The sequence below is a fragment of the Polypterus senegalus genome, chromosome 5 (assembly GCF_016835505.1).
Source record: "Polypterus senegalus isolate Bchr_013 chromosome 5, ASM1683550v1, whole genome shotgun sequence".
NCBI classification, from domain to species: domain Eukaryota; kingdom Metazoa; phylum Chordata; class Cladistia; order Polypteriformes; family Polypteridae; genus Polypterus; species Polypterus senegalus.
Genome location: NC_053158.1, coordinates 31908412 through 32052590, shown reverse-complemented (window position 1 = coordinate 32052590; position 144179 = coordinate 31908412). Strand labels below are relative to the sequence as shown.

The window sequence follows — 144179 nt, the reverse complement described above, 5'->3', positions numbered from 1 at the left end:
TGACAGCAGGAGCAGGTTTGTCAAGTGTACCATCAACAGAAACAGAGAAGTAGGAAGTTTGGGCTTACCAGTAAAATTTCAGTTTTATTGGCATTAAGTTTGAGAAAGTTATTTTCCATACATAGCATAAGATCAGTGATGCAGTCAGTGAGTGTGCTGGGAGGCGAGTCTGTAGGAGAGTGTGTACTAAGATATAACTGTGTATCATCTGCATCATGGCAGGACTTCACCAAAAACCAAATACCAAGCCACCACTCTCAAGACAATTGCACAATTCACCAAACTGCAAAAAGACCACTTGTCTTGCCAAGTCAATCTTTAAAAAATTTATGATACACAGTTTTATAAATATATATATAGTGGAACGAGCCCCGGACACAGGCAGGTAGACATGTTTAAGCACCACCACACGTTTATTTACAGTTCTATTTACAATAATAAGTGCACGCACAAACCCCCAAGACTCTCCCAAAGTCCAGGCCTCACACTCAAATGTCTCACTCTTCAGGCCACCTCCCCTCCTCTCCTTCACTCTTCCACCAGCTTTCCCCAGTGTGGCGGAAGTTCCGGCTGCCTACCCAGAAGCACTCCCTGATCCTCTTCCCCCCAGCACTTACGGATGTGGCGGTAGGTAGGCATGGGGGCGCCCACTGGCGGTGACCACAGGCCCCTACAGGGCTGAGCCTCAATGCTTTCTACTCATGGTCCCCAAAGCACCCAGGGTGGTCACCCCCTCGTGGTATGGAGGAGGCGCAAGCTTCTCTTTTTTTCACATCTTCGCGCCCACCTAGGGGGGCCCGCCCCACAGGTTGAGAACCACTGAACTATGCTTAAACAGTTGGTAGTGATCGTGCAGAAAATGAAAACAACAACACAATATTCCAAAGTATCTACAACCGTTAACACCGTCCGGTCTTCCACCGCACAAATTACTGTAGAAAGAAGGATGTATCCAAGAAAGGTAATGTAGTACATCTTCCAAAGATAACATTAGACAACATAGAAGATCTTGATATACCATTCATATCAAAACTACAACAGTTTCCCGTTAGAATAGACAATTAACAAATGTCAGAGTCAAACATTCGAAAAAGTCGTTTTACTTAATATAAAGAAAGAAACGAAATTAAATCACAGGCAAGTTATAAGTTGCGTTGATGCATATGTAACAATTCCCATGAAAATAATAATGTGTTTGAATAGTACATCCTCATCCCCATATGCGAGCGGCAGAACCACAAAGAGGCTAGTGCATAGCACAGGTCCAGGGGTTGGCAAGCAAAGCAGCCAGGGGGCAAAGCACCCTAGTATGTATATATATATATATATATATATATATATATATATATATATATATATATATATATATTGTGGAGGATGGCCAGCCGTTTATCCCCCAGGTGGAGCCCTCCTTGCAGCATGGAGGTCCCCAGAAGACCAGCAGAGCATCATAAACAATGTGGTTTTAATGCACAGCCCTGCTGGATGCCATGGGGGCCACAAGAGGGAGCTGCAGGGAGGACCGAGGACTTCTTCGTGCCCTATGACCAGGAAGTTCGTCATAGGAAGAGCGATGGGCTTCCGGGTTGAAGAGAAGAGCTTTTACCTGACCCGGAAGTGATTGAGAATCACATGGACAGGGATTGGGAACACTTCCGGGTCAGGAGATATAAAAGGACTGTGGGAGCTCCCAGACGGGGAGCTGAGCTGGTTGGAAGGGTGGCAATGCATCTGGGACCTGGAGGATTGGTTATTTGTGATTGGTATTGTGATTTATATGAGAACAGTGGAGGAGAGGGTGTTTTCTGCACTGTGGCAATTTAATAAAGTCAATCTGAGGACTTTTACCTGGTGTCTGGAGTCGTGGACAGGGGTTCAAGTGAGCGAGAGCGCCCCCTATCTACCACAATATATATATATATATATATATATATTGTGGAGGATGGCCAGCCGTTTATCCCCCAGGTGGAGCCCTCCTTGCAGCATGGAGGTCCCCAGAAGACCAGCAGAGCATCATAAACAATGTGGTTTTAATGCACAGCCCTGCTGGATGCCATGGGGGCCACAAGAGGGAGCTGCAGGGAGGACCGAGGACTTCTTCGTGCCCTATGACCAGGAAGTTCGTCATAGGAAGAGCGATGGGCTTCCGGGTTGAAGAGAAGAGCTTTTACCTGACCCGGAAGTGATTGAGAATCACATGGACAGGGGATTGGGAACACTTCCGGGTCAGGAGATATAAAAGGACTGTGGGAGCTCCCAGACGGGGAGCTGAGCTGGTTGGAAGGGTGGCAATGCATCTGGGACCTGGAGGATTGGTTATTTGTGATTGGTATTGTGATTTATATGAGAACAGTGGAGGAGAGGGTGTTTTCTGCACTGTGGCAATTTAATAAAGTCAATCTGAGGACTTTTACCTGGTGTCTGGAGTCGTGGACAGGGGTTCAAGTGAGCGAGAGCGCCCCCTATCTACCACAATATATATATATATATATATATATATATATATATATATATATATATAATTACTGCATGCAATTATATATATATATATATACACTCACCTAAAGGATTATTAGGAACACCATACTAATACGGTGTTTGACCCCCTTTCGCCTTCAGAACTGCCTTCATTCTACGTGGCATTGATTGAACAAGGTGCTGAAAGCATTCTTTAGAAATGTTGGCCCATATTGATAGGATAGCATCTTGCAGTTGATGGAGATTTGTGGGATGCACATCCAGGGCACGAAGCTCCGTTCCACCACATCCCAAAGATGCTCTATTGGGTTGAGATCTGGTGACTGTGGGGGCCATTTTAGTACAGTGAACTCATTGTCATGTTCAAGAAACCAATTTGAAATGATTCGAGCTTTGTGACATGGTGCATTAACCTGGTGGAAGTAGCCATCAGAGGATGGGTACATGGTGGTCATGAAGGGATGGACATGGTCAGAAACAATGCTCAGGTAGACCGTGGCATTTAAACGATGCCCAATTGGCAGTAAGGGGCCTAAAGTGTGCCAAGAAAACATCCTCCACACCATTACACCACCACCACCAGCCTGCACAGTGGTAACAAGGCATGATGGATCCATGTTCTCATTCTGTTTACGCCAAATTCTGACTCTACCATTTGAATGTCTTAACAGAAATCGAGGCTCATCAGACCAGGCAACATTTTTCCAGTCTTCAACTGTCCAATTTTGGTGAACTCGTGCAAATTGTAGCCTCTTTTTCCTATTTATAGTGGAGATGAGTGGTACCCGGTGGAGTCTTCTGCTCAAGGTTGTGCGTGTTGTGGCTTCACAAATGCTTTGCTGCATACCTCGGTTGTAACGAGTGGTTATTTCAGTCAAAGTTGCTCTTCTATCAGCTTGAATCAGTCGGCCCATTCTCCTCTGACCTCTAGCATCAACAAGGCATTTTTGCCCACAGGACTGCCGCATACTGGATGTTTTTCCCTTTTCACACCATTCTTTGTAAACCCTAGAAATGGTTGTGCGTGAAAATCCCAGTAACTGAGCAGATTGTGAAATACTCAGACCGGCCCGTCTGGCACCAACAACCATGCCACGCACAAAATTGCTTAAATCACCTTTCTTTCCCATTCTGACATTCAGTTTGGAGTTCAGGAGATTGTTTTGACCAGGACCACACCCCTAAATGCATTGAAGCAACTGCCATGTGATTGGTTGATTAGATAATTGCATTAATGAGAAATTGAACAGGTGTTCCTAATAATCATTTAGGTGAGTGTATATATATATATATATATATATATAGTGACAGAACAGATAGGGACCGCTGTCGTCCCCTTGAACCCTCAGACCAGACACCAGACACCAGATAAAAGTCCAATAATTATTTATTTTATAATAATAATGTGCACAAAGCACCCTACTTTTCACAATACTCATAAGTATCCAATAACCAATAACAATAATCAATCCTCCACTCTCCCAGACACGTTGCCACCCTTCCTCCTGACTCAACTTATCCTGGGATCTGGGATCTCTCACAGTCCTTTATAGTCCATGACCCGGAAGTGCTTCTGAACCCTCAGTCCATATGACTTCCTAGCACTTCCGGGTCAGATCAAAACTCCTCTTCTTCATCCCGGAACTATGTCATATCCCCTGTTGTTGTGACTAAGATGTGCTTCCGGATTATAGGGTAAATAACAGTCCCTGGGCCTCCCTGCAGTGTCCTCTGGTGGACCCCAGGGTATCCAGCAGTGCTGTGAGGGAAAATTCCAATGTCCATGACTCCCTGCTGGCATTCGGGGCACTTCCATGCTGCAGGGAGGGCTCCATCTAGCGGCCTGGGGGTATTGGCCAGGATGACTGGCCGCCATAGTCCACAATATATATATATATATATATATATATATATACTGTATATATATATATATATATACTGTATATATATATATATATATACTAGCAAAATACCCGTAGCTTCACAGCGGAGAAGTAGTGTGTTAAAGAAGTCATGAAAAAGAAAAGGAAACATTTTAAAAACAACGTAATATCCCTGACCATCTCATCTTCGTTGTCAACCGTTGTAAAGATAACAGGTTTTATTCATCGAAGTGATCATTACCCAAATCAGTACTCGTGAATCTAAGATGTTTAACAGGCATTCCCGGTATTAAGTTGTGGATTTGCCTGCAAATAGTTAGCAGCAGCGTTTCTATGAACATAATTTAAACTTAAGCTTTACACCTTGCTTTCCTATTGATATGTCTACAAAGGCTTGTTCAGTTTTAGAGGGTTGTTCCTTTCTTACTGCATCAATAAACAGCTCATCTTCCTCTTTATCTGAGACATCACACACTGCATGCATGGGTTTACCTTTCCCAGTCCTGCAAACTATAGCGAATTGGTTCAATTTACCACATTTTTTACACTGTCTTCCTTTAGCTGGGCATTGACTTTTTCCACCGTGTGCTTTGTTTCCGCAGTAGCTGCACTTATGAATATGCTTGTATGCGTCACTCACTTCATATTCTATTGCTGCCTTCTCAATTGTGTAATGTGTTTTTTGTTCAGTGCTCTTTGGAGCTCTTGCTTGTTCTCTGCGTACTGCGTTCACAGTCAGTTCACGTGAGCCGCTCGGAGTACATGCATCGAAGGTTCTCAGCTGTGCTTGTGCTATCTCGTGCGATCTTGCGATGTCCACGGCTTTATTTAATGTTAGTTAAGACCCGGCACTTAAAAGTTTCTCTTGCACTTTCGCTGAGTTTGTGCCAAACACTAGTCTATCCCTGACCATCTCAACTTCATTCGCATAACCACAGTCCTTCACCCGCAAATATTTAGCGGCAGCGTGTCTATTGGATTGGTGCTGACGGAAGGCCTTATATGGGCAGGGACTCAATTACGTGGGAGGCGTGATGATGTGGAACGCAACTCCACCTCACACGGCGACCGAGCTGCAGGCTATGGCAGTATATACAGTATATATACGTAAGTAGGTTCCAGTTATGACCATTACGCATAGAATTTCAAAATGAAACCTGCTTAACTTTTGTAAGTAAGCCGTAAGGAATGAGCCTGCCAAATTTCAGCCTTCTACCTACACGGGAAGTTCGAGAATTAGTGATGAGTCAGTGAGTCAGTCAGTCAGTAAGTCAGTCAGTGAGGGCTTTGCCTTTTATTAGTATAGATATATATATATACACATATATATATGTAAGTTGCATCAGCCTGGAGGTGAGTCACCATCATGCAAATGGCCATCTTTAGTGACAGCCACAGTGGGTCAGGGGTTATAAACACAACAAGCCTGCCACAGACTGATTTATCAAAGCTCCAAGTTCTGTGAAGACCTGAAATGGACTCTTCTTCAGATTTATTGGAGATTCTCAAGCCTGAGAAAAGCAATCTGAAATGCCATGTTCAGTATCACTACAGAAAGAGACTGCTACCTCTGTAGTTCCATCAGCACTTCTCCATCTGCTAAATTCCATTGGCCCAGACGCATGGCTGCAAGCCGAACTTTGGTCTCATGGAGCTGAGAAAATGTGGCAGATTGAGTTGACACTTGTCCTGTGCAGTCAAAGGATGAGGCAGACCAAAGAGGTGTTACTGAGTAGTCGTTGAGGTGAAGTCTCAAAGCCGAGATCTACACCTGGAACACTGTTTGCAGCATCAGTTCAGTGAAGGAAGACAGCTAAGAGATACATCTAAAACTCCACATAAGGAGGTTCTCCTACCCACATATAATGGACAGATCACCACATAGAAATGCTGCGTTAAACCCCTCTGCTGCACCAAATGACAGTGCAGCACTCATCAAACCCTGGTGTGCCTCCTCACAACACACCACTCCAGATCCCTTCTGACGTTTCGTTGCCTCTGGCCACATGACCGCAGTGGAAACAAAGATCAACCCACCATTTTGAAGAGTATGTGTATTGTTGGAAAGAATTGGAAGCAGTCACTGGGGATCAGGAAGGCTATGCAGTGGAACTGATAAGTTACATGAGTGTGGGGAAGAGTCACCAACAGTGTGGGCTAGTATTCCCTAGTATACAAATGTGCAGTTTCAGAGCCTACTGCAGGGAAGCCTATAAAATGATAGGCCTGCAACAGTCACAAAATTATTCTAACTGGTACAGCAACAGCGAGATGTCCTACTAAGGACAGCAAGCTACCTAAAAGAATTATGTAAAGGCCAATAATCAATTGACACTTGCTGCTGGTCTTCACCACAATCATGCATATAAATATATATATATATATAGTATTTATATTTTTTTATGTAAAAGAGAATTAAATCAGTGCAGGATACTTAAAAGTTTAATCTCAGCTGAAATTGCACATAGAAAGTGGAGAACACAATGCTGGCTTTGTTGATAGCTGTAGAAAAGTAGTCATGTGGAAAATGGTGTGCTCGAGCAACCTCCCCTTGGAAAGGTGCCCTGGCAAGACCCAACGAGGAAGGAGCCAAGGTGTGCCTTAACCCCTGTAGTTCAGCGGCTTATTGCTACCTACATCTTTATGCTGAAAGGTAATGGAAATGTGGTCTAGTGAATTGTAACAAGTTGTCTTGTGTTCCAGAGGAAAGAAATTTGTAAAAATGAAGAAATCCTGTACAGTCAAAATGGGGACAAATAAGGAATGACTAATTCATAAATGGTGTAACACAGGAAACCTAAAGGAAATAGACATGTAAGAAGCCTAAAAGATTGTCAAGCAAACTAGATTAGTGTTTACAGAGCTTGGTACCACAACATCCTTCCCAGTATTGTGACCTTGTGTAACCTGCCCAGGCTCACTTTCAAACAACAAACAGTTCTGCAATTTGTGTTTTGGGATTGCATTTGTGATATCCTGTTAAATTATCTTTTTTCTTTAGTGATGATTGAGAATATTTTTTTTATTTAAGTGCCACAAATAAATCTGGTAGCCTTCTTTTATATTGCAGGAAAGCTTCCTATAGTCTACTTTCTGTTTGGCACAATAAATTGTGCAGTATATTGTCTATTGTGCAGAGGTGCCAAGATAGTACATGGCAGAGCAAAGCCACAAATTAAGCCTCCAGGGTGACAGTTTTATTAATCCCAGGCAAGAAACCAGTGTACTGGGAATAATGGGACTGATGGGAAGAATAAATAGGAGCCAGTGGAAACTTTGTCTAGTGTAAGCCACTAGGGGGCGTACCACCACCATTACCTGGACACACACAGGCAGGACATAGGTTCAAGAGAACACCCGGTTTATTTACAGCAAACACACTGCACTAGTCACCAACACAACTGCCCCTTCTTGCCATCAGTCCATCTCCATCTACTTCTTCTAAGGCTTTATCCTCTCCTCCCGACTCTGGCCAACTTATGGAGTGAAGCGGCTCCTTTTTATAGGGCACCTGGACAGACTCCAGGTGCCTTATGAACTTCTTCAGGCCACACTTCCAGGTGTGGCGGAAACGTGACCAAATAAGGCCCTGCAAACGTCCATGCGACCCCTGGCGGAGGCCAAGGGTTTCAACACAGCCCCACTGGAAACCAAGGGGTATACCCTCTATCGACCTGGGGGAGAAACTATCCTGATAATGCTCTCTCCCCTGTTTCTTCTACACCTTGGATTCTGGCCACACGCCACATTCTTACTTACTCAGTCTTACTCTTACCTTATCTTTAAGAAAAATTAATTAATAATATAATTAAGAAAAACAGTACCTTGAACTTTTACACGTACAGTATTTTATTAAAATCACAGAAAAGATGTGCAAACCCCCCAAGGTAAGATAAGGTAAGAGTAAGAAAACCAAAGGAAGTCATGAAAACTCATTGGTAATGCCAGAACCCTAAACCAAAGCCATGGTGAAAAATAAACATTGCAAAGTCCTCACACTAGCTTCTCTTAATGCTCCTAACTAACTCTTGGTTTGCTTTAAGAAAAGTTTGAATGCTTGGATGTAAAAAAATTTTATATAAGAGTGAAAAATGATATAATTTGTCAAATGACTGGCAACATGTTAACAGTATGGTTGAAGCTATGCAAAGAGCAACACAAAATGTTTTTGATCATACCAAGACAAGGTACGAGATGGCACCAGCAAAAAAATAATAAGATAGGCAAATTTAAAACATCCACAAATTAAAAGATCAGTGTCAAAAATGCCAAAAATCTCTGATTCATTACAGAAATAAAAAGATACACAATGGTAAACAGTTAAACATGCAAGTGTGAGAAAGCAGCAGTCAACAGTAGGGGCAAGATCGTGTCAGGTGAAATGGAAGTGCAATGAAGGGGCTATGAAATCTCAGCCGATTATTGCCAACGTAGAGTTTATATATTCCCCCCATGTCTAAGTTAGTTTGCTGCTTGACATCTGTCAAGTGGACCAACATAATCGAGGGCCGGTGTGTGCTGTGTCCAAGGTCATATCCTGCCATGTGTGAAATGTTCTAGTTCTAATGACCCTGAAATGGATTAAGCAGTTTTAAAAATGAATGAAAAGATACAGGAGGATGTTTTGTCATGGAACCATTCTACAATCCATCACAATCCAGACGTTCACACTGTGCAACCTACAAGAAGCCATGAACCCACAACAAAGGATCTCAAAAGCAGCTGCCCTGAGCCCTGAGTTTCTGTACTCTACCTCTGTGTAGTGCAAGTGGAGCACTTCCAGGGGATGTCAGCTGAGCTCTCTCTTTCCGTTTCTTTCTCTCTCCTTACTTCAGCCCTCACCTTTTGCACAGCACCACAACTACACTCAACCTTTTCACAGTGCAAATCCTGCCAACTACGCCAAATGTTTTATCATAGAATCACACCAAGATCCACTCTAATTCAGACATTTGCACTGTGGGTAACTGCTGGTGGCCAGCTCCTGGATTCTAGCTGCGAACCTGCAGCATCTGGAATACAACGACCCTCAGAAGCAGCTCTTTTTGCACCATGAGTAGTAGAACAGCAGTTACAACAGTGCAAATATTCAGAATGTGGTACTCTCGATCCACTGCACAACAAAATGGAGGCTATACAAGCTTGCCCAGTAGTAATGCAAAGCAGGGCTAGAATTTTAAGAGCTCCCTGGACCTCAGATTAGAACAGTGGACATAGGGTAGAGTGGTTAATTTATTTCTCTACTGACCTTCCTGCATTTTTAAATCTACCTCAATACAGCTGAGCCTCCTTCACTAAATAAGATTTTTTTAACGCACTATTTGACCTCAGTGTGAGGGTTCATCACAGGGCAGCCTATTACATATATCACAGTTTGCAAAATATTCCCTCATCAGTGAACTTTGTGATATGTACGTTCTACCTGAATGTAAAAATCTTTAACTAATTGTCATCTATTCAGTTTTAATTTGTTAAGTCACATAAGCATTTCCTGTAGGTCACAAAATCTGCACTTCAGGATCCCGGTGTCAGTGAAACAGAAAATCAGAAATGCTTGTCTGACATTTTTTCTTCTTAATTAAGAAAAACAGCACCTTGAACTTTTACATATATTTTATTAAAATCACAGAAAAGATGTGAGAACCTGGGTAATTTTCTCTAATGCTTTATTTCTAAAAAAAAATACACATTCTGCAAGACAGTTTGTGGTTCGCACGCTGTTGCCTTGCAGTTCCAAAGTCCTGGATTGAAAATTGGGCAAGGTTGCTGTCTAAATGAAGTTAATATGTTCTTCTTCTGTTCTTGTAAGTTTTTCACAATGTTGTCAGGTTATCTTCACACATCCCAAAGAAATGCATGTTACATCTATTGGTGATGATCCTTAATAGGCTCATTGTGGATGTAGTTGTGCGTGAGTGTGCCTTGTGATGACTGATGCCATGTTCAGGGTTAGTTTCTGCTTTTCACCTAATAGCGCTGTCCCACATGTGACCTTAAATTGGATTAAGGTCAGCAAAAGCAAACTAGGAAAGATCCAGAACAGTTTATTGTCATTTATATGCTCTACCAATAATTTGCAGTCAAAAAAGCAAGAAGATAAATTTAAAATGTTGTTCAGCCATTTACTGTATGGTTATGGTTATGATATTGGAATACATACTGTAGCTAAAGGATGGCACTTCAGTCCCAAATCCATTAATCTGTCTGTGTTCCAGTTGTCAAAACAGACATACAGTCATATGAAAAAGTTTGGGAACCCCTCTTAAGTCTTTGGATTTTTGCTCATCATTGGCTGAGCTTTCAAAGTAGCAACTTCATTTTAATATATGACATGCCTTATGGAAACAGTAGTATTTCAACAGTGACATTAAGTTTATTGGATTAACAGAAAATATGCAATATGCATCATAACAAAATTAGACAGATGCATAAATTTGGGCACCCCAACAGAGATATGACATCAATACTTATTTGAGCCTCCTTTTGCAAATATAACAGCCTCTAGACGCCTCCTATAGCCTTTGATGAGTGTCTGGATTCTGGATGGAGGTTTTTGTGACCATACAAAATCTCTCCAGGTCAGTTAAATTTGATGGCTGCCGAGCATGGACAGCCTGCTTCAAATCATCCCATAGATTTTCAATGACATTAAAGTCAGGGGACTGTGACTGAACATCCAGAACATTGTACTTCTCCCTCTGCACGAATGCCTTTATAGATTTCAAACTGTGTTTTGGGTCATTGTCTTGTTGGAATATCCAACCCCTGTGTAACTTCAACTTTATGACTGGTACTTGAACATTATCCTGAAGACTTTGTTGATATTGGGTTGAATGCATCCGACCCTTGACTCAATTTTTGTCTCATCAGTCCAAAGCACTTTGTTCCAAAATGAATCTGGCTTGTCTAAATGAGCATTTGCATACAATAAGCAACTCAGTGGCGTGAGTGCAGACAGGGCTTCTTTCTCATCACCCTGCCATACAGATGCTCTTTGTGCAAATTGCGCTGAATTGGAGAACGGTGTACAGATACACCATCTGCAGCAAGGTGTTCTTGCAGGTCTTTGGAGGATCTGTGGGTTGTTTGTAACCATTCTCACAACCCTGTGCATATGCCGCTCCTGTATTTTTCTTGGCCTGCCAGACCTGCTGGGTTTAACAGCAACTGTGCCTGTGGCCTTCCATTTCCTGATTACATTCCTTACAGTTGAAACTGACAGTTTAAACCTCTGAGACAGTTTTTTGTAGCCTTCCCCTAAACCATGATACTGAACAATCTTTGTTTTCAGATTTTTTGAGAGTTGCTTTAAGGATCCCATGCTGTCACTCTTCAGAGGAGTCAAAGGGAAGCACAACTTGCAATTGACCACCTTAAATACCTTTTCTCATGATTTGACACTCCTGTCTATGAAGTTCAAGGCTTAACAAGCTAATCCAACCAATTTGGTGTTACAAGTAATCAGTACTGAGCAGTGACATGCAATCAAATCAGTAAAATTACAAGGGGACCCACATTTTTGCACAGCCAGTTTTTCACATTTGATTTAATTTCATACAACTAAATATTGCTTCACTAAAAATCTTTGTTTGGAACAAACCCCAGTACTCAGATGTTCCTAGTGTGGTCCCCGGCCGGGACTGGAGCCCGGCTGGGACGCCCAGGAGGACGAGAGGAGGGCTTGTGCCTCCTCCAGACCGCGAGGGGGTGTCCGTCCTGGTTCTGTTGGGGACCACGGGTGGAGGGCTTGGAAGCCCAGCCCTGTAGGGGCCCGTGGCCACTGCCAGGCGGCGCCCCGATGCCGGTTTATCCCGTGCGGTCGCTGGCCGGGGCTGGAGCCCGGCTGGGACGCCTTGGAGGACATGAGGAGGGCTTGTGCCTCCTCCAGACCGCGAGGGGGCGTCCGTCCTGGTTCTGTTGGGGGCCACAGGTGGAGGGCTTGGAAGCTCAGCCCTGTAGGGGCCCGTGGTCACCGCCAGGCGGCACTCCGATGCCGGTTTATTCCGTACGGTCCTCGGCTGGGGCTGGAGCCCGGCCGGGACGCCCTGGAGGATCAGAGGAGGGCAAGTGCCTCCTCCAGACAGAGTGGGGGCGTCCGTCCTGGTTAGGCAGGGGGCCTCGGGTACAGGGCATTGAAGCCCAGCCCTGTAGGGACCCGTGGCCACCGCCAGGAAGTGCCGAGGGGAAGACTTTACGTGGCACCCGCAGAGCTGCCAGGAAGACAGCCGACACTTCCGCCACGCTGGGGCGTGGCTAAAGAGGGAATGCCGAGAACACCTGGGGCTCATCCGGGAGCCTTATTTAAGGGGCCGCCTCCCTGCAGTCATTGGTGGAAGTCGGGAGGCAGAAGGACTGAGCTTGCGGAAGGACTGGAGGCGGCCAGGAAGGCACAAGAGACTGTGGGCCTGGACATTGGGGAAATCGGTGCAAGAAGGCACTGGGGGTGCACGTGAGAACTGTAAATAATAGTGTATATAAATAAATGGTGTGTGGTGAAAATATGATGTCCGTCTGTCTGTGCCGGGGCCAGTGTTCACACTAGGAAATGAAAGACACACCACTGTTATTTTTTTTGTTGAAAGTAGAGTAAATTATGCAGGCTGAGAGGGGTTCCCAAACTTTTTCATATGACTGTAATTGCTTGCAACACAGGCACCATAGGATGAGGTCACTATGAAAAGACATTGCAAAAAATTTGTGATTTGTAGGCCTGAACCTCTTCCCAGCGCTTGTTGCTAACCTTACTAGAGTTTATTAACGCTTTACAGTATTCTCTTCCTGAAAAATGCCATCCACGCACTCAATGTCCCACTTATCAGTAAAGGTGTGCAGCAGGCACAGTAAGCTGTCCACTGTAGGTCAGCACTGAGCACATCCACACCACATAAATTTTGATTTTTCTTTACTTCATGTTTTTGGATACTTTGAAGAATGCAAAGTTTAAATGGAAACCCAAAATAGGGAAAAACTGATCAATGTCAAATTCAAGTAAGACTTCAATTTAAACAGAAAAACTTGTTAATGAATTTTCACTTCCACAAACCACTTGAGAGTAGTATATAAAAGATCTTCAAGTCTGAAATTCTCCACTTCACTTTTATTTTGAGAGGAATGTCCAAGGATTTGTGTTGTTGCCTGGGGTACTGGAGACCCGCAAGTAACTGGGGGACATGATTTACAACCACTTCCTCCCTGTTGGTGGGTCAGCTTGGAAGGTAGCTGGTGACAAGGACTTGACTAGGGAGAAGGAAGAGGGCAGGGAAGCCAAAGTGGTAGAGAGTGTGGGTTTTAAGGAATGTGTGCAGGTAGTGGTAATTGTACGTGTAGACAGCAAGAAACTACAACTGTTTAGGTAAATACTGAATGTATTAGGTATATCTTTTCTATTAAATATTCTACATTCTTTGTTATCAGAATGGTGGAGAGTGGTGACATGTTGTATTTTGGTTGGGCATGCCAGTACGGTTTTCACTGTATTCTGTACATGTCAACATTTTGTTATTATACCCCAGTTTGTTCACTGCTTTGGTCCACTCTGGCGTAATGGCACCCTGTCTAGGGTTGGCTCCTTCCTTGTCCCAAATTCTCTCAGGACAGCCTCGCTTCCCAATAAACCAGAATAGGACTAGCCAATTAATTATACCAGCTAGTTGTTTACAATTTGACTGTTATTAATTTATTTAAAATTTTATATGAGTGAAAAATGATATAATTTGTCAAATGACTGGCAACATGTTAACAGTATGGTTGAAGCTATGCAAAGAGCAACACAAAATGATTTTGATCATACCAAGACAAGGTACGAGATGTCATCAGCAAAAAAATAATAAGATAGGCAAATTTAAAACATCCACAAATTAAAAGATCAGTGTCAAAAATGCCAACAAACTGTGATTCATTACAGAAATAGAAAGATACACAATGGTAAACAGTTAAACATGCAAGTGTGAGAAAGCAGCAGTCAACAGTAGGGGCAAGATCGTGTCAGGTGAAATGGAAGTGCAATGAAGAGGCTCTATAAAATCTCAGCCGATTATTGCCAACGTAGAGTTTATATATTCCCCCCATGTCTAAGTTAGTTTGCTGCTTGACATCTGTCAAGTGGACCAACATAATCGAGGGCCAGTGTGTGCTGTGTCCAAGGCCATATCCTGCCACGTGTGAAATGTTCTAGTTCTAATGACCCTGAAATGGATTAAGCAGTTTTAAAAATGAATGAAAAGATACAGGAGGATGTTTTGTCATGGAACCATACTACAATCCATCACAATCCAGACATTCACACTGTGCAACCTACAAGAAGCCATGAACCCACAACAAAGGATCTCAAAAGCAGCTGCCCTGAGCCATCAGAGTTTCTGTACTCTAACTCTGTGTAGTGCAAGTGGAGCACTTCCAGGTGATGCCAGCTGAGCTCTCTCTTTCTGTTTCTTTCTCTCTCCTTACTTCAGCCCTCACCTTTTGCACAGCACCACAACTACACTCAACCTTTTCACAGTGCAAATCCTGCCAACTACGCCAAAAGGTTTATCATAGAATCACACCAAGATCCATTCTAATTCAGACATTTGCACTGTGGGTAACTGCTGGTGGCCAGCTCCTGGATTCTAGCCGCGAACCTGCAGCATCTGGAATACAACGACCCTCAGAAGCAGCTCTTTTTGCACCATGAGTAGTAGAACAGCAGATGGATTGGCAGATTGTGCGTTGAATTATTACAGAGGGACTTGGATAGCACACAGTTGTGAGTAGATTTGTAGCAAATTAAATTTAATATAAGTAAGTGAAAGGTATTATATGTAGGAAGTAGACATGTTAGAGCTGAATGCATGATGTTAGGTCTGATAGTGGACATGTCAAGACAGTATACAGAAGCCATTAAGAAGGCTAGGAGAATGTTAAGTTATATAGCATGATGTGTAGAGAACAAATCCAACAAGATTATGATCAAGTTTTATAACCCACTGCTGAAGCATCAAAAAGAAGTCCAATCATTTGTATGTTTTTTGTTTAAGCTTATTGTGTTTGTTTATTAGCTTAATTGATGATCAGACAACATTGTTATATTGAAATGATCAGACTCAGCACACTTAAAAAAAGGTTTGGGCCAGCCACCTGTATAATTTCTCTGGCAGCAATGGGTTTTGTAAATCAAAACAGATGTGTCCTAGATGGACTCCAAAACAAGACTTAGGGTTCTTGGAAAAAAGGCAGCTTTAAATGCCAAAAGATGAAGTGACATAGTGGAGCCAGTGTATCCGGAACTGGAAGTGATGCTCTTCTGGGCGCAGGAAACCGGAAGTGATACTCTTCTCGGCGCCAGAACCGGAAATTACGTCTTCAGGGTTGAATCAGACCAGTTTTCCCCTTTTTGGTCGGCAGAGACAACAGAAGAAGGTTTAGCAAATCCTGCCACCACCTGGCCTGGCAAGGAATTACATTCACTTGGTCCAATTGGCTCCCTCCTTTGTGCACATGTGACTATATATATATATATAGTTTCAGCAGCATAAATGAAAAAATACATAATTAATAGGCACTAAACCACGACAAACCTTAGATGGAATGGCAATTGTTGCTCACACACCAAAGTACAGAGATATCAATGCATATATATTCTTTTTTGATGTTGTCATAAATTGATATAGCCAGAAAAAATGTGAAACATCTTAAGCCATGGATGGCCAAGTAGGAAATTGTACCTATTTTGATGAAAATTGGATTTAGAAATGGCAATTGCATGCTTCTTCCAATTGTACATTTTCTATTACCAGGTGGTAGAGAGGAGTTAAGAAGGAAACAATTGTAGTTGGACCCATTGAATTCATACATCTTGTCATCTCATAATTAACATTTTAACATTTTTTACAGATGTTTTGAATCTGTTTGCTATTGTCAGATCTCACTCTCTTTACACCGCATTGTATTAGGAATTTCATGATGATGATTCTTCCAAACATAAGATTAAACATTTTCTTGGGCTGATGTGTGGGAGAAAAGTTAGAATTAGGAGCCACATAGCCATTAGGAAATAGTGTTTTGATATGCTTTCCATATTAAAATATAGTATTCATCTTAAAGAAATAGCATAAAGGGTTAATAAACCTGTTCAGGCATATCAAGAAAGCAGATAAAAGGTCAAGTGAACAACAAAGGCAAAGTTGTAATACACAAAGTGTACTGAAAGGTGCCCAAGAGATGACTAAGAAATCAGCAAATGTGTTCTAAACAACCAGAATGGACAGTTGTTACATACACCGAAATTTCAACCAAGGGTATAAGAAGAATAGGAATAAATTTGCATTTTATATAGATCATTTGGGTGTAAACCAACAAACCAATCAGAGTAAATGTATGCATTAATTGACACTGAATAAATTCAATAGTTAATAAAACGAACCTGTATCCTTTGTTTCCATGACCATTCTGATCATGCTGTAGAGGAGTGCTCCATGTTCAAACATTAGCTGAAGAATAGTAAATGACGCAATGATCGTCTTTTCTCCTGTCTGATTACTGACCAAAACGTTGTCTTGTTAAAGGATACATTTCTTTCTTTAATTAAGACGTTGATTTCTACCACAGAATATTTAAGTCCCACAAGTTTGTAAGACAAGGCATTCTTCTCTTGATGGCGTCTCTGTATTTTCATAAAGACTCCTTAAAAATCATTGTGTTGAAGCCCTGCTTGTTTAAACCAGTCATGTCCTAGTCAAGCCCCGTGATGGAACGGCACCTTCTATGGCATTGTTTCATGCCTTGTACCCAGTGCACGGGCATACGTATGTTCTGAAACCCTTCTGACCATGAACTGAATTGAGCAGGTTTGAGAATGAGATGACGTGACATGTTGTAATCAGTAACTTATTGTATTTATTCCAAAGTTCTATTGTATGAATTGTGTCACTATTTCTGATTAATTTATTAGCTCTGTGTTCTTTTATAATTGAAGCTGAATTTTTAGTTTAGATGTTATTATAAATGCTATCTTACTTATCCATACATTTTCATCTAATTAAATTCTAGGTCTTAGAAGTAGGAGACTATCATGTCACCATTGAACAGAAGGCAGGAACCCACCTTGGACACAGTGAAGGTCAAATTGCCAGCACAATCACATTCCTGCTTATTCCAGTTTTATTAGTTGGAGTGTATGCCAGTAGGTTTGGGTTCGCCACACTCATATACACACCCACAATTGACCAGTAGAGACTAATCTGGTCTTTATTTCTCTGGTTTGTCTGCACATGGAACTCACCACTGAGTCACTCTATTCAGTTTTAGACAACATCAAAGTTGGATGTTAAAGCATCACATGCTTTTAAAAGAGAAGTCACAAGACTAATCAGGTAAGATGGAAGCATGTATTTAAAAAGTAGAATACTGACTGAGATTTCTATTTGATAAGGAGATAATTGTTACTTGGACGTTGTGAAAGAAGACAGTAGTTTAAATTAAAGATGGCACAATCAAATAAACCACAGCTCTGCAAGGTTAAGAATTCATCAGGGTATGTGGTATAAATCAGTGTAATGGTGGCCCATTAGCATCTTATCTGATGGCACCTGGCACATCTCGCCCTCCTCCCGTTGCTCCCACGGAGGTTAATTGCAGTTACAGCACCAGCCACCGCATGGCAACCTCAGCTAACTGAAAACAAAACTGCACTTTAAAATGTAGCTAGCAAGCAAAACTGGATGTCAGGCAAAACCAATTTCATAGCCTTTGATTTTGTTGCAAGATTGTATTTATTTTTTATTAAAAAAGTTTAACTTTTCCATCAGGTTGGAGTTTCTGATTCAAAAAAGCAAAACAGCGTTCAGTGGTTTGATATGCCAGGTGCAGCTGACCTAATTAAAAGTAAGGACAGTGGGAAGAGAGTACCATCCCGATCGCTGACCACTGAATGCTGATGCACTGACACTGGCTTCATAACTCTAAAAGGTGAAGGAAGAGGCCTGTTGTGATGTATGTAAGGCATGACAAGACATTAGGTAGTCGAAGACACCAGGTTGTTTCTCAAACCTTCCCATTGTTGGCTTGAAAATTCCTCCCATGTTTGCACAGGTTTGCCTTGAGGACCTCATCTTTCATCCATTGTCCAAAGGCATACTTTAAATAATATAGGCAAGCAGTTTGATAAACCATTAAAAGGTTGAACTTTAAACTATAAGGTTGCAGGTACATTTCCTCCCTCTGATTCAACCTTTAAATCTGAACAAGTCACATACCATTCTCCAAAAGTATATTTGTCACATAAAAAACAGTAAAGGATTCCAGTCTCGAAAGCACTTTTGAGTTTCCCTGTCTTTCAAATATACGATAACAATACTGGCTGGCTGGTGACCCTGCAGGTTTGTTTCAATATGTGTATTGTTTTGTATTTCGCAGATGCCTTGTCCAAAGCAACTATCAAAAGTCAGGACGCAATATTATTGCCACTGTCAAACACATACACTAAGGGGACATGTTCAGGGTCCTTGTTAGGTAAGCGGGGTTGGGTGTTGGGTGCTGTTGCAAATACTCAGTTTGCACCCAATGACCCAGGAAACAACGATCCTTCTGTGCGATACTACTATACATCAATGATAGCAACCAGAAGTAGGCGTTCACTTTGGGACACGCAACTGAGGAAGACAGAGCTCCCACTTAGAAGCATTTTTATCTTTTTTACTTTAAACACAACAGAAGATGTAGTTCTGCACCATTGCATGCTGTTTTCTTTAATGTAGGCTCTTACCATCATTAAAAAGGGCTACAAGCCAAGTAACCCAGTTCTCTGTCTCCCTCTCCTTTGTTCTAACACAGTGTATGCATATACTCAGTGGTTATTTTATTAGGTACATCTGCTAATTAATATAGATAGCCTGCTTTACCAAACAGCCAACATTACATCTGTAACTCAATATGTTTACGTACATATACGTACAGTATACCCATATATATATATATATATATATACGTTGTGGTAAAAAAAAATTAGACAGCAGACAGAAAAAGGTTTGGGGATGGCCACCCTGTATACTGAATAATCAGCAAAATAAAAAACAAAACACATCTTTACAGATGCGGAGTTCATAGCTAACCTGACCAACAGGTTGAGTCTGGGCTATAAATATGGTGGAAAAGAGGAAGAAGTGGTGTCAGGGCAGCCGGAACATGAGTTGATGTGGCAGGATGATGGATTCTGGGAAATTATGTCATCAGGTGTTACTGTAAGTGACGTCAACAGTGGGTGGACCAGTGGTGAAATCATTGAGAATCAGGATCTTCTGCTGAAATGTAGAGGAACAAGAGGAGAGAGGTTCAGGTGACAGCGCTAACCCCCACTCTTGCTGACGAATAACACTATTTGAGCCTGTAAACTGTCCCCCATGCGCACGTGTGTGACAACGTATATACACTACAGTCAACCACAACTTTAATACCACTGACGGGTGAAGTGAATAACATCGATTATCTCATTACAATGTACCTGTCAAGGAGTAGGATATATTAGGCAGCAAGGTAACAGTCAGTACTTGAAGATGATGTGTTGGAAGTACAAAATATGGGCAAGGACATCAGCGACTTTAAAAAAAGCCAAATTGTGATGGCTTAACATCTGGGTCACAGCATCTCCAAAACAGCAGGTCTTTTATGGGTTCCTAGTATGCAGTGGTTAGTACCTGGTAAAAATGGTCCAAGGAATGAAAATTGGTGAACCAGTGGCAGGACTATGGGTGCCCAAAGCTCATTGATGCAGGTGGAGAATAAAGGTTAGCTCATGTGGTCCCATCCCACAGAAGAGGTAATGTAGCACATATTGCTCAAAAACGTAATGCTGGCCATGAGAGAAAGGTGTCAGAAGACACAGTGCATCGTGTGTATGGGAATGCAAAGTCACTGACTGGTCAGAATGCCCATGCTAACCCCTGTCTATTGTTGAAAACATCTACAAAGGGCATGTGAGGGTCAGAACTAGACCATGGAGCAATGGAAAAAGATGGTCTAGTCTGATAAATCATATTTTCTTTGATATCATGTTGACAGCCACATACATGTGTGTCGTTTACCTGGGGAACAGATGGCAGCAGGATGCACTAGGAAGAAGGCAAACTAGCCGAGGCAGCATGATGCTCTGGGCAATATTCTTCTTGGGAAACCTTGGGTCCTGCCATTCATGTGGAAGTTACTTTGACATGTACCACCTACCTAAAGATTATAGCAGACCACATTCACCCCATTCATGGCAACAGTATCTCCTGATGGCAGTGGCCTTTTTCAGCAGTATAATGTGCTCTGACACCCTGCTAAAATTGTTCAGGAATATCTTGAGGAACATGACAAAGTGTTTGAGGTGTTGATTTGGCCTCCAAAGTCCCCAGATCTCAATCAGATCAAACATCTGTGGGATGTGCTGAGAAAATCATGTCTGAATTATGGAGGCCGCACCTTGCAATTTACAGGACTCTACGGATCTGCTGGTAACGTCTTGGTGCCAAATACAAAAGGACACCTGTGGAGTCCATGTCTCGATGGGTCAGAGCAGTTTATGGGGCTCAAAGGAGACCTGCACAGTATTAGGCAGGTGGTTTTCATGTTGTGTGCGTGTGTGTGTGTGTGTGTGCATATCTCCATTATAAAAGAAAATCTTGAGATAAGAATTTTGCCAAGAAATTTTTTCAAGTCCCGCCCTCCTCTCAACCATTTTCAACCACGGTCCTCTCACCTCTCATTCATGTGAATGCTTTTGTCAGACACAGTTTCTGTGCTCTCAGCTTTTATACATTTTTAAGTTTTCTTCACTTTTAAGTTCCCAATAACAGAAGACTTATTATGTCCAAATCTTATTGAAGAATTTCATCCTGAAGAGCTATCAACAGATGAAATGAGTACACAGCCAATCCTAGCACCATGAAATGAGGAAGTTAAACGAATTAACACGAAAGTTGTCCATCAGTTACACGGCAAATTGGTTAAATGCGTATCAATAGACTATGCTGAAACAGCTGGTGGTGATGGTGTGTAAATCTACAACCATTAACACCGTCCGGTTTTCCACCGGCCAAACTACTGTTGAAAGAAGGATGTATCATAATGTTATTGTGTAATTTATGTCTGAGTGATGGGCTATGCAATAGGACAAGATTAGTTGTATTCAAAATTGGTCGAACAATTCTGACATATAAAATTTTAACAGGCGACAAGAAAGGTAATGTAGTACATCTTCTGCAGATAACATTAGACACCAAAGGAAATCTTGATATGTCATTCGTATTAAAACGTTTACATTATTTCACTAGAATAGCTTTTGCTTTGACAATTAACAAGTCACAGGGAAAAACATTCAAAAAAGTCAGGTTATTTATTAGAGAGAAAGAAACAATATTCTTTCAAGGGCAGTTATACCTTGCGTTGTCGCGATGTAAGTCCAAACACGGAATCAAAATTCAATGCGATATTGACAAAAAGTTAATTCAAAAAATAGTATCTGCGTGTTTATTTCAAAGCCAAACAAGATGAAATCATATAACACAATGAATACCTCATATGCAACATGAAACATAATTATCTTTCAATTTATTACATTTTACTATTTTTTACTATGGTTAATTACTCGCTATAATGTAAAATACTTAGTTCTATTATGCATATATAACAATTCTAATGAAAATAACAATCTGCTTAAATTGTACATCTGCTTCTTCATACGCAAGCAGCAGATCCAAGAAGTGGCTAGCGTGTAGCGCCTGTCTGGGGGTTGTCGAGCCAAGCAAGCAGGGGGCAGTGCACCCTAGTATTTCACATATTCAACATATTTAGTTGTTGCTCTTTGGCTGGTTTTTGACTGTTGGAGTCAAATGTGCTGGTTCCAGTAACTTACAAACAGCTATACTCCTGGAATTTAATTATCCTGTACAACATTCTCAGAGGTTATAGGGAATGCTGCAATAATCATGCACTGAGCAGTAGTTCTGTGGAAGAAAGCATCTTATTAACGAGAGAGGTCAGAGTAGAATGGCCAAACTTGTTTAAGCTAGCAGAAAGGCCACAAGCTCTTTATAATAGTGTTGTGCAGAAGGCTACCTCTGAAGGTACAGTCAGGCCCTGAAGTGGATGAACCCAATAAGTGGTAGACCACACTTGGTTATAAGTCCTATTGATCTCAGTGCAGCAACCTTACCCTGTTAACTGACCGCTCCTTCTGATATCTCTAAAGCAAATTTACATTTCTCTGTCACTTAAAACTTCAAAACAGTGCTTAAAATGTCTTGTTTGTAGCGTGATGGTGAGAATTGAGTACAGACCACATATGTAGTCCTTTTGGAGACAGTGAAGTATCCAAAGATTTTTGTGAGTGAAGAAAAAACTGGGAGGTGATTAACAATGGCAGAGATAGATTCAGAAAAGGAACAAGTCAAGACCATGAGATCCAAATAACCAGGCAACCAAGAATCAAAGAGACAGGACATTATTCATAAGTTGAAGGCAAAAAACCAGAAGCAAAATCTTGTCACTATGATCTACTTAAAAATGAAAATAACTGCACAAGTAGAGAGTTTTGATGTAGATTATCCAGCCAAAGATAATGCATAGTGTGATTGCCACCTTGTTTATAGTGACACTTCCATCATGTCACCTGCATGGCAATTGTAGTCACATGACACCTCCAGACTCTGTCGCAACGGCAAGGAAGATCAAGATGGGGATAAAAATTAACTTTGTTACACTAAATAAAAACAAAAATAAATCTTGAAAACAGAATCCTTAAGTGTTCCACAAAATACACAAAAACACACTGAGAAAAGTGTTTAATATTAATGGTCATACTAGAGCAGAATATGGTCTGTGCATAGCGTTTTTTGATTTATGCCCAACAGTTTAAAAACTGTTGCATTTCAGTTTGCCTTTTTAACTGCTTTTGTGCACTACCTGAATGTTGAAAAAGTTCAGTAAAATGTACAAAATATATATTTTTTCAGACTTCCTATAATTTAGTGGTGCCCTTCTTTGTTCTTGTCTTGAATAAATAACATATCCTATTTAAAAAACACAAGAAAACAAGACCTACTCCGAAAAGTAGCCCTAGCATGCTTTTCAGGCTGCTCTGTAATATAAGCCCTACCCCAAAAATAAGCCCTAGTCAAGATCGTCAGCTGAAAAGTAAGGCACCTAAGGCCAGGTTTATACTTCACGTGAAGCAACACGTGTGACCGAAACATCCATTAAATTCCAAGGACACTCTCTGAAAAGGATGTTTAATGATTACATCCATCAATTTGGAGATGTGCTCATTCCAGCAGCATTGGCGCAAGACAGAAACAAAATCTCTGGACGGGGCATCAGCTCATCACAAGGTGAACACAAGCACACACATACACTAACGTCATTGTAGCTTCGCCAAATCCCCAAACCTTCATGTCTTTGGATAGAAAACTGAGCACACTGTGGAAACCCACCAGGAAAATATGCAAACTCCAGGCAGGGATCACAAGGGACGTGACTCCCTGTGAGAGAGCAGCGCTACTGCTCTGCCAACGTGCCACACCATATGTGTAACTATTAGCAGTATTCATTAATTTAAACAAAGTTAATGATTTATCTGTAAAATGTAACATACATATTTTTAATTTCATCGTGAAAGTGATACCAAGTATAAATCTAAGAACTGTAAATGTGCAGAGAGCTGGAATATCATAAATTGAATGTGTTCGAGGTGGTGATGCTGCTTGCCGCTGCTGTCAGGTCAGGAGGAAGCCTCAGAAGCGCATAGCGATTTAACAACCGGGTTGGTTTTAAGATGACGTTTTACGACAGTCTGCTTTAATGATAAAGTAAACTACAAGGTTAAAGAGGACATTTCGAGGTTAAAGCTGAAATTTCCACTTTAATCACAACATAGACATTTTCATTATGTCCTTATTTTTTTTTCTCAGTGGCTAAAATACGCTGCTGTACATTTTGATGGTATTGTAAAGGTGCAAAAAAAAAAGACGGCACAGAAGATGGTATGTGAGACTTTTAAAATGTATCGTGTCATTACTTTGGGGAATATGCGATGCTTGAATATCAAAGCACCATGAATGCATTTGTATATCGCCATTTTGCTTCACCACATCAAAGCTGGAGGATCCTAAAAGTGGCTGGAGTAGCAAGAAATTCAGGCTGAAATTCAGGGTTTGAATGTAGAGATTTATGACAATATTCCAGAAGAAGATGACATGACTGTATTTGGATAAATGTATATTGTTGTACATGAATAAATATAAGATATCCCCTGAAAACTACCTCATTTTTGGGGCAAAAATTAATATAAGGCCCAGTCTTATTTTCGGGGAAACTTACCTCAGAGTCTCAATGTATTGAAATTCCCTCTAACTCAGCACACACAAAAAACTGAATCCAAAGGAATCAGCCAACAAGCTCAAGATGTTTGGCTCCTTCTTTTTGCCACACTTTGGTTCTTACACATTTATCACATCTTCCTCCATGGCCAGCCTTGGAGTCCAACTAGAGTGGTGCCTGCCACTTCACTCCTACCATCAAAATGTTACTTTACAAAACATTGTTGGAGTCCAAACCTACAGTATGTCTCTAAAAAAATGGTGAAGTTCTCCTCTATTGCTCTTCTACAGTTCCCTTGTTTATAATTTTACTTTGATAAGTACAGTTCCAACACGCTCAGATTGCTCAAAGTGCCAACATGAACCCAAAGCCTTTAGTTCTCCTCCACTGTCTTTCACTTGTAAATTAAATTATCTTAAAATCTACTCTTACCCTTTAAACACTGTTTATTTCAACAGTCTAGAAAGTCAAACTATGTTACTTACAATATATTAGAGACCTCTGACGCTAGCCTTCTTAGTATTCTGAAACCCTCATCACATGTTTATACAGCTCTGTGGCTCCTGCTCTCTTGATTTCATTACCTAGTAGCACATGCGAGGCTCCATCTGTCTTGATGTTCAAACTGAACCTGAACATTACTCTGGTCTCCTTGGCTCTTCCATTGCAGTAAGCAGTTCAATGGCTCCTGCTGTTCAACAAGAGTATACCGTGACTGGCAGACTGTGCACTACTCTACACTGACCTGTTAGCTTAGAAAGCTCTGTCCATAACTGATTGATTATTTCACATTTTACTGTTAGCTTTACTTTGTAGTTTTATGTTGTAATTTCTCTTAAATTGTTTAGCTCCTTTAGATAGCTGCTGTTTAGCATGAATATACATCCAAACTCCTCAAGGTATTCATCGCTGTTGCATTTTTAATTTGTTATTATTTTCTATTATTTTTGTCATATTGTTCAGTCAATATGTTAAAATGTCCAGTCAATATGTTAAAACTGTATTAATAATAGTAATGGTGTTGTTAGTATGGTATTATATATAGAGCACATCGATGTCCAACCAACATGTTGCCACACTCCAGCCCGTCTTAATGGTGATAAACAGAATAAAGAATAATATAACATTGTCAGCAGCACTTAATCCAATCAAAGATCACAGGAGGCCAAAGCCTGTCCAACCAGCATCAGGGACAAGGCGGGTGCCTGCCCTAGAACAGGGTGCCAGGCACCACCACATCTACCCAGGCACACTCTAATGGGGCTCAGTTTAGAAACCACTAAATAACTGAACACATGTGTCTTTTTGGATTTACGGTTACAAAACATGCAAACACCACCAAGAAAATAACTAGGCATGGAGTGCAAACCCTGGGCACAGAGTCCATCAGGTAGTAGCTTTAAGCACTGAGCTGCCATGAAACTTGAGACTAAACATTTATGTTTCATTGACAGCTCGCCCTGACTTCACTTCATGGTTTGCATTTCTTCATCCATCCAATAATTCCCTGTAACTGTTTATGCTTGTTTAAACCGCAAAAAGTTGGCATAGAGGTTAGCATTGCTGCTTCACTGCTCCATAATCCTTGGTTCATAATTCTTATCAATTATTATTCATTACATCATTTTAAAAGAAATACCCACTGCACACTTAAAATTACAGGAAACCTTTTACAAAATGTTTATACAATTTAGTAAATTGGTTACATTTATTCAATTTTAATTATACTTATTATATAATTAGAAAATTGGTTACATTTATTTATTATATTATATTATATTATAGTATATAGTATAGTATAACAAATCCATCCCTCCATTTCACTAACCTACTTATTCAGGGCTGGGCTGCAAGGCAAATATTAAATTAAATTATGATATTATTTACATATTTTTTTCTATATTAATTGTTTTTGTTCATATTACATACATAGGGTTTTGTCTAACTGGTTTTATTTTTAACATTGATTGCAAAATGGTATTATTGGAAGAAACACAAGTCTCTATCTTACTTATGTTGTATTGAAGGATCATCCCGCTTCTACAGTATCTCAGTTTCTCTTAACTTCTCTCCATGTTTCTCCATATCAGCCATCTTTCCTCTCTTCCTCTAAACAACTCTTGTGCAGATTATCTTGGAAATCAAGTCTCCCAAACTCACTTCCAAATAGATTTTAGGATATTCCACAATGCAAAGAGATGCTGATCTACAGTGATGTGAAAAACTATTTATCTATATATAAATATAGATAAGACACTATACAACAGGTAGATAGATAGATAGATAGATAGATAGATAGATAGATAGATAGATAGATAGATAGATAGATAGATACAGTGGTGTGAAAAACTATTTGCCCCTTCCTGATTTCTTATTCTTTTGCATGTTTGTCACACAAAATGTTTCTGATCATCAAACACAGTTAACCATTAGTCAAATATAACACAAGTAAACACAAAATGCAGTTTTTAAATGATGATTTTTATTATTTAGGGAGAAAAAAATCCAAACCTACATGGCCCTGTGTGGAAAAGTAATTGCCCCCTGAACCTAATAACTGGTTGGGCCACCCTTAGCAGCAATAACTGCAATCAAGCATTTGCGATAACTTGCAATGAGTCTTTTACAGCGCTCTGGAGGAATTCTGGCCCACTCATCTTTGCAGAATTGTTGTAATTCAGCTTTATTTGAGGGTTTTCTAGCATGAACCGCCTTTTTAAGGTCATGCCATAGCATCTCAATTGGATTCAGGTCAGGACTTTGACTAGGCCACTCCAAAGTCTTCATTTTGTTTTTCTACAGCCATTCAGAGGTGGATTTGCTGGTGTGTTTTGGGTCATTGTCCTGTTGCAGCACCCAAGATCACTTCAGCTTGAGTTGACGAACAGATGGCCGGACATTCTCCTTCAGGATTTTTGGTAGACAGTAGAATTCATGGTTCCATCTATCACAGCAAGCCTTCCAGGTCCTGAAGCAGCAAAACAACCCCAGACCATCACACTACCACCACCATATTTTACTGTTGGTATGATGTTCTTTTCTGAAATGCTGTGTTCCTTTTATGCCAGATGTAACGGGACATTTGCCTTCCAAAAAGTTCAACTTTTGTCTCATCAGTCCACAAGGTATTTTCCCAAAAGTCTTGGCAATCATTGAGATGTTTCTTAGCAAAATTGAGAGGAGCCCTAATGTTCTTTTTGCTTAACAGTGGTTTGCGTCTTGGAAATCTGCCATGCAGGCTGTTTTGCCCAGTCTCTTTCTTATGGTGGAGTCGTGAACACTGACCTTAATTGAGGCAAGTGAGGCCTGCAGTTCTTTAGACATTGTCCTGGTGTCTTTTGTGACCTCTCGGATGAGTCGTCTCTGCGCTCTTGGGGTAATTTTGGTCGGCCGGCCACTCCTGGGAAGGTTCACCACTGTTCCATGTTTTTGCCATTTGTGGATAATGGCTCTCACTGTGGTTCGCTGGAGTCCCAAAGCTTTAGAAATGGCTTTATAACCTTTACCAGACTGATAGATCTTAATTACTTCAGTTCTCATTTGTTCCTGAATTTCTTTGGATCTTGGCATGATGTCTAGCTTTTGAGGTGCTTTTGGTCTACTTCTCTGTGTCAGGCAGCTCCTATTTAAGTGATTTCTTGATTGAAACAGGTGTGGCAGTAATCAGGCCTGGGGGTGGCTATGGAAATTGAACTCAGGTGTGATACACCACAGTTAGGTTATTTTTAACAAGGGGCAATTACTTTTTCACACAGGGCCATGTAGGTTTGAATTTTTTTCTCCCTAAATAATAAAAATCATCATTTAAAAACTGCATTTTGTGTTTACTTGTGTTATATTTGACTAATGGTTAACTGTGTTTGATGATCAGAAACATTTTGTGTGACAAACATGCAAAAGAATAAGAAATCAGGAAGGGGCAAATAGTTTTTCACACCACTGTATCTATCTATCTATCTATCTATCTATCTATCTATCTATCTATCTATCTATCTATCTGTCTATCTATCTATCTATCTACCTGTTGTATAGTGTCTTATCTATATTTAATGCTTTACCTATTATTTAGTTTTTGTTCGTTCTATATCTATCTATCTATCTATCTATCTATCTATCTATCTATCTATCTATCGTATAGTGTTATCTATTACTTAATAGTTCATCTATCTATCTATCTATTACTTAATAGTTTATCTATCTATCTATCTATCTATCTATCTATCTATCTATCTATCTATCATCATTAGGCCACTTGTAAAGCTATACCCATTCATACAGTAGACCCTGTTAGAAACTCATTTGTGTCCGTAAATAGAACTCTGCCATAGATGTGTGTCGAATATGCTGTAAATTCTTGTGTTTTTGTGCATATGATGAATCTATATCGAGAGCATACTAGGCGCACACACCCACATATCAATATAAGTACAGTAGCAGAGCAAGCCCTAACAGTGTCGCTTTGATTCAAGGATGATAGCTTATGATAATTGCAAAAACACCTCCGCTTGATCAGTCGCCGCTGAAGATTGATTTGCAGGGGCTAAAGAGAGAAATTTGCAGTGGGACGCGCTGGAATGAATAGTGTATTAATATCGTGTATTTAAAGGCTACAATGGACTTTACGTGGATTCGAAGCTGAAATTCACGCGCTCCAAAGTCGTATAAAAGTTGCCAAATAGCTTCCCGCATCGGATCACGCAAGGCTTCACGTGAGAAGGAGAAGGGCGCTTTTATTTCACCTTCTTCTCTCTCTCTCTCTCTCTCTCGTTCTCTTCTTTATATTGTCCTTATTCTATCTTGCCTAGTCAGTCTCGTAAGCAACCGATGCAGGTGCGACACGAAAGTTAGCGGATTGCGCCGAGCACTTCCATTCCCAGGACATCAGCAAGCTGAAAAAGAGATGAAGGGGGATGTTTTGGCGATGGAGATTAAAGCAGGGGGTTTTTGTCATCTGTGCGAGACAAGCTATTCATCCATCCAGATCACAGCCAAAAAAAGGCTGGTCCCAGAAATTAGCAGTTTCAGCTCAGCAGCAAAGTCGCCAGGCTGTGAAGGCAGAGAGAAATTGACTAATTAGCAATGCGCACTAAAACTTGACGGTTCTCTCCATAAGAGCGAGGGAGAGACTCGCTTTTTCTCTCTCTCTCTCTCTTTTCTTTCTTCCAAAGATGTTTGAAATCGCAGTCATTTACGCTCGACAGTTTTTACAATAGCCTTGAGCCATAATTTTGCGAGTCTCTCCAGCATCCATCCCCCTGCATGGTCTCTCTCCACCGGCCATGCACGACCGTTTCTCTCCCCAACCGTGGATTTCCTATTACTCTCGTTACGACTCACTGAGCCCCAGGCCCAAGGATAATGATGTGTTGTTTCTTGGTAGCATAATTTGTCACACGTACATTTTTTTTTCTTCTTCTTCTTCTTCTCTTGCAGAAAGCTCTGCTCTCTCTCACACACACTCGCACACTTCCTGCTAATTCAGGAGGGCAAATGATCAACGACGGAAAAATTATACGTTTATATAATAAAATGTTAAAAGAGGGTGACTGCATGAGTTGGATTGAAGGATAATTTCTGAGAACCGGACTTAGTCCAAAAGACAGAAACAGATACAAATACCCACATCTGTATTTTTGTTTTGCTTTGTTTTCAAGAAAAAGGGAAAAGAGCAAAAGAAAGGAAAAGTCTGAACTGTGCGGACGTCAGGACTACTTTTTTTTATTCCAAAGCGGGTGTACAGGTAAGTTTGGCCTGCCTTTCTTTTTCTAACTCATTTTGCTCCGTTGTATCGGGAATCTTCTTTAACAGAATAAACTGAAAAAAAGCGGCAGATAAAGCAGATGGTACTTCTGCTGTCAGATTTAAATTAAAAAGACAGTGTCGTATGCCCGGATCAATGCCTGGGCTAAACGTGCGGATGGGAAAGCGCTTTCTCTGCGTCTACGAAGTTCATTTCGGAATGAACCGGGATTATTTAAGTGTCTGCTTACAATTGATCTTGACTATCACGTTAGACTAACCCAGGGGATCGGGGGCTGCTTACCATCAGCAAGTGTGCACAGAAGCAGATGACAATAAGTCGGAGGGCTACCGGGGAGCAACTACTCGCTGCCGCAATTTCAGTTGTTTTTGCTTTACTTGGAATGGGTGCTAAGGAGTGTCAAAGACGGGTGGCACGAAAGGCTGCGAAAAGTGTATCAAGTATATCAATGCCACCTGAACGGTGGGCGCACGGAGACACACTGTATACACTTAAAGCGTGCGTGCGGGGATGAAACACGCAACAACAGGACCTGCAGATATCGGCGTGTATACCTTAATAAGCACACGTATACATGTATGCTCCATTCACATATATACACACACATACACAAATTTAAACACACATATATTATACAAAATGAAGATAACTATTTAATATAGTATATATTCTTTTAGCACCATACAAAATATTTTACCCCATATACTTCATATACATTTAAGCACAAATAGTTGCAGTCATACACTTCAGATAGATAGATAGATAGATAGATAGATAGATAGATAGATAGATAGATAGATAGATAGATAATGACATACATTATATCAAGAAGATAGGTTGATAGGAAAGATATACGATTAATAGAAAAAGGTATAAAGAGAACTAAAATACTGTATAAGACAGACGGACATTAATAGTAAAAGACCCTTTTGAAGACAGTTAGATACATATACTCATATCATATACAGTATGAACACATTTACTTAATTATTTTATAAAGACAGCTGAAAATGCTGTGTAAGACTGTTATAAATTGTAAAAGTCACTATATAAAACAAACAGATATGTACACTCATACTCGGTATACACACACAAATTCGTATATGTACACATTTGCTTGTTTTTATTTATACAGATAGATACATTTTCTGTATAGGACTAATATAAATAGTTTAAGACTCTAAATATGTCAAATAGATAAATGCAGTTATACTCGGTGCACACTTATATGTTTATGTATGAATTTGCTGAATATTTTTTTTATAAAGATAGCTAAAGAGAGATTGACATATATAGTAAAAGTCACTATATAGGAAAAACAGATATGTATACTCACTTTCTGTATGCACACACATATTCATATATGCGTATATTTGCTTAATGTTTGTGAAGATAGCTTAGGATACTGTATAGGACTGAGATAGGTAGTAAAAGGCACTATATAAGACAAGCAGCTATGTGCACTCATACTCTATAGGCACACACACACGTTTTCATTTCTCCCTTTAAAGGGTTTCGTGTGCACTTCTCCTTTATATATTTAATGATTATTAACATTTTTTTCAACATCATACAATTAAATTACAGGAAAACGGTTCACCATCCCAAAAGACAGTGCTTTCATAATATTATGTGCAGTACAAATTGAAATGCACCCCAGTCTACAGAAGTGGTTAAAGAATGGCGCATTATTACCAGACTGAAAGTGGACTCCCAGTACCTTGTAAACGTTCCTGTGCACTCCGTTTCTTTCTGAGTCTGTTCAGCGTGTTGAAGAGTGCCTAAATAAATGCCTTGTTGTTTCCTTCCTTTGTCAGGTGGAGTTTCGAGCCATGTCCAGGTCTGCCGACAGGACGTCCACATTTGACCCCACTCACAGTGACACCCTGCTGCATGGTCTCAACCTGCTCTGGAGAAAGCAGCTTTTCTGTGATGTGACTCTCACTGCTCAGGGGCAGCAGTTTCACTGCCACAAAGCAGTGCTGGCATCTTGCTCACAGTACTTCAGGTCTCTTTTCTCTAATCATCCAGTCAGTAAGGATGGCATTGGAAACAAGGAACAGGGCAATGGCAGCACCCCATCATCCTCTCCAGATGAGAAGCTTATAACCAGCCCACAGTCCATCAACAACTTGGTTTTGCAGGGTTGTTCTTCCATTGGTCTCCGGTTGGTCTTGGAGTACCTGTACACTGCCAATGTGACTCTGTCCTTGGATACCGTGGAAGAAGTTCTGTCCGTCAGCAAGATCCTGAACATACTCCAGATCACTAAGCTTTGCGTCCAGTTTCTCAATGATCAGATCTCGGTGCAGAACTACAAGCAAATCTGTAAGATTGCTGCTTTGCACGGGCTGGACGAGACCAAAAAACTTGCTAACAAATATCTGGTGGAAGATGTACTGCTGCTGAACTTCGAGGAGATGTGCGCCATGTTGGATTCGCTGCCTCCTCCAGTGGAGTCTGAGCTGGCACTCTTTCAAATGTCGGTCCTGTGGCTGGAGCACGACCGAGAGACCCGCATGCAGTACGCCCCGGACTTGATGAAGAGACTCCGTTTTGCCCTGATTCCAGCCCCAGAACTTGTGGAGAGAGTTCAGTCAGTGGAATTTATGAGAACGGATCCCGTGTGCCAGAAGCTGCTTCTGGATGCCATGAACTACCACCTGATGCCCTTTAGGCAGCATTGCAGGCAGAGTTTGGCCAGCAGGTAGGGCTGAGTTTTGTTTGTGTTTATTACTTTACTACTCACATTCATTTTTTACTTAAAAAGCAAAACAATAAACTGGTAGAACCATATGCTATACAGTATGTGTGTAATGAATTCAAAGACTGAAAAACGGAAATACCAGTGAAATTAGATGTATTAGGACTCTAATTTCTTTATAGGGTTCATTGTGATTAATAAAACTGCAGAAACCAAACTGGGCAAACGTGTATACAGTAAGCCTGGAGACTGATGTGGTGTTAAATGCTATGTCTCTGGCCAGTCTGTCTGTGTGACATGGTGGCTGGCATGTGTCAGAGCAAAACCCTTGGGCTCCTGTGCCTCAGGCTCCCAGAAGAACCAGGCCAGTGTGAAAGTCAGCCTGCCCATGCCCGAGGTGTCTGCTACCCTGCAGACCCAAAACAAAAAGCCTAAGCATTGTTTGTGGATCAGCCACTTCCAGGCACCAAGTGTTAGATCTTGGAGTCTGACCTGAAAGTCGGGCACACAATACAGTATTTGGGTTTAATCAAAAATGTTTGGTTGTCTTTTTTTGATGAGTAAGGCATTGGGCCACTACGTGAAGAATTGTCTGTTTAGTGCTTAAGAGATTTAACAGAACTGTTAACTGAAAAAGTCTAAAATGAAAAGAAAATTGTGTTTCCAATGTGAAATGTCAGCCTTTATACTCACATGAAGCTGATTGTCCCATTTATCTGAAGCATAAGGGCATACCTTGTGAAGTGCTGCAAAATGCAGAGGCACAGACAAGTAATTCCATGTTTGCAATACATGAGCAGATATCTTGGGAAATGTTGTGTTTCCCCTTTCGAACATAAGCCAGAACATGGAGAACTGGAGCAGGTCAGATCGTGTTATTACTGAGCAGACATCTGGCAGACTATCTGAATGAGTCAAAGAGAAGCGGCTTGTTGAATTGTGTGTATCAGCGAGTGGCTCTTCAAGTAGCACGTAACACTGAGCAGGCAGAAACTCCAGCCTAACTGTAGCAAAGCCTGTGGAGATGCTCGTTTCTGAGTCTGGAACATGTTTTTTTTTACCTTGTAAGCACATCAGGAAGTTATGTATTGAGGAGATAAAGCTATATCATTTGGTGATGTGCACTCCAGGTATCTGCTACATACTGTAGCTGTTAAAGGAAAGTCTAGGCCGTACAAATGGACAGGACAGTAGACTTTTTAGTCACATTTCTTGACCGGGAAGGAAAGCCTTCAGTTATGAGAAGACATGAAATTGGAGGACCAGTCTGACATGCTGCAGACTCACTTTGTGTTATGAGATCATCTATATTTGATAGCAAAAATGAGCTTTATTGTATTTTGGGTGTGGTGTATTCATCTACTGGTAATTTAAAAGGATGCCAATATTATTCATACAAATATTTATGTAACCTGATTAATCACACTAAAGATTTTGGGATGATGGAGACTTTCCTGGAAGTAGTGGTTTAAAACAGGAACTGTCTGTTATCTGGCACATTTTATGTGTATGCATGGACAGTATATGTGTATAAATATACTCTACACATACATTTATATATGTATAAGTAAAGTAAATCAATCATGGTTGTCTGTTAATGTAGCAATGACACCGTCCATTCATTTGTCCATCTCTGTTACTCCCCCTCCCGTGTGTATGCTGGTGGGAGAGCAGGCAAATTCGAGAAAGGGAATTGCCCCCCTTGTGCTTTGAGTTGGTTTTGATGGTGACGTGTTACCATTCTCTTCTTCTCTTGTTGATGGGTCCATTGTTGTTCAAAGTGATGGGTTCCTTCAATATAGATATATATAGATGCTGTATATATGTATGTATTTGTACATATATATCTATATATTGTAAAATGTGTAAAAATATTTGAGGTTCCAAGGGATACCCCCTTAATGTCCAGTTTGACAAATTAAAATTAAATTGAAAAGGAAAGTTATTATAGCTCTTCAGGTTGACAGAATAAGGTGCTTAACACTCAAAGTTGTGTCTCCAATGAAAGCCAGGTCTGAAGTTAATGGTTATTTCATGTTATGGAAGAGGTTTTATTGTTGGAGAAGCAAAAAGGGTGGGGTCTGAAATGGAAGAGATGTATTTAGACTTCCTAGGCTTTCTTCTCCATGGTAAAGGAAACAAGAAAGGTTTAGCTGCAGTCACACAAAGCGTCACGATTCAGGAGCTCTGTTCAACAAGCCAATCAGATTGCACGTTTATCTTGTATGGTTTGCACAGTGGAAAAATCTGAGAAGCTTACAGGGCTACATGACAGTGTTGCTATCCGTGAGAAAGGAATACAAGTGCTGGAACACATCTCAGATAGGAGGCCACAGGCAGGGATACTAGATGGAGATACGGTACAGGAAAAAGCATCCATTGAATTATTCATGGGATGTAAATATAGCGGTAGGGAAGTAGGGAATGTACAAAAAAGTGCAAAGATACCCCAGCCATGCAACTACCGGCAACATGAGGCTGCTATCGAGACACCTTGCTGGTTTATCTGGCTCTTTTGTTTAAAAATAGGCCAGTAGTCCTGAAGGGATACCTTGGGCCACCAGAGGGAGCTCTGGGCAGACTGTACCAGGGGTTTTGTAGGACTATTCCTGGCCCAGAGGTACCAAAATGTTGACAGAAGCTAAGTTAAATTTCAGTACCCAGAGATCAGTGCTGTTTTTTTACCAAACCCAAAAACAGAAATCATTGATGAGCATCTGTCTTTGTCTCTTGTCTCTCGTTCATGCAGATTAACTGTGTAGAACATCCACAAAACTAGTGATTATCCGACAGAGTACGCAGCACAACGTCTGGTCCAGGCTTTGGTCTTGTGACGTCTGGATCACTGCAATTTACTACTAGCAGGAGGACCTGCATGTGTCATCAAGACACTGCAGATGATCCCAAATGTAGCAGCCCATATTGTATTCAACCAGCCAAGACAGATGTATGTTACTCCTATCTTCAGTTCACGACATTGGCTCCCTATAGCAGCAGAAATTAAGTTCAGATCCTTGATGCTTTCCTACAGAGTAGTCAATGGGTCAGCATCTGAGTATATGGAGAGTCAGATCTGCTAGTAAACAGCATCTGGTGCTAAATCCTATGCATGGTATCAAATCTCAATCCAGATTTAATTCTCACGTAGTTCCATCCAAACTGCTGACTCCCTCAACGTATTTAAGAAGCAATTGAAAACCCTGCTGTTCTGAGAGTATCTGTCAGATTGTTAAATGAATGTTTTTTGCTCTGTGGATGTACATTATATTGTTAATCAATCATTTTTTTTGTTATGCTAACTCTTTAGCTCTTCACTTCTTTAAAGCAATTCCTCAACTGAAGTTAGTTCCTAAACTGTGAGATACATCTGAAAAGTTAAACACGCTGACAAGTAGATCTGTTTTATTACCGCAATTTTGGAAAACCAGTAAGTGCACAACACTTACCTTTATGCCATCAATATACAGACGTCACGCACCGCACACTCCCTGCTGTCCTTAATAGTAACACCTTGACAATGAAACACAAAAGGTGTGCACAATGGCTTCATGCACATGAAAACAATGATGGTGCTGCAGTAAAGTAGTGATTTACTCTTAATGTTATGAAGATGCTCTGAAACCAAAAATAAATGTTAAATTTGGATTCTCCAATATTAAAACAATAAACATAACCTAAACTAACCATAAAGAACTACAAAAACATTATAAAAAAATAAAACTTAGCTAAATATTCATTTGCTATATATGTATTGGGCCGCAGGAGATAGGAAATTGCCAGAAGTAATCTCTCTGCAGGATATAAAGGCCATTCCATGCCAGTGGAAACTGGGGCATAGACTCCACTGTCAGAAAGGTGGTATGGTATCACTGGGAGGAGTGATTCCTCAGTAGAGACAGCAGCATCTCACAATGTCACGTAGTGGTGGACTTTGTGCCATTGTTTTTTTCCAACTCCATGACATACTATATCATTATTAAAAACTAGAACAGTTAAGTTGTTTAGTTTAATTTATTAGTGTTTTATGATTTAAAATACTGTATGTTTGCGTCACTTTTATTTTATTGATAAGTCTGAAATTGTTTTCTTTAAAATAAGTAATAAAATGTTATGCATTTTGAATAATTTCCCATTGACAGCATATTTTTCGGTGCCAGTTTCAACTTGTACACAAAATTGGTCTACTAACTCCCATAGCAATGACACGTGTTTAGAACCCAAGACCCATCTTTGTATGTACTGTATATCACAAAGGGATGTTTGACTGGCAAATAGGAGTAAAAGCCGCCAAAGAACTCGGGAAAGAGAGAATGAAATTGATAGTGAGAGGACACCGTGGCTTACGGTTGTGCAAATACAAAAGCAATTTTTTTGCTTTTTACATTTTTTGTACTTCCAGAGGAGCCACTCCAATAGGGAACACATTTTAATATTATCTATATGAAAAACATAATATCTTCAAATCTGATTAATCTAATTCAGTGTCAGATAGGGCAAGGCATTATGTATGTATAATGTGTGGACTGGCACCTTGTCTAAGCTCCAAAATATGGCTACCTGTGACCCTAAACTAGATAATCAGGTTAAGGAATGGATGAATGGGTGTTCTGTATGTTTGAAACTTCTAAAAAAAATTGAAAAAACTGAGTGAAAACTAAATTCAACAATGTTAATGACACTTCTCTGAGAGCTACAATATGGTGATATTTGCAGTAGAGGTCCTAGGGAAAGGGACGACTTAAGGGTATTTCATGCAGTTCCAAGGACGCTTATGATGGCCAGAGCACTAGCAGATTTGGTTAACTACTCCAGGGTAGACCAAAAGTAATTTAGTTGCTCAGTGTGTAGTTGACAAATGAATAATAAAGTAATGTGCCCTGTGGAAAGCTGCAAGGCTGCAAAATTTCATTGGAAAGAGAAAATCCTTGTAGATGGAGTCATTCTGTTCTAATGCAAGGTAAGCATCCTTGGGGTGCCACAGTCAGGTGCCATAAGCGCTTGTGCAGATTTGAGGCTGGAAAGTGTTTTGCCACACATTAGCAGTGACAGACTGCAATAAATGAACTGGTGCTCCGTCCAGAGTTAATACCTGCCCCTGCTGTACCTTTGAACTGGTTAGATGAGCAGAGTTTGAAAAAACACGTTAATACAATGGAGAGAGTTACACTTCTAGATCACGCCTTTCTGTGGTGTAAATGTTTATATACAGCTTAAATGGCATAAAATAGGCAGTGAATGAGGATTGAAACAGGACTAATGCTATAGTATTTTAAATGGCGATGAATACAAACATTGTGTGTGACTTTACATACAGTCAGAAGATATATATACAGTATATAAGGTCTATGTGTGTGTCCGATATCGTCTGAGCAATCTGACTAGTCAGTTTGGCATAGGTGTGGTTGGTCAGTTTGAATTTGGTGACTTGATCGAAAGAAGAAGTGCAAGTTTGAGATACACAAAGAGGAGAAAAGGTGTAGGAGGGAGACTGAGAGTTGCCTTCAATGATGGGAAGAAGCTGACAGGAGGCAAGCAGAAAGGTCGAAAAGAGAAGCATGTTTTGCAGGAGTGCACTTGACAGAGGGAGTGCCAATCAAGAAAGGTTCAGACACACAAGGAAACAGAGGAAATGTGCAGAGGGTGTACGACAGGAACCTACTCTGGACACTCTCCAGGTTCATAACAAAACTTAGTCAACCAAGTCTTGAAGTAATTACACATCATGTCTATAGATTATGTGGGGAAATAAAGTAGTGTCATGATATAACCATCTGTTATGCCACAGTTACATCAGTATTTAGCACTACTGTCTCATGGCATTGCGTCCTGTTGTGAACACTGTTTTCTGGCCTCCCTGTGTTCATGAGGGTTTTCCTTGAGTTAACTGTTTGCCACCCAAATCCCAAAGCTTTGCACATTAGGGTCACTGGTGACTATAACTTAGCTCAACAGGGGATAGTGTGCCAGTGTCCTTTAATGGAATGGCAAGGATGGCTCCAGCTTAATGCCCAGTGCTGCAAGGATATCTTATATTATATTAATGGCTGGTCAAACTAATACTTTGTAGTAGGAGGACCAATCCATGCAGCTCTAGTCATGGTCCATCAATAAATGCCTCCTTCCTGTGACTGTGGGGCCTTTTGTATTGATGATCCTTAAAGGGCCAAAGTTCCTCAGAGTAAGTGGAAACTGGGCCATTGATCTTCTGGCTGACCAGCTTATGAATGGCAGACAATACATACATTCTTGACTTAAAACACATTGATTGTCCAAAATAAGCTGTTAATCTGACTAGCTAGCTAGTTTTTTTTTCAATATAATGGTAACCTGCTCTACTGCTTGGATGTTCTCCTTTTTACTGTTTACAGTAATCCCTTGCGCTTCGACTTTCGCGGCTTCACTCCATCCCGGATTTTAAATGTAAGCATATCTAAATATATATCATGGATTTTTGCTGGTTCGTGGATTTCTGCGGACAATGGGTCTTTTAATTTAAAGTACATGCTTCCTCAGTTTGTTTGCCCAGTTGATTTCATACAAGGGACGCTATTGGCGGATGGCTTAGAAGCTACCCAATCAGAGCACGTATTACATATTAACTAAAACTCCTCAATGATATACGATGTGCTTCCCCCCCGAGCGGATTGTTTGCTTTTCTCGGCCTTTCTCTGACATTCTCGGGTGTGAGCCGAGGGGCTGTTTGCACAGAGGCTGTTTGTTTAGAAGATACGGAGGCTACTCTAAAAAATGCTGAAAGAGTACCTTCACATTGCTCCTTTCTTTGCGGCTGCTTTATCGCGGTGCTCATACTTAAAAGCCCAACAGCACGTATTGATTTTTTGATTGTTTGTTTTTCTGTCACGCTCTCTCTTATCTCTCTGACATTCTCTGCTCCTGACGGCGCTCGTTTGAAGAGAAGATACGTTTGCATTCTTTTAATTGTGAGAAAGAACTGTCATCTCTGTCTTGTCATGGAGCACAGTTTAATCTTTTGACTAAAGGGTGTTATTTCATGTCTAGAGGGCTCTAATAATGTTAACAGGGTGGGAGAGTTTATAAGGGCTTAAAATATATAAAAATAACCATACAAACATATGGTTTCTACTTTGCGGATTTTCACCTATCGCGGGGGGGTCTGGAATGCAACCCCCGCGATCGAGGAGGGATTACTGTATATAATTTTTACCAATAACAGTAAATGAGGCCTTGTGTCAGTAAAAGTTTGTATGCTAGTTGGTGATTTTCTAGCCATACATCCATTAGCATTTCCTACTTGAATGGCAGTTGTTTGTTTATGCTGTTTAGGCGTTTCCTGAACTTGCTGAGTGCCAGGTAGGATCCATCCATAGACGGGGCACAAGTCCATCTTAGGGTCAGCTCATTCACAAACACTCAATGTAGAGTCAGCAATCAGCTTAGCAGCAGGATCAGGGAGGAAAACCAGAGCTGCCAGAGGAAAACCTCATGGACTGCAGACATGAGGAGATCATGAAGATTTCAGAGAGAATGCAACGTAGACTGGGATTTGAACCTGGTCAGCTGCAGCTATAAGGCATCCAGCAAGTCACTATGGCTTCTCCTATTGAGAATGTAAAACTTTTATGGTCACTGTATTCCACGACCATGTGATTTAATGTATAAAGAACATATTGTATAATATGAAATGCCAGTTTCTAACTCAAATACTAAATGACTATGTTAGGCCAAACTTACATTTTTGGTACACTTTATTAAATCTCAAGGGGAAACTGTCTTTTTGCGTGAGCTTTGGAGGTCCGAGTTCAGGGGCAGCCATCGTACAATGCTTTTTTGGAAAATTTTTGAGGTTAAGGGCCTAACTCAAGGGCCCAGCAGAGCATGATCCTTTTAACTTTCAAATTAATGAAGGTTTGCTTGTTTCAGGCATAGTCCTATACAGTTGTAGCAGTTAAAGAGCCTCAGACTTTTTACAATTTCATATAACTACAGAAAGCGAATACGGCAGATCTGCTTAGATTAAAATACTGTTCAGCTGCCACAGTCAAATCTGACAATGGAAGAGGAGGCTCTCATGGGTGACATTAGTGTTTGGACGCACTGTTATTCCTCAGCTACTCGTCTTTAAGAATATGTCTGTCCTACTATTTCATTTTATTTTCTGTGTCTCTTTCTTTTTGAAGATGTTAGCTGTTTGATGACAATGTAAATATGTAAGTGGTATATTGGACTAATTCATAGCTGTTACTGTTTTAATTTTTTTTAATGTTCTATTCAAGATCTTTTGTGGTGTACGTGACATTACAAGTTCTATGATTTTTATCATTTGCTCTCAAATATCACAACTGGAATAAAACTTACAAGAAAGAAATCTTCTCTAAATGGCAAGGTTCATATGTTACTGTATGTGGCAGACAGTTTATGTTTCTAACAAAATTAGCTAAATGAGGGCAATAAACCTGATGCGATTGTCACTGTCACACATGCCCATTGCTATATTGGGACATGATCGCCTCACATCTTTTGAAGCCCATCCTTCAGATCATTTTGCAGTATTGGCGAGTCCCTGCATATTAATGGTTGTGCAGTGGAGCAGAGTTGTAGCCTATGAGCACAGTGGGGTACAGAATTTCGCTCGAGGGTTATTTCAGAAATTACTCACACTGCAATTTGCGGGTGGCTTAGCAGCCTTTTTACAAGAAAGGACCAATGTCACCGCAGGACCAACAAATTGCACTGGAGCAACCCTGCCAAGTAGTGGCTTGATTAAAAGAAAACCTCAAAGAACACAAGCATTTGTTATTTAATCTTCTTAAGGAGTCATTTCTCAGTATTAACAGCTTATGAACAATTGTAATGGGAAAGAATTGCACGTGGCAGGGCAAAATTTTCAAATATAGAAAAATGTGTTGAATGTAATGGTCTCTGCCCAGCGACCACCGCAAACCCCCCTGACCTTGAATCAGGTTACATATATATAATATATGCTTGAACCCGCTTAATCCAGTTCTGGGCTGTGTGGGGCAGAGTCTATCCTGGCGACATGAGGTGCACCATGGGAAACAACCCTAGACAGGACGCCAGGTCATTTCAGAGCCCAGCAGGCTTGTCAATTGGATTAAATGGCTTCTAAAATGACATTAGAGTTGCATTATGCTTAATATGTATATGTTTTACAAATCAGTAGACTGTCCTCTTTTAATTTACTAAAATTCTGGCATTTATATTCAAGTATTGAAAGATCAAAATTCATACTCACTAGATAGTATTGAATTTGATTAACTTTCTTAAATTCTTATATTTTATTTAAAACTCTTTAAAGTTCAAAACTTTGTGACAGATAGAGGGCGCTATCGTCCTCTTGAACCCTCAGACTATACGCCAGACACCAGGTAAAAGTCCAGTAATTCGTTTAATTACAATAATAAAGCGTACAAAGCACCCTCCTCTTCACAATACTCATAAATACACTACAATAACCAATAAACAACAATCCACCACTCCCAGACACGTTGCCACCCTTCCACCCAGCTCAGCTTGTCGTCTGAGGATTTCCCACAACCCTTTATTGTCCTTGACCCGGAAGTGTTTCACTCTCTCTGTCAACGTGACTAGGAACACTTCCGGGTCAGATAAAAAAATCCTTCTTCTTCAACCCGGAAGCACGTCATTCCTCTTGTCCATGTGACTCGGATGCACTTCCGGGGTGTCGGGCAAATAGTCGCTGTTCCTCCCTGCAACCTCCTCTAGCGACCCCCATGGTATCCAGCAGGGCTGTGAATAAACACTCCAATGTCCATGATGTCGTGCTGGCATTCAGGGCACCTGCATGCTGCCGGGAGGGCTCCACCTGGCGGCGTGGGGGTATTGGCCGGGATAAACGACCAGCCATATATCACAACTTACACTCAGTTCCTAGATAATCAGTCTGGCCACACATTCCTTTTTTATGCATTGTGTCCCATTTAATAAGTTGAATATTACCAAATGTCCAGTTTTTAACTGGCTGATAATTTAATAATGGTATGTTGTGCAAAAAACATAGTGCAGTCGGTAGACAAAAACTGTTCAATTTAATATATTGTAAACAGAGAACAAATACAGAAAGTGCTTTGGGACACCTTGTGGCCAACCCCATATAATTAAACAGGATGAAACATGAAAAAAGTGTGGTAATAATGCTAAAGTTCTGTCATAAGCTCAGGCAGACTGCAGAAGATGGCGATTAATGAGGCATTCTGGGTGGAATAGGTGGGTCCAAACAGATGGACCCCAGAAGTGAAATCGTAGATGGGATGGTGTCAGTTGTTCTTTTTGCAGAAGGAGGAGAAGAAAGATTGTTATCGTGCTGTGCCCCCTCATGTCTTGGTGGAGAATTACAAGCCCTTAAGCTGTTTCCCAAGCGTCCGTGTGTGATGGTATGTTTTATATATACTGTATATGTGTAACAATGCTCACAAAACTGCAAGGATGAACCCCTCACAGCTGTTTGTTGTAAAATAAATTTAACAAAGCACACAAAACAACAAAGTTGCTAATAAATTGTGTCCCATTTTGGGACTATGAAAATCTGGTCTGCCTATGGATAGATAGAACTAAAATTATTATGTTTTATTGGTGTTTCTACATTTACATTCAGTAGACAGTCCTTGGTTGATTTCCTAGAATTATTTTTCATTTTAATCTTATGAACAGTCAAAACGTATAGTCACTCAACAGTCGTAACTTAATTTGTAGAAATACTTGAATGTTATTATAAACTGTAAAAACATTCAAAACTTATAGTCACCATATTGTCCTATGCTGAGTTCCTGCAGTTGTTATGTTTTTAATTTTAAAGTGTAGAAATTTTAAAATGCATAGTCACTTGCTGTAGGGCTGGTATAAGACTCTACGGTGGTCCTCAGCATCAGCACCACTGGTGCTGCCAAGTCCTATTTGGAACCCCCACATGAAACACAAAGCCACGAGGTGACAAATCAAATAGTCATACAACAAACTATACACCAAATGCAATTTAATATGCCAGGATTAAAGGCAAACAAACGTCCTGAAACTTGAAACAATTGGCATTACGCATTACGTTCCAGATGGAGGCCTGTAGAAGTGGTCTGCAATTAGTATCTGTGTGACCCGTCGTAATTGTTAATGATTGTGAAGCACTGTCTTGCTCGAGCATTCACAACATTTAGAAAATAGTAAAACCATAGCACAAGTTTTCAAATTGTTGTCTTTCACTTTTAATTTTTTTTTTCTTTAAGTAGCTTTACCCAGTTTTTTTTTCATCAAAATTACACATAAAAAAACAAAATAAGACCCAGCCATATCCCTTGTAATTATACTAAAGAAGGGTAATAAAATCAGCACAAAATGCACACCAAGAAATAGGGCCGTTAAATTGAAAAAGAACTTTAATTATATTGCTATGTAATTCTTACAGCCCAAAACATACAAAATCAACAGAATAAGGCAAAGCACAATGTCTCTTAGCTATCTGTACAAAAGCAGAATGATGTATTACAAGAAACTGAAAGATATGCCGAGTCTAAAATGACTTTTTCTAAAACGAATAGCTGCTTAATTAACTTGCTCTGCAAGTGGCTTCCATAATGCTGGATCAGAATAACAGCTCCTTGGTTTTTGCTGCCAATTGTTAGCTGGAGACTGTGCTCCTTCATCATCATCAGATTCACTAATGTCAGCCTTTTACTTCTGGATAGTTGTGTCACTCCCACTTGAGATTACCTTAACGTTAGCCCCCCAACTTGTGTTACAGCTACTGTACCTAGTGTTAGCTGACACCGCCATGTCAGCTTCTTCTCTGGTGACACTAAATCCTGATGAATGTGAGAGATTTCATCTTTTCTAAGAAAAACTTGAGCAATGTCTGGCACTTTTTGGAATGTGTCCATATTTCAACACTCTTTTTCTTTCTAATGTAATACAGAAAGCTCCTCCTGTTGTCGCTGTGTATGTTTGTCTGTATGTCGGTGTGTCCGTCTGTATAAGCTTGGCTCATAATGGCCTAATTTTGTTGAAATTTGGTACACTTATTCTCAAGGACATTTGTTAGGAAAGTTAATTTTGTTTTGTGGTGTCAGGAATAAAGCGTGCTGTATACATTTTTGAAATTTCAAAAACTCCCATTGAAAAGCTTTGGTGAATTTGTAGGTCTTAAAACAGAAACAATCTGTGCGACTTCAAATATCGGATTGCGTTATTCTGGCAAATTTACCTTAAGAGATGTCACTTCAAGTTGTATTTTTTCCTGTTTTATTCACCTGACAGCTGCCCCCTTGCAGAGAACTGGAACACCTACAGCGTCGAGCTCAAGCCTGAGGCTTTTACCTGACATATTTAAAAATACTGGTTCTTTAATGGCACGTTATGGTTTTCTGATTGGGTTGGGAGAGATTCTTGGAGAACTATTGCTTGACAAAGAACTGTTCCATTTTGGGAAGGGCTCTCTGCCTATGAAGTTGGTTCTTTAGCTTTGAAAAACTTCCTAATATGTGAAAAGAAAACCCTGAAATTTTGAATGTATGGCAGGCTACCTAATAGGACACTAACAGATCAAGAAAACCTGAACTTAGCCAGTGTGGTTGTACGTAGGAAGTGTCCTTTTAAAATCACGGGCCATCGGCATTTCAGAAACCTGTTACCAACAATTCATGATTAATTACTGTATGGAGTCTGTTATATATCTAAATAAATAAAGGTGGTTTTGGAACCTTCACGTGGATGGGTCTTTTGGGAAGCAAAAAGATGGTTTCACTATGGTATCACTCTGAAGAACGGCTCTGGAATGATGCTGTCTATAGGAGCAGCAGCAGTGGCTTGTGGGAAACCTCTGAAATATCAGCTCACTTCTCCTGCTGCTTGACATTGTAGCAGGTAAATTACATGACATTTACGACAAGCTTATCTGATTAACTTTGTTATTCGTCTCACCTCCTTCTACCCATAGTTGAGTTTGACTTTATTTTGGAATATTACATTAACGCACGTGAAAGGCAAATAAGATGATGGTCCCTGCCAATGCATTTGCACGAGCATACTACAATAGCAACTTCAAAAATGGGGCCAGATGATGTCATTAACTCACATCTTGAACACTGGGGACTATATGAAGGAATGATAAAAAAATGTTTAATTAGCTAATAAGGAAAAAGTAAAACTAATTTCAAAGGGTGTTAATTATTGCCAGAACACCACATTTTTGTTAAGAAAAGGCAAGACAAAAATCAACAGTTACTTCTTACCAAGGATCCTCCAGTAGCACAAACAACTGTAATGGCTGATGTTTAGTGTGTTGTGTAGTTAAACAAAAGAGGACTTAATTAGCTGTCAAGATCCTTATTTACTGTAACATTCATCATCTCTTCTCTAGTGTTGGCATTCAGCGGACATCCCAGTATAAGCAACAAATGGTGATGAAACACTTGAAAAAATCTAAAACAAAATGTGTAACATATGGTGTACATTGGTGAAAAGAAGATGATAAAAAATAACAATTACAGATTCTGCTGGTACTAAATGTAATATAAAGTAATAATCTCAAACATGCTGGATTCACCTGCCCATAACCCTTAAATGAGATATGAGGAACATATGATGATGTCTGATGGAGGATTGTGGTCAACCTTTTAAGCTTTCAGTGTCTTGTGCCCTCTGCGTGGGATTTTCTAGTGGACTCTATCGTTTCCTTTGACAGGCTAAATATGATTCATCAGGCGTAGCAAAAAGATAAACGGAAGAGACTGAATTTGCTCCATTAGTAATCCTTTATGAAGAAACAGCAAGACGTAACTTACAGAGTAGAGTGACCCTTTCAGCAAGGATCAAATAAATTGGATCCAACTGTCATTTAGGTATCCCAAGAGCTGGCTTTACCCAAGGAATTCATTTTGCCAAAATATTTATGATTCTTAACTCCGCCATAATAACTCTGTAAATCAATACAAGATTTTATTGGGCCCATAAAAACCTTTAACAAAAATGGAAAGATTTATAGTTCACTAACTCTGCAGTCTCACTGACTAAATATAAGAAATAAGCTTAAAGGTGACTAGGCATTAAGCACTGGGATCCTTTAAAGTCACTTAAATTTAGAAGATTTAGAGTTACTGTGATCCGAGGCAGCAAACTACAGCTTTCTGAAAGAGCACGTTGCATAGGTACAGGAAAACAAGTTAAGCTCGTCTCATTTAAATCAGAAATAGCCTCAAAGTCGATGGGCAGGCTCCTGAGCGTGAACAATTCAGTACCTAGTCCACTATCAGCAATGCATATTTCAGCTTTTAAAGGCCATTTTGTTCTCATAGATGAATTAATTGAAATGTACAAGGCTGATTACAGTGTATAAATTAACATCATGCTTATACTCAACTACACTATGTGACCAAACGTATCTGGACACCCCTCCAAACTGAGATCGGGTGATGCAGCCCCACACATTGCTAACTGGTACATAAAAGCAAGCACATAGCCATGCAATCTTCAATGAAGTAGAATGGGTTGTTTGCAATGATCAGCCACAACATTAAAACCACTGACAGGTGAAGAGAATAACGCTGATTATCTTATGACAATGGCACCTGGCAAGTGGTGGGATATATTAGGCAGCAAGTAAACAGTTCTTGAAGATGATGTGTTAGAAGCAGGAAAAATGGGCAAGCATAAAGATCAGAGAAACTCTGACAAGAGCCAAATTGTTATGACTAGACAACTGGGACAGAGTGTCCCCAAAACCGCAGGTCTTGTGGAGTGTTACTGGTATGCAGTACTTAAGGAAGGACAACCGGTGAACAGGTGGCAGGGTTACTGATGAATGTGGGCTACTATCCCACAGAAGAGCTACCATAGCACAAATTGCTTGACAACTTCATGCTTGCCAAAGACGTAAGGCACATACGGTTCATTGCAGGCTGGTGTGTATGCAGCTGTATAACCACTGGCCGGTCAGAGGGCCCATCCTGAGTGGAATGAAAGCCTGGTGCGTGCACTTATTGGGGCTCCAGGTGGGAGACTGTTTTGAAAAAGAGTTCTCTCGGTTTAGTTCAGTCACTTGTTGTTGCAAAACATGGAGCATTCAGCTGCTTTTTTGACACTTTTGTGAAGAGCTCAGCTTAGTCGCAAAAACGGACACTTTGAGAGAAGCCACATATGCTTTCGTGGACACTTGGAAAAGGAGCTGGCTCCCTGGGAAGAAATCTTACTGTTCATTTTTCGATTAAGGATATATAATTTGTAACTAAGGAACTGGACCATCAGGGAACTGTCATCGGGGAATGAATGAAGACTGCATAAATTCACCCAGGTTGTATAAATCTTTGCATTACTTATATTTTCTACCATTGGTTAATATGCAAATAAATATCATTTTAGACAGGTGAGTGTAAAGACATGAGGACAAGAGTTGGGGTGGAGTGCACTGCGCTGTGCAAGCAGCAGTCTTCACAAAGGCTCCATGCTCTCTCTGTGTTTCTTTTTGTTTCTGAACTTGTTTTACTAGTCACTAGTCTTGTTTAAGAAGGATAAGAAAGATTTTAATTTTACCTATGATCTTGCACTCACAACTCTCAACACAAACCCAGGTGCCTTTCTGATTTTTGAACGGGCTGTGAACTTGGAAGGGGCCATGAAGAGGTCCAGGGGGATGCCTTATAAATGCGGGGTGTATTAAATATGCTTGTAATCAGCGACAGTTTCACTTTACTGTAAGAGCTGTTTATGCAAAGACGGAGATGGCAACTTGCTGGCGAGAGAATAAAATGAAGGTGAACGCTGCGCTCTGACCCCCCAAAGGTCATGCGATAAAATGATTTACCCTTGGGGATTAACAAAGTATATTGAATATAAAAATGATTCAGAACTGGAGTTCCATCCATTGTAATGGCCAACGTTTAATCGTTTTCATATAAGATGAATGAATTGGCTGCTCTTATAGCAGGTCATAGTGCATACAGGTTCAGTGGCATTTTGTGTTGTATGGAGTGCTGGTGTAAACCTAATAAGCCTGACACCTGTTTTAATGAGGGGCAAATTTCAACTTATTCAAGTGGACAGAGACCCAGTGTGGTATAGAATAAAGACAGGAGGGAGACTGATCATCTGTGTTAATGAGGAATGGTGTACATAGGAGCATATCACAGTTAAAACTACAGTTGTAATTCAGACATTTAACTTCTGTCTATTGGAATTTGTCCATGTGAGATAAGTTACACCATCCTTACTAATGGTGTGACCAAAAGGGGGCGGCAGTGAGCCCCAAACCCAGAACACAGTAAAATACACATGATTGAAGAATAAAATAAGGGTTTTTTTATTCCCTCACAAGGCACTTCATCACAAAACTCTCAGAAATAAGCCATAAGTATAGAGTAAATAATCACAAATCACACAATCCTTCCTCCTTCTGTATTCCGCTGAGTGTTGCCTGCTGCCTCCTGACTCTGACTTGCCCATGTGTGGCAGCGGGCTCCTTTTTAAGCCGGACCTGGAGATGCTTCCAGTGCCGTGCTGTGACTTCCTGGAAGCACTTCCGGGCCATGAATAAAGTAGGAAGGTCCTCCCCTGACATTGTCCTCTATCAACACATAGGAACCTCCATAATGCTGCATTTCTGGACTCCATCTCCCAAGCACCCATGCGGTTACCCTGACTGTGTTGCCGTAAGGGGACCACTGCCACCGGAGTATGGGGGATGGAACAGTTCCTGAACTCTCGTCTTCCGCTAGTCCATTTATTAAATCATACTGGCAGGGCACAAAAGTATTTTCCTGTCCCGCCAGCCACTTTGTCTGCGTCAACGTACTGGCATCCGGGTAATAAAACATCTTCAGGCTGGGATGTGCGTTCTCCTTATTCAATGGTAATATTCCTCCCATTGCAAATAAGGGACACAGTAATGGAAATTATTCACTCTGTCACCAGTACTTTTAATGGTGACTCACTCTGACCCTGAAGTTATAATATGAGGTGATTTCAAACATGTGACTTTGGAAGGAACAATGAAAAATGTCCATCTGTTTCTGTTATGCTCCACTTGAGAAAATAACAAACTGGATGTAATCTATTCAAATGTTAAAGATGCCTTTAAGTGTGAACTATTGGCACCTTTGGGCAAATCTACAAGCCTGTTATTACAGTAGATGGCAACCTGGAAGGCAGAACCTATAGGCTGATACTGTGGGAGTCAGCCACTGCATCACAGACCATATTACCTTCTGTGTCATGTTTGGAGCATAATGTGTACAGTATCTATCTATCTATCTATCTATCTATCTATCTATCTATCTATCTATTATCTATCTATCTATCTATCTATCTATCTATCTATCTATCTATCTATCTATCTATCTATCTATCTATCTATTATATAGTGCCTTTCACATATCTATCTATCTATCTATCTATCTATCTATGTATCTATCTATCTATCTATCTATCTATCTAATTCAGCTAACTGTGCTATACTGTACTCAAATTCACATGCAGGTAAAAATGTGTGTTTGCTGGGCCAAAGAAAAGTGAACCTCTTCCCAAACTTGTAGAAAATAAAAAAAAAAAATCAGAGACATCAATTAACCAAAAAGCTGCACTTCTTGCAAGTAAACCTGTCTGATCTACGCACAAGGTAGATTTATTTTTGTTTTCAAACATGTTAGTACTCACTTCAAAAGTAAATTAATGCTGACATTTTGGTATTGCATCTGCATTTCCCATCTGGTAATTGTGATGATGCAGAACTGTGTAGAGACCTTCCGTGTAAGCTAAGCTAGAGTTGAAAAAAATGGAAAAGTAAAAAGAGTCGGATACTTGGCCATCTGATTTTCTCAGGGATGGACATTAGCCTTTGTCACAGGTTTATGTAGCCTAATTGATGCCTTCTTTAGAACGTTGCCACAGCTAAATACTGCATGATACAGTGGTATTATTTAGAAGGGGATAATTCAAAAGAAACCAATTACACCTTGTATTATTTGTAATTGAAAAATAAACATCTAATGAGTTTTTCCAAACTAATCTACAAACTACAACACCTTAAATGCAGGACGTCTTCTTTACACTAGAGCAATCATGGCTTTCAGACCTTTTATTCTGTATATATATTCATCCATTTTATAAAATCATTTATTTTGTTCTAACAGAGAGTTGTGGGTAGCAGTCTTATCTTGCCCACTATATGCACACTGAAGGAGTGAATTCTGGAAGGGACACAGGTCCTTTAGAGGTCACATGCAGGCACACACATGGCCATTTTAGAATTACAGGTTTACTGTACCTCAGCTGCACGTTCTTGAGGTGTAGGAGAAAGCCAGGAATCAAACCCAGATGACAAAAATTTTTAAATTAGACAGTGAATTCTTCTTTCAGATTTACCACCTTCATATGAGAAATTGTGTCTTTTTTACAATAATATCTCTGCTATAAAGCCGAAGAATACTAACCCTTACCAATAATCAAATTTGGCACTTTGAGAAAGTGACTGTTACCACTGTGTCACCCCTGCAAATGGCAAGGCGAATCAAAATAAGATTCATTAAAGGACAAAGATCTGCCCCCTCCAGCTGGGTGAGGGTAGGGGGAGAAGGCAAAGGAAGCATAGCAGGGGAGACCTCTAAGGAGAACTGATGGAGATCTGTAGAGCCTCTATAGAGGCATTTACTGTGTTCCCCCAGCAGGACACCTTGACCAGACATGAATCAAACCCACAATTCTAGATCCAAAAGGCAGCAGCATGACTCACTATGCCACCATCAGGGTTATTACTTTTATCTTATAATTGTTTTTCACTGGCAGCCTGTTTCCTGCCGTGTTCCCAGTGCTGCAGGGATAGGCTTTGGCGCCCAGTGACCCTAAATTGGATGAAGTGATTTTTTAGATTGTAATGTTATGTTCACTTATGTTATTATTGTGTAGATAGTCATGTTGATGCTGTGATTAGCACTGGAGTCCTGGTTTCAAATCCATACCAGGCCACTGTCTAAGTAACATCTGCAAATCTTTACCGTATCTGCATATTTCTTCACATACTTTGGATTTCCTCCTGCATTCTAAAGATATCCTCGGGTGGTCGAGAAATGTCTGAGGAGGACAGGACTACCTGGAGAAGCTGGCATAAAAGCAACTCCCCAATCGCACTTCAGATCTGCACTTCCTGGCTGCTAGAGTCCATCTGCATGGATGTGTGGTCACCAGCGAGCCTCACAGGGCCGGTTTGATAGTGGGCATACGGGTTCCCTCTGAGGCAGAGACAGATGGGCAAAGGGATGCAGCAACTGAGAGGTGCCAGCAAAGTGCTCACTGAATGTCATGTGTGCAAATGCTGATCAGAGGTCTCTGGTAATCCCGTCCCTTTGGACTTGTATGAGATATAATGTGCTTGTGGTTAGTAGAAAAGTGGTGTGCCTTGGGAATTTTTTGGTTACAGAAAGTGTGCCACCTCAGAAAAAAAGGTTGTGAAACACTTGGTAATAAATAAGCTACAGTAATATGTGTGTGCGTGACCCATGATGGCCCTATCTACGTTTGTTGTCTGACAGACCCCAGCTGCCAGCGCCCCAGAATTGGATTAAGCAGGTTCAAAGAATGGACTGATGAGTTCATGATTTAATTACAAGTATTATATGAAGTGAAAGGAAAGTGGTTGATCATTATAAAAAGAAGAAGAAGAATGCTTCCAGACATCAACTTTGCAATCTTTGCCAATGAGCATCCAGACTATTGATTGAGAATTACGAGGTAGTTGTCTTGTTTTGATAAAATGCAACACAAGTCAATGCAAACAGCTTGGCCATGACTCCTTGTAACTATAATGAAGCTCTCTTCTTTGAATAGCATTCCTGGGAAACCTCAAGGAAAGCTAGTTAGCCCATCAGACCCCTATTTATCTTAAGTAATATGGATAAGGTGTTATAGTTAAGGGTCGGAATACTTGTGCCAATGTGATATTTCAGTTTTTTATTTTGAACCAATTAGTATAAAAGTCTCACATCTTGTTTTCATTTTGTCATTATGGGGTACTGGGTGTTGGGATGTGGTAAAAAAAAGATTTTAGCTCAAGGCTAAAAAACAGCAAATGTGTAAAAAGAAGGTGTGGAATAGTTTGTGATGGTATTACTGTATGTGTCTTATCCTTGCATTATTAATTAATTAGTCATTCATTTGCACTACAGTGAGCTGACACCATGTCCAGGGCTTTCTCCTTCCTTGTACTCAGGGCTGGTGGGTTAGGCCCTCGTGCCCCCAACCATGAAATGGCTTAAGTGGGTTTCACAGTTTTATGGTATGGTAGATAATCAGTTTTTAGAGAGGCACATCTGTGCAGTGCCTCGCAGAAAACCTTACACCCCTTCTTGTGCCGACTTAAGTGTAGTCTCCTTAACAATAGAGCAAGGTGACATTTCATAATCTGTAAATGTTTGTTTTTTTTAAAATATTCTTTCTCTGACATTGTGTCTTTCTTCTTGTCTGGAGTACAGAATCCGCTCCAATAAAAGAATGCTCTTGTTGGTTGGTGGCCTGCCTCCTGGACCGGACCGACTCCCTAGCAATTTAGTCCAGTACTACGATGATGAAAAAAAGACTTGGAAGATACTCACAAGTAAGTTCACGATTTGAAAACTCTGGAATGCTCATCTTGAAGCTTTATGAAATACTGCTGAAAAATAAGGCCATAAAAATATATGGTTATATTAAAGATATTTATTTATTATAGGAGCAATATTAAAAAAAAGTCCTTAACAGTCTTAAGGCAATGATGTATTGCCATCACTTTTAATATAGGTTTTTAATCAGAGCGTGACTTCACACTGTTGTGAAGCTTTATGCATGGGTTCACTTGTTTTTGCTGAAATCTCTTGACAAGATTAATTTTAGCTTAATGCTTTAGTATAGATGTAACACCGAAGGATGAGATGTGTATGTGCTTCTGGAAAACACTTTAAGGCGGACATTGTGAAGCAGTTTTTAAACAGGCTGACTTTCTATGTTGTAGGTGACAGGTGTACGTCACATTTCCAAGGCTCAGAATGATAGCATGCTTCAAAAAAACTATTTGCATAGTAATTATTTCTATTTATTTGTTTAAATGTGTAGCTTTCATAAGCAGCATTAATCTCTCCACTAATGTTAATGGAAAGCCCCTTTTAGGGGAGATGCCAAGCTGCCCGTTATATCTAATGAAATGTGCCCTGCTCACATCCATTTTTTTCCCTTCTTACCTATAAGTTATTGTATGGTGAGGTCTATTAGCCTTTTGATAAACTATATTGCTGGTTTCGCATTAAAATTTATGTTCGAAGATTTCTTCTTATATACAGAGACCTTTTATGACCATTAGCTGCATTTCTCTTCATCTTCCATATTGAGTTTGTGTCTTTTTTTCGTAATCCCTCTCCATCAAAACTCCTATAATGTTACGGACATCTCGTGGCTAGGGAACATTCTATATCAGGAATTGGAATTAAATGAGATTTATCTTTGACGGACTGACAGACAGAGCATATCTCTGTGTGATTATAGGATGCCTGTGTTTTAAACCATGGCACTCCTATAAAATATGGTTAGATGCAGGAGAGATATTTATATTTGTGTTTTCTCACGACATGTAATGTTGAAGAGAACACCTTGGTTAGAATAAGATGGAAACTTACAGGTGGCACAGTGGTTAGTGCTGCTGCCTCACAACTCTCTGGTCTGTTCGCCGTGCGTGTAAAGCTAACATATTATTAATTAGAATTATAATTCTTTACATGTATTTAATGCTTTTCTCACTACTCAAAGTACTTCAGTGAGTGGGGAGTTACTTCAAACACCAAATAATGTGTGACATTCACCTGAACGGTGCGATGGCAGCCATTTATGTGCCGGTATGCTCACCACACATTAGCTGTTAGGTTGTGAAACAGATAGCCAATCAGAGACAGGGAGTAATTAAGGGAACATAATGACCAGGCCATGGAGGGCAATTTAACCTGGACATTGGGATACACCCTGCTGTTTATGTAGGATGACCACAGAAGGTCTGGAACTTGGTTTTACATCTCATCTGAAGGATGGTACAGTGTCCCCATCACTGCACCAGGGCATTAGGCTCCACATTCAGACCACAGGGTAAGTGCCCCCGCTGGCGTCACCAACACCAATCTTCCAGCAGCAACCCTATTTTTTTCCCAGATGGTCTCCCATTAAAGTACTGGCCCAGCCCGTACATGCTTAGCTTCATGTGGATGACCTGTTCTGAAGTACATATGGTGTTCTCCCCATACTTGTGTGGGTTTTTCAATGGATCATTGGTTTTACTCTGAAGTCTGTGTGTAACATAACTTGCCCCTAAATCAGCCTGGTGTGAATAAGTGTTCCATGTTGTGGACTGGTGCCTGATAATTAGGTAAGCGACGGCCTCTCATTCATCCATCCATCTACTAACCTGTTTATCAAGTTCAGGGTTATGGGGAGTCATTTGCAGTCCTGGTTGCATTTGACACAATGCAGGAACCATCTCCTCATGTGGCAGCTGTTCATCACAGGGCACACCAGCACTAGTTAATTTAGAGCCATCAGTTATACTAACCTTAGGGATGAGGCAGGAAAAAAAAAATCAAAGACACAAGGAGAGTGTGCAAGCTCCACATGGAATCCTGGAATTTCCTTCATTTATAAAAAGCACTTGGTAGGATCTCACATGAGTAGTGGGGTATTAAACTAAAAGAAGTGGAAGTTTGAGGCGTAGTGTATGGGTGGGTTTAAAGTTGGCTAAAACTTGGGAAGCAAAGGCTTATGGTGCGAGGAACTCAATTAGAATTTGGGGGCAATGTTAAAAATGGCGTTCCTAAGGGTCAGTACTGGGATTGCTATGTTTTTTTAATATACATAAATGATCTGGATAGGAATATAAATAACAGACAATCATTAAAGAAGGACTTGGACAGCATGCAGGCTTGGGCAGATATGTGGCAGATAATGCAAGTAAATGTAATGTTCTACACATAGGAGGTAGAAATGTTAGGTTTCTACATATAATTAGAGGTCTGAAACTTGAAAGAAGTCTTAATGAACTCATCAAAATCAACATCCAGACAATGTACAGAAGTCATTACGAAGGATAGCAGAATGTTACGTTACCCATCTGTAACCATTAAGAGACCAGGCCTTAAATTGCAGCCCAGGGTGTTTTATTTCGATTGCGCTTTGGCATATTTTAGATGTTCTCGCAAACATTGTGATATTTTTTTCTTAACTACTTGCTGCCGTTTCTTGGAATATTCTTGCGGATTTCAATTTTAATCTTGTTTGCCTTAGATTGCCCTTTTAGGCAGGTCTTTTTTATCTTTGTTTTGCTATTTTGTTCTTTTTGTTGTATATTCCAATTTCTGCTTTTAACAAAAATATTTTGTACTCTCACTCTGAACAGGCCAGGGGTTAACAGTGATCCCGTCCTTTGTGAGGCATTTTGAGAATGTTTTTGGACTTCACGGAATATGTTTTGTGAACTTTGAGAGTGAAACACATGTTGGAGAGATGTAGGCCGAAGCAAGCCACACAAGTGGAAGTGAGGCTGTCTTTTGTGCCCGACGTTTTGATGTATGCAGGAAGTTACTGGAAAAATTCTTTCAGTCTGTAGCAGCCAGTATACTGTTTTGTGCTGTGGTATCCTGAGAAAACAACTTAAACTCAAAAGATCCACAATGCCTTGACAAACTTCCTAGGAAAGTCTGCTCCATCACAGTGCTAGTCCTGGACACACAGGAAGCTGTTGTGGAAAAGACAAAGGTGGCAAAATTGGATGCCATCATGAAAAATGCCCTCTCTTGGAGCACTTTTAGCCACTGGCTTATTTCAACATGGTGTGCTAAGAAGAGCCTCTGGGGGTCTTTTTGCCTACTGCTGTAAGGCAATTCAATGCTTTCTTCCAACTCCCCAAACTAAATGTATATATTCTTTAAGTTCATTTTGTCATTTTGGCACAATATAAATATATATATATATATATATATATATATATATATATATATATATATATATATATATATATATATATATATATATATATATACTAGCTGTTTTAGCACGTAGTAGTGAAACAGGGAAAACTTTAAAAACAATAAACAAAAGAGTATTGCTAGCTAAGTGGAGGCAAGGTATTCTCCAAAACGCAGAGGTAATCCGACTCCCCACTCCTGATGTCATGCTTCCCTCTCCCCTCGGCTTGCAGTGTCTGTCTCGGATTAGCACAAATATATCGCTCCTGCAAGCAAACTATGATTCTTAGTGCAATGAGAGAAAATCAACTGGAATATTCAAGCAAATTCTAGAAAAAAAAAAAAACAATGTAAATCCATTAAGTAGTTCTCTCGTTCGCTAGCTAAGCGGATGTAAGATACGCCCGAGGTTGGAGCGTGAGTGTGGAGAATCCCACCCCCCCTCCCCTCAGCCCACTGCTTGGATTCATGCAAACAAATCAGTACCACAAACAAACTATGATACTTAGTGCGTTGAGAAAAGTCGCAAAATCAACTGGAATGTTCAAGCAAATTATAGAAATAAACCTGATCTGAATCCGTTAAGTAGTTCTCTTGTGAAAAGCGATTAGACATACAGACAGATATACAGACAGATATACAAACAGACGTTGAATTTTATATAGAGAGAGATGTATATAAAGAGAAAGACATTGATTAATTGATTGATTGATTGATTGTTTATATTACTTATTGTGTGAGTCTGTATCTTTGTTTTTTGTATGTTTCCACTGCTGTATGCATCTACATTTCCCCTTAGCATTATTAATGTTTATCTAATCTAATCTAATATAATTTAATTTTCTGAGGAGGCTGTTGGTTTGCAGGCCTGCTTCTTTGGGTGTTTTTGATGGTCTCGCACCACTTTTGGCCACTTGTGAGATTAAATCATAACACCATCCAGCAGGTTAATGGGTTACACTCTTACAAATAAAGGTGCCAGAGTCACAATCTTAAGGAATTTATCTGCAACTACAGATAGCTGGAAGTGCACCACACTGACCTTTAACCTGATGTGCGGGTGACATCACAGGTCATGACCTCCTGGCATGAGTCATTAACAACAGAAAAGCATCATCTCCACAAAATGACATTAAGAAACGATACAAAAATAATTTAACTACTATAAATACATTGTTAAATTGTAAATTATTATTAAAACTGAGCCGTATAATGCTTCAGCATCTTAAATGGGTCTGAGAAAGATGAAAAAATGCAATGATAAGAAAAAAATAAATCAAATCTAATTCATTTGTTCATCTCTTGATCATTGCTTTGTGGTTAACCTCTAATGACTGTTTGCCAGCCAGTGGGTCTGTCTTTTAAATTGGTGAATATAAACTTTACCATTAAGATATTAGCCTGTTACTGGACTTTAGAGATAGTTGTGTTACTTGCTTCAGTGATGAGTTTTTCGATCACCAGGTGCCTCATTTATTAAACGGGAAAATGTATATGCTAAAAAAAAATCAGGGTTTTAAAGCTTCTATACAATTTACTTTTATAAATCACAGTCATCTTGTAAATGTGTATTCCTGAATGTGCCTCAATGCTAATCAGCCTCATATAAATGCAAAACTCAATTTTGCAGACGTTCACTGGCGGGTACAGCAGCCACCTGCCTGACACGTAGGGACCTCACCACCTGAACTCAAGTGCATCTGGCCGCTTTGCAACTGAGCACACAAGATCTCGAGCGTCAATACAGAGCTTCTCCTCTGAATTCTGGGGAGTCCGGGAAAGGCGTAAGGTGCCAATGTCTGAGCGGGTAATCACCTGGCATATGTAATGACATGATTGATGATATAATGAATAGTACACGCCATGTGAAAAACCAGCCAGTAATCTTACCAACAAGTTAGCCACCATGCACAGTACCATCACCAAAGCTACTTTGCCTCAAAATAAGTGAAACATGTTGATAGAATCACACCGAACCATGATGTTTGTCATCCTCAATTGGCATCACAGAATGTCATTGCTTACAGTTAACAAAAGAAGCTTCATTCTCGCTAGGTGACCTTATTGTAATATGAGTGCAGTTAAGTGCTCTGATTACTGTATGTTAGGAGAAATAAACACTACTGCAAACAGCCTTTTTAAGTTGCCAAAATCATGTTGTGCTTTATTTATGTACACACACACCATAGAAAAACTGGATGTAGTGCCTCCTCAGCCAGCTAATGACTTCCAGCACACTGGCATGGTGAAGTAAAACGTAGCTGAGATATTCCTGACCTGTCAGCTCCCTTGAAAGTGACAAGAGGTAACCAATAAAAACTGAAAAAAAATCAAAAAAGATCTTCTTTTGCAAATACGGAGAAGTTAAATTACAGTCTGTTCATCACTTTTGAGGTGTATTATGTTTGCTATGTCAACACATATTATAATAACAACTTAGCGATATGAATTACAAAGTGTAAGTTGTTGTTCAGCTGATTTGGCTGCATTTCCCTACTTGATCAAGAGAGTGGCCATTTCCCAGTTTCTCTGAAATATTGCTTATGCATGGGCCATAGATACTGTAAATATACACAAGTTTTCACTTATAAATTCTGACATTTGGGTGAGAAGTTCTGTACGGACACTTCGAGCCTCTTTCTGTGCACGCGCAAGCTTTATAAATGAGGCCCCTGCTCTTTACCCACAATGGTTAACAATAAGGCTTTGTTCCGAAAGGCAGCATTGATGTTGCTGAAAAATCAATATTTTATTAAGGTAAGCATCATTTTTAGGATCTTCTTCAATCTCCTACAACAAAGACAAATGTATTGCTGTGGTGACTGTCAAAATCACTCACTGTCTTTCTTTCAAGTAAATACTTGGTTTTTGAATCCATCAAAACTGCCAACCTATGGCCAGCATCTTTGGCATGTTTATTATTTAACACCTGCACAAATCCAATGCTTGACCTTATTGACAGCGTGTCTATCTATCTATCTATCTATCTATCTATCTATCTATCTATCTATCTATCTATCTATCTATCTATCTATCTATCTATCTATCTGTCTATCTGTCTATCTGTCTATCTATCCTGCTTGCTACCTACCTACTTAGCTAGCTTTCTGTTTATTTAGTCGTATTTATATATTTAATTTTGCTTAGAGTAAAATGTATTGAGAGATAATCTTGTGTGGTCAACTAATTTCTTATTGGGTGTTAATTGAAATTTTTTCTCACTTGAAAATTCATGCAAAACACCCAACCAACTCACATTTGTTGTGCATGAATGGAAATTTAAGAAACAAGAATCCATTCAAAGACTGATTCCCCATAATCCAATTGTAGGTTCAAGCCAAAGCAGCATTGAGCAAAAGGCAGGAACCCATCAAATTCCAGTTGACGCATTGCCTGAGATAGTTGTCTATGGCATGACAAGCAGCATACTTAGAGAGAAGATTTAGAGATCGTTGGAGAACATGCAAACTGCACATAGGCAGCGACCAGGCTGAGCTTTGAACTGAGTGTGATGGATTTGTGAGGCAGCAATGCCGACTCCTGCACACTCCAAACCCAAAGATAAATAAACATAAAAAGCAAGTAACCTGCAGATTCCTAATTTGAGAAGTTTATCTCCCATGTGATGATGTGCCTCACAATGCAGACCCAACATGAAAAGACCTGAACTGTGCTCACATAATCGGGATTTTCATTCTGCGTTTGTAACTCGTTTTTTGCTAAGGAGCACATCGGTGGGTCTGAGGCTGATGTAACATTCAGTGTTCTTTGCCCAAGTGTCTGCTCTGCTTATTGTTATCATTATTAGGATACAATTAAGGGAGGAAACTACACAACAAAAAGAATAAATTGATAGGATAACAACAAAAGACAGTTAAGTATTTGAAGATGTAGCGAAAATACAACTATGTCTTAATGTCTTATAAATGTAAAATTCACACTGCCAGTGCTGTGTTTTTCTGAATGCAGAATAAGAGAAGTAAAAAAGACCTGAAAATGAATTGAGATCACTTAGCGTTAAAATGACTCACTCAAAAACCTGCAGCCACAGTGGGTCCCCAGGACTGAGTTTGGGAACCTCGGATGTGGACCGCTATGCACAGCTCTGTTTTTACTTTGTGATTAAAGGGTCTTATTCTGTTCACCAGTGGGCAGCATGGTGGCGCAGTGATAGCGCTACTGCCTCGCAGTTAGGAGACCCGGGTTCGCTTCCCGGGTCCTCTCTGCGTGGAGTTTGCATGTTCTCCCCGTGTCTGCATGGGTTTCCTCCCACAATCCAAAGACATGCAGGTTAGGTGGATTGGCGATTCTAAATTGGCCCTAGTATGTGTGGGTGTGTTTGTGTGTGTCCTGTGGTGGGTTGGCACCCTGCCCAGGATTGGTTCCTGCCTTGTGCCCTGTGTTGGCTGGGATTGGCTCCAGCAGACCCCCGTGACCCTGTATTTGGATTCAGCAGGTTGGAAAATGGATGGATGGATGTTCACCAGTGTCAAAAAAGGCAAATTAAATCCATGGTGATTGAGTGTTGTATAATAATAACAACTGCCGAAGGGTGAATCATTTTTATAGGCATAGTAAATAGAAATTTATTTAGAACAAATTCAATTTTTGACTAGAGTTTGGTCATTCAATCTAGCATAGCCTGTCCATTAGTAAAAAAAATGATTTCTGAAGCTCCAAATCCAGATCTCCGCAGAAATATTTTACCACAGAATAAATCGTCCCTGATTGTGCTTCTCTATGTCCATTGTCATTTCCTACAGAGCGTCATGGCGAAGTAACATACAACCTAACAGAGTGAAAGAAGAGAGTCATGTGGTGGGGATAGGACTCAGTGACACAGTCACCATTTGCCATAAAACATGACAATGTAGAACTGTAAGATATAAGAAAACGGACTCAGATATGGGGAGGATGTGGAAACTGTGCACAAGGGGCGTCCGAGCCAAATACGGGGGCGGTGGTAATGCCAGCAAGCCATTGGGTTTGTCCTGTCCATTCGGAAATGTGCAGAGGGGTTTGGCTAATTATTTATATTATTTATTATTATATTATTTATTACTGAAATTATTTATTTCAGTAAGTAGCAGGCACAATTATGGATGAAGGCTGACTGCTTTTTGACTGCATTCACAGGTGACAGGACAAGAATGAACCCCTCTCTTACTGTATCATTATACATGGTTAATATGAAGAATGTTCAAATAAATAAGTAAATAGGCTTTATTTTCCTTAACACATTCTTAAAGGATAAAATTACAAAGGGTCACTGAAAACCACGGTTCACCAGAACAAGTAAATCATGCAACTCAAATACGTTTTTGCAACCACAATTAGTTAGAAAAGTAAAATCTATAATATATTCCCTAAAGTGCCACTTTTTAAATTTGTTCTATTTAAACCTAATTAATTGTGCTTAATAGTGGAAGTGATCCAATAGTTTATTTATTCATTTATTTATTTTTTTTTTGCTTCTTTCCACATTGATGACCTTATGAGTTACTAAGTTATTAAAAAATAAAATAAACATATTTACTCCCTGGAGTTTCTGTAGTTAAATGCACAAAGAAACGTGATACATGAACAGCAAACAAACGAATTGGCAATGTGTGACTATCATTAGGGATTCCTTATAATAAAGTAAGTAGATGGGAAAAATGGAGGTCACCTGCTGGATTTAAACTTCTGTTCTGTGATGGATTTCAACGTTTTCCTGACAGCACTAAAATATTTCCTTACCATGCCAGGGCAGGATATGTGTGCTTTAGCACTTCATCTGCTGGATCAAGAAGTATTTTTTGCAACAAAATGTGAAGAGCACATTATTAAAATTCACTCATAACTTGTAAATGAGGCAAAACCTACAAGTATGACACATTTTGATTAAGACATTTATCAATACATTTATAGCTCTGCTTTCTTGTTTTTGCTACAGTTGTCCTGGTGCGTAGGGCTTACTGCCACCTAGTGGCCATTGTTGATGGTTAACAGAGTAAGGAAAGAAATGTAATGAATGTGATGTGTCCAGCAAAAAGACACAAATCTAAAGCTATGGGTTTAGGTGACACTTCAGAATGGCAGCCGCCTTGGTGCATCTATGAGTCCGATACTGCTCAGTGTTAATAAGACTTATAAAGCATCGATAAGCAGTATGTTAGAAAGGGGGCCAGGTACTGTAATGTGCATTCATTATTCAGGTACTGACTGCTGTGCGACAAGATCTTAACAAAGACTTTGCTTTTATTATATAGAAAAAAAAGAAAAATAAATACACTTTACCAAGCCACCATATTCCTGTGGTAAAGTGTTACTCAGGTTTCCTCGGTTGTTTAACTTTTTCTGTTTATTCTTAACTGTCTTCTTTGTCCTATATGATTAATAGTTTTTCTTCTTCTTCTTTCGGCTGCTCCCGTTAGGGGTCGTCACAGCGGATCATCTTCTTCCATGTCCTTCAGTCATCTATATCTTGTTCTGTTACACCCATCACCTGCATGTCATCTCTCACCACATCCATATATCCTCTCTCAGGCCTTCCTGATTAATATTTTTTCTTAACTTCCTTTAAAACCGATAGAAACAGAGAATGGTCCAGTAAATATCAATGTATACCTTGTTTTTCTTGGACTGAGTAGTAACACTGGACAACAAAGATTTTGCTTCCTGAACACTTTGGTGGTGCTGATCTAAAAAATCACCATTACATTTTCCTATTATGTATTGCTTTATTACAATTGGCATTTTTGTGATTTCTTCTAATATTATCAACATACATACTGTGTACAGAACTAGAACTGGTGATCTAAAAGTAGCGGCACTGTGACTATGAATGCAGTTTAGATATACAGTACCAAGTAATGCCATTTCATTTACAATGGGACTAAAGAGTCTCAATACATAAAAAAGAACAGAAGCTTTGGTAGGAAAGTGTGGCACATAAACCACAACAAAAATATGTTTGCCCACTCTTCATGTTAAACTTCGACTGAGGAAAAGTTTCATGAAAGCGATGAACAATCAGACACGTCAACAGTGACAAGCAGCTTGAAGATCTGCTAGGCCAGTGCTTCCCAAACTCGGTCCTGGGGACCCACTGTGGCTGCAGGTTTTTGTTCCAGCCAGCTTCTGTTTTTAATTGGACTTCTGGGCTAATTAAGTGATGTGTTATTACCCAGGTTCTGTGTTTTGGGGGCAATATAGAAATTAGAAAAAAAAAATTATTAAAATGTACCAAGCAGTTATATCAAAATAATGTCTTTTATTTCTTTTTAACAATATTTTCATCTTGATTTTCATTCTACTTTTCCAGGTGTTCTAATTGTTTAATGAATTCATTATTTACTAACTAGTGGGTCTGATGCTAAAGTAGTTGCAGCGTTTAAAGATTAAGTGTCATTTGCCTGGGGGGTCTGCTCTGCTAATTTTTAATTGTCATAAATGAGATAAAACAAACAGGGAAAACTGAAAAGAGAAAGGGTAAAATTGAATGAAATCCATAAAAGAGAGTTAAACATTTAAATCTATAGCACAAATAGAAACATTTGTCAATGTCTTTGTGGTCGCTAGGGGTCGCTGTTGCCCCGTTGAACCCACCAGACAGTTGTCCCAGACACAATTGTAAAAGCACCAGAAGAATAATCTTTAATAATTCTTGAATAAAGTGCTCAAAGCTCCGCACCCTCTACAATTCTTCAATAAATCTATACTAATAAAAGGCAAAGCCCTCAATGACTCACTGACCCACTCATCACTAATTCTCTAACTTCTCGTGTAGGTAGAAGGCTGAAATTTGGCAGGCTCATTCCTTAAAGCTTACTTACAAAAGTTAAGCAGGTTTCATTTCAAAAATCTACGTGTAATGGTCATAACTGAATCCTACTTACGTACATATATACGTCCATAGCCTGCAGCTCGGTCGCCATGTGAGGCGGCGTTACGTCCTCTCCCATCCCCACGCCTCCCACGTAGTTGGCTGCCTGCCCATATAAGGCCATCCGTCGCTACGTCTCTTCATTCCCTTCCTTGTTTCGCCACGGTATTCATGTCTCCCTGCTGATAACTGCAGTCTTTTTATTTAATCCACGGCTTCTCTGCTGTTTTATTGTTCGTTTATTACACTTATAGTTATTGTGTAGGTATTTTAGACTTAGTTTACATTGTTCAGGTACCCATTTCCTTTATCGTTCCAACCGTACCCCCATTAACATGTCTATCGAGGTGATCACCATTGATCAAAGAACTGTCACTTACCGAAACTCAAACTGATTATAACAGCACCAAGCTGTGAGAAAACAGTAAAAAGGAGGCGTGTCAAACGTTGTGGTACATTTTCTGGTGTAGCTAGACGAAAACAACTTTGTGACACTGCCGCCAAATACTCGCAGAAAAATCCACAAGTTAATAGACACGCTGTTGCTAAATACTCACAGGCAAATCCACAAGTTCATAGAGACGCTGTCGCTAAATACTCGTAGGCAAATCCACAAGTTAATAGAGATGCTGCCGCTAAATAGTCGCAGGCATATCCACAAGTTCATAGAGACGCTGCCACTAAATACTCGCCGGCAGATCCACAAGTTCCACAACGGTTGACAAACATGGAATGTAACTTGAACACAAAACATCCTCCAAGTACGAACCTGATTGAAAGAAATAATGATAATCAAATCCTTGATGACAGCAACACTCATAACAGTGACAAAACAATTACATTGACAATCATGTTACGTTATTTTTAAAATGTTTCCTTTTCCTTTTCATAATTTCTTTAACACACTACGTTTCTGCTGCGAAGCTCGGGTATTTTGCTATAATCACAAATAACAAAAATACAATCCTCCACTTCCAGCAGCTTAGTCACCCAACCTCCCAACTCCGGCTCTCTTGCTGGGTTTCCCAAAGTCCTTTAAATAATCTATAACCCAGAAGTATTCCATCTTCTCTTTCAGGTTAATGCCACATCATCATCTTTATGCAGTCTGGAAGTACTGTGGGCTTCTGTCCTTGTTACTCCAAAGTACTTCCGGGTTATCATAATAATAGGAGTCCCCAGGTCCTTTGTGAGCTCCCCCTGGCGCCACCCATGGCACCCAACAGGGCTGAAGAAATGAACTTCATATCCCAGGATGCTTTGAGGGGATCCTGGGAACCATTGCTGTCCAGGGGAGCTGCCACTTAGCATCCTGGGGGATGCAGTGCCCTGAAAAGCCAGCTCTTCCTCCTTCTTTTCTTTCAGGGATGTCCCGGCCATACTGAACCTCCGGGCAACCATGACATCTTATAAATGTAAAAACCATGTGCTGCGGTGCTTTTCTGAATGTAGAATAATAGAAAAATAATACCAGTTAATAAAATAAGATCAGCGCTATTAGGTGTTGTCATTGATTAGGAGTCTCGCTGGAACAAAAGCCTGGAGCCACAGTGGACCCTCAGGACCGAGTTTGGGAAGCACTGTGCTAGAGGGGTCATTGCATGGAAAGCTTTTTGTTGAGATTTTTCTTGGCACCTACAGAGCACCAACTATGTCCAGCTAGTTGACATCTTGCTTCCAGCATAAAAAATCCATGAAGTGCAACATAGCATTAAAGATCCATTTTCTACGTTCACACAAGCAAGTCTTGGTGTAGTCAGTGATGAATGTGGTGAAAGGTTTCACCAGGACATTGCAATGCTGGAAAAGTGGTATCAGGGCAAGTGGAAATCCATCAATGCTGGCCGACTACTGCTGGACACTGAAACAAGAAGCATCAGAGGCCGAGTATAAATGAGAGTCAGCAGCAAAATATTTTTAGCTCAGTTGAACTAATGCAATGTGTCAGCATCACTAAGCCATTAAGCACGATAACCTCAATAAAAGTGAACTTCACGTTTCTGCAAATTCCAACGTGATAAGTCAATCTTAAAATATATTGGTGTTCAGCATGAAGTTGTCTGTCATAATCAAAAGGTTAAACTTTTGAAAAAATGTGTTGTCCAGTGTCATGCTAGGAGCACTCGATAGAGATGTAGTGCAGATGAGTCGAGTGTCTTTGTCAGTCTGTACTCGCTTTGCTAGTCTTGTAGCTATGATGGAAGTACTGGGATTTTGTAGTTTCATTTCTTAAAAAATTTTATTAAATTTGCTTACTTATATTTTACAGTTAATGGGATATGCTGTGGAGATGCATCTCTTTATGTTTATATTTAGTGGACACTTTATTAAGTATACCAGAGTAGTACATGATGAGGCACCTGTTTCAGGAAAGTCTGCGTTCTTTGAGGTTTGAATTTCACAAGGTGTAGGTAGCTTACTGGTCCCACCACAGTGTGATGTGTAAAGTTAATAATGAGAAACGAGGCAAAGTTCATAATCTGATTACTATACAAATTAAAGCAGTAAACTGAATGTGTCAAATACAACATCATACATTTAGAGAACTGATTGGAGCCATAAAAGGAGACATGTCTACTAAAGTAAAGTTGATGTGCACTCTGCGGTCCCTACCCCAGACATTATAAGTAATAAGTTTCTTTAAAGGTGGCACAGTTTTCGGCCCTTCTGCCTCATAGCTCTATAGTGTAACGCATTTCTGTCTGCGTCTACATGGATGTTCAGCTGTTATTTCAGGTACACATGACAGGCCGACTCTGCCCTCCAGTGGATTGGCACCGCATTGAGAGCTGATTCCTGCTCTTGGCATATTGCTAGGACAAGCACTGCTTCACAAACACTCTACTGGATTAAGTAGTTTTGCAAATGAATGAATATAAAGGGGTATGTCATCATGCTTTCAAACCCTGCAGTCTTCCACCTTCACTGCTACCCTCCTATAGGCCTGTATCGTCTTTATGTTTTTTTAAAAAAAGTGTTGCATTTGCCTTTTCACTAGCACCCCATCCTGGGCTGATTCCTGCCTTGCACCTTGTGCTGCTGGTTTAGGCACCACCTCCCCACAAACCCAAACTCAATAAGTGAATTAGAAAATGGATGGATGGATTTTCTGTGTTCTCTTGCCAGCCCAGCCTCTTCAATCTCCTGACATGAACCAACTGGAGGAGTCAGACTTGTTCCAAGTGTGGGTGCTTCTCTTAAGTCTCCTGCAGAATCAGTGCAGCAGGCAGAAAATCCCACAAAGCGGCAGCTACACATGCGTCTCTGCCTGAATTGTGCTGCGAAACAGTGTTCTTCTGTCTTCGCCTGCTAAAGTGACCCTTTTTAAATGGAGAGAAGTGGTTTTAGATGACAGTCATGATGAACGCGGTCATGTTCACTCAATAAAATAAGGCCCAGTGAGTTTGAGGATAAATCAGTGAAATGTACAACCCCACCTGTCTGTCTCCATCATTCATTTCCACTGTCACATTCCTAGTCGCTGATGGATCACAGTTGCTGTAAAATTAGACAGCCTTTAATCTCATTTCTTCTTGATTAGCCTCTCCCTACCCTTTCCCTCTGACTCACTGACTGACATGCTGAAGGCTTCCATTACGGCTTGTCTCGGTAAGGGATAATACAGCTTTATCCTTAAATAATGAAAGGAGATGATGCCATCTGAGCAGAGCAGTTAAAAAACAGAAGTGGGGAGATTGACAGGGGTCTGAGAGATCTCTTATCTTAGCACCAATTTAAACAAAGTGCACTTAGCCAACCAGCTTTCATATAATTAATTTGTGTAAATTATTGTGATATACATGCACCTACAAAAATGATGTCCTAGAATTGGTTTTACTAATGTGTTACTTTCAGGGGTGTGCTACAGTGCTCTCCTTGATCAGCTTGTTTAATGAGAATTATTTTCTGAAGCCACACATACAGTCATATGAAAAATTTAAAAACTTAATTTTTTGGATTTTTGTTTCTCATTGGCTGAGCTTTCAAAGTAGCAACTTCCTTTTAATATATGACATGCCTTATGGAAACATTAGTATTTCAGCAGTGACATTAAGTTTATTGGATTAACAGAAAACATGCAATATGCATCATAACAAAATTAGACAGGTATATAAATTTGGGCACCCCAACAGAGATATTACATCAATACTTAGTTGAGCCTCCTTTTACAAATATAACGGCCTGTAGACGCCTCCTATAGCCTTTGATGAGTGTCTGGATTCTGGATGGGGGTATTTTTGACCATTCTACCATACAAAATCTCTCCAGTTCAGTTCAATTTGATGGCTGCCGAGCATGCACAGCCTGCTTCAAATCATCCCATAGATTTTCGATGATATTCAATTCAGGGGACTGAGACGGCCATTCCAGAACATTGTACTTCTCCCTCTGCATGAATGCCTTTATAGATTTCGAACTGTGTTTTGGGTCATTGTCTTGTTGGAATATCCAACCCCTGCGTAACTTCAACTTTGTGACTGATGCTTGAACATTATGCTGAAGAATCTGTTGATATTGGGTTGAATTCATCCGACCCTCAACTTTAACAAGGGCCCCAGTCCCTGAACTAGCCACACAGCCCCACAGCATGATGGAACCTCCACTAAATTTGACAGCAGGTAGCAGGTGTTTTTCTTGGAATGCAGTGTTCTTCTTCGGCCATGCAAAGCGTTTTTTGTCATGACCAAATAACTCAATTTTTGTCTCATCAGTCCAAAGCACTTTATTCCAAAATGAATCTGACTTGTCTAAATGAGCATTTGCATACAACAAGCGAGTTTGTGGTGTGACTGCAGAAAGGGCTTCTTTCTCATCACCCTGCCATACAGATGTTCTTTGTGCAAACTGCACTGAATTGTAGAACGATGTACAGATACACCATTTGCAGCAAGATGTTCCTGCAGGTCTTTGGAGGTGATCTGGGTTGTCTGTAACCATTCTCACAATCCTGCGCATATGCCATTCCTGTATTTTTCTTGGTCTGCCAGACCTGCTGGGTTTAACAGCAACTGTGCCTGTGGCCTTCCATTTCCTGATTACATTCCTTACAGTTGTAACTGACAGTTTAAACCTCTGAGATAGCTTTTTATAACCTTCCCCTAAACCATGATACTGAACAATCTTTGTTTTCAGATCTTTTGAGAGTTGCTTTGAGGATCCCATGCTGTCACTCTTCAGAAAAGAGTCAAAGGGAAGCACAACTTGCGATTGACCACCTTAAGTACCTTTTCTCATGATTGGACACACCTGTCTATGAAGTTCAAGACTTAACGAGCTAATCCAACCAATTTGGTGTTGCAAGTAATCAGTATTGAGTAGTGACATGCATTCAAATCAGCAAAATTACAAGGGGACCCACATTTTTGCACAGCCAGTTTTTCACATTTAATTTAATTTCATACAACTAAATACTGCTTCAGAAAAAATCTTTGTTCTGAAAACACCCCAGTACTTAGATGATCCTAGGAAATGAAAGTCATACCACTGTTATCTTTTTTGTAGAAAGTAGAGTAAATTATTATGCAGGCTGAGAGGGGTTCCCAAACTTTTTCATATGACTGTATTGTAACCCTGTGTCGACACAATCTGGAACCCCCTAACTAATTCTAGGTTAGAAAACTAGTGCTACTTTGTGACCTTCTCCATTTTTGCTTTGCTCTCTCCTCCACCATAACATATCGTCTGTAGTGGAGGAGCGAAAGCTTTAGATTAGTCAAAACATTCGATCTCCGGATTTCAGCAGATTTTGATGTTTTAGGGTCCCCTGATACTGTAAATACAGATATCTTGATGGTGGGTGTGTGTCTGTCTGTGAGTCACAGTTTCTTGAGGATGGTCTAGAGCTAAAACAACTGGACAGAAAAATACGAATCTCGAAATTTTATCATGGTATGAGATGATGATGTACTGATTAGTTTTTGAGCCAAATTGTGCAAGTGAAAGAGGCACTTTAGAGGAACCCTTAAATACCATAATTCTGCAGTTAATTATTCATTTTCTCGTCAATTGCTATCGTAATGACCTGTTCTATGATCAGAAAGATCAGTAAATAATTACTGAAATGTTACAGAATAGTTTGGGTAACTTGGTTTCTTGTGTGCAAAGCCTACAGATGCTCACATCCAAATTTTTTTTTCTGAGTTTGAATACAGATATTTGATAATAGAAGTTAAAACCTTTTGTGGATTAGCTAAAGATTATTTCACACATGACTCCTGAACCTTCTTGAGATGTCCAACTAGGCTGATTGTAGGATTACTAGCTTTTGAGGAATGAGTTATGAAGTAAGGTTGAAGGAGTTAAACCATTTCAGTTTAAGGAAATGGAGTTTAAGAGGCAACATGATTGAAGTTTGTGAATTATGACAAGAATTACTATGTTGGAATGCAGTTGTACACAGTGGTAGCACTGCAGCTTTAAAACAAGAAGATTGGGGTTCATGTCCTACGTGCTCCCATTTGAATTGTGTATGTTTACCCAGTGTCTGCTTGGGTTTCCTCCATGTGCTCTTGTTTTCCTTCCACAGTCCAAAGACATGCATGTTAGGTGGATTTGTTATGCTAAATGAGCTATGGTGTGTGAGTGTGTGTGTTCACCCTGTGATGAACTGGGGCCCTGTCCAGAGATTGTGCCTCACAACCCTGCACAGGATAAGTAGGTTAGGAAACTGATGAATGGATGGATGGATGGATGGATGGATGGATTGCAGATGTTACTTTAAATTGAGTTCTTCAATAAGAACACTGGAGCCCAGATACAAACTGGTTATGGTCAGATTTTGCACCAATATTAGGAAGTTTTTCTTCACTCAGAGAACTATGAACACATAGAATAAATTAACAAGTAGTGTAGTCGAGAGTAGGAAAAATGAGATAAATAGGACTGAGCTCTGTTGGACATAATGGCCTCTTCTGGTTAAAACTTGATATTGGTCCAGGGCTTTAGTCAATATTTGTCATGAGCTTGAAGTATTTGTTCCTTCCTAGACTGTTCTAATTTTTTTGTCCTGTCTAACTTTGACATTTTGGGCCTACTTTGTTGCTCTTTCTATAGAGTCTGATCAGTATGTCAAATATTGGTAAAAAAAAAACATAGGAACAAGTGGGGTTACATAAGACGGATAATAAGTAGTGATAAGTGAAATTATTTGTACCAAATTGAATTTGCAGTGAATCTCAGTGTTTCGCTTTGCAACAAAATGGTGGAATAAATTATGTTTTGCTTCTAGTGAAATTTGTGGTGTTTCCTGTCTGGAATTGTTTTTTTCCATTAATTTCATATGCATCTGCCTGTCATTTGCTATTTAAATAATAATCTCTACTGAAAAAAAAATCCCCAGATGTGTGCCTATCCTCAGCTAGGATAAGGTGCTTATTAGGTAAAGGCACAGCGTTTGGCAGGGGCGACGTTCCAACTACTGAATTTACCAATGCAGAAAACACAGTAAGGCATGTCACATTTTTAAAAAAATGTACTGCACTCGTCCTCGGCAATGTGAATAACAGGCTTTAAAAGAACTGATTTACCAGAGCAGATGGACTGTACAGTATACGTTGCATAGCTGTAATAAAGAACACAGATGAACACTGAAGTGTTAATGTGTCTTGAGGGGGCAATATTCCTTGGTTTCCACCGATAGAAAAAATAAAAACAGTAAACTGCCCCCAAAAACTTCAAAACAAAAACCCAGAAACCCTTAGGGAGGTTCATGTTTTGCAATTGCAAAACTGCCTGCTAAACTAAGTTTAGTGTCAACGTTCTGAAACTGTAATTCAAATTGAAATTTCACTCATCCCTAGTAATAAGCTTTTGCTTTGTCAGATTCTAACCATGCAACTGCCAAAGAAATAGCAAAACGTTCACAGTCATTTTGTTGCTGCTTTCACATACAGTGTACAGTTTTATATACAACTTGAGAACAATAATGGAATAATCTGCTGCGAAATTTTCGCTAATTATTAGTCAGTCCATTGGAACATAAACATAAGTAGCAACACCATTACGATAAATGCTAAATTCAGTTTGTCGCATAACTAATTTCTTCTGAAAGAGGAATCTGAGCGTGGAGTGAATTCACAACCTGCATATCTTCAAGTAATCCAATCATTAGCAGAATTACCTCTCGCAGTCGGAGGTTATAGTTTTGCAATTAGATTTCCTTGAATTTACTCTTATGATCACTTGAAATGTATTCATCCAATGGTCGCTCTCATAAAACCAAAACCAGAAATAATCGAACTTTCAAAAAAATATTAACTTTCAACAAATTAAATAATACCCAACGATAAAAAAAACTTTAAAAGCAGCTAAAAAGAAAGGTCACTCACTATACACAAACTTAACTATTCATAATGTATGATAAAGCAAAAAATATGAGTAAATGAATGCACAAAGCCAACAACACTGCATAAAGATTCATGGTGTACTCATGTTTAATTTCACTGATTCTATAACAGAAGTTCTGCCCTGATCTTTGAGAAAACAGCTCTATTCATTATTCTTCGCCACTCATAGCTACTGTACATAACATGTACCTCATTACTGGGTTGATGTCTCATGAATTTATATTTTCTTGGAATCAAAAGGAAAGTCATGCTACCCTGGAGTTAAACTCAAGACAGCAATGTGAAGCGTAGCGGCAGCTCTGAGATGCTCTGTTTCTGTCTTATGGCCAGAACTGTTGGAAAATATGAACAAATTTTGAATCATCATGCTGTATCTTTAGGAAATGTACTTATTAGGAAAACTTCATCTTTGAGCATAATTAGATACTTGTATACAACGGACAGACACATGGATAGAAAGTCTGCAGAGGAAACACTAATAGCCTTATCTGAAAAATAATAACTCAAAAACAGCAGAAATAACCATAAAAAGGCCAGGGAACGTCACTTGCCTGAAACATACCAGCAGGATGAAATGGGTGGAACTTGATGGTGATCTAATCATGACGTCAGGGGGTCTTATGTGTGGACTCCTCCACCAGAAGCAGAAATCATGTTAGAGACCGTGTCACACTATCTATCTTCCCCCGTGCCCCTTTAAATCTGTCCCAGTAAGACACTTTCCTGGTTTGTGTGTTTGACTATACTGTATATGTAACCTATTTATACACACAGACACTTTTTTATTTTTTGCTTATAATTTGTCATCAATATGTGGAGAATCCTGTAGACAGATAATGCATACATGACTGCAGGGTGGAATACTGAGACTCATACTACTCAGTCAAATATTTAAATGGTGATAAGTCTGATAAATAACTGTACAACATAAAGGCAGGTAGAGGGCAGCTATTCTGAGAAGGTACTTCAGACTCACCAGAACAGATATGATATAAATTATCAACCTGTTCAAGCGAGCCTTTGCTGACTACACAAGTATCTGTTCATAACTAGATATCCATCTAACATTTCAAGGGGCTGCAGCTTGTTTGTCAAGGAAAAGATTTCGCTCACACCATCAGGGACTTTGTAAGTCAATAAAGTGAACAGCAATTGAATTGTTCTAAAATGAAATGAAATTCTTTTCCCTTTTATACTGAAGATATGATTGTTCAGCACAGTGAAACCCAGTAACATGGTGCCTCAGGCTGATGTCCTGCTTCCTGTATTACTGTGACTTTAGTGCTCTACAGTATAGTTTAAGTCACATTTGGTTGTTTTGGTTTTTTGTTTCGTTGGGGCATAGTGACACAGCAGTTAGCACTTTTGCCTGGCAAATCCACAGTCCTAGCTTTAGATTCTAGCCTGATGAATGCCTATATAGAGTTTGCATATTTTCTATGTGTTTACATGTGTTTTCTCAGCTTTCCTCCAACATCTTGAAAATAGTAAAGTCAAGTGGAATGTACAGTTTAAATTGTGCCCTGTGTATTGTAATTGTGTGCCCTGTGACATACTGTTGTTCTGTCCAGAATTACTCTTTGCCTTACCCTCATTTCAGCTGGGGTAGATTTCTGAAGTGGAATGTGTACATTGAGAAACACAAGGTGGTGCAGTGATTAATGCTGCCATCACACAGCTCCACAGTCCACAGAAAAATGTCACTCAGGTCACCACTCTTAAGGGGTCTGCATGTTCTTCCTTTGTGCATTTTCTCCACATCATTCACAATAAACTGGTGGACAGCTAAATTTGCCCAATATGAGACAGTGTGTCCAATAACGAACTGGATTTTAGCCTTATGCCTGAGCTAATCAGATTTAACAGCTCTCTTTTCTCACTTTAGTTCTCTCTCTGTCTCATTGCTCAGTTATCTCTTGACTTTCGTAGTCATTTGCACCACCATTAAATGCTCCAGGGACCTTTAACATGTGACAAGTGGCTAGTGTCAAATGTGTGCTTTCATTCTGAGGAGAAAACTGAGGTGAAACTATTTAAAAATCTCTAACTGCAAAACTCATTTATTATTGTGCCTCAGGAATTCAGTTTCTTTCGTCTTTTGTTAAATCTTTGGCACAATATTCGTTTAACTCATTTGTTATATCCTTGTGATTTTCAGGGATTTTTAAAATTTTCTTCTTTCCAAAACTGTGTTTTTTTATTCTAGTATAGTAGTGAAAGAATTTTATAAACCTTTAAAGTTTTTCCTCAGCCCTTTCAGTGTGCTGCACTTATCATGCAAGCGTTGCTGTTGTAAAAGGCGCTAAAGACCCGGCACCGACTCACGCATAGGCACGTATAAAACAAATAGGTTTTTTATTTTTCTCTTCACCCATGGGCGCACGTCTTCCCCGTGTCCCACAGGCCCAAAAGCACACAATCACTGTCTTAACAACCCTTTCTGCCACCACCACTCCTCCCAGGCAACCTCGTCCTCTTCCTCCCGATTCTGGCCAAGAATGAAGGGAGGTTGGCCTGCTTTATAGCCCACCCGGAAGTGCTCCAGGTGCCTGACCAGCTGGTCTTAATTGCACCTCCGGGTGGGGCTGGTAAATCGTCTCTTGTGGCGGCTGGCTCTCCGCAGCACCCCCTAGCGGCCACCCCATCTCCCTACCGGGCTGTGGTGGACTCCATGTCCCATGGAGCCACGGGGAAGACTGAGGAAGGACCCACGGCTAGGGAGACTGCCCCCAGGCGCCCCGGGAAGGTATTGCACTGTCCATGGTGGCTCCCCCGGGACGTATGCAGCAGAGGCGTCCCGGCCGGGCATGGGACTCGGCTGTCCGTTACACTGTATAAGGGATAAAGGGGATTATATGGCATTTTGTTTGTTGCCTTAGTGATCAAAAACTTTGAGAGCGCTTCAGTATTTCTCTCTATTTGATAAAGAGAGGTGTGAAATGTTTTCCTTTTTTATAGTCACAGCTTTTCGCATCCCTCATACTATAACTTGTCCGACACTAGGATGAGTACAACTGAGAGACACAACCAGATTTATGCATGGGGTAACCTAAACTGCTGGTGCCCTGAAATGAACCAAAATATATGAATAAATGTTTGTTTTGTTTTTCAAAGAAATACAGTATCCTGGCTACTATACTAGTTAATCTGTTCACCTCCTTACTTTTGTCCACTACTAGCTGAACACACACCAATGTCAAAACTTTGAGTCCTAAAGCACATAAGTCCTAAATTGTACTTCCAAAAATGTTCGCTAGAAGGGGGAATCCTATTAAAAAAACCCAGCCAAACTCAAAGAGATCCTCATAGAATCTTTATAAAATAAAAGTTTAACATCACAAAAATACTGTTCAATAACAATGAAGCTCCATGGAGCACAAACACAAAAGGATTTGTCCAAAACAATAAGGAAAATCCAATGCAGCCAAATGCAGTAAGCCAAAAGCAAAATCAAAACAGAGCATGAAGTCAAAAAAAATCCAGTTAATCAAATAAGCACAGTAGAACTCAACACAAAGGAACTCAGCACTCCCTGGTGCATTCAAAATGAACCATCAGGAACTGTGGGAGACCCTCTGGATTTGTGATTGACGGGAACCACCCACAGAACACATGGGACATAACACAGGCAAAGAAAATAGAACAGATAATTAACAAAAGTAACATTAACATAAATAAATGTCCCAACCTAGAACAAGAAGGACATAAAATGAGACACTGACTGTAATATAACAACCATCCTTCCCATGTTTACTCCAATATTGGCTCAGTTTTCTTCACAGAAGGTGGCTGTTGGAGCATCATTTATGCCATCAGGGAGACATTGTTATGATACCATTCTGAAGTAAGTTTTTTGCTTGACAACTTATTTTTGATGGATTTTTTCATAGCCAATTAGGGTTTTTACTCCAGTTATGGCTTTAGATTTTTCCAGAAATCAAGTATTTAGAATATTGAAATTTTATTCTGTACCATTTTGGATGCCATATTGTTTCGGGTTGGGGCTGTGACCGTTTTGTAGACCCGTCATTAGGACAAGCTGCTGTAGGGCTTGGTCTCAGAGGTCTTCACCTTGATGTTGCGACATGATGTGTTAAACGTTTGGCAATTAATGTTCTTTTCTCATCCAAGATTGTGGATAGCACAAATCTTTTACTTGAGATATGCCTTTTAAAATTCTTTCTGGTTTAGATTTTTTGCTTTGTACTTTTGACTATAATTTTTACTTAATGCTCTGGTTTTGACAAATTGATCCTTTTAATTCATAACGTTCCGGACATAGCTTTGCTTTCAGAATTTGCCTCATCTTCCCATCTTTATTTTTTTAATGTCTATTTTTGTTAGTTTAACACGTTGACTGCTGGACCATTTATTACCGGGATCCTGTAGTCTCGGTCTATTCATATATGATAAATAATGTACTATATCAAAACTCGTTAAAATGTAAAGAAGTGTAAACAAATTTATTAGAAAGCAATGATTTTGTTATCAACAGTAATATTGTCAAACATGTAAAGCAACTATTACTTTATTTTCACCAGCAACATGACTAAAAGTCTGCATTTGAATGAGAGAACTTGAAGCATGGCACCTCGCGGAGTACAGGCTTAGAAGCAAATATAATGAGTTTCTTTGTGTTGTCCACACTTTTCACACACAATGCATTTGCTAGTTGGTGACTGTTTGTGCTCAGTGGGTTGTTGAACATCCATGTACTGCTGTCCTGACAGACGGGGAAGTTGGATGCTTCCTAGTTAAGACACACCTTTGGGTCAGTGATCTGCATCAGTTCAAGAGCCTACAGGTTTCCACATCATCAAATTGATTGTCACTGATCACTCTCATTCTATCACTATTGTCAAAATATTCATCTGGGAATAAATCTAGTTGTTTCAAAGCATCAGCAGCTTCATACCTGTCTGTAACTGTCTGTATTTAGCAATATTTTTTGCAAACTCTTGCCACCAAAAAAAAAAAATCTATGTCAATCCTCTAGATGGCAGCACTATAATAGGTAACTGAGATGTAGCAGCAAATTTCGCTAGCAAGCTAGCTGCGTCTTTAGTTGCTGTTTAGTTGCTGTTTATGCAGTACATGACGACATGTTAGATGTAACTGTGGCTAGGATAGAAAGCAAATGATCCAACACCACACACTGAAACCCAATTCCATATTGCAGCAGTGGCCTGATGTCAGATGTGATGAGCTGATGGTTTATATTTCATTTATGTAATTTAAAAGACTAAAGTTGAAATGCATGGGCCAACAAAACCTTTCCTTGAAAAACCTTATCTACAGCACATTTTCTTCTCCTTCTTCCTCTTTCAGTTGCTCCCGTTAGGGGTTGCCACAGCAGATCATCTTGTTCCATACCTTATCTACAGCACATTACATTGTGAAAAACTTTTCAGCTTACTTCACTTGTGTTTGCACTTTGTTGACAAGAACTTACCGATCATGTTTCTTGGAGGCACTGGTAGAGACGTTCTGTTCAGTTACATACTTGAACAGAATGTTGTTGTTAAAGAATCCCTTAGGGCTGGGATATACTTGACATGATGCGACTCGAACGTTTCTGAACACAGAATGCAAGAAATGTACTTGTGATTGCAGTTTATGTAAATCTGGAGGATTCCACCAGGTGGCACTACGAGAAATCATCATAGTGAGAAAAAATGCAAGGTTTCACTGAGTTGTGAGTTGTGGGAAGAAAGATGTTGAAGATAAGAATTCTTTGTATTCTGATGCTTTTGTGAAGGTGCAAAAAAAGACAGCAACAGCGACACAGGAGATCCTAAATGAGACTTTTAAAATGTATTGTGATCTGTCTTGAATTTGCTTCCATTTCTTCTTCCACGTTTCTACATCCATTTTCAAAGAATTTTGACAGGTATGTTTGTCGCTATGGAGCGGGGTCGTCACATTGTAAAGATCATGATAATTTCTAATCAGTTCTGTCAGCTGTTCCTCAAAGCGTTCAGCCATGTTGATAGTAAACAACAATGCTGACGTCATGTGCCAAAGTGTGTATACAAACACCATCAAAATTTGTCACATATTTGTCACATTAATGTCTGACAACGTGCTCAGAGGATGCATCAAAAAAGCGCTGGGAATGATGAGCAGCCATGATGTGTGCGCAGAAGCATTCTGAGTGTCAAGTATAAGGCTAAGGTTTTGCAAAGAATGTTTTTTGACGAAGCAATAGGAACTTCATGCAGTTACTGAGCTGGCAGTATCTCTGCTATAGTTTAGTGGTAGCTTGACAAAAGTGCCTAGAGATGGACAACTAAGCCTACTGATATGCTTTCTTTGTATTTAATGTTTTATTATTTTTTTCATAGTATTGAAATACCTGATAGTGTGAAAATAATTCAGTGGCAAAATAACAAAATAACGGATTTCATCTCAGCAGCATTCAACACCAACTACAAAACACCTCAGTTATGTTTGTGTATGTGTTTGTCTCTTCACCGACTGCAATACTTGCAAGTCTGGTATTAAGGGAGGAAACACAGGGGGTGGACACAGAAAATCCACGCTGATGTGTGCAGAAGCGGGAGAAGGTAAGTGGAGCCAAAAGGCACTTGCCATGGTGCCAACCTAGACATGTTGTTTGTTAAACTGCCTTTCATGAGTATACTTTAAATGTCACATGTCTTTTCTATTCTTTGTAAATAACTTATAAATAACTTTTCTGAGTTTTACATTTTGTCAGTTTCCAATTTACCACCTGTGCAGAAGTCCTGATTAAAACACTTACAGCCTTTTTAGCTTCTTGACCTCTGCATCTTGCTTGAATAAACTTCTCAGTATGTATCAAAATCAGTTCCAGTATGAGATGTCTGAAGGAAGTGAAGCTTTTTTGTAATCATGATTATGCAAATGACTGTAAAATACTCAAATTAGACATTGATACTCTTACATTAACAGTTTTTTTTTTATTAGTTGAATAATAACAATTTTACAACATGTTTTGAGGATTACATTATACACCATAACATTTTATAAGCCAAGTCCTGAGCTGGGTTGTACGTTGCTGAGGCCTATTCCAGCACAAGACACAAAGCAAGATCAGTCCCGGGACAGGGCACCAGTCCATTACAGGATGAACACACACACACACACACACACATACTAGGGCCAATTCAGCGATGCCATGCTATCTAACCTGCATGCGTTTGGACCATGGGAGGAAGCCACCTGTGCAGACACCAGAGCCATAAGAAATAAAAATGTAGTGTGAAACTGTTAAAAACTCTGAGATAGATAGATAGATAGATAGATAGATAGATAGATAGATAGATAGATAGATAGATAGATAGATAGATAGATAGATAGATAGACTCTTTCACTGTTTAGAAGATTAGTTGTATTTCAAATGGCTAAAACTAGTACTGTAAAAATGTGAAAATGTGAGCTCATGGGAATTTATATATATAAAATCCACTAAGGCAAGACACCCATGGAAAGCACGCCAGAAGGGGAATGGATTCACTAATCCGCCGACAAGTAAGACACCTATGGCGCACGCAGGAAGGAGCCACATCCACCAACTCCAAGACCATTGGATACGACAACAACTCGCAGAGCCACGCCCACCAACTCGGACGCAACGACATAGAAAAAAAGGCGTCATTTATGGCGCTTTTCCACTGCATAGTACGGCACAGCACGGTTCAGTACAGCTCACCTTGGTTCGGCTCAGTTCGGCTCGGTTTGCATTTCGACTGCAGTTTAGTACCGCTTTAGAGTGGGCGGGATTATTCACGTGTCGTTATAGTTGCGCCGCCTCTACTGCCGTGACACCGTGGAACTTTTACAACAACACGCAGACAACGACAACACTTTAGCTCGACGACGCGCAAGGGTAAGCATCTAAAAAAAGTACGTCACTAGCTAACTTTTATCACTGTTGCAAAGCATAAAATGAACTTAACTGCCAGTGTAACATTAAAATGCTGATTCTGTATATTACAGATCTTCCACATTTTGCAAAAAAGTCGCCGCAACAGACCATCTGTTTGGACATTTAACCGTGCTTCAGAGTGGTGGGATGTGATTGTTCCCGGTTTTACAAACACTCAGTGGCTGGAGAACTTTCGAATGTCTGAAGAAACATTCATCCACTTATGCAACAAACTGCGTCCAGCGATGGAGAGACGGGACACAAACTTCCGCGTGTGTGTACCTTTAAAGAAAAGAATAGCCAGTGACGATTTTCTCCGGCCAATCAGTGACCAGCAGAGTTTACACGTCACGTTTTGGTAACGGTTTGGCGCGTTTGGAACCTCGGCTGAGGTGGTACTAAAAAAAGGACCAGGTACCAGGTACTGTTCCCAGTGGAAAACGCCCCAAAAGTGAGCTGAACTGAACCGTGTCGTGCCGTACTATGCAGTGGAAAAGCATATATATATTCGTCTGTCGTAGAGGCCACGTTGACTGTTCATAGAGGCATGTTTCTCGCGGAGGTGAATCGCCATATGCAGCGTGTAAAACGGTTTGCGAGGGGTATCCCATGGGATCCTTAAAACAATACTTTACAACTGAGGTTTAAACACAATGAAGTAAGCAGTCTTTAAAAAACGAGTTTTCAGTTACAGCGCATGACCGCGTGCACCATAGCAAACTGTTTTACATGCTACATACAGCAATACAAACATACCATACCATACCATACCATTTTTATTTGTTGAGCGCTTAAAAACACAGCATTACAACTGACCGAAGCGCTGTACAGTTAAAACAAGCCGGACTAAAAACAAAATATCAACAACAAACATTAAGAGAGAATTAAAACAAAGATACTAAAAACAGGTCAAGGGACCCAATAAAATAGAGAAATAGCAAAAAGCAAGTGGAAATGAGACAGGTTAAGAATTCAAAGCCAATGTGAAGAAGTACGTTTTTAGGCGTGATTTGAATGTGGCGACTGAAGCGACTTGCCTAACCACTAAAGCTAGGGAGTTCCAGAGCCTGGGTGCACAGACGGAGAAAGCCCTTTCACCACGAGCTTTAAAACGTGCCTTGGGAACGGTTAGGAGCAACTGATCTGCGGATCTAATAACAGGAAGAGGATTGTTGTTGATGGAGCAAGACGCACAAATAGGCGGGGGCTAGACCGTTTAATGCCTTATAGGTTAGGAGGATTATCTTAAAATCGATTCTGAATCTAACCGGCAGTCAGTGTAGGGTTTTTAAAATCGGTGTAATGTGTTGGCTCCTGCTGCTTCCAGTTAGAAGCCTTGCAGCCGCGTTTTGAGCCAGTTGGAGTCTAGAAAGAGTGGCTTTACTGATACCATATAGGCAGGAATTAGAGTAGTCGAGTCGGGATGTAATGAATGCATGGATTACTGATTCCAGGAGGTGGTTAGACAGAATAGGCTTGAGTTTGGCGATTCACCTGAGATGGAAAAAGCAGGATTTTACTGTGCTGTTGACTTGAGCATCCATTTTCAGGACCGTATCCATTTTGATTCCAAGATTGGAGACAGACAAAGTTACTGGAATGGGAAGAGAGTCGAGGCCAAGGGATGGGGTCTGTTTGCAGTCGGGACTAAAAACAATGACCTCGGTTTTTGAATCGTTCAGGTGAAGGAAGTTTACAGCCAGCCAGTCCTTAATGTCAGATAGGCAGTTGAAGAGTGTTTTGGTGGAGTCAGTTGGCTTGAGGGAGAAATAAATTTGGCATTCGTCAGCATATAGGTGATATGAAATTGCATGTTTTCTAAAAATTGCACCTAAAGGCAGAATGTAAATTAGACATGCGTCTTCTTAGATACTCCTGCAGGAACACGGAAAGTCTACGTGAGTCACATGTGCATCTGGACTGTGCAAAGACGACAACGACTCAAGTGACGAGTTGGAGGTGGGCACATGAGTGATGGCGGTCCACCAGTTTTCAGTCAGGGACGATTGTGTGTTGGTTTGTTCCGTGCATGGTTACAATGTTGCTTTTCTTGCTGATTTATTACATTACCGATTTTTCAAATGTTAATTTTCTCCCTGTGCTTAAAAATCATTAAAAAACTGGCCTGATTATGCGGCGTATGGTACACCGCGGGTTGGCTAGTAAAGTAAATTATGGTAACCACCACACTTTTTTTCTTTATACATATATATTGTAAAGTCAGCACCAAACACTGTGATGGATGGATTTTCTGCTCTTGCAAGGGTCTTTCTAGTTGGCTCACTCTCCTTAAAAGCACTGCTCGCCTTTTGCCACACTAGTTGGAAAAGCAATATGACTTTGCAGGCATGCCATTTATATAGGTGCCCCTGCCACTGGTAACATAATGGCAGCTCATACTTCGGTGACTTCTCCCTGGCTGATGAAAATTGTCAGTGCCTTTACAATTTATTTTCTGCCTCAACATTTTCTCTATAACTTATATGTTTTTAAACTTAACTTCGAGTTTATTGTCACATGTACATGTTGTTATGTAGTGTAAAACAGAATGACCAACACTGATTAAGTATTAGGGTCTGTGAAAGACATCCCTGTTAAAATCTCTCACCCATTCCCCACCTAACAGCTCATGTGTGGTGAAAGTTCTGGAGCAAGAATGGCTACCGTCACATCATTCAGGTGGATGCTACACATGAGCGGAGACTTGACGTCACTCTCCACTCACTATGCAAACACTTTGGGTAGTGAGAAAAGCGCTATATAAATATAAAGTATTACGATCTATCTATCTATCTATCTATCTATCTATCTATCTATCTATCTATCTATCTGTCTGTCTGTCTGTCTGTCTGTCTGTCTGTCTGTCTGTCAGTCTGTCTGTTAGTCTTTTATTTTAGTCTTAAAAGCATGGCTTTCTCCTTTTTTATACTAACACTCAAAAGTTCAGTGTCATTTAGAGTGCAGCAGATTGTGCAATTAAATAGTCTTTTGATAGTTAGGACCACAAGTGTAAGAGAATTCTTAAATGCCCATGTTATAAATGATGTACATACAGAAGTCTGCCCTTTTTGGTTACTGAAAGGGAGAAGACTTCTGGCTGTATTTGTTACAAATATATTTTTATTGGCTGTACATTTATTAGTTTTGTTGACTTCATATGAAAGAGATAAAAAAATGAAATTCCCTGATTTAAAAATCCAAAGATCTGAAAAACTAATATTTTTATAATAAACTTAATAAAATGAATAAGGAGATGTACTTATTTAAGGTCCACTACAATGAAGTCTCAGCCATGAGTTAAGCTGGTCAGTAGTCTGTTGACAGTTAAACAGTCATATTGGGACTAAGCAGAGAATCCTTGAAAATGTCGGCCCTGGTGTGTTAAAGCAGTTTTAGTCAAAATGATTGTGTTATTTCAGTTCCAGGTTCAGAAGGGGATGAAGAGGTGGACTGTTTAGAAATAATCATCAGATTACAGTTATCTGATTTGTACAGGGTGTCCTAGTGCGCTTTGAGAATGAGACCGGTGCTATATAAATAAACTGCATTATTATTATTGTTAAAGATATTCTCAATATTCTTCACAATTCATGTCAATTAAAACAACATATGTAAAGAATTGCAGTAGATGACTTCGGAGAGATGGAAAATTAGCCTCGATGGTCTACCAGCCAATACTTATAAAATAAAAATTTGCTAACCCTGCACCTGAAAATGTTAGAACAGAGTGTGGATTATTCTGCACAAACTCTTTCACATCTCACATCTTTGAAAAGCTTTGTCAAGAGGATTGTAAGTTTATTTTAGTCCTGATAGAAAGGGATGAAAATGGATTTGTTCGAGGCTGAGAGGGTTTTCATAATGTTAGGGGCATACTAAACATTTTACACTTGAAAAGGTGAGTATGTGATACTGCACATCTCTTGTTAGATGCTGAAAAGGCATTTGGCATGGTCGAGTGGACGTACCTTTTTTGAGTTCTTGGCTTATTTTGGCTGTGGTGAGAGGTTTTAAAGTAGAAGAAGAAGTTACTTTACATTAATCCTTATGCTGAAATTTGAATTCCCATTAATTTTGGAGCTTGCTGGTATGAGCGCCCCGAGTTCCCTCTTCTATTTACTCTAGCGATGGATGCTTGCGCTCTAGTTGTAAAATCATGTTTTCATTTCAGATTTTTAGGCACTCAAATGGCTCTGCATGATACAGTGTTGTTCAGTGTTGTTCGTGATTAGAGATGAATGAATTCATTATTTATAACATCCAGTAATGAGCTTCATAAATTCTTTGCTATGATTTTCTTTTTTGTTAAACATATTTTTCAGCCTTCATTTATATTGTTTCAGAATGTTGTCTTTTCCATTTGGAGTATCATAGTAAATTCTCTGCAATAAACCTGTATTACATAGCTGCAATATTGTATGTTTGCATTGCTCCACAATGCCATGTTGGTTTTTCACTTGGCCTTGATAACCATGGCACTACTATGCATAGTCAGTCGAGATGCACCACACAGGACATCACCCATACAAACATATAAAAATAAGCTCGTTTACTTCTGTGAGCATCCGAGTTTGTGTGTGATTCTGATTTTTGGCTCTTGTAGGGAAATTATTTTTGATCACAATTTCTGGGTTTTGTTTTTGGGGGTTAGACAGAAAAATCAGTCTGATGTTTGGCTTTGAAATTTTGATTGCGTCTCATTTGCCTGACTCGTCTCACTAGAGTACAGTCTCTCTGTTTCGAGTCAGTATAATCCGTATCGTGCTAAACAGTTTTAGAGACTTTACTGTTGATTACTAAAGTATTGTTCAGGTACATACAACATACTTGTGAAGTAATGAGAAAATAAATTCAGTTCTATTCAAACAGGGATCGTTTCGCCCCAGGAGGTGGGGTAAAGTGATTATTACTGGAGGAGGTCTGTAATTTTTAAGCCTTATGTAGACAAGGTTAGTTTTACATCAGGAAGTGGCATAAAGTCATTGCTTGACATGTGCTGGGGCACATAAGGTACTCTGTACCCATATTTCTCCATTCTTGCTCTAGAAGTACTAGTAGTTAATGTATGTGTACTGGTGTGTATCGTCATTTCCGAAAAAATTATCAGCCTTAATTTATAACAATATGTTGGTTCACACCTCCAAGGAGGACCCCATTCTTTGGGGATTTCAATACAAATTGTGCATATCGGCACGCCTTTGGTCCTCTGAGTGGATACCCCATCTCCCCATTATTCAGTACGCAGAACAAGAAATACTGATGCAGCCCTTTTTTCACTTCAGGCACTGGGTAAAGTAATTATTACTGGAGGACCGCTATAATTTTGGTTCCATCCAAATTGCCCAAATGATGGTTTTACTGACATTTCACAGGACTAGTTTAAACTGGATTGTTTCTTATAGAAGGTAAAAGGCTTTCCATAAACTTTACTGAGACATGAACACTGAGTTTGTAAAAAGTAACTGACATGACCATTTGGACCGGACTAAAATTATAGAAGTTCTCCAGTAATAAATACTTTACTCCCCCTCCTGGTTTAAAACTTAACTTATTCTGTCCAAATAAGGCTTTAGAACAAAGACAAACAAAACAATATTACAAAGAGTGAATGGAGAAACTCCTCCACTGACTCAAGAGATGACTTTAGGCTAGAGCAAAAATAATTGAGGTGCCAACCAAAAAAAAACTGTTTAATACATTGCCACTGAAAAGAAAAATAAACCCTTAACAGAAAGGAGCGTGAGATGGCACAATAAGAATCTGCAAGTTGCTGTTGTGTGAAAAGCTTTGAGGCGTCTGTGTGACCTCCCTCATGGCTTGTTAGGTCTGAACTAAGACTCCAATCTCTTAGGAGCATCCAACCAGACCACATAGGACAGGGCCTCTTTGGCTCTTGGGGTTCTTGCCCCCTCATTTGACAGCTGTACCTCCCCCTGGACATGGGTGGGCACTCCCCAGAATGCATTGGGGCCATGGACTTGGAGCTTAGAAGCTCAACCCTGCTGGGGCCCATGGCCTCAGACAGGGGGCGCCTGGACAGCTCCGGAGCCTTGACATGCAGCAGTTCTGCCACACCTGAAGTTGATTGGGGAGCACCTGGAGCACTACATGGTGCAGTATAAAGGAGGCTGCCTAACTCCACTCAGGGTGCTGGACTCGGGAGGAAGAGGACAGAGCTTGCAGGAGAGGAGTAGAGGCGGTAGACGAAAAGGAGAAGAAAGGGAAAAGGACTGAGCCAGTGGACTGGTAAATTCTGCATTGTGCTGTGTGCTAAAAGGAAATAATAAACATGTGTGCTTTTGGGACTTCTAGGTCTGTGTGCCCTGGTGTCTGTCTGTGATCTGCAGGAATCGTGGGAAAGAGGGGTCCTTTCATCGGATTAGCGCTATTTCAGCTGTGGAATGGCCAAATGGGGGAGGCAGCTTGATGGATGAGGTCTCCAGGGGCCTCATGTATAAACGGTGCGTACGCACAGAAATATTGCATAAGAACGTTTCCACGTTCAAATCGCGATGTATAAAACCTAAACTTGGCGTATAGCCACGCACATTTCCACGGTACCTCATACCCTGTCATACCCAAGTTCTCTGCTCGGTTTTGCAGACTGGCGGCACCCAGCATCAAAGTAGTGCCACTGTTCCTGTGTGGTTACCCTTTATTTCTTACAACCACATTCCTGACGCGGCTTTATAAATACACTGAAACTAACTCCATATTGTTTATTAGTGTAATGCATCTGATTGTAACTAACCAGTAACAATATAATGGTCCAGGGAATAGCCATAGTATTCCAGATACCATAACTGCTTTAGTGTTGTTACTCTCACTGCACCTTCTTCTTCTGCTTTCAACTGCTCCTGTTAGGGGTTGCCACAGTGGATCATCTTTTTCCATATTACTCTCACTGCACCACTCGGAGTATTTATATCACTGTATCTGAGTGGTGAATCGCAGCAGCAGCTGATCGGAAAGAGAATTATCGGTATACAGCTTTAAGGACACGCTGCCTCAGCCACGGCAAAACACTTCAAAGCCTTTCCTGTACAGACTTTGTGGTTCAGAAACAGCTTCATCCCAAGAACTGTAAATGCACTCAATCAGTCCATCAAGTGCTTCTTGTAGAACTGTTTGTAATTATAAGTACAATTACCTCACTGTAAACTTGCGATACAGTTATAATATTGCACAATCTGAGCCACTTTATAAAGCGCGTATTTACATATGATGACGATTTTTAAGATGAAATGCAGCAAAATATGTTGATTATATTATATAGATAAAACTAACTTCATTTAAATAATCTGTACTGTTAACAATTAAACATGTGAGGACACGGTGCCGCAGTGCTAGCTAGTTCACAGATTGATCCTGATTGACTGCTGTATGCTGGAAGGATAGATGGATAGAATAATTAAACACATACTGTGAAGATATTTCAATATTCCTTAAAAGTTTTGAAGAATCGTCGTTGTTAGCTTACAGATGGCTTAACGTCTATTACAGAGCTGATTGTGTGGCAATTGCGTATTTGGAGAAAGAAAAGTAAGGACAGGAATTGGGGGTTAGTGCGTTTGAAAGAGACAGTACCGCCACCGTGTTCCCATGTTTAATTAGCTTTCTATCCTATCATCATGAATAAGATATCACGTATACATCTCAGTATTTTAATTGTTCAGAGAGCTGTAATATCACAAATGTAATGGATTCTGTGAACTGTCGGAGGAAGAGAAAGCCAGTTTAAGAACCACGTAGTGATTCACACACAGAGCACAAAGAAGATCAAATGCAAAACAAAGCATTTAACGTGTTACTTTAGTTACGATGGGATTTGAGAAACTAGTAAATTATTTGATATTAAGATGAAGTTTATGATGTTCTACTTTAATGACAAAATAAACTACATGATTAAAGTGGAAATTTCAAGATCAAAGTTGACATTTCCTGCTTTTTTCCCCACTGTGTGCCTATTTTTTTTTCTCTGAACCCTAATAAGCTTTCATACGACACTCAGACGGTGGGCTACGACTCGCCTTTTCACAGCGACTTGGATATGTGACAGCTTTTTTATTTCGGGTACTGTGCGACTTTGTGGACTTGAACTTTTGAGTTTCTCTGTCACTCGATCAACTTCCTTTCGTTGATTATACCACGGTTTAATTAAACAAATTGTGCGTTTTTCTTTGCCTCCACTTGGTATTCGCTGAAATTCTTATATTTTCCGCCATACTTTTCCCATTGTCTTTTCACAGAAGGCTGAACTTAAGTGCTATTTATATTGATTTACCTATTCATAGAGGCATAATTCTGGGAGGAGTTGGGGGCGGGACAGAAGGCACGTGCATGAGCATGACCAGGATTTATGTAGCGGAAGAACGTGGAAGTTGGAGTACACACAGATTCCTGCATCTAGATTTTTCTGTGCGTAAGCACATTTCGGCTTTTGTGCTTACGTCATGTTATAGTGCACCCGGCGTTTTGCATGAGGCCCCAGAACTCTAAACAAATCCAAATTATATTATATGATATCATCTACTGTTAAATTCTACTCCGTACTTCTAAAATTCGTATTTGTATACTGTATTGAGGATTTGTTCTGTTCTGTGGATTGTATTGTATTGACTCCCTTCTTTTTGACACCCACTGCACGCCCAGCCTACCTGGAAAGGGGTCTCTTTGAACTGCCTTTCCCAAGGTTTCTTCCATTTTTCCCTACAAGGGTTTTTTTGGGGGTTGTTTCTTGTCTTCTTAGAGAGTCAAGGCTGGGGGGCTGTCAAGAGGCATGGCCTGTTAAAGCCCATTGCGGCAATTCTTGTATGATTTTTGGCTATGCAAAAATAAATTGTATTATATTGTATCCAGGCTTTTTTCAAACTCTGTTGCCCTTAAGGGGCAGTTTCTCAAGGCTGTGAGAGAAAAAGGAGACAAAGCTATTAACGATAGCACCCTCCCTCGCCCAGAGGTGGTACCACATACATTAGGTGAGCCCGGAAGGCAATCCTCTGACATGCATGCGTTACACAGGGACTTATAGTGCAACCACTGATGTGGAAGAGATTTGGGAAAAAAAGCAGAATGTATACAGAGTTAGAACATAAGAAATTGGACAAATGCGAAGAGGCCATTCATCCCATCAAGCCTGTTTGTTTAGCTAATGGCTAAGGTGTCCCAAAGTTTGAAATGGCCACATCTGACATCAGAGCTAAGTGAGCTCACATTTCAGGTCAGCACTGCGTTATGGCAGGAAAGAAGGCATATACTCGAAAAACGAGAGTGACCTAAAATATGGTAGGTGAAGTTATAGGCCGTGAGTGTATGGGAATTGAAAGGGGTAAGTGGGCTAGCCTGCAGTTGTTTAACAAGTGGTACTTGACTCGAGTTTCAGTAGACTCAGATAGCGCTTGTGCATGTTTTAGTATTTTATTATTGTGAATACTCAACTATGCAATCCTCATTGTGTTTGTTATAGAAATAAAAATCCAATTACTTGCATTTATCAGTCCATGTTAGCAATGATATTTTCATTAGGAAAACGAGAACTAGAACTAAAAATATTGTTTTTCGTTTTACAAGCATGACAACTGAAATTAAGGCTAACAGAGAAACTAAAGCTAAATAAAAACACAAAATTAGTGATATGTGAATGAACTAAAACGAGAATGAAAATTGAGCCAAAATGAAAAAAACAGCAATAGCCTTTTTGTTTAATTTCGGTTCAGTCATGCAGAGGGGTTGTTTGCGCTGTGCACTATGCGGTGATCTTGTAACTTGGGCTTACTATAGTCACGTGGCGCAACTTCTGTAAAGGACCATTGTTTGTTTGTTGAGCACATTTGGTTCATCGGGTTGAAGCAGTAAGCGCTTGTGGTTGATGATGGTGAGTTTTGCACAAATGTTTGTGGGTAGAAAGCAAGAAAGTAACATGTGATAATACTTTAATTACATTGCAAATGATAATAAAAGCAAATTTAGAGTGCGAGAAGAAGAAAAAGGGTCTTGGAGTTTCAGTGCAGGACCAGCTGGATCAGTACTTAGTGGAAGTCCAGCACTTCTCTGGCACCATGACTGCACTTCAGTACTGGCAACAGAAATCGTCAACATACGCCACTGGCCGAGGACCTTGTCTGGACACCTGCATTACAGGCACTCGTCAAGCGAATATTTTTACTGTGTGGCTATCTGTGCAATGGACGTCGTTGCAACATGAACAAATCTCTCGAAAAGCGTGCTTCTTTAAAGCTTAACAGCAATGTGCTTGCACAGACTGGCTTCTTGGATTGAAATATTTGATCTTGCTGACTACACTCATTAAGCCACTTCATGAGTTTGATCATCGATAGTCAAGCTGTGTTTAACAGCATTATGAACTGTAAGTGTATTTTGTTGACTGAAACACAACTTGCATTGAAATATGTGTAGGCTGGCATTTGTGGTACTGCAACAGAAAAAAAATGAAAATTGTACTAATATTATGTAAAAAGGCCAGAACTAAATAAAATAAAAACTAAAATTTTAAAACATACAACTAAATAAAAATGAAAATTGTTGACTGCACTGAAAACTAGAACAAAATAACAATGAAAATGAATTTTATAAAATAAAAAATAAAACTAGCATTAATATCAGAACTGAAATATCGCTTCATGTTGGGTGCGAGTGCTGGGAGATATCAGGCCTGTGAGAATATGTTGTCTTATTTCCTAAATCGATGTGCTTTTATCAAATCTCTGACAATAATTTTAATCATATTTTAGAGCCTATAGGAATCTGCGATATTTGGTCTTGTATCATGTTCATCAATGTTTCTGTTTCCCAGCACACTTAGTCATGTTGAAGGTAACTGGCAGCTGGAGCTTATCGCAGCAGCGTTAGATTTTCACTCACATTGGGCCAGTTTTGTCACGTCTTTGTGAGGAAAGCTGAGGAGATTGAGGAAAACCAATGTCAACAAAGGGAGAATGTGCCAATTCCACACAGGCGGGGTGACTCAGCAAGGATTCAGGCCCAGTCTCCTGATGATCTAAAGTAGCAGTAACCACTATGCAGTGTGTCAACCCCCTTATAACATGTGCTAAAAGAAACAGTCAATGTCATATTCATTCAGCCTATTGCATCTTGCCGGGTTTTTGTTATTATTTTTAACACGAAACTTAGTGAACAATATTGCATCATTCATTTCATTTGTTAAAAGGGACTAACTAGCTTGTAAATATTGGTTTTAGCTCTGTAAAAGGTCAAGAGAAACAAAAAGCTGTTTGCTTTGACAAAATCTTTGTTAGACGTCTATGGTGTGCATGATCATTTACCTAAACTGCATCTGCAGTGGCGTTTTACTTGTAGCAGCAGAACACTCAGCCCCACCAATGCCCTTTACTGCTTTACAGGGACTGGCACCCAGCAGCGCTTCATCCTCCCGAGTTTCTGCTCCATTGCTCCTGCTCCCTGTGCAGCTCTGAAAGGAGCTGCTGCATTTCATTTTTACAGATCCAACAATCTCTGAGATTCTCTTTTTTTCTCTCTTTTTTTTGCATCCACCTGATCATTTATCTCCTGACAGTTTTGTTCAGACAGCCCCAGACATCATTCTTTTCCAAAAAGCTGATCTGCATTGTCAATGACTTGTTCTTTTAACACCTTCTGGTTTCCTGGAGAGTAAATGTAGATTTTCTTAACCTTTCATCCATTTCTAAATAATAACGTCATCCACTTCCAGTTACCTTAACCTCAGTAAATAAAAACTCAATGTGTGAGGTAAAGTAAACGCAAAGGATGATTAAGAAGGAAAGACCCTTGATAAAGTCTTTAGTTGAGCTGATTTCAGTTATTAATTGCCCGAAAACCAAAGGAATTAAGGAGTTTACATTGATAACTAACATAATGTGGTTCCCTCATATCTACAATATTGTGTAATATATACTGTATACTGTAAAGATAAAGAGATTAAAAGAAACAAGTATATGCTGTATATATTTATATTGTTATGTTACAGGGATTTTTTCACACTGAATTCTTTGACAGAACTGATGAGATGACTCCTCAGAAGCAACAAAATAACCTTTTCTTTTATAAATTGCAGCACAGGTACAAACTAACAGGGCTGAGACCCCTTTTTTCTCCTCTTCTAAGCCAGACAAGCCTTAGTCCTTCCTACACTCTCAACTCCAAGCTCAACCGACTGAGAAGGAGAGGCCTTTTTAATGCTGGACCTGGGAGAACCTCAGGTAAAAAAGAATTGCAGTCCAGAAGTACTCAGTCATATGAATGAGGGCACAAATGCCCTTCCCCAAGAGCTTCCCCCAGCAGGGGTCTTTGACAGGACTTCACACTCTAATGATGGACCGGCAGGAATGCAAACCTGAGTAACTGCAGAGGTATACTGATGTCTAGCATACTGGGGGAACCACCACTGCCCATTCATTATATTGCAATCCTGTCAGGGGAAGGTACCACCAACCGCTGTGACCTCTAGTCCTGTCAGGAGAAGGTACCACCAACCGCTATGACCTCCTATCCTGTCAGGTGAAAGTACCACCAACTGTAAATACCTTAGATCCTGTCTGGGGAAGGTACCACCAACTGCTATGACCTGCTATCCTGTCAAGGGAAGGTACCATCAACCGCTATGACCTCCAATCCTGTCAGGGGAAGGTACCACCAACCGTTATGACCTCCAATCCTGTCAGGGGAAGGTACCACTAACCACTATGACCTTCAATCCTGTCAGAAGAAGGTACTACCAACCGTTATGACCTCCAATCCTGTCAGGGGAAGGCACCACCAACTGCTATGACCTCCTATTTTGTACATTCATTGAATAAATTATTAGAAATACTACACTAATATTGGGTTGGGCCTCCTTATGCTCTCAAAACAGCCTCCATTCGTCATGGTATGAATTACACGAGATGTTGGAAACGTTCCTTTTAAATTCTGGTCCATGTTGGCATGATTGTGTCATGCAGTTTCTGAAGCACATTAATGCTGCAAATCTTCCACTCTACTACATCCCAAAGATGTTCTATTGGATTCCTATCTGGTGACTAGGAAGGTCACTGAAGAACACTAAATTCATTGTCATGATCATGAAAGCAGTTTGAGGTGGCTTTTAATCTGTGACATAGTGCATTACCATGCCAGACGTAGCCATTAGGAGATGGGAGCAATTGTGGCCATGAAAGGATTCACATGGTGAGCAAAAAGTACTCAAATAGGCCTTGGCATTCAAGCAGTTATTGACTGGTACTAACAGGCCCAAAGTGTGCCAATAAAATGCTCCCCACACCATTACAGCATCAGCACCAGCCTGGACTGTTGAAACAAGGCAGGTTAGATGCATAGATCATGCTGTTGATGCCAAAGTTTGACCCTTCCATCTATATGCCTCAGCAGAAGTGAACAGGCTACGTATTTTCAGTCTTCAACTGTCCAGATTTGGTGAACTTGTGTCCACTGCTGCCTCAGCGTTTTGTTCTTGGCTTGACTTCTTGAAAGTTCTGTTTTGGAAAAATCCTCTCTAGTCATCTTCTTTTGTGTGAAAATGTAAAGTATTTCTAAATCTTTCCTTTATATTTTACAGTTATGCCTTATAACAGTGCACACCACTGCGTTATTGAGGTGGAAAACTTCTTATTTGTGCTGGGAGGAGAAGATCAGTGGAACCCGAATGGTAAGTCATTATCCCAGAAGCATCTTCATCCAGAGTTTTTTGTTTTTATACAAGCATTATTCTGTCATATTCTAGTATTTTAGTATTTTCAGTGTGCTTGAAGGACAAATATTAACTTAACTTTAAATAAGCTTAAAACCAAAAAAATGGTTGTGCCATAGTCCGTGCTCTCCATCAGTAATGGAGCAAAGAGACAAAATTAAAGGAATTTAAAGGAAATGTGAGGCAGAAGTGCAAATTGTCCCTTTGATTTCTGGGCATTACTACATTGGTACTGAATATCATAACTTCATTCGCAGTGAGTGAGATTTGTTGATTACGGGTAGGGGATGCAGCAACCACATTGTCCAGATGTTCAATATGACCTGACAATTTTTTTTCAGCTGGTAGATTAAAATTATCACGATTATAGAATTAATGTCAGAAAAGCACATCTCAATCAACTCAGCACAATGCCACTTGGCAGACTGATAAACAAGACTGTGACAACTGTAGGCATGCAATACCTAGTGACATAATTGATAACTACACCCTTCTGTTGTGCTATTGACTTGATGTGTGTGTGTGTATATAATATATATATATATATATATATATATATATATATAAATATACAGTATATATACAGTATATACTGCGCCCCAAACACCAGACACAGCTGCTGCACAGAAACAAGTCGCAGTATAATAAAAAGGTTTATTCTTATAAATACCTTTAGAAATGGCTTAATTATTGGCATAAACATGACTGAACAATTAAACAACAATTCTTCTTACTTTTTCTCTCTTTCTTTCCATTTGAGTTTTGTCCATCCTGCACACCTGATTCCAACATTGCCTGGATGAGGTTGAGCAGCTTCTTTTACATTGGGCCTGGGAGTATTTGCGGTGTGAGGGCATATGCAGATGGTAACACTTCCAGGTCAATCAGAAGTCCCATAATTTAGGGAGTGTAACTCCCTACAGCACCCCCCTGGTGGTATCCATAGACCCCAGCAGGGCTGCCCCACTCGACTACGGTCCCCAACAATCCCTGTGGGTATCTGAATGGATACCAAAGCCCAGAGATACTGTCATGTAGTGCATTGGAGGAACAATGTTATGTTATGCACTGTTATGTTGGCCCTCCAACTGGTAAAGAGGGTGGTGCCAATCCTAGTTGGGATACCAGCCCATGTGTGCTGTCCTTTATATATATATATATATATGTACACATATGTGTGTGAGTATATATATTTACATTTGTACATATTGATTATTTTGCATTTTTAAATGGAGACCTTGTGGTGGGACATTGGTTGCTGCTAACAACTGTAGAAGAATAGGGTTGAATCCCAGCTTGGTCACTGTCTATGTGTTTCCATGTCTACTATGATGTTCATCCCAAAGTTGTGTTGTTAGGTATCTCTGCAACTCTAAACTGACCCCATATGAGTGACGGTGCGTATATGCAGGAGCGTGCTTTGTGTTGGACTGGTGCCCCATCTGGACTTGTCTTCTGCCTTGCACCCAATGTTGTCATGATATAGTCCAGTACTTATTACCGTGTAATGGACTAAGAAGCTTTGATAATGGAGAGATGTTTTTTATTTATTTATTTATTTATGTATGTATTTATGTATTTATTTATTTGCCAAACTTTTAGTTAGAATTTTTGTGTAAATAAATTTTGCAGTTATTCCAAACCCTTTATCTGCTAAATTAAAATGTTTCACATTAGGATCAGTTATTCTGTCTTTCTCTTTAAGGTAAGCACAGCACTAATTTTGTCAGCCGCTATGACCCCAGGTTTAACAGCTGGATACAACTGCCTCCCATGCAAGAAAGGTAAGTGACTTTATTTGAACCCTAAGCTAATTATGAAGGGAATTAGTCCAGTGGATCGAGACTGTTATTTTAAAATGAGTTCATCAAGAACACGGGGACACAGTTGGAAACTTGTTAAGAGTAAATTTCGCACAAACATTAGGAAGTTTTTCTTCACACAGAGAACCACAGACACTTGGAATAAGCTACCAAGGAGCGTGGTAGACAGTAGGTCTTTAGGGACTTTCAAAACTTGGCTTGAAGTGGATAGGACTGGTGAGCTTGGCTGGACTGAATAGCCTGTTCTTGTCTAGAGTATTCTAATGTTCTAATAATGATTTAGTATGTCTTGCCCAGATTTTCAGCATTACAGTGCATGTTACATATAAATGTTGCTCTAAAATTATTTTTTGACTTACAGTGCATATAAAAGGCATTTCATCCCCCCTTGAAAGTTTTATTGTTATACAGCATTGACTCACTATGGAATTAATTTGGCCTTTTTGCAGAAAAAAATCAATGTCAAAGTGAAAACATATCTCGGTAAGGTATTCAAAGTTAATTACAAATATAAAACACAAAATAATTGATTGCTTAGTATTCATATGACTCACCTAAATCATCATTGATGTAGGCAATTGGCTTGAGAAGACACAGAATTGGCTCAATGGAGTTCACCTCTCTGGAGTTTCAGTTGATTGCAGTATAAATACACCTTACCTGTGGGGTCCAACTTCTGGTGAGGCAGTACGGTGGACTAACCTACACAATAAAGGCCAAAGAACACTCCAAGCAACTCTGTGTAAAGGTGGTTGAAAAACAAAAGTCATGGGATGAAGACAAGAAAACATCAAAGTCATTGAATATGCAGTATGGTGCACCCGTGAACCTGTCTAGAAAAACTGAGTGAACGTGCAAGAAGATAGCGAGTTAGGGATGACACCAAGAGACCTCTGGGATTGTGAAGGAGTTACAAGCTACAGTGACTGAGATTTTAGAGACTGTACAGACAACTGTTGCCCAGGTACTTCATCAGTCACAGCTTAATGGAAGAGTGGCAAAGGCAAAGCCACTGTTTAAAGAAAAGCACACACATGACATCTCAGTTGGAGTTTGCCAGAAAGCACATGAGAGATTCTGAACTCAGCTGGAAGAAGATGAGACCAAAATTGAGCTTTTTGATCATCAGACAACACTGCACATTATCAAGCATGGTGGCAGCATCAAGCTCTTTGGATGTTTCCCTGCATCCTGAAAGGTATATGAGGGTCGACAGCAGCATGAATGCAGCAAAATACGGTAAAATCCTGGAGGAGAATTTGATGGAGTCTGCAATAAACCTGCAACTTGGGAAAAGATGTGTTATCCAGCAAGACAAAAATCTCGAGGGTAAAGCCAAAGCTACACAGGAATGGCTTCAAAACAACAATATTAATATCTTGGGATGGATGAGTCTGTGTCCAGATCTCAGTCTCTCGAGTTTGTAACTGGACTTGAGCAAGGCTGTTCACTCACAACACCCATCCAGACTGACAGAGCCTGAGCAGTTTGGTCAAAGAAGAGTGGAGAGAAATGGCAGCATCCAGATGTGTGCACACTGACTCGAGGCTGTCATGGCTGCCAAAGGTGCATCGACTAAATAATGACCTGAGGACAGGTGAGCTTTGACTTAATTGTATGACCTCTAAAACCAGTTTCAATTATTTTATTTTTTACATTTGTTCATTTAGACCACTTGGCAGAGTTATGCTTTTACTTTGACACCAGAGGGTCTTCATATGTTGATCAATGTCAAACAAGGCAAATTAAATCCACTGTGATTCAAACATGTATGATAATAAAATGTGAAAACCCTCAATTGGCGGCAGGGGTGAACATTTAGGCACTGTATTTACTTATACCATTTTAGTTCAACTTTTCTATTGTCTGTTATGTGATCTGGAAAGGTAAAGGACCTGCTAACATTGTAAAAGCTGTCTAGAGGCTTCAACAGTGCACTCTGCTGGCAGAATGGATAATAACATTTTGAAGAAAAAGCTCAACAATGAAGTCACTAGCCTGTGTCGGCCAAAGCATAACTGAGCAGTCAATGCCTTTGTCTCAAGGAAGAAGAGTGGCCATGATAAATGGTACGGCCACCACGGTAATCCTGCACCAACCAGCAACAAAGGGAAACTAGCTAATCAAACCAAAAAGAATCATTTTTTTGTAGATGTGGTTCTTTTAACATTTCTACATTGAAGAGTGACACAGTTAAAAGACACTACATTAAAACAAGAAAATGGCAAAGTGCTCCATCCATCTCCATTTTCACAGTGTGGAAGTCTGTATCAATCCTGACAGCATCAATCTCAAAGTGTACTTTTAATTTAGAGAACCTGACCTGTTTAGTGCATAATCATCAAACTGCTGGATTTATATATCGTGAACATCATAACAGATGGAGAGATATCCCAAATGGATTCTTTGCCGGGCTGGGAAGCCATCATAGATGGATTGAGATGGACAGGCATCACAACTGGGTTTGTTACTAGCACCTTACTCAGTTTGGAGGCCATAATAGAAGGACAAACGGAGACTGCTTCTCAGGGTCAAGTGCGTAGTGGCATCCCTCTGGTGGAGCTCCCATGTGTCCTCCCACAGGGCATGTTGGGAGCTGTAGTACTGATGGGTGGCTTTGTTGGGGCAGAGTCGGGAGGAAGAGGACATTGCTGACTGAGGAGGAGTGGAAGGGGACAGAAGAGACAATGTTTTTATGATTTATATGTGTGAAAATAAGACCTTTTAAGGTATTTGGGGAAGAATAAAATAATTTTAACCTAAAGCTGTGACTGTAGGGATTATGTGTGGTGTTCAGGGCTCAGTGGCTCCCCCTAATTTTTAAATATTGGAACAGTCTAGACGAGAACAGGCCATTCAGCCTGCCAGTCTTATTCACTTAATCCTTCTAAAACAACATCAAGTCGAGTTCTGAAAGTCCCTAACGTCTTACTGTCTACCACACTACTTGGTAGCTTATTCCAAGTGTCTATCGTTCCTTGTGTAAAGAAAAACTTCCTAATGTTTGTGAGAAATTTACCCTTAACAAGTTACCAGCCATGTCCCCGTGTTCATCATGAACTCATTTTAAAATTACAGTCTCGATCCACTGTACTAATTCTGTTCACAATTTTAAACACTTCAGTCAGGTCACCTCTTAATCTTCATCTTCATAAACTGCAAAGGCTCAGCTCTTTTAATCTTTCCTCATAATTCATCCCCTGTAGCCCAGGAATCAGCCTAGTCGCTCTTCTCTGGACCTTATCTAGTGCTGCTATGACCTTTTTGTAGCCTGGAGACCAAAACTGCCCACATGACTCCAGATGAGGTCTAACCAGTGTGTTATAAAGGTTGAGCAGAACCTCCCGTGACTTGTACTCCACACATCAAGGCTCTATATAACTTCACATTCTGTTAGCCTTCTTAATGGCTTCTGAGCACTATCGGGAAGTTGATAGCTTTGAGTCCACTATGACTCCTAAATCCTTCTCATAAGGTGTACTATCGATTTTCCGACCACCCATTGTGTATTCAAATCTAACATTTTTACTTCTCATGTGTAATACTTTACATTTACTGACACTAAATCTCATCTGCCACAAATCTGCCCAAGCCTGTATGCTGTCCAAGTCCGTCTGTAATGATTCAGCAAATTCCAGATTATCTGCCAGTTCACCTAGCTTGGTATCATCTGCAAATGTAACCAGCTTGTTACTTACAGTATATTTCTTTAACCTTATTCCATATGGCTACAAAAAGGAAGATACAATTGCAGAAATTCTGGCAATTTAACATTATTTGCTCTCTCTACTGCAACTCCCAGGGAAGAATCTGCTGCGACTGCTTTAATGGAGGGATCCGTCTTTCTTTGTCTTTTGCCATTAGGTGAGCTGCATATCTTTACACAAAAAGGAACATGAGCTGCAGATGTTGCTCCGCAAATCTTTCTGTTCTGATTTGGACAAGCCAGCGATACTCGAATGGGAATTTGAATAGGAATTTCAGTTTCCCCACTTTGTTTCTTTGAAAGTCAACTTCATTTATTGTTTTTGCTCGTTCTAACCACCATGTCGATGATGACATTCTCTTTTAATGTCACGCTTGGTATCCAGGGACGTTTTCATGTTCCAGCATGTCGCTACTCATGTGTCACTGGATTACATTTCCGAATGATTTCTAATATAAGATATAAGGGAGGCAAGTACACACTGTCTACTTTTACAAACTTAAATTTCGTTAGAAATTTCGAGTAACTGTCTAAGCACTCTTGGCTATGATTTCTGGTTCACCCTTTTTGCAAAAGTTATCCCAGTCGATCAACCTTGACGTGTCACAAGGTGACAGTTTCTGTTTTGCACGTTCAGCTCTCTGCCTCTAGGAAGAAACAAAAATAATATTAGCAAGTCACTATTGTTCTGGAATTATTTTTGCTCGTATAGTTCACAAATGGCTGTTCATGCCAAGTCCCACAAAGTGGCTGTCATCAAGTGCCCTGATTAGAAGCAAATTACACAACAGAAAAGTGTTAGGAGCACAGCTGCCATTTGAGAAATGAGAGAAGGAGTAACAATCCAAAAGAGGAATTTTACTTGGCAACCTGGAGCTCAAATAAAGCAAAGCCCAGAAGACATCATCATTCTCAGAATTAGGACACATCAAATTAACATTTTATAGTGTGCTGGAGTCTCGCAGCAGCAATGGCTTTGCTTAGATTTTGACCTCAACCTGATTTTGTGTATTCAGCCTGTGGCTATATGGTTTTCCATTTTGTATCATTTGAACTTTCCTCGTGGAGTTCCAGGTAGTCAGAACACTAAGCACAATGCTGGACCAAGCAGGGGTTGGGATGCAAGTCCATCAATCCATGCTGAACTCATATGAAAATCCATAGAAGTCCAATCTTTGTTCACCATTTCACCAAACATGTACATCTTTGGAGATGGGAATGTAAACTCAAGTGTATGGAGGAAATCTACACAGACTCAGAAAGAACATAAAAACACCTCACTGAGCGTAGCCAAGTCAGAATTGGAATTTAGTTTCCTGGGGCTGTGAGGCAAGGCAGTGTTATTAAGCATTGACACACTCTGCCCCCCTCTGATAGCTTATGTATGTCATGTAAAATGTTATCAATCATGCAAGCAGGCAGCACGGTGGCCTACCAGTGGTCCTCAGTTCAGTTCCATATTTACTTCTGTAGAACATACAGGTTCTCTGCTTAAACCCTGCTGATCGTTTAATCTGTGTTTCTTAATTGGCCTACTGTTGGTTCTCAAAGTGGACTGACATCCTGTTCTTCTCTTACATCAATTGCTTACATGACACAGGACAAGAAAATGCTGTTTTTGAAAATCAAAGAAGGCCATCTTAACTGCATATCTTGTGTCTTTTTCAGGAGAGCCAGTTTCTATGCCTGCAAACTTGACAAGCAGCTCTATGTGATCGGTGGAAGAAATGAAAGTGGATATCTGTCCAGCGTGGAGTGCTATAACTTGGAAACTAACGAGTGGCACTATGTGTCTCCACTGCCACAACCTCTAGCTGCACATGCTGGCGCCGTTCATAATGGCAAAATCTACATCTCAGGTGAGTGTTACTGTGCCCGCGGCTTCATAAGGTGTTATGACGACTCCTTACTTCAGAAACAGGGAGCAGCTCAGAGTAAGTTTTTCCATCCAGTTAAGAGTCGTGAACCTGTCCAGGCAGCAATGGGAGTAAGTTGAGCAGGAGCTCTAAAACGTGATACCAGTTCATTGTACACTCGTGGCCTTTGCCTGCCATGTTAGAATTGCCAATTAGTTCCTGAGGCTGTGAGGCAGGGCAGTGTTATTAACCAATCTGCCCTCCTCTGGTATCTTATGTATATCATGTAAAATGTTATATCACATGCAAGCAGGCAGCACGGTGGCCTGCTGGTGGTCCTCAGTTCAGTTCCATATTTACTTCTGTAAACAGCTTGTGCTTGGAAAGTAGAAGGAAGACACAGGGAGGACATGCAAACTCCACACAATAACCAGGCTAGGATATGAACACATTAACTCGGGAGCTTTGAGGTATGGTCCTTAATGATTGTGCCACCTAACTTACCATAAGTAAAGCTTTTAATAAAATACGTTTCTTTGTTATGGTACATTGATCATTATTATTATAATTATTATTACACTATTGTGATTAATAGCACCAGAATACTGATAATGAAAAATTAAATAAAGTATAAAAGATCAACTGTGGTGGGCTGGCGCCCTGCCCGGGATTTGTTTCTTGCCTTGCGCCCTGTGTTGGCTGGGATTGACTCCAGCAGACCCCGTGACCCTGTAGTTAGGATATAGCGGGTTGGATAATGGATGGATGGATAAAAGATCAACAAGGATTAGTTTTTAAAGTCTGATTTTATTGAAAGTCATCCAACATGGTGTTTTGCTGTTATTGGCATAAATCACATATTGAACGCAGTTTAAAGTAAAAATTCTCAATGGGTACCCCATTACTTCTCTCACGGCTTTAAGGACCTCATCTCATTGGGTTTAATTATTGTTTTTTGGGGGCTTGTATTGTGTGGGGTTTGTATATTATATGTACAGAGTAGGGTGTATCCTGATGTCCAGGCTAAGTTGCCCTCCATGGCCTGGTCATTCTGCCCCCCTAATCATCCCGTCTCTGACTGGCTAACTGTCTCTCACTACTTCACCATCTAACAGCTAATGTGTGGTGAGCATACCGACACAAAAATGTCTGCTGTCGCATCACCGAGGTGAGTGCTTCACATTAGTGGTGGTGATGTGCCTCTTTGAGTTTAGTGTTATCTTTGAGTTATTTTTATTATTATTATTATTATTATTATTATTATTATTATATACTGTCTAGATAGATAGATAGGCAGAGCACTAAATGGTAGACACATACAAAATGCACTATACAACAGATAGATAGATAGATATTACTTTATATTACTTAAAATAAATCAATATACGTTATGATGAAGGTGCATTTATATATATATACTGTATATATATATATATATATATATACAATTTTTTTTTTTCTCAAAAAGTAAAGGCACACCTTTTTAATGAGAGTATAGCATCAAGTCAGTGAAACTTCTGGGCTATTGATCTGGTCAGTTAAGTAACAGAGAGGGTTGCTAATCAGTTTCAGCTGCTGTGGTGTTAATGAAATTAATGACAGGTGCACTAGAGGGGCAACAATGAGATGACCCCCAAAACAGGAATGGTTTAACAGGTGGAGGCCACTGACATTTTCCCCTCCTCATCTTTTCTGACTGTTTCTTCACTAGTTTTGCATTTGGCTACAGTCAGTGTCACTACTGGTAGCATGAGGCGATACCTGGACCCTACAGAGGTTGCACAGGTAGTCCAACTTCTCCAGGATGGCACATCAATACGTGTCATTGCCAGAAGGTTTGCTGTGTCTCCCTGCACAGTCTCAAGGACATGGAGGAGATTCCAGGAGACATGCAGTTACTCTCGGAGAGCTGCACAAGGCTGTAGGAGGTCCTTAACCCATCAGCAGGACTGGTATCTGCTCCTTTGGGCAAAAAGGAACAGGATGAGCACTGCCAGAGCCCTACAAAATGACCTCCATCAACCCACTGGTGTAAATGACTCTGACCAAACACTCAGAAACAGATTTCATGAGGGTAGCCTGAGGGCCCAAAGTCCTCTAGTGGGCCCTGTGCTCACTGCCTGACACCATGGAGCTCAATTGGCATTTGCCATAGAATACCAGAATTGGCAGGTCCACCACTGGCGCCCTGTGCGCTTCACAGATGAGAGCAGGTTCACTCTGAGCACATGTGACAGATATGAAAGGGTCTGGAAAAGCCATGGAGAATGTTATGTTGCCTGTAACATCGTTCAGCATGACCAGTTTGGTGGTGGGTCAGTGATGGTCTAGGGAGGCATATCCATGGAGAGACGCACAGACCTCTACAGGCTAGACAGCGACACACTGACTGCCACTAAGTATCGGGATTAAATCCTTGGACCCATTGTCAGACCCTATACTGGTTCAGTGGCTCCTGGGTTCCTCCTGGTGCACAACAATGCCTGGCTTAATGTGGCGAGGGTATGCAGGCAGTTCCTGGAGGATGAAGGAATTGATACCATTGACTTGCCCCCACACTCACCTGACCTAAATCCAATTGAACACCTCAGGGTCATTATGTTCGGGTCTATCCAACACCACCAGGTTGCACCTCAGATGGCTCATGTGCTCAGTGATACCCTGGTCCAGATCTGGGAGGAGATCCCCCAGGACTCCATCTGTCGTCTCATTAGGAGCATGCCCCCCGATGTTGTCAGGCATGCATATAAGCACGTGGGGGCCATATAATCTACTGAGTACAATCTTGAGTTACTGCATGGAAATTTCGTCAAAATGGACTAACCTGCCGCATCATTTTTTCACTTTGATTTTCGGGGTGTCTTTGAATTCAGCCCTCTGTAGGTTAATAATTTTCATTTCTATCAAATTATGTGGCATCCTTTCATTCCTAACACATTACCCAGTCCATATCAGTAGAGATCTGCTGTGGGCTGGCAGGGTTTGTTTCCTGCCATACGCCCGTTGTTGGCTGGGATTGGCTCCAGCAGACCCCTGTGACCCTGTAATTAGGATATTACGGGTTGGATAATGGATGGATGGATGGATATCAGTAGAGTTATCCAGCATGATTTTATTTCCCATCTGATGTGTTTTCAAAAGTGTTCTTTTAATTTTTTGAGCTTTTTTGTATGTAGAAAAGGAGTGAGAAAAGCACTATATAAATTTAAAGATTTATTATTATAATGCACTGTACAAACAGATAGATACAGTAGATAGATAGATTTGTATACAGTATGTGTATGTTGTATAGTTTACTGTACTATTTTGTGTAGCTCAAGTAATATAAATGAATGCTAATATTATTTGAAATAATAATGGTATGCAAGGGTTATCGGCACTGAGGTTGCCTGAATCTGCTTGTAAAATGTGTGTGTTTTCCATTGGAGGATCGGGCAACAAAGCCTGGCATTACGTGCATATAGAGGTTATACGTGGGCAGGCACACCCTATTTATACTTTGACGTTCATCCAAAGATAACAGACAATCATCCCACTGCTGTTCCTGGAAAAAATGCCTCCTGTGCTGTCTGAGGTAGGAACATGGATGAAGATGGACACTCACTATCTGTCCCATAATTTTCCATCAGATTTACTTCCAATTGTTGTTTTTTTGGAAGCAAAAAGCTGACATTTCAAGCTAGTAAACCCTTTCTTCTTCACCCTTTGCTGTCTTACTGTCGTGGGTATAGGTGTTGGTGAAAGGAATTTATTCTTTTCAGTGGATCTTCAAATTTTCAAAGAGCAGGTGTCCTGGGGCATGTGCATTCACTCCCAAGGTAAGATATGAGTCTCCTGTAGATGAAGGGGAGAGACAGACAGTGAGTCCCGTACAGTTATGTCGGACACAGCCTTAGGTCAGTGGACAGCTTTAACATCGGGGTTGTAATTTTTATTTCTCATGTCTTATGTAGGACAACACCACTCTGAATTCCTGTTGCATGAGAAAGATTTTGTTGTGTTGTTACGCTTCTCCTTCTTTGCTGTCCCTCCATTGGCATTTCATGAAAGCCTTTTGCATTGTGTATTTTATGGTCTGGAGCCATTTTGTTCAGTATCCTGAGCAGCTCCGAGGGGTGGCACCGTTACAGTCCATAATTGCTGCCATCAAGTGAAATGTCTGAAATATGAAATCCCCGTTCAGTGAAGAATGTATATTTAATTGAAATTAATTTTAGCACCAGCAGACCGAACAGAGCTCCATAGGGATGCTTGGACCAAAGTTATTAGGTGAGAACGGCCTCTTTTCCTAAGGCTTGACTTGCTATTTTATTTTTTTGTGGCTGCATTATGGATGTCTGTTGTTTTCAGCCAGACATAAATAATGTCATTGTTTTTCCATGAGATGTATTTTGAATGGAACAGCAAGATGTTAAAATGTACTGTACTAATGAGCTTAACCGTAAAAGTAATACAGGCTGGCTTATCATCTTTTTAATGATTGGCCATACTGTATTTTGACAACTTTTGGCTAGTTTAATAGTAAAATTCAAAATTTTGTCTCCTTTCTAAATGCTGGCATTTTCAGAATTGAGTTCTTGAGAGTCTGATAATGTAAATAAAATAAGTGTTCCTGCTATACTATGAATATTTGAATGCATTCTGCTACAATATTCTGGGTCTATAGTAAAATGTTGAACTTTACAGTATTGTTATGTTATTTGACTTGCCATCCATTGGATGGCATCCTATCCATTGCTACAGAAAAACCTTTTCATTCATGCATTCCTTCATTCATTATTCGGTTTACTCATTCATTAAATGGCTGAGTACACATATTGTCTTTCATGCTTGCAGAGGACCAGGGCATATTATAGCATTATTGGGGCACAAATCAAGAGCCAGTGCGGGATGGGTGTCAGGATTTTATTGTCAAAGCTTCAGCTCCTTTAAAAGTTTTATTTATGTTCTTAAGTGTTCCCTGTTTTATATATTGGTAAACATCAGTGCCTTCATTTGTTGCTAATACGAGGGATGTTCATAAAGTTTCCACACTTTTATATTTTTGTTGGAAACAGTGAAGGTGGGAGGAGTATTGTAATGGGGCATTAAAAAGTTGGTACGACGCTGGGAAAATTGCATCGCAAATGAATGTGACTGTGTAGAAAAGTGAAGTCATTTGTTTTTGAAATTCTTAATAAACAGAGTTAAAAAAAAAAAAAAGTGGCGAAACTTTCTAAATGTCCCTCGTATGTCACCAAAGCTTCTGCTCAGTCCATTGTGTGCTGTTGAGTGTGTGAGGTCAGCAGCTGCATTTTGTTTACAAGTGCATTGATTCATTCTCACAACTCTGACTGCTTTAAGGTGAAATTGTTAGTTTTAATTATCATTTCATCTCTGGTTAATAATATCTTATTACTATTTATGTACTGTGTTTCATTTATATTGTAGTCGACCAACTAGAGAGTCTAATGAAAGGAAGCCTTTGCAATCAAGTGTAGCGCTTGTAGCACTTACGCTGTTTATTCGAGTACAGTTAAAATAGAACAAACGCAGATAATGAAACAAATCTCTTGGGACACAGGAACTATTTATCTACTCCCTACTGTAAGTGGCTAAGGGAAACGGGTTACTTACTTTCAGGTGTGATCACCCTGAAACACACAGACACTGTACGAACAGGAACCGTCCCGATGTCACAGCCCCTAAAACACACTGTATTCATTACACTACAGATGTTCTGTATGTGGGCAGCATGGTGGCGCAGTGGTATTGCTGCTGCCTTGCAGTAAGGAGTCCTGGGTTCGCTTCCCGGGTCCTCCCTGCGTGGAGTTTGCATGTTCTCCCCGTGTCTATGTAGGTTCACTCTGGGTGCTCCGGTTTCCTCCCACAGTCCAAAAACATGCAGTTTAGGTGCATTGGCGATCCTAAATTGTCCTTGGTGTGTGTGTGCCCTGCAGTAGGCTGGTGCCCTGCCTGGGGTTTGTTCCTGTGTTGGCTAGGATTGGCTCCAGCAGACCCCCATGACCCTGTGTTAGTATACAGCAGGTTGGATAATGACTGACTGTTCTGTACGCTGAAGTCATCCCAGTGTTGCAACATGCCATGTGGATCACTTTGAGTCATGCTGTACTCTAAGTACTTCAACATCCTCCTGGTCATCTGTCCACACACACTTGCGCGGTTCCAAACATCCTTTTTATGCCCACTTCTGGGGCTTACGACTCCAGTTGCTCTCTTTGCATCCTGAGCACTCCTCTCACTGGACCTGTAACTCTTATAGCTCGGCCATCTGATATATTATATCCACTAATGCTCTGACATAGCAAATGCTACCAGGATTCATTCTTAGGCCAACTGATTACAAGTCCCAGAACTTTCTTTTTCTTTTGGATTATAAACAATTTCTTATTTTGGTAACTTTCATAACAGATTCCAGACAATCAATTTTTATTTCATATTCATATTCATTCATAGAGTACAACATCACAAGGCAAGAGATTCATTCTCTTAACTTACTTATTCAGATCATTCAGAGCTTGACAAGACAGGAATTAGGCCAAGACAGGACTCCAGTCCGTCATAGGATCAACACACATGGGCCAATTCAGCTAACTTGCATGTCTTTGGACTTCGGGAGAAAACCAAAGCAAACCTAAGTGGACACAGGGAACACTCGGGATGTGAAACCCCAGTCTTCTTGGTATAGAGGATCTACTACTGTGCCTCTCAAATGAAACTGTAAATTCTGTTTTATCTGAGTTGTTAATATTTCGTATTGTTATTTTTATGATGTCAATGGACTGCCATGTCATTAGTGTGTTTCTTTGCAAACAACCATTTAATGCAGTATCCCTAATGTGCAATGCCATATTGATCACAGCATCAATGTCCATTGCTGGTATCTATTATGGTTTTTGTCAGAACTTCATTCCTGGTGTTAGCTTTTTACATTATTGTTTGCTTATTTTGTCATATTTTTAAATGAAATTGTGTTGGTTAACTTCTTTGTTTTTACATTTAAGTTTTTCCTTTAAGTTTTTTTCTGTTTTTGTAGTTTTGTCTCGTAATTATGTCCATTCAATTAGATATCTTTCTTGTTATTCGTATAGTGAGCCCAAAGGGACGTGGCCTCCTGACACAGCCGCTCTTGAGGCTGTCTATGGAGGTGGCCTCTATAAAACCCCGAGTTGCTTCAAGCCAGACCTAATGCATTAGCAATGCCTGCTCACATTGTTCAGCTTCGATGTCAATTCTCCGGCAGTTTTGTAAGTTTAGTAGGCCTCTCAACTTTAATAATTAGGAATCCCAAACACAGCAAAATGAGAGTGAGGCCTCAAAAAATGCGCCATAACCTAAATAAGCCTGCCCAAGGAGACACATCCCAAATTCACCTATCCTCAAAGCTGCAGACCTCAAAAAAGACCAGCTGGCAAAATAATTTGAAATGTCCCAAAATATAACAAAAGCCTCACACGAGGCTTGTGGACAAAACACAAAGAATCTTTATTAATTAGGGGTTTGTTAAGAAAAGAATAAAACAAAGAACAGTCCAAACAAGCAAAAATAGGCAAATGAAGAGCTGTCTGGAAGGCATTCCTGCAGCACACAAGTCCTAATCCACAATCCAGAAGAGAAAACCAGGAACAAAACCAAAATAAAGTAAAAAAACAAAAATCCAAAAAAAACAGCAACACTCACAACTACACAGCTACACAAATAATGTTCTGCTGCTCCTGAGTTTGCTGTGGTGGGTTCAAGAGGGGTGACGTCAGGGTGGCCCCACCTCCTGCGGCTCCACTCACAAAGCACTAGGAATATCAGGACATTTAAGCTAGTGGTATATACTTACAAACATCATGGAGAATACATACAAATATGAAAAATAATCATTCAAAAATAACAATAAAATACATCAACACACATCAGTGCATAACATCAGCGTTTTTGTTTGTGTTTCTGGTTCTGCATTTTCCTACTTTTGATTTTTGCATTTTGGATTTGGTTTTGTTAGCCTTTTGAGCTTGTTTGTTTGTTTTGAAGCAAACTTTGATGTTGAACTTATTACTTCATGATTTTCAAATTATATAATTATTTGCATTATTTGGTGCTTTAGACCTTTATTTAAGATGGAGGTTTGTTTTTGAAACTTTTCTTTATTTAAAATAATAAAGAATTAATTATGTTGTTTCTTAGGTCAGGAGTTTTAACAGTTCCTCTGAGGCCCTTCCGCAATTTTAGGCCTAAGCCTACTTGAAGTGTTCATCATTTTGTTTCTATCACATGAGCCACTCCAGAGGTCACGACTTCTGACCATTTACCCCACAGGGTTAAAAGTCGCCCAGAAAGGTCAGTTCCTTATCTCAGTTGATGGATTCCAAGACCTTTCTTGCCTTGTGCTTTGATTCCTGAAAACTTGACTTAGTGTTTCTGTTCTGACTCAGCAGTCGTTGAAAAAATTTGAATAAAGGGATCAGGAGATCGAGCACAGTCAAAGATATGTCAATACCAGAGAGAAAAAAAATATCTCTTAAATGAACCAGAAATCACTAAATACAATTCAGAAGCGGAGTCAAAAAAACTGTTAAGGGAAATATAGAAATTTGTACACCAGATGTTAATTTGATCCAAAAATTGCAGTGATGCTTCAAGACGTCAGTGACCACTTGCAAGAATACAATAAGACATCAAGGGAAGATGATCAAAAAATCTTTCAGAAATCAAAACCACAAAAAATAAGTGCCAAAATTTTAATTTTGTCAGGTCAAACATCCCAGTTTAGTTACAAGTCCAAAAAAACAACCTGTAAAAGGCAGAAAAGATTTTAAACACACCAATTAGAACAATTTCTGGTTTCGGTCTCTATGCATATTTTTGACTATTATGTTTTTGCTTTGGAGTGGCGCAGTGGGTAGCGCTGCTGCCTCGCAGTTGGGAGAGCCGGGTCCTCCCTGCGTGGAGTTTGCATGTTCTCCCCGTGTCTGTGTGGGTTTCCACCGGGTGCTCTGGTTTCCTCCCACAGTCCAAAGCCATGCAGGTTAGATTTCTTTGGCGATTCTAAATTGTCCCTAGTGTGTGTGTGCGCCCTGCCTGGGGTTTGTTTCCTGCCTTGCGCGCTGTGTTGGCTGGGATTGGCTGCAGCAGACCCCTGTGACCCTGTAGTTAGGATATAGTGGGATGGATGTTTTTGTTTTACTTATTAGCCTAAATCTGATGTCATTTTAGCTTGTCTACATCTTTGTTTCTGGTCACTTCTAAAATTACTGTACCTGAGATATTATTTCCAGGTGGTGTGCTGAAAATATCTAGAAGTAGCGTCTTAAGCTTTTAATAATTTTTGACCACACTTTGTAAATGCTGTCTTTATTGGTTTAGTTGGTTTATTTATTGTATTGCCCTATTGGCCTTTACAATGTTTCCATTTACTATGTATGAAAATCTTTAGTTTATCATTAATCTCCTCAGCTGACCCCTTGTCTGTTAAATACTAAGATTCTTGTAGACTGGACAATTTCCCATATTGTCTTTAGTAAAGCACATTACAATTCCAGCAACAGAAAAGAAAAAAAAATGTCTTTGTTCATTTTTAGGTAGGGATTCTGATAACAGACAAGTCCCTCACACACAACGTAAGGCAGGCCTGTTTAGGTTAAACGGTCAACATAATCTGCACATCTTTGAGGAAAATGGAGTATCCAGAGAAAGCCAATCTAGACTTGGACAAATGTACACTAGATTTAAACCGATTACTCTGAAAGTGTAAAGTAGAGATCAGTTCAACAAGCTCATTTTTCTAAGAACAGTGAACTTAACGTAACATATTTGCAAGTGAAGAACTTGAACGTGAGCTCGTTCAGTTTTAGGTGACATTCTGGATCTGGTTTAGGTCCACATTAAACGTTTTTCCTTACCCTGTAATGTAAGGGTGGAGCCGAATCCAAATACGTTATTCAGATAAGCACAAATGGTGGATTTTTTACGAATATTTATTCTGTACGAATTTTTTGCCATTTATTTGTATTTGGAAAAAATAATATAAAATCAAATCGGCACCGTCTGTGTCTGCCTGCTTGTGCTTAAGCTGCACCCCTGCTGACACGAGCATATTGTGAAGCTCCGCTTTCACTTTCAGGAAAATGTACTACACAAGGCCACTTTATTTTTTTCCCTGTTGGACAAGCAATATGTGACGTAAATTTTGACTGGCAGCGTAATACATTAGTTCACCTACACGCTGGTCCCACAGTCACCATTTGTGTCTCAAAGTTGGGACTAGAGCAGTAATTTATATGTATACTTGCACCCTTTTAATTTCTTTTTTGACAGAGAGGATATTAGCATATATGGTTATACGTGTTTGTTGCTGGGTATAACTCAATCTTCATAATTACTGTATTTTTTTCAAGAACGCTGTAATAGCCTAATATAAGGAATTAAAAATTGAAGAAAGTAAACTCATGGGTCATTTATTCTCACTTCTTAAACAATAGAAAACGAACTGAACATGAACTAGTTCAAAATTGAAATGGTGAACTATGAACGTGAATTGATTCATTTTAATCTGCGTGAATTGAACTTTGAGCGAGTTCTTGTGAGGTGTGAACTTGCACAACACTGGTAGAGATTTTAACAACAATACCACTTGATAAAGCATTCAGAAGCACACAAAACTACCACAGGTATTGCCCAGGGCTGCAGGAGGACAGTCAGTCTACTGTAGAAAGCGACTGGATAAAAAGAATGACTGATGGGATACTGCTGTATACTAGAGTTGCTCAGCTGCTCCCATTGCATTCATTAGTGTGCTCGTGGCTGGGATGCCATAGGAAAATGTTGGCAGGTAACTGGTAGTTAAGAGGGCATCAGTGTAGGCAAAGAATGACGAAGAGATGCTGCTTTTAACACAATCATATGGTACATTTTAGAAGGAAAGCCTTCTAACCATTGAGTGAAGTGTTTATGACCTTGTCATTTAACTCTCCATAATGTGGTGTTACTTTTGCGTACATACAATTTTGTTTAACAGACATGCTAAACACAAATTATCTGACTAGTGACACATTTATGTCCGTTTCTTCCTCATAACTCGTGTGAGATAATTGAGTCGATCTAGGCAGGTGCCTTCATCACGTAATAAATGCATTCATGCTTTGCCCTCAGGTGGTGTCCACAATGGTGAATATGTCTCCTGGCTGTACTGCTATGACCCAGCAATGGATGTATGGGCCAGGAAGCAGGATATGAACACAAAACGAGCGATTCACGTTTTGGCAGGAATGAACGATCGTCTATATGCTATTGGCGGAAACCACTTGAAAGGTAAGAACCTTCTTTAACAATTTGATTTTGTGTAGAATTTTTGCTTCTTTCAGACACTTTGTTTCTTTTGTTTATTCAGTTTGTCTCATTCTAATACACGGCCGTGAGGGCTTCAGACTATCCGGTCCGCATCAGAAACCAGCATATTATGGGGTGCACTCAATTAGCTCTCCATAGTCTCCTATCCACACAGCGGCAATTTAGATTTACCAGTCTACCAAGCTGCCATGTCTTTAGGAAGTGAAAGAAAAGCAGGCCACCGTGAGAAAGTCCACATTTAGCCTGGCATTTTTTATTCCGGGTCAGATGTGCCATCGAGGACAATTAACCATTTTACATAAAAACTGATGTGGGAGTTCAGCCCACTGTGTGAATGGCTGGGTTTGCATGTCTCTTCCATTTCTGATTACTACTCCAGGGCTGAGCACTGGGCTTGCCATAAGCAGGTGATAGCCAAACAGAGTTGGATTACGGTGATCCATGGAGGCTTGAATTGTCACTACAGAACACCCAGAATGGCTCAACAGTGAAGATGGATGAGTTTGGAGTCTGAATTGTTGATGTTCATGAGGTGGTTAGATGTAAGCATCACAGTACATGTTGGATGTATGAATGTAACAGTGGGGCAGCGCTGATGAAAATGGTTGCAGCCAGGCTTTCATAGTGGTCAGATGGATTCTGGGTGGGCATAGAACTGGGCAATAGGCTGACATAATCAACACAGTTCATCATCTTCAAAGATGTCTCACTCTCCATTGTTATTCCCTGCTAATGTGTTTTACTGTCAGCTGATGACTTCTAGAAGTGAAATCTCATTCTCAATGTCCAATATAACATCTGCCATTGGACCCTCACTGTCACTAGTGTTGTGCTGAAGCATTCTGCTTTTCTGTGGGATAACCTTCAGCAAAGAGTCCTGCTTCTCTCTTATGATCAAGACAAAATTCCCAACTATCCCACCAACCAGCAGCTGTAAATGGTCATGAAAGCTCAAGATAAGGAAAATCATTGGAGTTCGAGAAGACTAAGATCCATAGAAAACCATGACGTGCATGAAGGACAAGACAATCCATTAGATTGGGAAAAAAGGGAACTCTCTACAGTCCAGCTGTAACTAACACTTTTTGGTCATTTTGTGCAAAAAAGGGTGTTCATTAGGGAAGGTGATGATGATCGAGGATGGCGCGGCCACATTCCAAAGCCTTCCTGACCGCTCCGTCTAGACTGCATTTTTTTACTTTATTTCCCTTATTTATTATTTCTTCAATTACAGACAACATCGGGGTTAGTAATTTATGATAGTAGAACACTTTTGGAAATTGGAAACTGGTTCTCTACTTTTATTTCGGACACTTTTAAGCCCAATCCGTCGTGGCCAGCTGAGATACTCCACAACCCAGACGACAACACTAGAAGCGACGCTGACCCATGGTGACGAACAAAGAAGCGGTGTGGGAAATGCGACGGCATCCGAAACAGACTGAGACAACAAGCACATCGTCCAACACTGCCTAGCATCCTGCTGGCTAATGTTCAGTCACAGGAGAACAAGCTGGATGACGTGAGAGCAAGTTACTTTCCAGCACGACATGACGGATTGTAACATTTTCTGCTTCACGGAGACATGGCTGACCCCCACAGTGCCGGACCAAGCCGTAACACCTTCGGACTCATTCTCTGTGTTTCGCATGGACAGAACGGTGTTTAACAAAGCTAAAGGTGGGGGAGTCTGCTTCATGACTAATAACAAATGGTGCAATGCCAGGAATGCTTCCATTCTCTCCGGCTACTGCTCGCCTCATCTGGAGTATCTAATCGTCAAATGTCATCCTCACTATCAGTCTCTCGAGTTTACCTCGGTCATTGCCACGGCGGTCTACATCCCACCCCACGCAGACGCAGCCACGGCTTTGTCTGAACTCCACGATGTTCTGTGTATGACTCAAAACAAACACCCTGAAGCAGCATTCATCGTGGCAGGGGACTTTAATAAGGCAAACCTCAGACAAGTAATGCCGAACTTCCCCCAACATGTTACGTGTCCAACTAGGGGAGTTCTGGATCACTGCTGCACCCCGTACAAGCAAGGCCAGAAAGCCATTTTACATGAAGCTATGGTCACCAGGGATGTGAAGCGTTGGTCTGCCCAATCAGAAGCCACGCTGCAGACACGCTTGATGATGTAGACTGGGACAATTTCCAAATTATGCAGATGACATAAATGAGTTTGTGGAAGCAGTAGTTAGCTTTGTTAGTATGCTTGCTGATGAAGTTGTCCCTATGGCGAGAGTTAAATCTTTTCCCAACCAGAAACCGTGGGTTGACAGATCTATCCGCACGGCAGTAAATGCTCAAACTGCTGCTTTTTAATGCTGTGCTCATTACTTGCGTCATACGGCGTTTGACATGAGGTGACTGTCGCCAAACACCAGTATCAGGAGCGAGTAGAGCTGCACTTTCAACAGGGAAACATATAGAGCATGTGGCACGGATTGCATACCATCACGGACTATAATGGAAAATCTCACGCGACGGTAAGCGCAGACTCTGCATTTGCATTTACTAATGAACTCAACGTGTTTTATGCCCATTTTGAGACTGACTACGCAGCTAGCGCTAACTATTGCCTGACTACGGAGGATGATGACATCATCAGCATTGCAAAGCGCGATATGCGTGCAGCACTGAAGTGAGTAAACATCAGGAAAGTGGCAGGGCCAGACAGGATCTCAGGACACCTGCTGCGTTGCTGCACTGAACAACTAGCTGGAGCACTCACCACCATCTTCAACGAGTCTCTAGCACAATCTGAGGTTCCTATGTGCTTCAAAAGATCCACAATCGTTCCTGTTCAAAAGAACAATAAGCCCATGTGCCTGAATGGCTACCTACCTGTTGCATCAGTAGTCATGAAGGTGTTCGAGAGGCTACTGAAAGACATCATCTCATCCTCTATCCCAAGCATTGTTGACCCACTCCAGTTCGCCTACCGTCCTAACAGATCGACGGAGGATGCCATTTCCCATGTACTGCACAGCACCCTCAGCCATGTGGACAAGAAACAAGGGAATTATGTGAGATTGTTGTTCATTGACTATAGTTCAGCATTCAATACAATAATACCCTATAGGCTGTTTGTGAAACTGAGGGACTTAGGACTCAGCAACCGCTTGTGTATGTGGGTGCTGGACTTTCTCACTGGCAGAACACAGGGAGTGAGGGTTGGTAACTGTGTTTCCAACACCATTACCATCAACACAGGAGCTCCTCAAGGGTGTGTTCTTAGCTCCCTGCTGTACTACACCCATGACTGCACGGCCATGTATTCCTCCAACACTATCGTGAAGTTTGCATATGACACGGTGGTACTGGGCTTCATCGTGAACAACGATGAGACGGCCTACATGGATGGAGTTGCGAACCTGACATTGTGGTGTCAGGAAAACTGCCTCCAGCTCAATGTCAGCAAAACCAAGGAGCTGGTGGTGGACTTCAGCAGGAGAGAGCAGCGGGACTATAAGCCCCTCATCATTAACGGGACTCAAGTGAAAAGGGTGAACAGTTTTAAGTACCTGGGGGTTCACATCTCTGAGGACCTGATATGGTCTGAACACATCCAAGTTCATTCCAAAAGGGCAAAGCGGAGACTCTACCATCTCAGACAGCATAGGAAGTTTGGGGTCTCTTCAGGGATTCTAAAGACTTTCTACTCTGACGCTGTGGAAAGTATCCAACACAGAACATTACATCCTGGTTTGGAAACTGCTGTGTTCAGGACCATAAAGCCCTACAGAGAGTGATCTGTGCAGCGGAACGCTGCTGCAGGTCACCTCTACCATCTATGCAGGACATTTACACCAGAAGATACAGGACCAGAGCTCTCAGGATTATTTCAAAGACTCCTCTCATCCCAGCAATAGCCTGTTTCATCTGTTAAAATCAGGCAAATGGTTTTGTAGCATCCTAGCCAGGACAGAGAGACTCGGAAGGAGTTTCTATTCTCAAGCCATAAGACTGTGAAATCAAAACATGCCATCTCATCTATGACCCTCCACATACTTAGACTGGACTGTAAGTTGTACTATGCCATCTACCCTTACCTTGTTTTGGAATTGGTCTGTCATTTAACTATGCATCTGTCTAACTTTGGTTTTGCACAATAATCACTGCACTACTGCGCCTTACCACTTAATTCTACTTTATTCACATAATTTTACTTATTTATTATGTTCTATTATACTGTTATCTTTCAATCTACAGTTGTGCTTGAAAGTTTGTGAACCCTTTAGAATTTTCTATATTTCTGCATAAATATGACCTAAAACATCATCAGATTTTCACTCAAGTCCTAAAAGTAGATAAAGAGAAACCAGTTAAACAAATGAGACAAAAATATTATACTTGGTCATTTATTTATTAAGGAAAATAATCAAATATTACATATTTGTGAGTGGCAAAAGTATGTGAACCTTTGCTTTCAGTATCTGGTGTGACCCCCCCTTTGAAGCAATAACTGCAACTAAACGTTTCCGGTAACTTTTGATCATTCCTGCACACCGACTTTGAGGAATTTTAGCCCATTCCTCCATACAGAACAGCTTCAACTCTGGGATGTTGGTGGGTTAACTAGACCCCCATGATGATGATGCCCCTTCCCTCTCAGGCTACCCTGCTGCTGGATGGAAATAACTGAATTCCCTTAAAGGGGACAATGACCTATATAACTCAGAGCCTAACTAAACCTAACACCACCTAATAGAAACAATAATATCAAAAATAATCGTTCTACTGTACATCTACAGTCACAATAAAGCAAACTAAAAAAAAAACTTTAAACCAAAGAAACCTCAATACCCTCCTGGCTGTCTTTTCCAGCTTCCTGAGAGCTGTGCGTGAACCCGATCTCAGCACCCCACTTAAAATGGCATCTTGACCAGCATGCACTCCTTTATTTGCAAGAAAACTACTGGAGAATAAGGAGCTATGGTACACCCCAATACGCAGATGACCGACAGTAAGTCCTTTTACATAAATGCCTTCACTCTCGGCTTTCCCCTGTTACTGGAACTACACTAATTAAATGCCTCGTTGTACTGCCATGCGCTCAGAGTTGTGCCAGTTTCAACTGCTTGTTACTTTGGGGACACATCTCCGTGTCACAGCATCCACCTGGATGTTATGATGACATCCATTTTTGCGCCGTACACTCATTACCCCTTAGCTGTTAGGTGGTGAAGTGGTGACAGATAGCCAATTAGAGACAAGGGATGATTGGGGGGCCAGAATGACTAGGCTGGGGTGGGCAATTTAGCCTGGACATCAGGATACACCCTGCTCTTTACAAAAGGATTCCCAGGGATCTTTTATGACCACAGAGAGTCAGGGCCTCAGTTCTGCATCTCATCTGAAGGGCAGCTCCATTTTTAGAGCACAGTGTCCCCGTCACTGCATTGGGGCATTGGGATCCACATTCAGACTACAGGATAAGCGCCCCCTGCTGGCTTCCCCAAACCTCTTCCAGCAGCAACCCAATCTTTTTCTAAGCCCAAACATGCTTAGCTTCAGGTGGATGACCTGTCCTGAAGTGCAAGCGGTATGGCTGCTGATAAAATAACAATGCTGCCTATACATTTTGCCTCTCTATGTTCCATGAGTGAGTTGGAGCCTTCACTCAAAACAACACAATGACGAGTAAAGAAAAAATGTAAAGCCAGTTTTAGAATGAACTGAAAACTGAAACATTAGTTGAATCAACAATAGTGACAACAATATGAATTGGTCATCGGACATTAACAAGGATTGTGAAACTAAATTCAGTCGTGTAAAGCTTCAGCTTGGAAAAAAGACAAGGTGATTACAATCAAGTGAAAAGACAAGAATGACGTTAGCCCCCCTAAGAACTGTTCACAGCGCAGCAACTGTCAAGGTCCGTGTCTGGGGTAACGCAGTGACGAAGCTCGAGTTTGTGCCGCTCGGGGCAGGGCTTCAATTTGCTGCCCTTCATCATATCTGAATATGTTAACCTATTTAAATAGAAAATTTAAGTTTGACTTAAGATACATTTTGCATAGATTTATTCATATATAGAGAAACAGCAATAATTTTTCACATATAATTATTTATAATCATCAACTAGACAAGAATATAGTATCGACGCACTGATAAGCCGTGTCCTAATCATTAGTTTAATATAATTATGCTGTGAAAACCAGAACCAGTGTAGTGTACAAGTGAGAGGTGGGGATGTTTTCTGCGCAGAGCAAGAACACATTCGGATTGATAACGAAATGAAATTATAAATTGTAAATTAGTTGTTTATCTTCCTAGAAATTATTATCAGTGTAATATTTATGTTTATTTTATATTTCAACTGCTGTGTCTGATGCCGTCACAGAAGGACAGTCTGAAAATGATTTTTGAAGCATTTGTGGATAAAAATCAGAGAATGTTACTTTTTTCAATCATTCATATTTTTTCCGAACCCTACTGCTTACACACGAATTGTATTGAGCCTTTTGGCCAATAATGCCGCCCCCAAAAATGTGCCACCCAGAGCAGACTGCTCCCTCCGCCCGCCCCTAGCTACGCCACTGGGGTAACGTGGAAGTCACTATGCTCTGCGCTGTGGTAGCCTACAATGACACAAAGGGCACATTGATTGTGTGGATCAAGTATAGACATGCTACTCTCTCATGTTCAGGCAGTAGAAAAAATATTATAAGAAAAGTGTGCAAAGAGACACACTTCTGCTGTCCCGATTGCAGCGTTGGGCTGTGTGTGTTGGTGACTGTCATAAAACATGTCACTTTAAGATATGTCATGTTTTATCTAAATCTGTGTCAGTAGAGCAGTGGACACTAGACTTACCTCTCTTACTGTATTTATGTTGACATTTTGGTAATTATGCATTTCTGTTATACATAATATTTCTTCTTGTTGAAAAAAATTCAACATTTTTGACTCATTTTTCCGGGGGTTAACATAAAACTGAGGAGCGTAAGTGCCACACGGATGGTTGGGCATCCTGAACAGCAGACTTACCCAGACAGGAGGCCCCAAGTGGACTAACAGGAGAGAAAGGTGCTGTACCCAAACAAGACTCCCAAGATGGATGGACAGACATCCTAGATGAAGGAGGAGAAGATTCCTTACCCAGATGACAAGCCTCAAGCAGATGTACAGGCATCCCGGCCGGATATATTTGAAGTACCTTCCCTAACTGGGATAAAAGGGAAGGGTAGGGAAGGACTGTCACTCAGGGCTGTTTATTCTCCCAGGGTGCTAGATAGCAGCAGTCCTGGATATCAGTGCCCGGTCAGAAACCAGTAGGGCGTGTTGGGAAATGTAGTCCGGTAACACAGCCCTCCTGCAGGGAGTTACACTCCTTATAACTGGGAACTTTCATATGAACCAGAAGTACTTCAAACAGGCAAAAGTCCTGGTACCTGAGGAACTCCTGGGTCCTCAATAAAAGGGACTGCACCGCCTTGTGCAGACAACTCTGAGCTGGGAGGAAGGAAGGCAACACTCGACTGGAGGAGAGCAGCACGGTAGAGAGAGGAGAGGAGAAGAAACAACTTGTTTGTGCTTGTGTTTATGAGGTGTTTGTGTAATAAAAACAATTTATTTGAACCCGGGACTGTGTTGGTGTGTTCTTGTTTGGGGTTTGGGGCTCACTGGTGCCCCCTAGCCTTCACAGGGGGCTAATGAGGCAACACGGCTACAGATGATACTCAGGTAACAGTCCATTATTTGACGCCTTTATGATAAAGTAAAGAAGAAAAGTGTTGAGCGTATCAATTACATCCCTCTTTCAAGCTCTTTTGATTTTTCACCACACCAGTCTGGATCTGTTTTTGCAGTCACAAGACAGGCGAGGCAAAGGGAAGAAATCTGGGGGTCTGGTTAGGGCTTTTGTTTTATTGTTCCAACATTGTGCCGCTTGCCTCTGTGAAGTCAGTAGTAAAAGTCCCTCGTTTTTCACTAGTCAGAGTGTAAGTGCAGGGGGTCATAGAAATCAGACGAAAATCTGAACTATTCACAACCTAAATAGATGTATCTATTATTTGAATTATGAATGTGTAATTGTGGATACAGTATGTTAAAAAAGGGATTAGCATGAGGCATTAAATGTAGAAACACCTTTCCATAATGGAACTGGCAGCTGAGTAAGATCTTCTTTTGAAGTGGAAGTTAGAATTTGGACTCTTGGCATGAAATGCTACAGTTACATAAATACAAACTGGCAAGCCATGATGTTGACACAGATATCACAAAACAGACAGTGGGATCAGTTAGTAAACACCAGACGCTGGACCGTCTACTTGTTGGCAAACTATCTTACATAATAATAGTCAAACGCTTTTAAGAATTTCACAGAGAGCTAGGCACCATTCTTATTGCTGACGTTATTTTGTTCCCTCCTAACTACTACAACTCTCTCCACTTTACACAACTACAAGCAAATGCATTTCCCATCTTCTTGATCTTATTAGAAAAGACAGACTAGAGTTTAACTGGACAATCTTTGATTTTCCTGACGGTTGCCTTGTCTTGAAGAAATACAATAGCCGTGTAAACGATTTGCATGGAGGGCTGATGGTGTGTGGGCTGGGCTTTCAGATCATTTCATCCATTTTAATGGTAGACCTACTTGTGAAAGGCAGGCCAGACAGGACCCATCTGCATTCTCTTTTTTGTAGAGGTAAGCATGAACAGATTGCCTCCATGGTTGGCCTGCTGCAGTGTTTCACTCGGGCTCAGCTCGCTGCAGTATTTCACATGAGTGCCGCTCTGTCTGATGAAGCATTTCCAAGCAAAATGTTAGAGCAGGTGATCTGTGAAGCGGATCAGCAGGCGGCGTTTCGAACAGCAATGGCACACCAAAGGGTCGGCTCTGAAAAGCGTCTTCTTTTCTGTGTGATTTTTTTATTTTTGGTCAAATATTGATAGTAAGTATCTATATAAATCCTGCAGGTCAGAGTTGGATTCACTATCTCTCAAACAGTTTGCACATAACCAACTCCAAAAAATAGCAAAAGCTAGCAATTATGATTTTTTTTTTTAATAAAAGAAAAGTAAAAGCAACTTGTGTTGGGAACCTGTATGTCACACTGGTGTCCCCTTGGTGAATAAAAGATGACACACCACTTTGGAGTGGTCATCTGTCAAACAGAGCTGTAACACAAATCGGTAATTTATATGTATTGAGGCCAGCTGCCCTTTAGAGCCCAGTCACTGGCTGTTTGTTTTCATCAGTTGTGGGAGGCATTTCATTTCCTACCCCGCAGCATAGCTGAAAGGAGAACAACATAAAAAATAACATATTTGTGCTCTCTGATTTTTTTATTTATTTATTTTTTTGTTGTGGACATGCCTTAAACAAATTAACCTATTCTTCAATTACAGGCAGAAGTAAAGAATAAGACAAGAATTGACCCTGGGTGGGAAAACTGTGGCCCACTCACCCAAGTTTTAATTGCTAAATAATCTCAAACAACATGGAGTGGAAACCCAGCACTTGGGGATGGCCATGGGTTCAGACTTCAGGCAGTCATTGACTGTAAAGGATTTTCAACCAAGTATTGAAAGTGATTGTTATATTTATGATTATGTTAGTCTGTCCAAATACTTTAGAGCCTGTGAAAATAAGGGGATCATATATAAAAATGGCTGTCATTCCTAAACGGCTCATATGATATTTCTGTTAAAGCCTTTGAATTAATGCTGAAAGCCTACACTTCACTTATGTTATTTGTGACAGACGGCCGGGGTCCTTGGCCAGTCGGGACACCCTTTTGAGGAGAGGACATGTCATTAGCAGTACCTCCCCGGGACACGAGAAGGAAGCCCCCTTGGGCTGCATTGGGGCCACGGGCTTGGAGCTTAGAAGCTCAACTGACAGCTCCGGAAATTGATCGGAAAGCACCTGTAGCAGTTCAGTATAAAGGAGGCCACCTCACTCCACTTGGGAAGCCAGAGTCGGATGGCAGAGAAAAGAGCATGCGAGAGAGGAGTGGAGGCGGCAGAATAAAGGAAAGGAAAAGAAAAGAGATAAGGACTGAGTTTATTGGGGTTTGCGCACTGTGTGTATTGTGCAGGAACTATAAAAATAAATAGTGCGTGTTTTGGGACTTGTGTCTGTCTGTGTCCGGGCTTCTTCTACAAATTATTGTTTTGTTTCAAATCCATTGTGGTGGTGTATACAGGCAAAATTTTTAAAACGGTGTCACTGTCCAAATACTTACAGACCTAACTGTAACAAAGTGAAAGATCACATGGGAGCCTTTATTGATAACTAGCAAAATACCCGCACTTCGCAGCGGAGAAGTAGTGTGTTAAAGAAGTTATGAAAAAGAAAAGGAAACATTTTAAAAATAACGTAACATGATTGTCAATGTAATTGTTTTGTGACTGTTATGAGTGTTGCTGCCATCAAGGATTTGATTATCATTATTTCTTTCAATCAGGTTCGTATTTGGGGGATGTGTTGTATTCAAGTTATATTCCGTGTTTGTCAACCGTTGTAAAGATAACAGGTTTCATTCATCGAAGTGTTCATTCCCGGTATTAAGTTGTGGATTTGCCTGCGAATATTTAGCGGCAGCGTGTCTATGAACTTAATTTAAACTTAAGCTTTACACCTTGCTTTCCTATTGATATGTGTACAAAGGCTTGTTCAGATTCAGAGGGTTGTTCCTTTCTTACTGCATCAATAAACAGCTCGTCTTTCTCTTTATCTGAGACATCACGCACTGCATGCACGGGTTTACCTTTCCCAGTGCTGCAAACTTTAGCGTAGTGGTTCAATTTACCACATTTTTTACACTGTCTTCCTTTAGCTGGACATTGACTTTTTCCACCGTGTGCTTTGTTTCCGCAGTAGCTGCACTTATGAATATGCTTGTATGCGGTCACACGATTCATATTCTTTTGCTGTCTTCTCAATTGTGTAATGTGTTTTTTGTTCAGCGCTCTTTGGAGCTCTTGCTTTTTGTGTGTGTACTGCATTCACAGTCAGTTCACGTGAGCCGCTCGGAGTACATGCATCGAAGGTTCCTCGCTGAGTTTGTGCCAAACACTATTCTATCCCTGACCATCTCATCTTCGTTTGCACTGTCTTCCTTTAGCTGGACATTGACTTTTTCCACCGTGTGCTTTGTTTCCGCACCTCTGACTCCTGCAGCCTCTAATTTCTAGTTTCATATGTGGGACTGTATCAAACCCCTTTTGTGAAAGTCTACATAAATGATATTGTACACAATGGGCGGTTGGAAAATCGAGAGTACGTCTTATGAGAAGGAATTAGGAGTCGTAGTGGGCTTGACACTATCAACTCCCAGACAGTGTTCAGAAGCCATTAAGAAGGCAAACAGAATGTCAGGTTATATAGCGCCTTGATCTGTGGAGTACAAGTCACAGGAGGCTTTGCTCAACCTTTATAACACACTGGTGAGGCCTCATCTTGAGTATTGTGTGCAGTTTTGGTCTCCAGGCTACAAAAAGGACATAGCAGCACTAGAAAAGGTCCAGAGAAGAGCGACTAGGCTGATTCCAGGGCTACAGGGGTTGAATTATGAGGAAAGATTAAAAGAGCTGAGCCTTTACGGTTTAAGCAAAGAAGATTAAGAAGTGAAATGATTGAAGTGTTTAAAATTAAGAAGGGAATTAGTCCAGTGGATCGAGACTGTTATTTTAAAATGAGTGCATCAAGAACACGGGGACACAGTTGGAAATTTGTTAATGCTAAATTTTGCACAAACATTAGGGAGTTCTTTACACAAAGAACGGTAGACACTTGGAGTAAGCTACCAAGCAGTGTGGTAGACAATAAGACTTAAGGGACTTTCAAAACTCGACTTGATGTTTTTTGGAAAAAATAATTGGATAGGACTGGCGAGCTTTGATGAGCTGAATGGCCTGTTCTCGTCTACAGTATTCTATGTTCTAATGTATTTTTTGCTTTTGTCAGATATTGCAATTGATTGTTAAAAAAAATGCAAAAGATTGATTTAGCGAGATCTTCCACTCATAAACCCACTCTGGCTGTTATTCAGTCAGTCAGTCAGTCATTTTCCAACCCGCTATATCCAAACACAGGGTCACGGGGGTCTGCGGGAGCCAATCCCAGCCAACACAGGGCGCAAGGCAGGAACAAATCCCGGGCAGGGCGCCAGCCCACCGCAGGGCTGTTATTCAGTATATTATTTTCATAGGTACTGAGGTGCTATAAAAGTCCACTGCAGTTCTCACTTAATTCTTAAATTCTTAAAGTTTTAAGTACATATGTTCTGAAGGTGTATTCAGGTAGTCCAACATGTTGTCATTCCTCAGCGTCCTCAAATTAGATTCCCTTATCCTTTCATGTTAATGGCTCTCACCACTCAAGACATTACAGTCCACTTGAAGTAAGCGCATTTCTACCATCCAGATAGCCAACAATTTCAGAAAATTTAGACCATTCGAAAAGGCATTTCTTTGTTGGGTTGTGGGTAAATTAAAAACAGTAAATAAAACTATTTTGTTAAGCACAGTCTGGCATGTCCCAGAACTATCTTGGTGACAGTGTTGTGTCTTTGTCACACAGGCTTCTCACACCTTGATGTCATGCTGGTGGAGTGCTATGATCCAAAAGGTGACCACTGGAATATTCTTCAGACTCCTATTCTGGAGGGACGCAGTGGCCCAGGCTGTGCGGTGCTCGATGACAGCATTTTTCTTGTCGGAGGTTACAGCTGGAGCATGGTATTTAACTTTTTTGTTTTTTTCATTTGATGCTGGTCCAGTTCCCATAACATGTACTTTAGAATACAAATTTGGTGGGATTGAATTTTCACTGCTGAAAAGGTGCATTCATGAATCGGATGAATGGATAGTTGTTTCTTATGTAAATAGGAAGTGTTCAGTTGTTGTATTGAATAAACATGTTGCTCCTCTCTAAGAACTTAACATTTGTATCGTGACAAACAATACTTGATTATTGATTATGAATTTTAATGTCTGGGTATTTTACTATGTAAAGAATCAGGGGGAAATAATGAGGGACATTGACTTCATTTGAAATATCTGGTTGAGAGGGGTGAGTGTAACCACTTGATTCTTTTCACTTGAGCAATGCTCACTTGACACCACATCCCCACTGGGCTCTCGGGACACAGATTCAGGTCTGTGGAGCATAGAGAACAAGTGTCTGAGCCAGTCAAGCCAAAAGAGAACTCTGTTGATTTCTTCTTCTTCTTTCTGCTGCTCTTTTGATTTCTTCTTCTTTCTGCTGCTCCCATTAGGGATTGGCACTGCGGATCACCTTCTTCCATATCTTCCTGTCCTCTACATCTTGCTCTGTCACACCCATCACCTTCATGTCCTGTCTCACCACATCCATAAACCTTCTCTTAGGCCTTCCTCTTTTCCTCTTCCCTGGCAGCTCTATCGTTAACATCCTTCTTCCAATATACCCAGCATCTCTCCTCTGCACATGTCCAAACCAATGCAATCTTGCCTCTCTGTCTTTGTCTCCAAACTGTCCAACTTGAGCTGACCATCTAATGTCCTCCTTTCTAATCCTGTCCATCCTCGTTACACCCAATGCAAATCTTAGCATATTTAACTCTGCCACCACCAGCTCTGTCTCCTGCTTTCTGGTCAGTGCCACCGTCTCCAACCCATATAACATAGCTAGTCTCACTACCATCCTGTAGACCTTCCCTTTCACTCTTTCTGATACCCGTCTGTCACAAATCACTCCTGACACTCTTCTCCACCCATTCCACCCTGCCTGCACTCTCTTTTTCACCTCTCTTCCACAATCCCCATTACTTTGTACTGTTGATCCCAAGTATTTAAACTTATTCACCTTCACCTTCGCCAACTCTACTTCCTGCATCCTCACCATTCCTCTGACCTCTCTCTCATTCACACACATATGTTCTGTTTTTTTCCTACTGACCTTCATTCCTCTCCTCTCTAGAGCATATCTCCACCTCTGCAGCGTCTAGTTAGGCTTCTGACTGCAAGGAAGATTCTTTATTGCAATTGCCTCATTCCAGTTGACCTCACTCTACACAGCAAGGTTTTTCTCGTGTCGCCACTCCTTAGTGAATCTGGTTCATGGCATCAGTGCAACCAATGGTTCCTTTTCCTCAGACACTTCTTGTTTTAGAACGCATTCCCGTGGGCTCCTGGGATGCAAACTCTGATCCGTACTCCACACGGATAGTGGAAAGCAACTTTGTTAGGAAGCTGAAGCAAAGGAGAACTTTGTCATCTCAAGTGACTAATCTGACATCTGAGTGTGAGGGAGTCTCTTCATTTCTGCTGGATCCTCCTACACTGGCAACATTTGAAGCTTTACTTCCTGCCATGCACACAATGCTGCTAGAATATCCCTCAGCCCCACATTAGAATAAATGGGTTGTGCAAATGAGTTCATAATTTAAGTGTAAAATAAACATTGAATTACTTATACCTTTGCAATATGGTTAATATCATGCTAAAATTACTGTACATCATATTTAATATATTATAACATTTTCAAACCCACTTGATCCAGATTAAGAGTGTAAAGAGTCAGATCCCATCCTGAGGGCCTGTCCATGTCAATCAACTATTTCAAATGCTTTTTTAATTACCACAGTATTTGTCAACGGTGGCATGGTGGCATGAACATCTCCTAGCGTGGACGCTGGAGATGTGGAGTGTGAACGTTCCTACTGCATCTGCATGGGGTTTTCCCCCATCCTACAAATGATTCTCATTTCCCAAGGACATGTTGGATAGATTGATGTGGATGTGTGAGTAAGCGTGCCATGTGATGGACTTGGTCCTGGGCTGATTCCGGCCATTGTCAGATGCTGCTGAATAGACTGCAACTGCCTTGAATTGGAATAAATAACTTCAGTAAATGGATTGATAGATGAATTGTAAAGAATTCACCAACACCAATGGGAGTGCAAAATTAAAACCTAATGGGAAATATCAGAAGAAGAATGCTAAAAGCATTGCTGTATGCACAGAATATTAGGACATATTCAGTAGCTATGACTTCAGATTAGACTCGGGTGTAATTTTTAGGGCTGGGAATCGATTAAAAAAATTAAGCAATTAATCACATAAATGTATGTAATTAATCATGATTAATCCCACTTAACATTAAAACGTGTAATTATAAAATTAATACATAAATCATAAAGTAAATACACACTGAATCACACAATTAATTTAGAATCAGAACAAAGAAATCTTGTGAATGAATGAATGTCAAAGTTTAAACTTGAACAATGACCTTAAACCTGAACTTTTAACCAAATCCTACTTGAGCAAATACAGTACAACCTGAATGTGAATGCCTTCCTATAAGGTAAGCTAAAAAGAAGACAGTAAGAAAGCGAGACCAAGTCAATGTAAAAATTAAACCATCGAAATGATGTTGACTTTGAATGCACTGATAATTGCAAGAATACACATCTCTTAAATGGCCATACTTTAAAACTTGTGTTGGCAAATACCATCCTCAATCGTTCATCACCATAAACACCTTGATAATCATACTCTACATAAGTGTTTGTCAACTGGTCTGCTGTGAAGATAACAGTGTAGTGCCCCTGGTCCTGAGCTGAGAGAAACACGCTGCTCAGGTGGGCCAACCTGGAGAAGCCAACATAAAAACAGCTCTGGAATGCCCGTAGCAGACACAGCACTTTGAGCACGTGTCGGGGGTCCATCTGCCTGGGTGCGTGTTTGCCAGCGACTTTCACAGTGCTGTTTTTTGCCACCCCCTGTCTCACCCCTTTGATCAATTTAGCAAGTGTATAGATTTAATGCTTTTGTGGTTGGTAGAATTGTGGTGCGCCTTTGGATTTTTTGGGTTGCAAAAGTGGACCACGACAGAAAAAGGCTGGAAAATACTGCTCTACCTATCAGAATTGATTTTAAGATACTCCTCTTAACCTATAAGGCACTAAACGGCCTAGCCCCCGCATATTTGAGTGTCTTGCTCCATCCTCACAATCCTCTTCGTGTTCTTAGATCCACAGATCAGTTGCCCCTAACTGTTCCCAAGGCACGTTTTAAAGCTCGTGGTGAAAGGGCTTTTTCCGTCTGTGCACCCAGGCTCTGGAACTCCCTAGCTTTAGTGGTTAGAAAAGCCACCTCAGTCGCCTCATTTAAATCACGCCTAAAAACACACTTCTTCACATTGGCTTTTACTTCTTAACCTGTCTCATTTCCACTTGTTTCTTCCTATTTCCCTATTTTATTGGGTCCTCTGGCCTGTTTTTAGTATCTCTGTTTTAATTTCTCTCTTAATGTTTGTGTTTAATATTTTGTTTTTAGTCTTGCTTCTTTTTAACTGTACAGCGCTTCGGTCAGTTGTAATGCTGTGTTTTTAAGCGCTCAACAAATAAAAATGGTATGGTACCTACATCTTTGCTCCCGGCACACTAAAAAAGCTGCTATCTCACTTTAAAAACTGACACGGTACCTTACTTGGGTGGTTATGTTGCGTTCTTTGCATAAATTAGTGAAGATACTGCAAACTGAAATCATGGGTAAGGATAATCATGACACTTCTGTTTCATAGAGTTTTGTTATTTTATTAGGGCAGTCTGTATTGTTAGTTACCTAGCAGACTGGCAAGTTAAATACACAGGTAATATTGAGGCTTATTGTGGTTTTAGTGCCACTCAAAGATAACTTGTGTAGAACTTATGTGATATGACTTACAGTAACATGAAAGGAAAAAAAAGAAGAGAGCGTAATTTTGAACTTCACAGCTTTTCTCTAGCTTTGCACCAGGACTACCATAAACCCCCCTCCCCAACCCCTTTCCTATGTCAAGTCAAGGTGAATTCTGAAAGTCTCTAAAGTCTTACTGTCTACCACACTACTTGGTCACTTATTCCAAGTGTCTATCGTTCTTTGTGTAAAGAAAAACTTCTTAATGTTTGTGTGAAATTTACCCTTAACAAGTTTCGAACTGTGTCCCCGTGTTCTTGATGAACTCATTTTAAAATAACAGCCTCGATCCACTGTACTAATTCCCTTCATAATTTTAAACACTTCAATCATGTCACCTCTTAATCTTCTTTGCTTAAACTGTAAAGGCTCAGCTCTTTTAATCTTACCTCATAATTCAACTCCTGTAGCCCTGAATTCAGTCTAGTCGCTCTTCTCTGGACCTTTTCTAGTGCTGCTGTGTCCTTTATGTAGCCTGGAGACCAAAACTGCACACAATACTCAAGATGAGGCCTCACCAGTGCATTATAAAGGTTGAGCAGTACCTCCTTGGACTTGTACCCCACAGATCGTGCTATATAACCTACCATTCTGTTAGCCTTCTTAATGGCTTCTGAACACTGTTGGGAAGTTGATAGTTTAGAGTCCACTATGACTCCTAAATCCTTCTCATAAGGTGTACTCTCGATTTTCCGACTGCCTATTGTGTATTCAAACCTAATATTATTACTTCCTATGTGTAATACTTTACATTTATTGACATTAAATTTCATCTGCCACAAATCTGCCCAAGCCTGTATGCTATCCAAGTCCTTCTGTAATGATACAACGGATTCCAAATTATCTGCTAATCCACCTATCTTGTATCATCTGCAAACTTAACCAGTTTGTTACTTGTAATCCTATCTAAATCATTTCTATATATTAAAAATAGCAGTGGCCCTAGCACTGACCCCTGTGGAACACCACTCTTAACATCGGCCAGCTCTGATGAGGTTCCTCGCACCATCACCCTCTGCTTCCTGTGTCTGTCTGTAAGTATAAATCAAGGGTATGTGGCATATCGGTGTGAACCAAGTAACACGAAATGTTACACTTTTAAATAAAAATTTTATTTCATAAAATTTTTAACGGTAGTATGTAAATATAGTACTGGATATGTACATAATTCTTTAGGTACACACTTAACGTTTCTGTGTTATTGTTTCATAATGTTAAAAAAAAAATTACATGAAAATGCCACCCTGACCTGCCTAAGGCGATCGCCTCGTTGCTGGCCCTGGATGCAACAATATTTTTTAAACAGGCCACATAATCGCAAAATTAACACATTAACTTTCCCTTGGCCTAGTAATTTTATATAAATATTTAATCCTAGTCATTCACAGATGTATTTTTTTGCATAAACAATTAACAATGCCTTTTCTGTCTAAACTCATACCAGTAAGGAAAATTACATCACAGAGCTGTTCATTCCTAAGTAAATATAACATCCACATCCAGAAAGGCTTTATTTATGCAAAAGAAATAAGCCAGTTTACAGAAAAGGGAAAACAATCAGAAAAAGCAGAAATTAAGAGGAAAGAAAGTGGAATAAGAGCAGAGAACAAGCAAATCACTGACTAAGTACCTGGACTGGCTAGAAAACTCTAGTGGTCTTATGTAGCATCACGTGACACTTTCTTTAGTAACCAAGTCTTCAGCACGACAGCAAGGAACATGGAGAGTAAAACGAACAAACATAAAGCAATGTATCCAGTCGAGAATATTTTAGGAGGAATTAAGGTGTAACGGACCAGCAAATGGTGTAAGAAATGAGAAAATAGAGAGTGATAGGTACAGCTGTATTGTTTCCCATCCTTCCTTTAAGGGTCTCCCAGTCAATATTTCCTAAAATGAAATCCCACTCTCATTTTTTAAAAGTACATAATACAACACACTGGAGGTGGCGGAGCGACACATTAATTTGGAATGCTGTTAACCCACTGCTGTTAGACCAGTGTTTGAGTAATGGTCAGGTGAACTTGATATAGAATATCTACATTCTCTCTACATCTCCATATATTTTATCAGGATACTCTAATATCATCCTGTACCAAACAAGCTGGATGGGCTGGTAATGTATCAGAGCTAAACTGATAATGTGTGAACCAGCTAAACTGGGACTTGAACAGCACACAAGGTTGGGCAGATGAGATTTTATGTAAGTAAAAGCAAAGTATTGCATGTAGTAAGTAGAATGTTAGATCTGAACTCAGAATAAGGGGGCTGAGACTTTAAATTACTACTTATGAACGTATGAACATGGGCGTCAAACAAGTATCATAGGCCCCCGGGCCTAACAAATCAGAAACTTCATGGGCCCCTATGATCTTGGGGCCCCCGGCCAGTGCCCATTGTGCCCATACATTAGGACGGCCCTGACTAGGAGTCACAGTAGACTCATCACTGTCAACATCAAGGCAGTCTACAGAAGTGATTACAAAGGGCTAACAGAATGTTAGGTTATTTAGAATGACATATAGAGCACAAGTCCAAGGAGGTTATGCCTAAGCTATAATAAAAGACAGAAGAAGTGAGATTAGTAAAGTGTTGGGGATCAACCAATAACCGATTTAAAACAAAAACTGAGAAAAGAAAGACAAGCACCAGTGAAATTATTGTTGACGCTGAGCCTCCTTCTGTGCCTCTCTTCTCAGGCTACTCTGAGAACTCTGTTCTCTTTACTCTCCGGTTCAAAATGAACGCCAGCTTCTGGAGACTCTGTTCATTAACAGGCCGAGGGCCGAATAGACAGCACCTCCAGGGTCAGTCGTGAAGTGACCTCAGTGGGTTTCATCCTCTGGCCTGTGGGTGAAAGAAGAGAAGCTGTTCACGACTGCAGTCCCCCTCATGCTGGCATCTGTGTGGTCACCTCAAAAGTGCCACAGAGATGCTCCTGATCCACTTGCATGTGACACTATATATAGCACTGAATATCTCATCCAGAGTACTGTGTACAGTTTTGATCTCCATATTACAAAAACGATGTGGCAGCATTAGAGAGAGAGTCTGGAGGAGAGTGACTCTGGGACTGTGAGGTGTGAGCTGTGAGGAAGGATTGAAGTAGCTGAACCTTTTCAATTAAAGAAACAGAGACTGAGAGGTGACATGTCTTTAATAATGAAGGGAATTATTACAGTAGATCCAGCTGTTACTTTAAAATAAATTCTTCAACAACAACAACATTTATTTATATAGCATATTTTCATACAAATAATGTATCTCAAAGTGCTTTACATGATGAAGAGAAAAAAAGGCAAAGTAAGAATTAAAATAAGACAACACTAATTAACATAGAATAAAGTAAGGTCCGATGGCCAGGGAGGACAGAAAAAACAAAAAAACTCCAGACAGCTGGAGAAAAAAAAATAAAATCTGCAGGGGTTTCAGGCCATGAGACCACCCAGCCCCCTCTAGGCATTCTACCTAACATAAATGATCAGTCCTCATTGTATTCAGGGTTCTCATGGAAGGACTTGATGATGACGATTACAAGAACATGGGGACACAGTTGGAAACTTATTAAGGGCAGATTTTGCACAAACGTTTCTTCACACAAAGAGCCATGGACAGATAGAAAGAATTACCAAGTAGTGTGGGACTTTAAGGACCTTCAAGAACTCGACTTGATGTTATTCTGGACAATCTAGGCAAACAGGGTGGATGAGCTTCTTGACAATTGTCTCTTTGTCACAATTGTTCTAATGTTCTTCTAATGATCAAACAAACAGGCGGGTTAGGTTGTCTGGTGGCATACCACACAAGTCTGGCACCTGTCTTACACCTAATGCTGCCAGGGTAGGCTCAGACACCCTGTAAACGTGTTATGGAGTAAGTAAGCTTAGAAGATTGATATTTCATTTTAAACAAGTTTCTAATTTAATATGGTATGGTAGTGGATAGCACTGCTGTCTCACCATTGTGGAGTCCTGGATTCAGATCAACTGCCTGTGTGGATTTTGTCAATTCTGTACGGGTTTTCTCTGGTTATTCTGGTTTTCCTCTCACATTCTAAAACATATCTGATAGGCTCTTTGGAAACTCTAAACTGACCTCAAGCAGACTGGCACTTCACCCATGGTTGGATTCTGCCCTGTGCTTTTCTGCTTGTAACATTTGAGCCGCTGATGCCCCTGAATCACAAAATACAAGGTTTCTGTTACTCCCACACCAACCACATAATCTCGTGTACAGATGCCCTGTCTTCTTGATAGCTTGATTTTACTCTTCTCTAGTTACAATTCCATTACTTCTTGTATGGCTCCCTATTTCCAAAGAAGAAAATGTATTATTTAATCTTGCTTATACTCACTCAGAAGCACTCCACTTTCCCAGCCTCCTCTTTTTTAAATGTTGTTTAATATACAAACATTCATAAATGGCCTGCTGAATCTACTGTAGTTGTAAAACCAATGGCTTTTGCTCCAATGCTAAACCCTGCATTTTTCTTTCTCAGAACTGTCAAATTGCTTCTATAAGTTTCCGATTTCACTTACCACCTTAGTATAGACAACTGTCTTCCCAAGAGGCCGCAGAGCTCATTGCAAGCTTATCCTTCATCGTCTCACATTAAGTTAGAAATCTCCTTTGTATCTCATTGCAAAGCTATGGTGCCCTCTTCAGGTTACATTTGGCACTGCATTTTTTTAAACTGGTCACTGCAAACAGGAGCCAGACTGGGCAGCAGTGGCTAAAAGACAAAATCTCTGAAATAGGAAAATCCAGTATGTGTTACGTACATTTTTTATGAACAATTTCACTTCATCCTACCATAAGGAAGCTAAAGCAAAATTGGTCTTTGCATGGAAATTGAAGCAGTAGACCTTAAATGCTTGAGTCTGACATGAAAGGCTGTACTTTATTGAAGACAAAAAAGACCATTTAAAAGCGTATACTGACCTGTATGGAAAATATGATTATACCAGTTATGCCATTCTGTGTACTTGCCAGGAACTTGAAATGAAGCCTGGATTACTCACTTTTAGAAGAAGTGAAATAACATACAGTTATAGAGAAAAAAAATACAGAAGTAGAAAGTTGGAGGTAAGCAGACGTGTACTGGTGAGCTAGCATGTTTTTCTGCTCTGACTCTACTCATCTAATATATCAGTCTATAAAACCAGCTCTTTTACTGGCAGCACAGAATGCAAGGCAGGAGCAAACACTGCACAGGACTCCAGTTCATCAGAGCAAACTCAGGCACACTCTCATTCATTCAATTATAAGTGCATCAATTCCAATACAGGATAAAAGTGGGCTGGAGCCAATTCTAGCAGGATCTGGCACAAGGCAGGAACCAACCTTGGATGAGATACCAGTACATCACAAAGCAAACACATTTTACAAACACTCACACTGAGCCAGCTTAAACTAAGCCATCGTAATACTTGAGAGGGGGACTGGAGTTGCCAAATGAAATTAAGTAAGCAAGTTACTTCACCAGTGTTAGGAGCCTCAGACCAGAATGACTGTAAAACATGAAAGGTGTCACTGGGTCAGGGTTAATATGCATGGAGTTAGCTGAGTTTAGATAAGTTTGGATATAAAAAAAGATGAATATATGCACTCTTCAGGAAAACACTGGAAACTAAAAATGGGATTCAACTAGTGCAGTACTGCTGATATTATTTATACTGGATAGATAGATAGATAGATAGATAGATAGATAGATAGATAGATAGATAGATAGATAGATAGATAGATAGATAGATAGATAGATAGGAAAGGCACTATATAATAGATAGATAATGTGTACACTAGATGGCACTGTTGCCCCTTTAAACCCAACAGACAGACACTCAGGACACAGGGTAAAAGCACTAAGAAGATCTTTTTAATTATTTTCTTCTTATAATAGTGCCCTCCAATCACCACAGCCACAATAAACAGGCAAGTAATACACCAAGCACAATATTAATCACAATTCTTTCTTTTCTCTTCTCCCGACTCCTTTATAAATCAGATGGATTTTTCGGATGAAAAACTTGTGTTTTCTTCAGCCCGGAAGTACTGTACTTATAAGCTTTTGTCCCTGTGACTTGGTAGTACTTCCGGGCTATGGCGAAGACATGACTCCCCAGGTTCTCTTGCATCGTCCCCTGGCAGCACCTACGGTACCCAGCAGAGCTGTGGTATTAAACTAAATGTCCTATTGTGCCCTGTGGGAATCCGGGACACTGCTGGGAAGCTGCCATCTAATGTCTTGGAGGAAGTAGTGTCCCAGTAGTTTCCCCATCCTTACATTCTGTGGGCATCGCTGCTGGCTGTCTGTTTAGATAGATAGATAGATAGATAGATAGATAGATAGATAGATAGATAGATAGATAGATAGATAGATAGATAGATAGATAGATAGATAGATAGATAGATAGATAGATAGATAGATAGATAGATAGATAGATAGATAGATAGCGACCTCCTTGGAGATTTTCACATTAATTTGGCTTTTGACTGCTGAACAGTGAAATTTAATCCATCCATACATTATCCAACCCACTATATCCTAACTACAGGGTCACGGGGGTCTGCTGGAGCCAATCCTAGCCAACACAGGACAGGAAACAAACCCCAGGCAGGGCACCAGCCCACTGCAGAGCATACACACCAAGCACACACACTAGAGACAAGTTAGAATCGCCAATGCACCTAACCTGCATGTCTTAGGACTGTGGGAGGAAACCGGAGTACCCGGAGGAAACCCACACAGACACGGGGAGAGCATGCAAACTCCACGCAGGGAGAACCCGGGAAGCGAACCCAGGTCTCCTAACTGCGAGGCAGCAGCGCTACCCACTGCACCACTGTGCCGCCATACTCTTTAATGTGAAAGTGAAAACAGGTCTTTGCAAAGTGGTCTAAATTTATTATAAATATAAAATGCAAAATGTTTGAACTTACCACTTCTTTTTGACATACCTAATCATCACAGGGCAGCCAATTGGTTTTAGAAGTCACAGAATTAGCTAAACGGAGGTCACCTACCTGAGGTTTCAGTTAATTGTAGTCTAAATGCTCCTGTATCTGGATGGCCCCACTTGTGGCAAGTAAGTAAGGTGGTCTACCCTACACAGTGGTAGACAAACGAATATTCTAAACAACTCCATGAAAAGGGGAGTGAAAAGCAGAACTCAGTGGGTGGCAACAAGAAGACAGCCAAGTCACTGAATGTCCAGTTAATTCAATTGTCTAGACATTCAAAGAGCATGGTGTAGCTGAAAATCTGCAAATAGATTTTAAACAAATTCTAAAACTGTGATGGGCTGGTGCCCTGCCCAGGGTTTGTTTCCTGTCTTGTGCCCTGTGTTGGCTTTGATTGGCTCCAGCAGACCCCCGTGACCCTGTAGTTAGGATATAGCTGGTTGGATAATGGATAGATGGACAACTAAAAATGAAGCAGAAACATGTCACTTGACCAAGCAGTGCTTCATCAGCAATGAGTGACTTCTCATGAAGCCTCTGCGGCCCTCCAGGACCAGCGCTGCTCAGCCCTGATTTTAAAGCTCTGAGCCTTAAATAGCAAATAAATTAAGTGAAGTTAATTAGCGGCCAAAACTGCTCACTGATTAACAAAATAGTTAGAATGAAAACCTGTAGCCACTGTGGCTCTCCCGAATCGAAATTGGGTACCCTCACCCAACACCCTTTTCTCTAGTAAAAGAGGGAATTGTGGGCCACAGAAGTTAGCATTGCTGCCTCATGGGTCCAGAGTATTTTATTTTTGACATCCTGTGTGCAGTTTTCATGTCCTCCACATATTCACAGGAGCTTTTCTTCTACATGCCCGTGTCATGTGTGCTGAGTTAATTCCAACTTTCATGATGTCTCTGTGTGTGTGTGTGTGAATGCACTGCATCTTGGACTGGCACCTCATCCAGGGTTGGATTAAGTCTTGAACCCGGAGTTGCTGGGTTAGGCTCCGCCCCCCAACCTTCAACTGGATCAAGGGGGTCTGATAATGGATCACTGGATGATCAGCAGTTTGTACTCCTTTTGGCAGCTTCCACTGAAGTATCAGCCAACCAACAGAAGTGCGTGTAGCGATAAATTTCTACTTGCTCAAATGTAAAAAGCTTCTTTTAAAATCTTTAAGCCTATAAAGAAACTTTGTAAAGAGTTGCCCTGAAAAATAAATGTAAGTCAATAACCACTGAAACCCCCCTAAGTCTGCGGCCCTGTGGGTCCGCATTATCGATGGATTTGCTCCTTGTTATTTCGTCTTTGGTTCTAATCTTGTGTGTGGGGAGTGCGTATAATAAACACAGATGGTTTGAAACCCGAGAGGTTTTTAATTAGACCGCGTGGGCATATTTGCTGAATTCCATCTGTAGGAGTGAGTTAGGAATATTTCAATTTTGCCCATCTTGAAATGCGGGCCGGGGAGTGAAGCATAAGGCTGCTTTATTATTTAAAACACAAAACCTATTATTGAGGTAGAATTACTCAGCAGCCTAAGCCACTTTGTGCTGTTAGTTGCACAACCTTCACATTAATCGCTTGGAGAGAATGCTTAAATACGCCTTTGTAGTGTTAGGCAGAGCCCAGCAATCAGATGATGGAGCTTATGGAGGAACACAGGAGCATTCACTCGCTTTCACAGGGCATTTATTATTCTTTCTTTTCCTTTGCAGGGAGCCTATAAGTCATCTACCATCTGCTACAGTCCGGAAAAAGCAACGTGGACGGAACTGGAAGGAGACGTGGCTGAGCCTTTAGCTGGCCCAGCCTGTGCTACAGTCATTTTACCAGCGTGTGTGCCATTTAACAAATAAAGCAACTTGGGAGAAGAAAGGAGGAACGGACTGTGTAGAGTGTGGTCACATAGTGGTCATGGAGTGATGGGCCACAGGACCATTACACTCACAAAACCACGCAGTACTAGAAAAACAAGCCTTCATTTCATCAATCCAGCAGTATAACTGACTAAATCAAATCATGCTTTGATTGTCTATGAAATATGTCTGGTATCTTATGAGCTGAGGTGAATCAGTGGAAGAGTCCAAGGGAGGCGCACCTTCATTTTTTTTAACTACTCTTTTGGCTAATCAACAGCAGTTCACAGAGCCTGATGATTTTGGACATTTTAGCACTTACCATAAAAAAATTAATTGTCTGTTGCAAGCTTTAATGAAAAGGTTGAGTTATTCATCATAAGTGACATTTTCATTCATAATGCCATCCATTCAATAATTCTTTAACCCAGCTGAGGATCATGGCAGCAATAAATCCTGGACAGGACACCAGCCCATTCCATGGCACACTCACATTCACACACACACACCCTCAGACTTTTATATACGTTAAAGGAAGGCACCGTTCTTGTTGACATCTGGAGGTCTTCAGATGGCAATAAGGCCAAGGGAAATGCCACCCATTTTACCTTCTAATCAGTTAAATACATAGATCATTTCAAATGTTTCTCTTTTTAGATTTCCATGCAATTCATTTTCATGCCCTGTTACAGTATATGGCATTCATCTTTTATTTAAAGTTGCGAGGATTATTTTTGTGAATCCCAGCCTGGTCACTTCCTATGTGGAGTTTGCATGACTCCCCTGTATCTTTGGGGGTTGTTCCAAGTGCTTTATCCTTTCCCCCTAAATCCCGTAGATGTGCCAATTAAGTAGCCACTCCAAATTGGCTCTGTATGACTGCGTATGGCTATGTGATCTTGTGGGTCCAAATCCCACTACTGACACCACTGCATGGTCACTTCACCTGCCTGTGCTCCCTTTGGAAAAACAAAAAAAGAAATGTAAATAATTGTATCTCAAATGGTGTATTTCACCCTTGATAAAGTCAGTCAGTCAGTGTCCAATCCACTATATCCTAACACAGGGTCACGAGGGTCTGCTAGAGCCAATGCCAGCCAGCACAGGGTGCAAGACATGAACAAATCATGGGCAGGGCACACACACACACACACTAGGGACAATTTAGGATTGCCAATGCACCTAACCTGCATGTCTTTGGACTGTGGGAGGAGAACATGCAAACTCCACACAGAGACGACCCAGGAAGCGAACCCAGGTCTCCTTACTGCTGCCACTGCGCCCCCGTCCGGCCCACCCTTAATAAAGGTGTCAGCCAAATAAGAAGTAACAAAATGTAAACTGAAGATTGTGGTCAATGAAACAGAATAGAGTTTGTAACCAGTATTCAAGCTTACAATTAACAAAAATAACACTAGACATTTTCTATTGTTTCCACAACAATGGTGCTGCAGAAAAAAGTAATTTGCTTTTAATACGGTGAAGATACTTGAAATCCAAAAATACATACAGTATAAACAGTTATATTCCTTAACCTCTAAACCCCTTTAAATATTTTTAGAGACCAGGGAATGACTATAAATAATTAAAAACAAAAAGACAGATAATGGTTTATGATTGGAGGATTGGCACTGGGCATAGGGATGTTACATTATTATATGTAAAAACGAGTGGTCAAGTGCAGAACAGCAGTTCCAATTAAGAAGTTTTGGTGCACCAACCTGGTTGTTCAACATTTATTCTGAATACACAAACCAAATAAAAGTAGGTGCTCTGCAGCACAAAACAGAACAAAAAAAAATGCTCTCGAAATCAAAAAGGAGGCTTTGTTAAGACTTTGTAGGTCAGTCACCCGGTAGGAGCTCCGTCCTGCAGTGTGCTCTTTACACATTTGCATGTCGAGGACTGGAAGGGGCGGAGTCAAACCCCCTCACTGGGCTCCTCCTCGGTACTGAGGAGTGAATGGAGAGGACATGGTAAGCACCAGCGCCCCCTCTCAACCCGGGGTGGTAACACATACCTCGGAAGAGCTCGGAGAGTGACCAAGTGACGTGTATGCGTGACAATTTGAGCTTTGTTTCTTCAAGATTTGCAGCTTTTTGCATAAAGAATTAATCAGAAAAAAGAGCTGGTGTTCCAGGACAGTCGTCACATTCAACCACTCAGTTTCGGACATCTTAAAGCAGGAATTGTATGCACAAACATGCATGTTTCATGTACTTTAACGACCATCTAAAACATCTGCGTACCTTAAAAGTTTAAATGGCAGACTTCTTCTTTCCTGGCTCTCCATAAATGATGAAGAAAGCATTGGGGTTTTTTATCCTTCCAAAGGAAGACTTTGAGTGCCTTTTTGTGTAGACGCTACTTTATGCTGTCAGACGCTAACGTTAAAGCTGGTTAGATGAAGGGAAATGACAGTCCTCGAACAAAAACAGAATCCTGAGGAAAACAGAACTGCATTGTCTGAATGTGCGGTGTAGCCTGTGAATGTGTAGTCAATTATGTGAAAATAATGGATGCTCCTAACAAAGTGACCGCTCAGATTAAGTGCCATTAACATGACAGGATATAATCACCCAGCATTTGGAGAACAACGGTACACCCAGCAGGGGCCGCACACTCAGATTTTCCGAGTGAGTCGAAGTGCTTTGGCGTGAGGTGAACTTGTAATCCAATGTCTAATCGGCCAGGTCCTATTGATTTTCTTGTATTGTTTCCTATTTATTAATTCCATTCAGGATACTATTAAAAAAGAAAGAAACCATTTTAGCATATGCTACAAATGAAAGAAACATCTGACAAGTTATGTCTTTGGCATCACCTCTCCCTAACAAGATGAGTAACGTCTTTTTAATGGTGTTCAATTTATCCAGGCACACAATGTGTCTCAGAAGATCATTTAACATTATTAACTTTCTGTATGAAAAAACTCAGGTTATATTGAGACCGTCTTCGGTCAAGTACCACCGCTTCATTTCACTCTCTTTTATGAAATGAAACAAAAAGGTTAAAACAGCCTGGCAGGGTCCTTTGCGAATTGAAACATTTGTATTAAATCGCCCAGTAATCTCGAAAGCCGCTGTCCCTAATTACTGTAATACCTTTCACAACAGAGGTTCTTTTTCAATGCCGATTGTCTATTCATCCATCTATTTTTTTTTTTAAAATACACGTTTTCAGAAAGCTGGAGTCTCTCTGGATAGCAACGGGTGCAACACAGAGCAGAATGAAAGTCCAACATTAACACACAGTGATCCCTTACTTTATATCCACGAGAACACGAACAATGAAAACCAACTGGGAACTGAGCCCATGCCTTCTGAGCAACGAGGTGACAGTGCTACCCATTGTGCCACCATGCAGACCACACTTTTTAAACTAGTTTCGTGCTATTTTTATTTTATTTTTTTTGGTAGAATGATGCAGGCCTGGTTACCTCTCCTGAGATCCCCCTTAATTTCCTCTGGCAGCACACCTCCATTAACGAACAGGGCCATTTGTAACAACTACCTTAGCACATGTGCAGTTGGACTTCAGAACACCTCTACCTCTGGATGTGCTTGACAAACATTCCCTCATTTCTCTTATTCATCCATCTTCCTTTTCATAAAACATTTCCAGCTCATGTTATGCTGCGGCGTACATTCTAAGCAACAAAAGCCTAGTCAGACATGTGCTGCCTATGTATTTTGGTTAGTGTGCTTATTGTAATTCTGTCCAATGTATTTTTGTTCATTTTTTTGTGTATATAACACTATTACAATAGAATGCGTTCATATAGAAGATATGCTTGTGGAACATTTTGGTGTGTGGTATTTATAGCCTAAAGTCAATATAGAGCCCATAACTCGAAGCGTTCCGTTCCCCTGTGGTATCCAGCACTTGTCGTGTGCCTTTAGGATGCCTATAAACCAGCACTGAACATTGAAATATTCAGATGCTGCATTTAATGGATTATGGGCACCGTATAGCTTGACATATTATGGGTCACTGGAAGAGTGGAAAAGTACTTAAGAGGTTGTAATTATTATTTTTTATCTGTAAATGTTCTTTTTTACTCAGCCCCTCAGTATAAACTCCCTACTATAGCCCATCACTGACAGAAAGTGTGAAACGTCAGTTGCTTACCTTGTAAAGGTACTTAATTGTCCTGTGCTTTTTAGTAACCTGACTTAAAATGTATTGTAAATCTTTTTATCTTTCAACACAAAACTAGGCATGAGATGTTTAAAATCTACCGGAAGAACGCTAACCAATGAATGTAAATTTTGTACAGTATTAGAATGTGTAAATGACGCTTGCTTGGTGAGAAAGAAATTTAAATAAAACTTTATGTAAGAAGCTCACTCTTTCTTCAGTGTATTACTTACAGTAGTCATCTTTACGTGGGCGTCCAAAAATGTCAAGAGAAGCGTGAAGGACCCATGAGGCGACTTTTAATAAGTGAAATTTTCTCTCACATTGTCAATATGTGTTGTTCTGTTAATTAGCAACTCTAAATGGGTCCTGCGTGCATGAAGATGGCTGTGTGTGAGCCCTACAATGGGCTGGCACCCTGGTACTGACATGGGCAAATTTGTTGGTACCCCTCCACGAGAAAAGAAGAAGCAACAATCGTCTAGAAACTGACAACAAGTCATTGGCACCCATCAATTACTTATCCCATATTTAACAAAAATCAGACTTTGCTTTAGAGTTTTAATTTAACACAATATTTCAAATAATAACACAAATGAAAATAACATGGGCGAAAATGATTGGATCTCTAACTTAATATTTTGTTGTACAACCTTTAGAGTCCATCACTGCACATAAGCAATTCCTGGAGCTCGCAATGAGACTTCGGCACTTGTCCACATGTAGTTTGGCCCAGTCATCCTGCTCTAGCTGTGTCAGCTTTGATGTTTCATGTTTGTTCTTTCATAGATGTTTGATAGGATTCAGATTAGAGCTCACAGAAGGCCACTTCAGAACAGTCCAATGTTTTGTTCTTGGCCATTCTTGGGTGC

The 144179-nt window shown here is 40.4% G+C and overlaps 1 protein-coding gene across 1 annotated transcript; it reads left to right on the top strand.

Annotated features, from left to right (window-relative positions):
* The first annotated feature begins 29199 nt into the window (after positions 1-29199).
* klhl14 (kelch-like family member 14) lies at positions 29200-140140 on the top strand. Its single transcript, XM_039754436.1, has 9 exons — positions 29200-30429; positions 32268-33157; positions 53617-53738; positions 94812-94901; positions 96649-96727; positions 102141-102331; positions 113468-113626; positions 126213-126370; positions 139027-140140. The coding sequence occupies exons 2-9, from the start codon at positions 32283-32285 to the stop codon at positions 139165-139167; spliced, it is 1815 nt and encodes a 604-aa protein (XP_039610370.1). The 5' UTR covers positions 29200-30429; positions 32268-32282; the 3' UTR covers positions 139168-140140.
* The last annotated feature ends 4039 nt before the right edge of the window (positions 140141-144179 follow it).

Bases quoted from the DNA above. Each gene is read 5' to 3' on its own strand.
- klhl14 (XM_039754436.1), top strand. From the start codon at position 32,283: ATGTCCAGGTCTGCCGACAGGACGTCCACATTTGACCCCACTCACAGT. The intron at 53,739-94,811 runs GTAAGTTCACGA...TATATTTTACAG, and splicing joins GACTTGGAAGATACTCACAA to TTATGCCTTATAACAGTGCA. The intron at 94,902-96,648 runs GTAAGTCATTAT...TTTCTCTTTAAG, and splicing joins AGATCAGTGGAACCCGAATG to GTAAGCACAGCACTAATTTT.